This window comes from Hippichthys cyanospilos, chromosome 1, assembly GCF_059441005.1.
Source record: "Hippichthys cyanospilos isolate Australia breed blue-spotted pipefish chromosome 1, RoL_Hcya_1.0, whole genome shotgun sequence".
Lineage (NCBI taxonomy): Eukaryota > Metazoa > Chordata > Actinopteri > Syngnathiformes > Syngnathidae > Hippichthys > Hippichthys cyanospilos.
Genome location: NC_142369.1, coordinates 18,203,526 through 18,344,110, shown reverse-complemented (window position 1 = coordinate 18,344,110; position 140,585 = coordinate 18,203,526). Strand labels below are relative to the sequence as shown.

At 39.0% G+C, this 140,585-nt stretch overlaps 11 protein-coding genes and 10 non-coding genes across 32 annotated transcripts in view; 8 read left to right on the top strand and 13 right to left on the bottom strand.

Annotated features, from left to right (window-relative positions):
• ikbkb (inhibitor of nuclear factor kappa B kinase subunit beta) overlaps positions 1 to 19,785 on the top strand; it is a 33,472-nt gene extending 13,687 nt beyond the window's left edge. Inside the window, exons 2-20 of one of the 3 annotated variants that reach the window (XM_088416353.1) lie at positions 206 to 230; positions 1,330 to 1,399; positions 2,270 to 2,358; positions 3,896 to 3,985; positions 4,062 to 4,186; positions 4,797 to 4,904; positions 5,996 to 6,125; positions 6,288 to 6,482; positions 6,572 to 6,686; positions 7,493 to 7,616; positions 7,676 to 7,827; positions 9,565 to 9,626; positions 9,716 to 9,816; positions 9,890 to 9,939; positions 10,026 to 10,125; positions 15,277 to 15,424; positions 15,511 to 15,608; positions 18,626 to 18,719; positions 18,800 to 19,785. In XM_088416353.1, the coding sequence (XP_088272479.1) occupies positions 1,360 to 1,399; positions 2,270 to 2,358; positions 3,896 to 3,985; positions 4,062 to 4,186; positions 4,797 to 4,904; positions 5,996 to 6,125; positions 6,288 to 6,482; positions 6,572 to 6,686; positions 7,493 to 7,616; positions 7,676 to 7,827; positions 9,565 to 9,626; positions 9,716 to 9,816; positions 9,890 to 9,939; positions 10,026 to 10,125; positions 15,277 to 15,424; positions 15,511 to 15,608; positions 18,626 to 18,719; positions 18,800 to 18,859 (1,881 nt within the window). In that variant the 5' untranslated portion in view covers positions 206 to 230; positions 1,330 to 1,359 and the 3' untranslated portion in view covers positions 18,860 to 19,785. The remainder of the gene's footprint in view (positions 1 to 205; positions 231 to 1,329; positions 1,400 to 2,269; positions 2,359 to 3,895; positions 3,986 to 4,061; positions 4,187 to 4,796; positions 4,905 to 5,995; positions 6,126 to 6,287; positions 6,483 to 6,571; positions 6,687 to 7,492; positions 7,617 to 7,675; positions 7,828 to 9,564; positions 9,627 to 9,715; positions 9,817 to 9,889; positions 9,940 to 10,025; positions 10,126 to 15,276; positions 15,425 to 15,510; positions 15,609 to 18,625; positions 18,720 to 18,799) is intronic. The other 2 variants (XM_088415574.1, XM_088414797.1) reach the window with 2 other exon arrangements.
• On the top strand, positions 9,032 to 9,113 carry trnas-aga (transfer RNA serine (anticodon AGA)). The gene has a single exon. It is a non-coding gene; the product is annotated as a tRNA-Ser (tRNA).
• trnas-uga (transfer RNA serine (anticodon UGA)) lies at positions 10,634 to 10,715 on the bottom strand. Its single transcript has one exon. It is a non-coding gene; the product is annotated as a tRNA-Ser (tRNA).
• trnas-aga (transfer RNA serine (anticodon AGA)) lies at positions 10,882 to 10,963 on the bottom strand. The gene has a single exon. It is a non-coding gene; the product is annotated as a tRNA-Ser (tRNA).
• On the bottom strand, positions 11,855 to 11,936 carry trnas-aga (transfer RNA serine (anticodon AGA)). Its single transcript has one exon. It is a non-coding gene; the product is annotated as a tRNA-Ser (tRNA).
• trnas-uga (transfer RNA serine (anticodon UGA)) lies at positions 12,250 to 12,331 on the bottom strand. The gene has a single exon. It is a non-coding gene; the product is annotated as a tRNA-Ser (tRNA).
• Positions 12,498 to 12,579, bottom strand: trnas-aga (transfer RNA serine (anticodon AGA)). The gene has a single exon. It is a non-coding gene; the product is annotated as a tRNA-Ser (tRNA).
• On the bottom strand, positions 12,746 to 12,827 carry trnas-uga (transfer RNA serine (anticodon UGA)). Its single transcript has one exon. It is a non-coding gene; the product is annotated as a tRNA-Ser (tRNA).
• On the bottom strand, positions 13,737 to 13,818 carry trnas-aga (transfer RNA serine (anticodon AGA)). Its single transcript has one exon. It is a non-coding gene; the product is annotated as a tRNA-Ser (tRNA).
• On the bottom strand, positions 13,981 to 14,062 carry trnas-uga (transfer RNA serine (anticodon UGA)). The gene has a single exon. It is a non-coding gene; the product is annotated as a tRNA-Ser (tRNA).
• On the bottom strand, positions 14,229 to 14,310 carry trnas-uga (transfer RNA serine (anticodon UGA)). Its single transcript has one exon. It is a non-coding gene; the product is annotated as a tRNA-Ser (tRNA).
• A 6-nt stretch (positions 19,786 to 19,791) lies between the features above and the next one.
• Positions 19,792 to 29,214, bottom strand: vdac3 (voltage-dependent anion channel 3). Of its 3 annotated transcripts, none has more exons than XM_088425701.1 (10): positions 29,129 to 29,194; positions 25,769 to 25,925; positions 24,271 to 24,342; positions 24,153 to 24,202; positions 22,704 to 22,856; positions 22,585 to 22,637; positions 22,107 to 22,334; positions 21,352 to 21,502; positions 21,188 to 21,245; positions 19,792 to 20,659 (listed from the first exon to the last, which is right to left on the bottom strand). In XM_088425701.1, the coding sequence occupies exons 2-10, from the start codon at positions 25,860 to 25,862 to the stop codon at positions 20,568 to 20,570; spliced, it is 951 nt and encodes a 316-aa protein (XP_088281827.1). In that variant the 5' UTR covers positions 25,863 to 25,925; positions 29,129 to 29,194; the 3' UTR covers positions 19,792 to 20,567. The 3 variants fall into 3 exon arrangements, with proteins under 3 accessions (XP_088281827.1, XP_088282635.1, XP_088283329.1); XM_088426509.1 differs by having other exon boundaries at positions 25,769 to 25,883; positions 29,129 to 29,145; XM_088427203.1 differs by lacking the exon at positions 25,769 to 25,925 and having other exon boundaries at positions 29,129 to 29,214.
• A 78-nt stretch (positions 29,215 to 29,292) lies between these two features.
• On the top strand, positions 29,293 to 32,783 carry enkd1 (enkurin domain containing 1). 2 transcript variants are annotated; one of them, XM_088424721.1, is made up of 8 exons: positions 29,293 to 29,341; positions 30,379 to 30,476; positions 31,022 to 31,246; positions 31,316 to 31,482; positions 31,673 to 31,816; positions 32,028 to 32,161; positions 32,249 to 32,385; positions 32,459 to 32,783. In XM_088424721.1, the coding sequence occupies exons 2-8, from the start codon at positions 30,392 to 30,394 to the stop codon at positions 32,617 to 32,619; spliced, it is 1,053 nt and encodes a 350-aa protein (XP_088280847.1). In that variant the 5' UTR covers positions 29,293 to 29,341; positions 30,379 to 30,391; the 3' UTR covers positions 32,620 to 32,783. The 2 variants fall into 2 exon arrangements, with proteins under 2 accessions (XP_088280847.1, XP_088280460.1); XM_088424334.1 differs by lacking the exon at positions 29,293 to 29,341 and adding an exon at positions 29,970 to 30,041.
• A 1,678-nt stretch (positions 32,784 to 34,461) lies between these two features.
• polb (polymerase (DNA directed), beta) lies at positions 34,462 to 38,429 on the top strand. The gene is made up of 14 exons (XM_088418840.1): positions 34,462 to 34,651; positions 34,936 to 34,993; positions 35,188 to 35,254; positions 35,533 to 35,607; positions 35,685 to 35,743; positions 35,965 to 36,014; positions 36,092 to 36,143; positions 36,223 to 36,277; positions 36,626 to 36,698; positions 36,773 to 36,843; positions 36,925 to 37,011; positions 37,139 to 37,206; positions 37,303 to 37,442; positions 38,060 to 38,429. Exons 1-14 carry the CDS (start codon positions 34,591 to 34,593, stop codon positions 38,152 to 38,154), a joined length of 1,011 nt encoding a protein of 336 aa, XP_088274966.1. The 5' UTR covers positions 34,462 to 34,590; the 3' UTR covers positions 38,155 to 38,429.
• A 655-nt stretch (positions 38,430 to 39,084) lies between these two features.
• LOC148429489 (dynein light chain 2, cytoplasmic-like) lies at positions 39,085 to 40,988 on the top strand. Its single transcript, XM_088419389.1, has 3 exons — positions 39,085 to 39,248; positions 39,810 to 39,948; positions 40,628 to 40,988. The coding sequence occupies exons 2-3, from the start codon at positions 39,817 to 39,819 to the stop codon at positions 40,763 to 40,765; spliced, it is 270 nt and encodes an 89-aa protein (XP_088275515.1). The 5' UTR covers positions 39,085 to 39,248; positions 39,810 to 39,816; the 3' UTR covers positions 40,766 to 40,988.
• A 57-nt stretch (positions 40,989 to 41,045) lies between these two features.
• rpl6 (ribosomal protein L6) lies at positions 41,046 to 43,443 on the bottom strand. Its single transcript, XM_088419378.1, has 6 exons — positions 43,266 to 43,443; positions 43,097 to 43,195; positions 42,727 to 42,870; positions 41,564 to 41,612; positions 41,316 to 41,500; positions 41,046 to 41,230 (listed from the first exon to the last, which is right to left on the bottom strand). The coding sequence occupies exons 1-6, from the start codon at positions 43,410 to 43,412 to the stop codon at positions 41,078 to 41,080; spliced, it is 777 nt and encodes a 258-aa protein (XP_088275504.1). The 5' UTR covers positions 43,413 to 43,443; the 3' UTR covers positions 41,046 to 41,077.
• A 1,944-nt stretch (positions 43,444 to 45,387) lies between these two features.
• Positions 45,388 to 51,972, bottom strand: acaa2 (acetyl-CoA acyltransferase 2). 2 transcript variants are annotated; one of them, XM_088433664.1, is made up of 10 exons: positions 51,713 to 51,972; positions 50,800 to 50,966; positions 50,595 to 50,723; positions 48,916 to 49,032; positions 48,684 to 48,831; positions 48,193 to 48,368; positions 47,501 to 47,630; positions 47,357 to 47,427; positions 46,024 to 46,178; positions 45,388 to 45,941 (listed from the first exon to the last, which is right to left on the bottom strand). In XM_088433664.1, exons 2-10 carry the CDS (start codon positions 50,815 to 50,817, stop codon positions 45,860 to 45,862), a joined length of 1,026 nt encoding a protein of 341 aa, XP_088289790.1. In that variant the 5' UTR covers positions 50,818 to 50,966; positions 51,713 to 51,972; the 3' UTR covers positions 45,388 to 45,859. The 2 variants fall into 2 exon arrangements, with proteins under 2 accessions (XP_088289790.1, XP_088289783.1); XM_088433657.1 differs by lacking the exon at positions 51,713 to 51,972 and adding an exon at positions 51,523 to 51,669.
• Positions 51,973 to 52,368: 396 nt separating this feature from the next.
• On the bottom strand, positions 52,369 to 55,257 carry LOC148429486 (uncharacterized). Its single transcript, XM_088424745.1, has 2 exons — positions 55,042 to 55,257; positions 52,369 to 54,504 (listed from the first exon to the last, which is right to left on the bottom strand). Exons 1-2 carry the CDS (start codon positions 55,133 to 55,135, stop codon positions 53,195 to 53,197), a joined length of 1,404 nt encoding a protein of 467 aa, XP_088280871.1. The 5' UTR covers positions 55,136 to 55,257; the 3' UTR covers positions 52,369 to 53,194.
• A 794-nt stretch (positions 55,258 to 56,051) lies between these two features.
• ckap2l (cytoskeleton associated protein 2-like) lies at positions 56,052 to 69,215 on the top strand. The gene is made up of 9 exons (XM_088418329.1): positions 56,052 to 56,221; positions 57,243 to 57,300; positions 57,418 to 57,478; positions 58,912 to 59,912; positions 61,855 to 62,047; positions 62,568 to 62,726; positions 62,817 to 62,874; positions 64,844 to 65,009; positions 67,047 to 69,215. Exons 1-9 carry the CDS (start codon positions 56,182 to 56,184, stop codon positions 67,306 to 67,308), a joined length of 1,998 nt encoding a protein of 665 aa, XP_088274455.1. The 5' UTR covers positions 56,052 to 56,181; the 3' UTR covers positions 67,309 to 69,215.
• A 950-nt stretch (positions 69,216 to 70,165) lies between these two features.
• Positions 70,166 to 74,674, top strand: LOC148429484 (uncharacterized). 2 transcript variants are annotated; one of them, XM_088422603.1, is made up of 5 exons: positions 70,192 to 70,256; positions 70,397 to 70,529; positions 70,748 to 70,889; positions 72,730 to 72,833; positions 73,437 to 74,674. In XM_088422603.1, the coding sequence occupies exons 3-5, from the start codon at positions 70,769 to 70,771 to the stop codon at positions 73,650 to 73,652; spliced, it is 441 nt and encodes a 146-aa protein (XP_088278729.1). In that variant the 5' UTR covers positions 70,192 to 70,256; positions 70,397 to 70,529; positions 70,748 to 70,768; the 3' UTR covers positions 73,653 to 74,674. The 2 variants fall into 2 exon arrangements, with proteins under 2 accessions (XP_088278721.1, XP_088278729.1); XM_088422595.1 differs by lacking the exon at positions 70,397 to 70,529 and having other exon boundaries at positions 70,166 to 70,256.
• Positions 74,675 to 78,671: 3,997 nt separating this feature from the next.
• On the top strand, positions 78,672 to 121,319 carry pdlim5a (PDZ and LIM domain 5a). Of its 5 annotated transcripts, none has more exons than XM_088430033.1 (15): positions 78,672 to 78,746; positions 79,782 to 79,919; positions 84,639 to 84,790; positions 97,888 to 97,927; positions 101,819 to 101,844; positions 103,579 to 103,599; positions 103,704 to 103,721; positions 103,885 to 104,057; positions 104,439 to 104,475; positions 116,257 to 116,330; positions 117,455 to 117,650; positions 118,743 to 118,923; positions 120,022 to 120,142; positions 120,452 to 120,567; positions 120,652 to 121,319. In XM_088430033.1, the coding sequence occupies exons 2-15, from the start codon at positions 79,821 to 79,823 to the stop codon at positions 120,739 to 120,741; spliced, it is 1,344 nt and encodes a 447-aa protein (XP_088286159.1). In that variant the 5' UTR covers positions 78,672 to 78,746; positions 79,782 to 79,820; the 3' UTR covers positions 120,742 to 121,319. The 5 variants fall into 5 exon arrangements, with proteins under 5 accessions (XP_088286159.1, XP_088286142.1, XP_088286168.1 ...); XM_088430016.1 differs by lacking the exon at positions 101,819 to 101,844 and adding an exon at positions 100,211 to 100,521; XM_088430042.1 differs by lacking the exon at positions 103,704 to 103,721.
• The last annotated feature ends 19,266 nt before the right edge of the window (positions 121,320 to 140,585 follow it).

Below are 140,585 nucleotides of genomic sequence, written 5' to 3'. Positions count from 1 at the left end.
TCTATGTTCTTGGTGACATATTGTCGAGGTCACACTAAGCTCTCAAACTTTCGCTTCCAAATTTTGTTTCTGAATCTGAGTCGTCTCTTTCTACATAATACGTTCCCGACTTAAGTTTATTCAAGATGTGGTTACATTGGAGTTTTGTTTGTAAAGACTTTCTACTTTTCCCCTTCCGTATCCTCCGTCTCCTCCTTGGTCCAAGCTCTCCTCATCATGTGGCAATTAATGTAAGTGATTTTGGCCTGTCCTTATCACTAACTACTCTAATTAAAGGATTTGTAATAAATGGTTAAATGACCTGGAATCCAAACCTTCCAGTGTCCAGTACAACCTAGCTAAAAACAATTTGGACAACATACAATCTATTTACCGGTACTATTGAATATTCTGATTGTGTCCTTGTAATTGTTTTTTCTACTGTCATGATGGAGAAACAATTTAGAAAACCTCTGGTGTTGTCTGTGATATTTTGTCCAGAAATGTCTTTTTTCAATAGAGGCAGAAACATTTGAGGGTTGCTTTGTTTGGTTAGTCAGCTTTCTAACAATCATGTTGTTAGCAAAGGTTTTCCAAATGCTGAATAAATGTAAAAAATAGTCAAAAATGTCCAATCTTATTTCTGAAATTGCCTAACCCAGCCAGTAAGCTAATTTGTCTGTTTGCAATTACTTTATGAAAAAAAAAATGTGTGTGACCTGAACCAGCTTTTTCATAAAAGCATAAAATCTACTTAATACATTGTTTATGAAATGGAATAGAAAAGCTCAAAGGCATTTAACAGGGATATTGACTCTAATCGTATTCAGCATTGTATCTTTAGTGTGCGCACTTTTTCCACTAAAACGTATTTGAGTTTTGGAGTCAGCAAATTCTGAGGGTTTTTTATTTTTATTTTTTTAATCTGAAACCAATGAGTATGTACCCCGAGGACATGTAGAATATTAAGACCAGACAAAACAAAATACCAATCATGAACCACGAAGCCAATAAAAGCAAAAACACATTGTAGACAAATGGCGGTTCTGTCTATCCTTTTGCTCAGGTTTCCAGCAGTAGTGTGATTGTGGTGTTTATCGTTAAAAAGATAAAATAAATCCTTTGCTGATTTACCACTTTTTTCTTTCTCTACACAAAACCAAAATCAACAACTTTTAAGTCCATCATTGGCTTTGTGTTCTTAGAATTTGAGCCTGTGAGTGAACGCAATGTTCTTAATGGATGGAAAAATCTCCAATGGCGATGAAATGAGGACATGCTCTAAATCATGAGGAAGACAGATTCATATGACATGGGCATTACTCTTGCTTGTGTGTCTTCCTTCCGCAGTATCTGAACCTCTTGGAGAACTGCTGTGGAATGCGCGAGGGCTCCGTTTTGATTCTGTTGTGCGACATTTGTGAGTATCACCAGCAGCCTCTTTGTGACTTTGGTGAAAGTGGAACCATTGTTGGGTTAATTATGCGTCCCAGTGAGCTGGCAGGACGATTAGCTTCCCTTCCTTTGAAAACGGGCTCATTTAGCCTGTATGATGATGTCATCACTGACCCTAAACCTCAAACGCTTAGTCACCATGGCGACAGCTCATACACAGCCATCGTCCAAGCATACAGTACGTCAGCCGTAGGACGACGGCGCTTGCTTTCGTAACATACGAACTGAACACTGAACATGGGCTCTCTTTGTCTATACACTTTTGACACAAGGCACATATGGTGTTGCTCACTTATATCATAACACACACACTCACACACCAATGCAGGTAGAATGAATCGACTTTCTTGTTAGAATTTATGGACCCGTTTTCTAGTGCCAAATATATATATATATATAAATATATAAATATATAAATATATATATATATATATATATATATATATATATATATATATATATATATATATATATATATATATATATATATATATATAGAGAGAGAGAGAGAGAGAGAGAGAGAGAGAGAGAGAGAGAGAGATAGATAGATAGATAGATAGATAGATAGATAGATAGATAGATAGATAGATAGATAGATAGATAGATAGATAGAGTGGAAAATAAAAACATCGGTTTTCCTGACATGTACTTAGCAAGCAGATTTTGGGGAACTCATAGCCCTGCAACCAATTTTCTGTAACCCAAAAAAGGCAGATAAAAATCTAAGTCCAATTGTTAGTTATTTAGTTTTGTGGACGTTCCTCAGATGAAAGTTGTATTTGGCGGCGTACCTTGTTATATTGGTCCCATTTTGTTTTCTTTTTCATTCCCTTAGCCTCCGCTCTGACCTACCTCCACAAAAAGCGGATCATCCACCGTGATTTGAAACCTGAAAACATTGTGCTACAGCAGGGAGAGAAGCGGGTGAGTTCTAACACCCTCCTCGCCCATGACAAATGCACTCAAACCACAAAGATAAGGTCACACTTGGCCCTATGACTTTTTTCTGGCTTTTTGTTTTTACAGGCTTTCCACAATAAGCCTTAGTATGACTTTATGACGGAAAAACAAATCCTGCAATTTATCCTTGGACTTGTAGGCCCTGGACCTCTTTTTTAAGGTTACATAATGATCCATCCTTCCATCTAGTAGAGTGTTATCTAATGCAGTTCAAATATGAGTGGCCATTTGTAAACTTGGTTTACAACTTTACGGCTCAAAATTGAACTTGATTATTTCTTGTTAATACAGTTCTGAGGTTGCCCATATGCCTCTTGGCACCATCCCAGTCTTGGGAGTTTTTTGTGTGTACTGTGTATCACTTAAAGTATACCTTTTATTTTATTTTTTTTCAAATTGCTATAGTGACACATATAATGTCCATATTTTAAGTTTAAGTTCAATTGACCAAATGTGGTACTCTGAGGGACTGTGGATCCTTTTACAAAAGAAACATAAACTTTAGTGCCCCTCATAATTAGTTCGATACATATTGCTTACAAGACAATTAACTACCCCGAAACATTAGTATTAGTTGTGCTCTTAATACTACTCCTCTCTGATGAAGAACAGGTACTCGAACTTGAAAGTACATTGTGCAAGTCCTTGTCGTAGAATACTTGCCTGCATTAATTACTGATGCTTAATTCATTACCTTTGTGGATTTGTGATTGAATTTATAAATTCGGAAACACATGAAAAATGGTTTCTAAACTTGGCATGGGTTTCCCTTCTTTTATAACATTTATTTATACTAACAGCTTATATTATTGACCTATTAAATACAGGTTTTCCAAACATTTCATAAACATAAGTGTTTTTATCTGTTTGCCTTAAAATATCTTTGCACGACTGCCAAGGGTCTAAAGTGGTATTGGAGTGGTATTAGTATTGGAGTCTATTTTTTTTTCTCTCAAATGCAGGATTGAGTAATGGTGAATATTTAAATATTAGTTGCAAAGAAATGTTGATGTTTCATTATCAACATCTGGCACAAATGAAATATATTTACATTATTTCCTAATATGAAAATGAATTTAATATGCTGAACCAAAAAAAAACAATATCTCAAGGTCTAATTGTTGTTCCAGGACCATCTGTGATGCGAATAGATTTAGTCCCAAAAATCCAAATCTCAATTTCGAAAAGGTAGCCCAAATAGGGCAAACAATTCCACGAATGACCAAGCAAGTTCTGAATTCCCGTGAGAATAACTAAACATGAGCAGTCAACGTACACGTGACGAGACAGACCAGGATATTGAAAGGGAAATGGAGACAATTGGACACAGGTGAAGCACATGGGAGCAAGACAGGAAGGAGAATAGACATGACAGGAAGAGACAACTAAAACAAAAGTATTCTAAAAAAAAAAAAAAAAGTACAGCAAGCAAACCTGACACTGTATTCATATAAATGTGGTTGCACTTACACTTAAACCAGTTTTTTTCCTCCTGATTCAGTTGATTCACAAGATCATAGACCTTGGCTATGCTAAGGAGCTGGACCAAAGCAGCCTTTGCACTTCTTTTGTCGGAACGCTACAGTACCTGGTATGTCAGACATATTTTAATTGTGACATCATGTTTTTTCTTCCTGCTGAACGTCTACGTCATTCTCATCCTTCAGGCTCCTGAGCTGATTGAGAGGAAAAAGTACACAGTTGCTGTGGACTACTGGAGCTTTGGGACGTTAGTGTTTGAGTGCATCACAGGATTTCGGCCTTTTTTGCCAACCTGGCAACCTGTTCTCTGGTAGAGTCTGAACTTCCTTGTTGAGTTCCTTTTTTTCCTTCACCTTACAGTCAGTCGAGGCTCATGTCATTAGACAATTTTCCAGAGATTTCTCAACCTTTGCCTCAGTTATGTGAGGTAAATAAACCAAAGACCCCAGCATAAAGAATTGGAGGATGTGGGCCATGCCAAATTCAATGCCTCCTGTCCTTCACTGATATGCTGAAAGATGTATAACCTATGTTTGGGTTGTAAAAAGGAAAAATACCGCCTATTGTTTCACACTGACAGTCCCAGTCCTGCATACTTACTCTGTGCTTTATTTGACCTTAGATTATTAATATACCCCTACATAACGCAATATTCGTTGTTATTTTTAATAATACTGTCAGAAATGATTAAAATCTTTGTTTTTGTAGTTCTTCTTTGCAATACAAAAAAGTTCTCATAATAAAACAGCAAAATATTTTACCCTAAGTCAGTCCATCTTGATTTCCTAATTATCTTTGTTAACATTGCCAGAAGTATTAAAATCTCTGTGTTGTTGTGTTTCTCATTTGCACTGCAAAAAACATTTTTTTTGCTTATGAAAATATGTTGATATCCAGCGGCTTTCTTCCATTATTCCTAGGCACAATAAACTTCGATTGAAACAAGACAGTGACATTGTTGTATACGAAGATCTCTCCGGGGTGGTCCGCTACTCCAAACAGCTTCCTCAACCCAATAACCTCAACAGGTGAGCTGCGCCCGTGTAGACGTGCCAATTAAAGACAAGACTAGAGCAGTGGCAACCAATTCTTGAGCCAAAAGACATCACTGTGCAGTCTTACACCCCTGCCTTAAAAAAAAAAAAAAATAGAAATAGAACACACTGAAATAGTGAACAATTTAACACTATACAGTCTCTATGTAGTAGGGTTTTTTTCTGAAGTATGTATCAAACTGGTAATCCAATCACATTAATCATTCCCCATGAGTTTCAAAAAGGTTGGTGACTAGTGCTGGGTATTGTGTCTTAAAAGTGTATTGCTATATATTGCGATACAGCAAAGGTGTGGTACGGTACGTATTGCGATTTATTGGGCAATGATTGTAAAAATAATCAATGGCATATTAACAATGTAATATTTCCCCAACAGTTGAGAATACTCTTTCAGATGGCACTGGTGTGGCAGGAATAAAGTGGTAGCACTGTGCCACACGTGCCTCTTATTGCGCACCACTTCATACTCTTCTTTTTCTGCCATTTTTGCTCCTCAACCAGAAATGAAACTGATCTGTGACGTCTCTTGCGTTGGTGAAAAAATACCACAAAACACCAAGGAGAAATCCATTGTTATAGTCAAATACAGTAAAACCTCGAGATACATTCGGTTCTGTACAGTTTTTTCTTCATATTATATATGAATATATATAATAATATATATGCTATATTACTATATTACTATATTACTTAGCATATAAACAGCACGAAATAAAACATTTGCTTTTCTCTTCTGCCACCACTTTTGCTCTGGAACATGACCTCACCTGAAAGGTAATGTGTTGTATCATTTAATGTGGTGTTTTTGAAGCGCTTCAAATGATTTACATATAAAACATGATTCATATGACAAAAAAACATGATAGGAAAGCCACTGCAGAGCAGATTGATTTAAAAAAAATTAAATATTACAAAAATTTCAAAACCGATACGTGATATATTGGAAACGGAATGTCGTATTGCAACCCGTGTATTGCGTCACTTCATTATCGCCCTGCACTATTTGATGACCCATATACCAGTGATGTGTGTCTCACACCTCATGTTTTCCATGTATTTGACAGTCTTCTAGCAGAGAAACTGGAGAAGTGGCTGCGGCTGATGCTCAAATGGTCACCGCAAGAAAGGGGCAAAGAGCCGGATGCCACCCCCAGCAACTGCTTCTCCCAGCTGGAGCTTATTCTGCAGCTCAAAGTGAGAGTCAACCAAATGTTGTGTATATGTGTGTGTGTTCATGATGTATTGCTTGGCGAATTAATTAAGTACTGTAGTATGGATAAACTGGTGTAGAAACTTGTGAACTTTTAGAGGTTCACTCACTTGTTTCAGTTCCATTCATGGATTTATTCCTTGCAGATGGTGCAGGTTTTGAACATGACCACGGCCAAGATCTTGAGGTACGCAGTGGCAGATGACGAGACGGTGGCCGAGCTGCAGAAGAGAATAGAAGAGGACACTAGCATCCCTGCAGCCAAGCAGGAGTTGCTACTGGAGGCTGGTCTGGCCTTGGAGCCTCACGGGCTGGCCAAGCAATGTGCCATCGATTACTCCGTAACCAGAACAGCTCATATCACAACATGCTGTCATGACAGAATTGTCAATGGACCTGTGTGATGATGCATCATGTCTCATATGTGCAGGAGATTGATGGTCGACGGACAGACTTCCCTCTCGTTTTTCTTTTTGATCGCTCATCTTGTAGTTATGAGCCTCCGTTGACACCCCGCTCTCTTCCGGAAAACATCTGTTTTATCCGTGAGTCCTCAAGGTCTTTCTCATCCTTATATTGGAATTAAATGTTAGTTTGTTCTTAGTGTGGAACGTTTTCAAGCATGTGCCACCTTAAAAAAAATCTTAGTACCATCATAATGACCATCATTTATATATTGGATATGTGTTCACTCAAAGGAAGCAGATGTTTTATTACTAAAACGTACATTATATATTATTCTAAGACTGTACTTGAAAATGCAAACATTGAAACATTATGCAGTTTAAATATTCATCTAGTTTTCAGTTTTCACATACCCCTACCTACTTACTTAAATGGGGAAATGTACAAAAATGTATCATCCACGATACTCATTATAGAGTACCTATACATTTCCATGTTTGAAACCTCTATATCATTAGCAAAATGCATATGTTGTAGCTACTGTAAATTTAGCAAGGTCAATATAAAACCATTTTTTTTGTTTCAATCTTTTTCAGAATTTTATTAAGTTATGCCTGTATATGGCACCCAACATTTTATTTATTATTGTTTGACATTTTTTCATACGATTTTTAAATACTGTATTGCTTATGTGTTTACATATTTATTATGGTTTTACTTACCTCCCCGCACGGTTCCAATCATGCGAACAATTGAAAATATTATTAATTATCTTATTATATTTTTATGTAGAATGCATCCAAAATAGACCAACTGTGTTTTACATTAGACAATGGCTTATTATCATACTTTATCTTTGTTTAAAATATATCACAAATAGACTTAAAACATATTTTATATTAGTTATAAATAGTAAAATAATTATAATGTTTTGTTTTTTTTCCAGAAAAGGACCCAAAGCACTCTCTGCCTTACAGTCCTCTGAGGAGGACTTGTGGCCAGGCGTGGCACACCATTCGTTCCTTGAAGGAGGATTGGCAGAGGCTGCAGCAGGGACAGAAAGCAGCCATGTAAGAAACACACAAACACATTTGTGAATTTTGTTTAACAGTCAATAATTTTCTTCCAGCATGAGCTTGCTGAGACACAACTCATCCCTGTCCAAGCAGAAGAATGAGATGGTGTCCATGCACCAGAGACTCATAGCCAAGCTGGACTTCTTCACCACCAGCCTTCACATAGACATGGACAAATACCAGGAGCAGACCGCCACTGGGATTGGTACAGTTTTAACTCGTGTTTCACTGAAATGACTTTAAATGTTGTGCTGTTTAAAACATTGATCACACCACGATCAGAATGTTGTTTCTAAACTTAATACGTTGGTGCATAAATGGTTTCTCCTGAAATGGTTTTTCCTTCAGATCTGCATATTTAGTGTTTATCAAATGGTGGAAAGTACAGTAAAACTGTAAATATAAACGTTCCCATAAGGTAGCACAACCACAGTACAGTAATCCAAACCCTATTGCTGAGAGCAAAAGAGGTCATTTCTCACAGGCCTGCTCTGCTCTGTATATCAATCAAGAGACAAATTTCACAACGGATGATAGACGGGAGGTTTTTTGTTTTGTTTTGTTTTGTTTTTTGAGGCAGTTATATTAATAGCCTAAAACTGGGCACCCAGTGATTTAGTTAATGTCATGTGATGGCCAGGAAGTCCTGAAAATATATCAACTGTGTGGTGGAAGATGTGTTGCTTTTCCCCCCGAGGTACATTTTACTGAAAGCCCCAATCTCACTGGATATTTTCAACTGTTGGTGAGGGTAACAATATGCACATTCACATGGATTTTTCAAGGTTATTCAAGACATTTACTGATTTTTCAAATTGCAAAGAGATTTTAAAATGTTCAAAATTACTTAGCAACATGAAAAGTACAGGCAGACATTTGCTAAAAGTCTGGCAATTGTTTGGCGAACATTTACAAACTCGAACAAACCCAAACAAGAACGCCACCTTCACTGATCAAAAACACTCGCAAGTATTCACTGAAGTCCCAACAGTTCCTAACAAAGTCGTAATAGTTCCTGTCCGGTTTCTAACAGTTCCTAACAAAGTCCTAACAGTTCCTAACAATGCCTAACCGGTCCTAACAAAGTTCTTACAGTTCCTAACCAAGTCCTAACAGTTCCTAAACATTTTATGAAAGGGTCCTAGCAGTTTCTGACTAAGTCCTAACAGTTTCTGACCAATTCCTAATGTTTTCAAACAAAGTTCTAACAGTTTCATTATGGGGATATGGGATTTCTCATCCTCATACTTCCCTTCCATGGAAAGGACTTTAAAAAGATTCCTTAACCAATTCCTAGCACTTACTTAGCAATTCTCAACAGGATCCCGAGTAGTAAAAAAAATGGACAGGAAATCCAGTTGTCATTCTGAGCGGAGGTCCTGAGAAACGCCAGTTGTGCAGATTTTTGTGTTGTTGTGGCCGAGTGGTTAAGGTGATGGACTAGAAATCCATTGGGGTTTCCCCGCGCAGGTTCGAATCCTGCCAACAACGATTTGTTTTCCGTATTCTATCATCTTCCTTACAAAGAGTTTTTAACTGTACTAATTTAACAGGGAGTTGACTTCCCAGATCAAACAAGAAACACTTTTTCTTCCCTAACTCAAACACATTTCTTTTGGAGGATCAGAAATGGTTTCTCTGTCACTTTGCCTGACACCGCTTATCTAATTTAGCTTTTCTGGATGAATTTGTTTAAAAAAAATAGTATTTTCTTTGTGTTTTAAATGAGAAGAAATAAAAACTGAACAAAAAGACAGGCTTTTCATGGATCAATAACATTATAGCATAAACATTTGGAGACCTTCCTGTTGAAAACTGTGGAGGCTGTTTGCATTTTTTCATGACGATAGTCTATATTATGCCGTTTGCACTTTGCACTTTGTGACTACATAGTCCATACTGTTTTATTCCTGGATTCAACAGAATCAATTTCTGTCTCTAGCTTCAGAAAAACTGCTGGGAGTGTGGAGGGAAATGGAGCAGACTGCCAGCTGCTGTGGTCAGGTACATAAGTGTGTGCGCGTTTGTCTTTGTGTGCCTGCACATGTGTGTACTTGCTCTCAAGTGACCCATGCTTTGCTGTGTGTGTACAGCCCAAAGTGAGTGAACTGGAGGAGGAAATGATGCACCTGCAACAAGACATTCTGGACGTTCAGCGTCAGCCGTGGAGGAGTGGAGAGGCCCTGGACACACTGTAAGTCACAACACAGCTGTTTTACAACAATTACGAACAACTGCATTGTAAATTTGAGCCGTTCCCCTTTCAGTGAAGGGAAGGCCATGGAAATGCTACGCAAGCTGAGAGAGAAACCCAAAGGTTTACATTATTTATGCACATTTTCTCTTTTTAGTATTTCTCTACTTATTTTCTCTACTTTTTCCTGGCTACTACCGGGTGCCCAGAGCAACGTTGTTCTGGGGATGGTCAGGAGATCCTGCGTCTTGTGGTTCAGGCGGTGCAGTTCTATGAGAGGAAGCTTCGAGACTTCTACACACACCTCAGGTACTAATATACCTATTGATCCAATACAAAAGCACGTTGCTGAAACATCTATTAGAAAAAAGGTGAGCATATCTAACGGAGCATTGTCCGTCGCCTTGACCATTCGGCCACATCAAGATATCTTTAAATGTTCAGGTGATATTTTATAAGGGCAGGATACTAGGTTGAGTTGAAATACAAACCACTCAGGAATGGTCAAAAACATGGACGATATTTCAAAAACTTGATTCTTAATGAAGTTTAAAATGACATGACCTCTTTATTCTACTCCAAAAAACAATCGTTGTTGGCAGGACTTAACCTGAGCGGAGAATTCCCAAAGGATTTCTAGTCCATCGCCTTAACCACTCGGCCAAAACGACATACATTTAGGTGACATTTTCTAAGTATACTAGATGGAGTTTAAATTTAACGCAGTCAAGATATGGTCAAAAACCTGGGGAGTATTTCAAGAATTTAGTTCTCTTATGAAGTTTACAATGACATAAACTCTACTCCGAAACACAACCGATGTCGGCAGGATTTGAAACAGCGAGGGGAAACCCCAATGGATTTCAAGTCCATCGCCTTAACCACTTGGCCACAACAACACGTAGCTAAAAGTGCAGGTGACATTTTCTATGGACGGTATACTGGATCGAGTTGAAATTTAGGGGAGTCAGGATATGGTCAAAAACATGGACGATTTTTAAAAAACTTGGTTCTCTTGCGAGGTTTACAATGACATGCCCTCATTGTTCTACTCCGTAATACAACCGTTGTTGGCAGGATTCCGACCTACGAGGGGAAACCCCAATGGATTTCTAGTCCATCGCCTTAACCACTCGGCCACAACAACATGTCATTAAGCTTTCAGGTGACATTTTCTAAGGACAGTATACCGGATCGAGTTGAAACAAAACAGGAATTGGTCAAAAACATGGACAATTTTTCAGAAACCTGGTTCTCTTATGAACCGTAGAATGACCTGAACTTTTTGGTCTTCTCCAAAACACAACGGTTGACGGCAGGCTTTGAAGCTGCGAGGGGAAACCCCAATGAATTTCTTGTCCATCGCCTTAACCACTCGGCCACAACAACATATAATTAACGGTACAGGTGACATTTCCTAAGGAAAGTATACTGGATCGAGTTGAAATTTCCGGCAGTCAGGATATGGTCAAAAACATGGATGATATTTCAAAAACTTGGTTCTCTTGTGAAGTTTACAATGACATGACCTCTTTATTCTACTCCAAAATACAACCGTTTTGGCAGGAATCGAACTTGGAAGGGGAAACCCCAATGGATTTCAAGTCCATCGCCTTAACCACTCAGCAACAACAACATGTAGCTAAAAGTGCAGGTGACATTTTCTAAGGACAGTATACCGGATCGAGTTGAAAGAACACTCAGGAATTGGTCAAAAACATGGACATCTTTTTAGAAACCTGGTTCTCTTAAGAATGACCTGAACTTTTTGGTCTTCTCCAAAATACAACCATTGATGGCAGGATTCGAACCTGCAAGGGGAAACCTCATCGAATTTCTTGTTTAGCGCCTTAACCACTCGGCCACAACAACATATAGTTAATGGTACAGGTGACATTTTCTAAGGACGGTATGCTGGATCGAGTTGAAATTTCGGGCAGTCAGGATATGGTCAAAAACATGGATGATATTTCAAATACTTGGTTCTCTGACGAGGTTTACAAAGACATGACCTCTTTATTCTCCTCCGAAACACAACCGTTGTTGGCAGGATTTGAACCTGCGAGGGGAAACCCCAATGGATTTCTAGTCCTTCGCCTTAACCACTCAGCCACAACAACACATAGCTAAGAGTGCAGGGGACATTTTCTAAGGACAGTATACCGGATCGAGTTGGAAAAAAAACTCAGGAATTGGTCAAAAACATGGACATTGTTTCAGAACCCTGGTTCTCTTATGAATCATAGAGTGACATGAACCACAACAACATAAAGGTAGAAGTTCAGGTGACATTTTCTAACAACAGTATACTAAATCGAGTTTAAATTTAATGCAGTCAGGAATTGTTCGAAAACACGGACCTTACTTCAGAAGCCTGGTTCTCCGACAAACTGTAGAATGACATGATCTTTTTGGTCTACTCCAAGATACGACCGTTGTTGGCAGGATTCAAACCTGCGAGGGGAAACCCCAATGGATTTCAAGTCCATCGCCTTAACCACTCGGCCACAACAACACAGAGCTAAACGTGCAGGTGACATTTTCTAAGGACAGTATACTGGATCAAGTTTAAATTTAATGTAGTCAGGAATTGTTCGAAAACACAGACCTTACTTCAGAAGCCTGGTTCTCCGACAAACTTTAGAATGACATGATCTCTTTGGTCTACTACAAACTACAACCGTTGTTGGCAGGATATGAACCTGCGAGGGGAAATCCCAATGGATTTCTGGTCCATCTCCTTAACCACTCGGCCACAACAACACATAGCTAAAAGTGCAGGTGACATTTTCTAAGGACGGTATACTGGATCAAGTTTAAATTGAATGCAGTCAGGAATTGTTCGAAAACACGGACCTTACTTCAGAAGCCTGGTTTTCCGATAAACTGTAGAATATCATGAACTCTTTGGTTTACTCCAAAACACAACCGTTGTTGGCAGGATTTGAACCTGCGAGGGGAAATCCCAATGGATTTCAAGTCCATCGCCTTAACCACTCGGCCACAACAACACATAGCTAAAAGTGCAGGTGACATTTTCTAAGGACGGTATACTGGATCAAGTTTAAATTGAATGCAGTCAGGAATTGTTCGAAAACACGGACCTTACTTCAGAAGCCTGGTTCTCCCACAAACTGTAGAATGACATGATCTCTTTGGTCTACTCAAAACTACAACTGTTGTTGCCAGGATTTGAACGTGCGAGGAGAAACCCCAATGGATTTCTAGTCCATCGCCTTAACCACTCGGCCGCAACAACATGTCATTAAGCATTTAGGTGACATTTTCTAAAGACAGTATAATAAATCGAGTTTACATTTCAGGTAGTCAGGATATGGTCGAAAACATGGATGATATTTCAAAAACTTGCTTCTCTTACGAAGTTAAAATGACATGACCTCTTTATTCTACTCCAAAATACAACCATTGTTGGTAGGACTGGAACCTGTGAGAGGAAATCCCAATGGATTTCAAGTCCATCGCCTTAAACACTCGGCCACAACATCACGCAATTAAAAGTGCAGGTGACATTTTCTAAGGACAGTATACTGGATCAAGTTTAAATTGAATGCAGTCAGGAATTGTTCGAAAATACAGAACTTACTTCAGAATCCTGGTTCTCCGACAACCTGTAGAATGACATGATCTCTTTGGTCTACTACAAACTACAACCATTGATGGCAGGATCTGAACCTGCGCGGGGAAACCCCAATGGCTTTCTAGTCTATCGCCTTAACCACTCGGCCACAACAACATAAAGCTAGAAGTTCAGGTGACATTTTCTAAGGACAGTATACTAAATCGAGTTTAAATTTCAGGCAGTCAGGATATGGTCGAAAACATGGATGATATTTCAAAAACTTGGTTCTCTTATGAAGTTTCCAATGACATGACCTCTTTATTCTATTCCAAAATACAACCGTTGTTGGCAGGATTCGAACCTGCGAGGGGAAACCCCAATGGATTTCTAGTCCATCGCCTTAACCACTCGGCCACAACAACATGCGGGCAGGCAGTGGGGTGTCATTTTCTAAGGACAGTATACTGGATCGATTTGAAAGAAAACTCAGGAATTGTTCGAAAACATGGACCTTACTTCAGAAGCCTGGTTCCCCGATAAACTGTAGAATATCATGAACTCTTTGGTTTACTCCAAAACACAACCGTTGTTGGCAGGATTTGAACCTGCGAGGGGAAACCCCAATGGATTTCAAGTCCATCGCCTTAACCACTCGGCCACAACAACACATAGCAAAAAGGGCAGGTGACATTTTCTAAGATTAGTATACTGGATCAAGTTTAAATTTAATGTGGTCAGGAATTGTTCGAAAACACGGTTCTTACTTCAGAAGCCTGGTTCTCCGACAAACTGTAGAAAGACATGATCTCTTTGGTCTACTCCAAGATACAACCGTTGTTGGCAGGATTCAAACCTGCGAGGGGAAACCCCAATGGGTTTCAAGTCCATCGCCTTAACCACTCGGCCACAACAACATTGCCAAATCCTGACAAAACAGTCATTTCAAATTCAGCGACATCCAGATCTGTATAACGAGTTTAAACTTTCTTGGCATCCAAAATGTGTGTTGGCCAGTGTTCGCAAATAAGAAATTACATTGCTGTTCTTCATTGGCCGAATCCTCCTAACTGCGTACAATGTACGCTGTTAGGAGGATTCGAACATGAGTGGGGGAGCCAATGGATTTCAGGTCCATCGTTTTAAACACTCACCCATGACCACACAATATCATCTGCACAGCTGATTTTTTTCAGGGCAGTTTGTTTTGTTTGGGTGAGCTTTTTTCTTGTGAAAACGCTGGTCAAAAAATTTTGTGTGGAAAGCCCCCAGTGAATTTATAATTCTTCACCTTATTGTAACAACTCGTCTGTGACAACCGAACTATGATGCAGCTTACATTGGGGGCAGGATAGAGCCAAACTCTTTTCACGCTACTTCAAGGACTATAAAATGATTCCTTACCAAACTCTAACAGAATCCAATGACAATTCCTATCATGGTTCTCATGGCATGAAATCACATCATCACTTGACATTTCACATCAACAATTCCTAGGCCACATGCTATTGTCCTCTTACACATCTACCATGCGTTTTTTTCACCACAGTTAAAAATGTAAATAGGCAGTCTTACGGCAACTCCAAATGAGCACCAGTGGAACATGGTTGTGTTTAGTGTATGGCACTAAGTCGGTAAAAAATGACTTCTCTGTGCATTTTAAATTCCAATTTACTCGTTAATGTATGAACGGACATTTATTTTGAAGTAGTTTTGGTGTAGAGGAACTAGGATAACTACTTTTCAAAGGGCAGAAAAGCAATTGGGACTGATGCCAAATGTCATCATTGAGCTTTTCATTGCTGTGTTCCGTCAAAGGAATATGCTCATCAAATCTTCTGAAGATTCACTTATAGTACACTGTGCTGATTTTGTGCTTGTAGTAAGACGGGCATTTGTCGTCAACGTGTCATGGAGCTGCTGCCAAAGGTGGAAGGTGTGGTGCAGGAGATGGCTGAGAGTGAGCAAGTACTGATGGGTCTGCAGGAGAAACGCCAAAGGGAGCTGTGGAATCTCCTCAGAGTTGCATGTGTGAGGAAACGCTTGCATGTGAAATCATTTATTACACAAAAGTGACTCTTAAATGAACTGGCCCAATTCCAATGACTTTCTTATAGAGTAAGGTTCGAAGTCCAGTAAGCGGCAGTCCTGATGGGTCTCGTACACCTTCTTCAGTGCCTCCTCTGATGACCACCCGGCATGGTTTACAACAGTTGTGAGTACACACAAAGGCTGGCCAATTAAGCCCAGAGGTGGGAGTCAATAGCAACATTCTTAACTCTTGACCATTTACTTTCAAAGAATATCCAAGTTACTAAGTTTAAGGCCTGTCAATCCCTGCTAAATTTCCAAGAAGTCGAGTTAATCAAGTCAATCCATTAAACTCGTGACCTAACAAGGGCCTGCCAATTGCCCGGCCAATTTGGCCCAGAGGTGGGAATCTAAAACAACATTCTTAAATCTAAACCCTCCAGTGTAAGCCAATTCCCTGCGAAATTTAAAAAGGTAATTAACCAAGTCATGAAGCATGACACCACAAGGCGCTGGCAGTTTCTAACAGTAGGACAAAAGGCTGGAAAAAGTGCACCCTTCTGGAACTGTTCTCTCTGTCTGGGTTGGATTCCTGCCAACAATGACTGCCTTTTAGGGTTCAATAATGTAGTGATTACCTTAGCTGAGATCACCTTAGCTGGATTAAAATCAAAAGTGTAGTTTGATGTGAACCTTCTGATGTCCCTACTAAATGTTATTAGCAGGATTCAAAGCTAGGCGGAGGAGACTCCAATGGATTTTAAGTTCATCGCTACAACCAGTCAGCCAACACTTCACTACTCATGTAGGGGACTAGGTTTCTTGACAATACTGTACTGAATGAACTCCATGTATCTCGCCACGTTAAGTTAGAATCCTGCCAACAACATTAGTGATTTGGAAAACATCCATTGGAAGGTTCTTACTGTATACTTTGTCTTGGCAGGTTGCCTTGAATGTCAGATTTCTTAGATATCAAGGGTCTGTTAAAATACACATTTTCATTTGTTTTGCAATGCACACATGTCAAATTCCAAGTGACAAGTCTACCAAAGCAAAAGCCATCTCAGGTATGGTCACTCTATTCACCACTAAGGCTACCAGAAGTAAAGTGAAGCTAGAAAGCAGGCTACATAATTGAGATACTGCATAGTTTCCTACAAGTGCCAAGTGTTTAAGGTGATGGACTAGAAAGTCACTTGAGTCTCTCCACATAGGTTTGAATCCTGCTAAGAACAAGAATAATTTGGGGTCAAACTCTTTCTTGGCCAATGCTGTAAATATTCTCTAGCAAAGATTGAGATGGAGACAATTTAAATTCATATTTACATTATTGGTGTTTTGTAATGTGCACATTTTACTTCTAAGAAGTTATCAACCATAGTTTGATAAAAAACAAACAAACCAGGTTTTAACCAAACCATTCCGTCGTTAACTACCGCTAGGGCTACCGGATGTGACATTCTACAGTAATTCTTCATTTTTCGCAGTTAATGGGGACCGAAACCAACCGTGAAAAGTGTAAAACCGCAAAGTAGCATCGCCCTTCCCGGAATTTTCATGCATGTGTATTTGGGTACCTAAATTTTATTAAAAGTGAAAAGTATTTATACTTTACATATTTTAGACAAATATTACTGCAGTACACAAATGTACTGTACTTAAATCTTAAATTATTAACCTTAATACAGTAACTGTACTGTTGTCCCTTCCTCTTTCCATGACTTGGTTGTAGTCGGGATCACGGCAGTTGCCCTCGAACTAAAGTGAAGCCTTTAGTCGACCAAACATGATAACAAGCAGAGTTTACACTTTAAATTCCAATTTCTTAGAAAAGAAATCAAGGTACGAGATTTTCAATCATCTGTTGCTGTGCCGCTCCCTTCACTTTACTTCAAATAATTAAGGTAGTTGTAGTGTGATTAAGAAATAGGTTTTAATCACACGCTCCCATTGTTACCCATCACTATGGCTACCGGAAGTGACGTTACATAAACGTAAAATAAACGTATTAGGATGCTCAAAAGCAAGCGTTCACTTTGTTCTTGTTTATCTATTCGTTGTGGCGTTGTTTGCGTGTGCATGTTGGGTTGGATGTCGTTCATTTGTATGTACAGTATACCGGGGCCGGTCCGTTTTGGTTGTGGCGGGCATGTTGCTGGGCAGCTAAGGGGGTCCTACGAGCGGGGCGTGTATTACAGGGTATTGGCGGGCTACTGACGCGAGCATTGAGCTTCAAAGCAGTCGTTGTTAGGAAAAGCAACATTAACAGAAATAAAACGTTCGGTGGGATGGTTCTTGAGTTGCCACGTTAACCAGTGAAGTGTGCAAAAGGGATAAAATTAGCATTGTTGATTCATCTGTGTCCGTCCGCTCTTTGGTCTGAGCTGCTGTTTGGATGTGGTGCTCCAACGAAGCCTCCTTGGCTGCCCTATTGTCCTGTCTCTTCGCAACGACTGTATTATTTGAAGAACGCTCTCTTGAAAGTTCTTAAACTCTCTTTTGGCCTTATATGTCAAAGTCAAGATCAAAGGGTCTGTTAAAATTCATATTGCTGTTTTTGTAATGCATACATTAATAAGTTAGCAAATTAGATGGCAACCAGTTCAGCTTGGATTGGCACCAGCAAGCCAGCCAACCTAGTGAGGAAAAGCGGCTCTAGAAAATGGATGGATAGATACATGTCAGTAAGTGGTTAGCAAGCATAGTTTAATTAAAACCAAGCTCTTTTGATCACGTGTTTCGAGTGTTTCTGAAATTCCAGACGGTTGAGGAATTGCAAGTATAGTGATAGTGATGACTCTGCGAGTGCTACTGGAATTGATGTTGGGGAACTGGAAGTGATGTTGCAATAGCTAGAGATGGTTACACCATATAGATAACCCATTTCTGACAGACTGCAAAGGACAGATTCAGAATGTGAACCGCTATACACCTTTGATTTCATTGCTTTGAAGCATCTGCAAGTGTCGCTTTGTTGTAATGGCTGAGTGGTTAAGGTGGTAGACTAGAAATCCATTGGGAGGATCCCTGCATAGGTTCAAGTCATACAGGCAAGGGCAGCATTTCCTTAAGGAAAAAAATAATTTTGACAAAGAATTTTTTAAATTCTTTGAAGAATACGCAGAAGAATTTTGACAACAGGTTGACCTTATTCTGTATTTTTTTAATGGTTAATATTTTGTTTTTATATCCTGCCAGGGATGAAACTCTGTTGGAGGAGAGCAGGACCTTTGAGTGTCGACTGCAGACTTTGCTGCAAGACACCATCCAGGAATCCGAAAGCAGCATGGAGGTAGAGGACTCATCTTCATGGTGCCTTTCCACCGTTTCGGAAGAAACATGATTGTTGTCACTCAATGTTTTGCTTACCAGATGCTGAGGGAGTGGACGTGGCTACAAGGGAGCAACAGTTTCACCAGAGATCTCTCCTAGATATACGTCCGTCCTTTTGCTGCCACCATGTGGCTGAGCAAAACACACATTTGTGCACATTTAAAGTGGAAGGAGCAGCAAAGAATAAATACTTCACAAAAGACTTTTTTTTTTTTTCGATAAATTTAAGCCAACCAGTAAATCTGTACAGAACACTTGCCAATTGACCCAGGTACATGCAATCAACTCCCAGAGATGGAAAAACTACAACTCCTGGTGGTTTTATTGGGATATAATGTTTGAAAGCACATACAAAATATCCTTATTTTCATCAAGGAAAGAAGAGGATTTTTTTTTTTTTTTTTAGCTGCTGTAGCTTTATTAATACGGATAGAAACAAGAAGTGGTTATTTCAGACACCATAGGTTCCATTCATTGATTGTGCACTTGCATTTTGGCGACAGAAACGTTCCAATTGTTTAAATTGTCAGTCATGTGATGAATTTTACATTTATCGAAGTATTATTGTATATCACAATGCATATGCTGTATATCTCTTATAGTGGCCAGTCAGATGCCACTTTTACCCACAATCTCAATTTTTGTTGTCAAATACGGTTATAGTGTTGTAAAACGGTTAATACAGTTTGGATAACCTCCTCCTTTACCTGGCCCAGTGGTCTGTTAAAAATTCAGATACTTTGCAGAACTCTGCTGCATAGTGTTCAAATGGGCATTTTCTCAATTAAGACATTGATATTTTTTAACTCATAGCTCAGGGAAATGTCTTATTCATTCCACAATATTGTCAAAAGCTGCAGTGTTTAGCTTCTTTATCATGTGTATCTCATATATTGGTACTAAATAGGAGGTGTCAATACTGTCAATAGACTTGAATGTACCATTGAGCCGTTACAGCTGCAAAACTGCCCTGTGGTGTGGTTTTTTTTCATATCAAGTTGTATAAATGGAAAAAACAGCACACATTCAACTTTGTGTTGACATTTTTTAATCCACTGAATAAATAAAAATCATTTAGAACTTTTGACTGTTTCTTATATAAAGCACGTTCAGTGTGAAGTTTGAAATGTGGACTGGTTTAAAGGCTTAACGGGTATGAGACATTCTGGTGAAATGGTAGCCTTAACGAACGTTTGCTCTTTTGGACAATTCTTTTATTGCACTATTTAAAATCAGAATTCAGTAGCAAAACGTTCACACGTGATAGGTGAGGCAAAAAAAGACATGATTTGAAATGAGGACCATTAAATCTATTCCGGTACACATACAGCAAATATACTGTTAATTCACTGGCACATTTTGAGTTGAGAATCATGCTGGAAATGTCTAGGTTGCTGAAATAAAAAGAAAAATATATATACTATTTGAAAATGAGTCATAGCATGTTACTTTTGAAAACGCAAAGCAGGTTTCTTAAAATCAGGCTGATAATCATGTGCTTCTAGAGTCATTTCCAACTCAATCCATAACTTTGGCCGGGATATGAACCATTTTATCCACCAACATAAAAGTAGCCAAATTCTCCTTTATGTTTTATTCTAACAGCACAAACTGAAAAAAAAGTGTTGGTGTACTATCAGTTTAATTGGTATTGCATTGAAACAAGCCCTTTGACAATGTGTGTACAGTACTTGTGCGTGTGGGTGAGAAGAGATTTCATGTTGCTGGTTGGACCTCAGAAGTGTCGTCAAGAGCCTCTTTGATTTTATTTTTGCTTGTTCAGAGATGCCATTTCTTCTCTGCATCTTTACGCATCCAGCTCGAAGCCAACGCCCAACTTGTGCCCGCCGCCGTTGACGTTCTTTCCGTCAATGAGCGCCGAGAGCGTCAACTTGATTCCTGGAGGGAAAAAAAAGTCACATCAAGTGAGTCATTTCTTTTTGCCAGCCGTTTTGAGGCAAGACCGGAAAAATCCTCTCTACTGGCAATATGAACCGCAATTCTTTGTCTTGTCATCACTATCCTATACTGACCCCCCAGTGAGCAAGTTATGTTCAACACGAGTCGCCGCAATAAATCCATCATGAAATGCAAACTTGTATTTGTGGTTTCTACTTCATTGTACAATATGATCCCTTCTACTATGTTGGAAACGCTCATTGGGGAGGCGGGCCCCTTGTATTTCTGTGTTCTACTGGTTGATTCCCTTCATTTCACCTGCACTCGCTCCACTGCTTTAGTGCTTATACGTGGATGTTTGATTCATTCTTTTCTTTTTTTTCAGCCTCTATGTGCTGTCACCTCAACCTTATCTGCTCAGGGCCTTCAGAATCAATAGTGCCAGCTCATAGCCTCTGATGTAACTTCTTTTTGTACTGTTTTGTCAAAATAGAGGTGGCCCAGAAAGAAAAAAAACAAAAAACAAACCTGGCCTGAGGTTTTGTGAGTATCCTAAGCCGACAAGGCAAGTGTTGTTGACTTTGGCCTGTGTGGAGAAAACAACACATCCTGAGTGTCCAAAGACAGGTAGTAACACATAATGGTGTCATTGTATGTCCCGCGGTTGTGAGACTGACGTGACCCTTGCTTACAGAAAAAGAGGTGTCCTTATCCAACTGGTATTTGGCTCCCAGTCCAAAAAGTGTGTTGTTGCTTCCGGCCGTCCAGGCCAGGTGGACGGCAGTCTCCAGGTTGCTGTTCACCTTTTGGTAAAAGGAGGCGGCAAACTCTGTGTTGTCGTTGCTGCAATAAAAGTATAAATGGTGGGGAAAAAAAAAATGCGTATTCTTTGTTAATACAGCAAACCCCCGCTTGCCATGAGGGATACTTTCCAGAACAAACCGCAACAGGTGAAAATTCTATAGGGTGGCTAAATATTTACGGTGCAGTGTAAACACCCATCCATCCATCTTAACCGATGATCCCAACCCCATTGATAAAGCAAAAACCCCGATAAGGGACACATGTATTGAAAACCTTTTCACCGGAATAGTTTTTTGAAACCGTAGAAAATACACTACAAAAAAAATCACAAGCATAAAAGTCTTAGAAAACACGACATGTATTGTAGTATTTGTGTCTGTGCTACAACTAATTGATTACTTTAATAAAAAATTCATAATTGAATCAGATTTGAAAAACATTCGGTGTATTAATGTGCCCTGCGATTGCCTTGCAATCAGTTATGTCCAGCATGTCCACAACCCTCGATCATTTTTTTTAACTATAATTGCTGTGTGATAGAAATGGAAAGTCCCCATTGCCTGACCTGAAATAAATGAAGAGACAGAACTACATTTCTTCCTTTTTTTTTTTTTCACGGCAAATAATGCGACGTGACACTCACACGTTGGTGTGAAGCTGGAAGTCGCGGGCCTTGTATCCCAGAGCAAAGTCGTTTTTGGTGAGCTTGGACTTTGCGGTGTCAAATGCCAACTGGAAGCCGAGCAGCCAGCCCTCGTAGCCCAGCACGGCGGCGCTGTGGACGGTGGGGCCCGCCATGTCGAAGACCAAGTCGCAGCCCGCGTTGACATAGTCGCGCTTATAGGCCGTCTTCAATTTGGCGCTCTTTTTGCTGTAGGAAGAAGTAAAAGTATATTATTTTATTTTTTCTTATAATTTGGTACACTACTGAAACTACACTAAAGGAAGTACAGTACTGTGCTTTGTTTTGTTTTGACATGATAAATACATGTTCAGATAACACATTATTTGTTTAGCTATCATTAAAAGAGGGGAAATTGTTAAGAATGTTTGTTTTTTTTTTGTCATTTTGCTGGATTCTATGAAAAGCGTGTGCTTATAATGAAGAGGACAGCACTTACCCCGTGTTTGGTACAAACGAGGTGTCCAGCCCAAGCTTCAAACCCTTTGTCAGCTGCCGACGAGAACAAAATAATCTATGGTTGCTCATCTTTAAAGGCTATTTGCAATTTGACTGCACCTGGTCCTCTAAGGTGATCTCTGTGGACAGGGTGTTGTCTGTATTCCATTTCTGGTTGAAGCAAAGGCCCAGCTGGCCGACTTTGTACTTGGTCTCCAGGTGGCCGCCCGACTTGCCCGTGTCGATGTTGCTGGAGCCCGAGGTGGCAAACTCCTGCGGGGCAAAGCGCGGGGCGGAGCTGAGAGGCAAGAAGGCGGAGAGGAAGTACTCAAGCAGAGAACGGGGCCCGCACGAGGCATCGTTTCTCCGTTGAGCTTGGGTGCATAGGTTAGCGGTATATGTGTGAGGATACACTTTGGTGGAGCGACAAGCTGCAGACCTTTGCATGCGCAGTGGTGCCTCGCACTACATGTTAACAGCTCATTTTTACAACGGGCAACGAACGATTCTTCAAAAAAAAAAGGTATCTTGTTCGAGTTTATCAGCACAAAACAAACAAGAACTAGACATTGTGATGGCTTAATGGAGTTATATTATTCATTGGCACTCAGTTGGCTTGCTGTAATATCAACACATTCACATGGCACAGTAGCTGAGTTCTCTCTTTCCAATTCAAAGAGAAGACAGCGGCGCTTTTGGTGCATGGCTAAAATGCTTGCTTCAGCATCCCCAAAAATGCACTGGAAAAGTGGACAGGTAAACAGGAATAGTGAAGCGACACATTTTAGACAGACACTATGATAATACTCAAAGGTTTTCCTCTTTGTATCTTTTCAAGTTATCCATTTTCATCCTTTAATGATTAAAGTTGACTTAAGAGCATAGTCCAGAAGCAATTCTTTCAAGGCACCACTGTACAACTCTTGAACTGCACATCACCAGTGTTTAATCTCCAATGTGCACACACTTTCTTACCGTCTGACAATGATATCCAAGGAGGAAAGAAGAGAAAGAGAAAAGCCAATGGACAACATTAGAGGAAAAGGGAAAATACTAGATGCATATGGACAAATGTTTTCAGAGGCCTAAGATCTTTTGTTTCAAATCAGAGTAGAAACCAAGGAATCAACTCCTGCAATTTCACTTCCTATAAATGTAAGGACCCCATTTTCCAATCATTTTTTTCCATCTAGTGTCAAGAAAATCATGAGAACATTCTCAATGATTTTTGTTTTTTCTTCACTGTACGTTATTTTACTTTTAAATTATGGTGCTACATGTTTGTAAACATGTCATGTTTACAGTGAGATTTTGCCAATTTATTTCCAGAGCCATGTGGTTAGAATTGATTAAAACGATTGTTTCTTGTTTTGGTCAGGTGGTGCTGTTTGCAGCATCGTTTCCTCTGAAAATGTCTTCCAGACAGTGTGAAAGTAAATTTGATACAGCAAGAAATCCTTAATTGAATTGAAAACCAGAGTAATCAAATCAATCTGAAATAATACCCAACCCTAGCACAAAAATCAATCCTCAACAAATTCAAATATGAAATGTTGGAAAAGTACTTACGACACCATTCTGGGACTTTGTCTTCACATCTAATTTGAGAATTCCATAACCTGGCAAAAAAAAGGTAGGGGTGGTGAGCATTTTCATAAAGAAAGAAACATTGGACTCTTGTTTTTACCATAGCCCTTGTTGAAGATGTCTTTGGCAGACTTCCCCAAGTCTGCATATGCCGGAGGCACAGCCATTGTGTCTGGAAAAAAAACATGCAAGTTACACATAAAGTAATAATACACACAAAACACTTTTGATTTTGTTTTACTAATGCTTTTGTTTTTGAAAGAAGATTAGAGCTATGGTTTCATTTGAAGGTTCAAAATGATGTTAAAAATGACAGAAAAAGCTTCTCATTAATTTAACATTTTACTGTGTTCTTGTGGCCTTCAACTTGTAAGAACCTTATTTATGTCAACTTGAACCTATTTTTCCATAAGAAAATACAATTTTCCTGTTTCTTTGCCTGGATGGCATTTACGCTCTTTTTTTTTTAAGAAACACTTTTATTGCTATTCAGAGAACCTGTAAAAGGAACAGAACTATGCATTTGAAATGGAGAGAAATGTGTTGTTAGTAACCCAGTCAAAGTGGACTAAAACAAGCCAAAAAGTCAGTTATGTCTTTCATGTAGGCTTTATAAAATAAGCAGGAGTGGCCTTCGCTTTTGAACAAAGACGAGCACCTAATAAATTGGACTCCATCTGCTTCCAGGTATTGTTATGCTCACTTGCGTTTTAGAGCCTCAAAATCAGCCTCTTAGCTACTAGCAAGAACAAACGTAACATTAATGAACCATAGGTGTAGACTAGTGACTCAACTGTTATCACTCGAACAAGACCTGTATTACAATTGTCAATTTGGAGATGGAATACTTTTGAAAAAGATCTTTTCATATTTTACATAAAAACTGCCACATTTGGGCTCGCGACTAAAAATCTGAGCGGATGTGATGAATGCCATGAAAATACAGGGCCGATATCATCAATATAAATATTATCAATGCCTGGATCGAGCAAATAGTCACTGAAGCAATTATTGTGTAAAGTCATTGGCACCACTGAAATACAAAAGCGCTTTGGGCCCGGCCTCATCATTGCCGCAAATTGCAAAGACTGTTTTCTTAGCTCTCTTTCCGTCACGGTCCAATCAACCACTATCGCTCATCTATCGAACCTCATTCTATTTTGTATCACGATCAAAAGTTTTACTTGGAGGGTTAAAGACCGACTGCAAGCAACATGATGCAAAGTGGAAATGTGTGATGCACTCAAGGCATCACACTAATCGTGCTCGACCAAATATTTGCCAAAGGGCAAGTGTGAGTGTGCACAAAGAGAAGGGAAGAGCCCAGCAGGCCATCTGGTGTTGAGGCCTGCGTGGATCATGAAGGTGATGTATGACCGCTCTCCTCCTACGCCGGCAACCTGTTCACCAATGCAATCATATACTGTATGGCTACTGCGTGCCTGTTTGAATCGTGGCTCTTATGTTTTGTTGCTGGTCTTCCTGGGAACACTAAGCAAGACCAGTACAAATCACAACAAAACCATGGAGGTCTATGCTGTTATTTATTTATTTATTTTTTTTACAAGTAGGCCCCCCACTTCGGTCCCTACACTCACCATGTCCCTTGGGTGCATTGACACACTGGTCTTTGTTCCCTGCCTTGCTCTGCTGTGTTGCGCGGCCCTTTCTTTCCTTTCTTTTCGGCGGCATTGGCTCTTCGGAGGAGCACGGCTCAAGGAGGAACAACAGATTACTAGCAGCCTTGTTCTATTCCTACAGCAACACAATACCATATACAGTATACATATATATATATATATATACAAATACTGTATATATATATATATTTTTTTTTTTTTCCCTTAGCTTCTGTTCACATGTTTGTTGTTGCAACTGTGGTGCCAATTGCATTATATTTAGCGGCAGATGTAGCAAAGGTCTCTCTGTACTTTGTGCACAACATGATAAGACCATAAGATAAGAATGAAACCGATGTCTCAAGTCCAAATGTTTTTGAGGTTCTGCATTATTCCACTGACATTTCTGAGGAAAAATGGCCTAAAATCAGATTTTAGAGCAATACAGTTTTATTACTGATATATAATTTCATGTTTACTCTACATTTTGGTATCTCTTCGGTTTATTGTTACCCGTGTCATAATTGTTTTCCAACTTAAACTACAGACTAACGGTATATTAACCCTCTAATTTTTTATCGGTTAAATGGAGCAACACAAGCCATTTCAATCTAAAATAAATTTGTAGCAGGACAACCAAAGTGATAGGTCAGGAGGGATAATTTGCAGACATCTTTGGTCGTCCATGTTGACCTGAAAGAATCGCTTCACAACTAGCATGGCTCCTGTTGCACTTTGCCAGGGTGGTATACAATATGAAGCTGGTAAAGTGGTATCTGTGTCATGGGATTGAACATTTTTACAAGAACTAATAACGACGGACAGTATTGGCATCTCTATTTGTTCGTCTAGATGTGCCATTCAATGGTTTGCCGACAAGTACAGACTAGACTGGTCAGTGGTAACCAATCGTAGGGCATATATAGACAATTAATCATTCGCACTGTAATGAACACCTGTGTAAAAATGTGTCTACACTGAACCTAAAAAGCCTGTTTTTCACATTCAACACACGTGAAGATTACGAGACTTCTAGCGCCCCCCACCCCTCCGCCCCCTCCTCATTTAAGGCCGCTCTAAATTTAGTGCCTGCAAGAACCTGACACTGACACACATGTGACTAGGATTTGAAAAAAAGGGCCCTCCAGGTTCAGTGTAACTTAAACGTCAGATAAAACATGACTTAAACGTCCTTCTGGGGCGTACGTGTTGTGTGTTTATATCGTAGCGTCACACTCCATTTGACCCTCATGTGCCATCTGTCCAAACGACTGCCTTGACTGGGCTCAAAGGTCAACGAGATGCTGATAAATAACGGGAACGAGGGGCTGAGCCAAACACAGCTCAAAGGCGACCATTAGGACACAAAACTATATTTCTTTTTTAAATCATCATGTTATCATGTGTGCAGAGACAGTTAAGTGGCTTTAAGCATATTTGCTGTGCCTAGCAAATTTTTAATACTACATTAAGTTAAATATATTTTAAATTCATTCAGTATAATAAGATATACATAATACGTGTATATACATATAATTTATATTATAAGCATACATAAAACATATAAAACACATGATGTTTATAAGCATTTGTGTTGCATTTTTAAATTACGACAGTGATAGTAAAACAATGTATGAAATATACAATACAAAATTAAAAATGCATAGTATAGTACAAGAAGACATAAGAACACAAATGAGATAATTAGGGTTATTATTATTTAAGTAAGACGATTACATGTACTTTCTACATCAAAAATTAAATGTATATATTATAAATAACCTTGCAAGAATTTGAGGGCTTGATTTAATTATACATATGAGAGTAAACCAAAGTAGATATGAGAATTTTAATAACTTAATTTCTATTAGACAATGGCGCTAAATATAAAATATTATAAAATAATAAATGCATACATTAATATATGTAAAAAATAAGACTGTGCTGTGATATTTAAATAAAATTAAGATATTACAATAACATAAATGTATTATTATATGTTCATACACCTAATATTATTAAAAACGATTACATACATATTGGAAGTATAACATATTTAGACTTTACACAAGATCTGATCAGCTGGATCAGATCATGAGATATGTTGTATTTATGCAAAATTGAGGATCGGTTGCACTGTCATACTTGTCATCTGTAATCATGAAAAATCCCGTATTTGCTGTGCTTGTTTAAATCGCGGTATCATTAAAATAGTACTATATACATAAATGAACAAAATCTACAATACCTACGCCTATGCCTAACAAATTATAATAATATACCGAGTTCTATTAATATATAATGATAAAAAGTTACAATGATACAAATATATTAGCTTATTAGCTAACCCTAACCCTATGTATAAATAATTACACTTTACAAGACACCTGATTGGCTGGATCGGATCATCAGAAATTTTGAATTCATGCAAAATCTGGAAATGGTTCTGACGTCATTATTTGCCAATTCTCTGCCCCCCCAAATAGCAAGGGGTGACGACACACAGTAAATAAACAAGTTGTTTGAATAGACTGGATAGATTTTCTGTACTGCTCACTCATTCGTTGGTCACGATCAACTTCAAAATAACGATTCTGTAAAGCCTAAAGAAAATATATAAAATCTGAATGATTAATAATTATGACATGGAATTAATCAAATGCATTATGCACACATACATAAAACTATATGGTTAAATAATGTAAAAATAGAAACATATAATTATATATTTCAACTAAATAAAAATATTACACAATTAATATTAGTCGTTGCGTGACAAATGTGTGTACCATACATAGGCTACTACGTATGAGTGCGTGTGTGTCACTTTCAGATAAGGTCAAGAGATACACTAAAAACTTGTACTCTGTTGTCAAGGGTGTAAACCACTTTAAGTTCCTACGCTGCCTATCTCTTTGCAAGCAAACCTAAAAATGCATACATTTGTCTCTTATAGCAAGTGAAGAGGGAGACAATAAAGGAGGTGGTGGGAGTGCCAAGAAATAACAGACCCCCACTGTGGAGTGTGCGCGTAACCGTTGACCTTTCTTTCTTCGGACAGGTGGAAAAAGGCTTTTGTGAACAAATAGAAGCTTCAAAAATATTTGCATTAGAGCATGTAAATAGACAGACAACAAGGTGGATACATTATCAGTATGCCTTAACGAAGAGAGATATTACACAGCAGCTGGATGCACCCTAGTCCTTTATGTCCTGAACAAAACTGTATTAACAGTTAAAAAAACAAAAACACAGAGTCGTGCGGACAACAAAACGAAAGATTAACGCACAAAGGTGTAAAACATGAGGGAATTATTGGGTGTGAATTGCTGTTCTTACCTTGAAGTGCTGACGATGTGTGCGGAACACTGTTTGACAAGGCGGCTGCAATGGGACAAGGAGAAAGCTCGGGGCGCTGCGCATGCGCACACGATTCAGCTACAGAGGGTGGTGCCATTGAGGAATTGGCATATATAGAGATAACACAAGGGAGCTGAACTGTTTTTATATCTTTTTTAATGCAGGTTGACTTTTACAATGTGCAACTTTCAAGTAGGCGTTCATAAATACTATTTTGAATCATTCATATTTTTCGTTTGAATTAATTCATTAGAAACAATTCAACTTAAAATGTTGTCAAACAATCTTTGTGATGTCATATTTACGAAATCATGACTTCTTAAGATATCCTTGGCGTAATTTTTTAAAAATATTTCAATGTTCGCGTTATCTAAAGTGTATTCCTGCTGACATTTGGTTTTCTTACAGTCAACAAAATGATCACGGATAGTTGTTTTTTGTTTAACAGCAAATACTTTTTTCACCTGTAATTTTTCTGTAATACCTGTAATTTTCATTTTCTACAAGGGTACGATTGGAGATGCACAATTCATTGAATTTTGTGCGGAAAAAAAATACTCGGTTCCAAATACTAATGAATTAAAATATGAATTTGGTGGAAGTTAAATATTTTGTGACTGGTGTTGGGGGTGCTGAATTAATAATTAATAATTTGTAGACAAACATCAGCGACAAACATTTTAGACATGCCAATCATAAAGCATCTGCAAAATAAAGCACAAACGAGAGACAAATATCACATATTTTAAGCCTCGGTTAATGTAATAAACTCGGCATCTTCTCTATAGCTCTGTGCGCCGCGCGGCTACGCCGTTGCCATGGTGTTAAGCGCAAACACACGTCATCAAGCTGCGTGGCTCACGTTAATCCTGAGCTCGACAATAACATTGAGGTAAAAGCGCTTCTCATCTCAACAAAACAGCATGCGTTTATGACTTTTACCATAGCGTTGACTGTGTTGTTTACCCGGAGTCACGTGTATATGTCAAAATTCGGTCTGCCGACCTCACAATTGCTAATGATCAACACTCATACGATTTGTGGCTAGTTGAGCGGACAATACTGCCGATTCCTTTTTACTTCTCAATTCATGTGATTATTTCCTTTTTAATAGCTGTAAAAATGCTCCTCTGCGGGCTGGCAATGCCATTGGGCAATATTGGGAATACCTGGCCAGGGAGTTTTTTTTTAATGGTATGAATTTATATGCTGACTTTTTCGATGTGCAGTACAAGCTTTTAAATGTGCGAGGGGCCTTCATCAATATGCGGACCAATTCCACCAGACCCATCGCTATTTCCCCAGTACTACAAAAGGCCTGCTTCAGGTTAGTAACACCCACGTGCGTGCGTGCGTGCGTGCGTGGACGGACGGACACTCACATGCATGAATGGGTGGGTGGATGGATGGTGTTAGACATGATTCACGGATGTTTAAATGATGAATAGAACCATGAATAGATAAATGGATTAATAGGTATGAAATGATGGGTATGGATTGGACATGAAATGATTAATGGTGTTGAAATGAACCATGGACCATGGAATGATGGATGGATGCTAGAATGGTGAATGGATGAAAACGGATAGATAGTTGGTGAATGGATTCAATACTGGTGTGGGTGGCTAACTTTCTAAATAGGGCAACAAGATGTGCTAGTTAGCACTCCCGTCTCACAGTTCTGAGGTTCTGGTATGTGAATGTGATTGGTTGTTTGTATGTGCTTTGTGATTGGCTAAAACTAATCCAATCATTACTATAGGCTTCAGCTTCTCCATGACTCTTAGCATATAATGAATACATAACTGAACAGGGAGCTTGATAGAACATTTTCAATGGAAGATGCCGATGGAATTTTCTTTTTTTGTCCAGCACTGGGTCGTTTAGAGGAAAACAAACTGGGTACATCTACCCTGCTGTCAGGACCTCTCGCTCCAGATCCTGTTCGGCACCCTGACTGTTATAGTGCCCGTGCCTCTGCACGACGTCCGCGCATCAGTGCCAATGCTTCCCACATTCTGGAGCGAGGGCAGCGTGGTGTCATGAGGGAGCTCCTGAAATTAGATTGTTTACCTGCCACAGAGATAGCCAAACCCAGTAAGGCACTTTCTTTTTGTGTTTGGACTTTTTGCTCTTATTGATCCCACTTAATGTTTTGTCTGTCAGGAGGGCAAGAGTTCAACTTTTGCAAAGACAATATCCGGCGACTACGGGAAATTCAAAGACGTTGCAAAGAGGTGGAAGCTGAGAGGGCTCGTTCCACACCAGTCAAAGCCCTGTGGACGTCAGCTAAATACAATAGTGTCCAATCCAAATTCATGGAATCCTTACAGGTATGATAGCTTCCACTTACACGTCAGACACTTGACTAGAATGTCACACAAAAGACACGGCTCACCAATAAATAACTTCAACAACATGCTCAACACCATCCAGCCCCCCCCCCCCCCTCCCCATTAGAGAAATACTGCGTGTACTGTATATAATTGATGCAGCTCGATTTTCAACTTTGTTATTGTGCAGGCTCCCAGTCCAGCTGTGAAACCACAGTGTCAAAACTTTTTGAAGGGTCACTCAAAAAATAAAGTACCACTAAGACCACGCTCAACCGCTGTTGCTGTGGCCTTGCGACACTCTTGCACACCTGGAAAGGACAAGAATTTGCAAGTAAGAAAAGCCCAACATTCAGATCAGATTTTTTAAAAGTGTTATTTGTACATGAAAAATAGTGTGTCAAAATAACAAAACAAACACAAACCTATTTTTACTGCTGAAAATGGCTAAATGAGCACAGAATGTTTTTAAAAATAACTTAGTTTTTTTTTTTTTTTTTTTTCATACCTACAGCCCTGTGTGATTTGTGTGCATTCATTTACAGGTAAAAGGCCAGAGCATAGATTTCATCAAGTATAATGCACGAGCAGCAGGACAGACCATGCAGAGGTCCCAGTCGCTGACAAACCTGCGAGACAAACCAGTGCCCAGCGCTGTCAAGGGCCAGGTGCCTCACTAGTGAGTCATATTCTACAAGAATAATCAACCTCAATTACCGGTAAGCTTTTGTCACAAAATCTGACAGTTTTGTTCTGCACTACACAGCATAGAGGAGAGGAAAAAGCAATGGCTTAAAGAGGAGGAAGAGGAGAGGAAGAAGAAACTAAATCCACCTGCTCCTGCTGGTCACACTTTGATGACTGACAGTGACAGACAGGAGACTTTGAAGACGCTCAAAGAGAGTAAGTTTGTATTGCAGGTGCATTCACGGTCTGCTTGGTATTTGACTTTTGCACATTATGTTTCTCTTCACAGGCCATCGCTCCCTGGTCACAGAGCTGCTGTTGCTTCCTCTTAAAGCAGACACGCTAAGTGTTCGAGTGCGCCGCGCTCATCTTGATAGGCAACTTTCTGAGATCGAGGAAGCCATCAAAATCTTTTCCAGGGATAAAGTTTATGTCAAAACAAATTCATAACCTGTAAACAATTTAATATGGGACAGCCACCTGCTGAAATTTTCAGGAGTTGAGATCATGCAATATAGCACTATAGCATTTTGCAGCCACAGAAACAAAAAAAAAAATCCATATTGCGACTGGATTCTGCATGTGTGTGTGTGTGTGTGTGTGTGGAGGGGGGGGGGGGGGGCATGTGTGTGTGTGTGTGGTGTACATTTAAAAATGAATTAATTGTATTTGTATATATTGATACTGCATTCGGGCAAATCAGTCCTAAAATGTTGAAATACTAGACATCATAGCACAATATATCTACTGTATTCATCTATTTTCTATAGTTGCTTATCCCACTAGTGTCACTGGCTTGCTGGTTCTTATCCCAGCTGTCTTTGGGCAGTAGACAGACACACCTTGGAATGGTTGCCAGCCAATTGCAGGGCACACAGGAAGGAACAAGCATTCACGCACAGGGACAGTTTAGAACGTCCAATACGGCTATCATCCATGTTTTTGCAATGTGGGAGGAAGCCGGAGTGCCCCGAGAGAACCCATGCGAGTGTGGAGAGAACATGCAAACTCCACACAGGGAGGCCAGAGTGAGCTGGAATCGAACTCTGGGACTCTGAACTGTGAGGCGGACGTGCTAACCATTCGTCCACCGTGCTGCCCAGCACAATATCTTTGAATATTGCGTCGCCATTCAGCTGAAACTAAAAGCATTATATGAACTTTTGTTTTTGTAGGTAATGTTAACGCAACAGTGTACGAACATTTCTTTGAATTACTAGTTTGTATACTCTGATGGTAGCGGAGACCTGTCAACGTCATGAAACAAAAAAGTGCATTTCCTACTTATTTTGTACAATGAATTTGCATCAGTGATCAAATTGATGTTTAGTTGCAGTTGGTATCAAAAGCACCAAAGTAATAAAACTATGATTTCAATGTTCCAACAGGTGTTATTTTTTGTTTTATTTTTTTGTTTCTTTGTTTTATTTTTCTTTATTTTTTCACTTTATTTAACATAACTATGTACACAAACAACTACATAACATGGATGTATAGTCTATTTAAAAAATAATACAAAATGAGAACTTGCAAAAATGAGATGATGAAGGAACACAGAATAATTTTAAAAAAGTACAACAGTGTAAATAAATAAATTATACAAATGAAATTAGCTAAAGGTCATTTCCTTAGTACAATTCACAGTCTTTACATAAGCCTCTGGTCCGAATAGCTTTGGGGTATAAAGAACAACTTCTAGCATTCAGATACATCAACAATAATACTTTAAATACAGCACAATGTTGATCTTGATTTACAAATTTTACACGGTGAACATGAGATTTCACCAAAATTAAGAGAAGGTTGACAACTTATACTTTATCCGAGGCCAGTTTATCAGAATTCAATAGTCCAAAAAGAAAATGTCTGAGATGTGATTTTATAGTGGGTTCAATTTTAGAATTGATATACCGTAATTATTCAGATCTATCCAAAAGGTACGAGTATAAGCACAGTCCCGAAACAAATGGGATATTGTTTCATTTTCAACAGAACAAAATGAACACAATAAGCCAATACAATATTAATATTTCACTTCTGCAGCTTAATTTTTTACAAGACAACACTTATGAATATTTTGAATTAAACCTCTCTCACTTTGTTCCTAATTAAATATGTCCTAGTCAAAAGCCAAGTATTCTGTATTTTCAGCAGTGTATGTCTTCATATAAATTATTCCAGTAAAAAAAATCACTGCAGGTTTGGAACTTTAAAACCTCAAGCCTGTTTGACTTGATAGTGTGACGTCACAACGCAATGTCCTCCCTCCCTACGTGTAAGCCCCGCCTCCTAACTATTTCATTGTCTGCCTAGCTCGTTCGAGTGAGAAGCTAGCACTTTAAAAAGGCATTTAATTTGCTATACGTGCGTCTAAACTCGTTGGAATTTCAACCGGACGTTTGGAAGTTTGGCGAATCAACCATGAGCAAGAGAAAAGCCCCACAGGAATCTTTAAATGAAGGAATAACAGACTTTCTTGTGGGTATGTGGAGTGAGGCGCAAGCTAACCGCTGAGCTATGCTAATGCTAGCACCAGTGACATCTGTGTGTTTCTCCACGGATATAAAATAATTTGCATACATTGAATTAACTTGCAAAAAGGCTCTTTTGGGAGCCGTAGTATCTGTCAAAGAAATGACTGCAAGCGGCTCCGATTACCCTTCAGATATGTTGGCAACCTGCGTTTGTCCCTTTAATATCCGGGATTTAAAGGGACAGAATGCTGAAGCCACTAAATGACATTTATTCTTCATCTTGTGTTTTTAGAGCTGGCCAACTACGAGAAGAACGTCAACAGGGCAATTCACAAGTACAATGCTTACAGGTGATATAAAACAAGATTTAAGACGTAAATGACTGTTTAGTGATCTACATTGTTTATCCGCATGTCCTTGTCCTTTGGTGTCACTGTCCTCTGTCATGTAATTTTGAGCACTGTATTAATGAACTGATGATAATATTTCTATCGGCTGTATTTGTGCTTTAACAATCCTTTTGATATTTTTTTTTCCATTGTAGGAAAGCAGCATCAACAATTGCCAAATACCCACAAAAGATTAAAAATGGCGAAGAAGCCAAGAAACTGGTACGTGTGTGCCCCGAGGAATGCTTTTGATATCTTGAGCTGCGTGAACACGAGCATTTTCACTTTTTCAAGACACACGCGATATTATGGTAAATGCTTGCTACAGGGTTTGATCTGAATTGATCAGATTGAATAATTTAATCACACACGGCAAAGGTTTTGATGTCAAATGCCTTCACTCCTCTAACTAACAGTATACAAATATTTGTACGTGTATGCGCAGTATATGTTCTTTCCTGTTTAGTGGATGCATTGCGAGTGTCCTTTTCACTTTGCAGGATGGTGTTGGAGCTAAGATAGCTGAAAAGATTGATGAATACTTACAGACAGGAACCCTAAGAAAACTAGAAAAGGTGAGGTTTTGGAAAGCGCACTCTATTGAGCCATGGTTAAAAATATGAATTATAAATAACTTATTGTTCCTCTTCAGATTCGAAACGATGACACCAGCTCTTCTATTAATTTTCTCACAAGAGTAACTGGAATTGGGTATGCATCTAAAATGACTACTAAAAAGCAATGCAAATGAACAATCAGTTAACCAAAGAAAATGAGTTCAACATTTCAACATTGCTCTGAGAAGAATTAGGCAATGGAGGAAGGAAAATACCATGACCAGAGATAAATGAAATATTTCTGAAATGTTATATATGTGATCTCAATTGTAATGAGTTTGAATGGGTTGTTTTTTTCTTTGCTGTCCACCTTAGCCCAGCTGCTGCCAGGAAGTTTTTCGAAGAAGGCGTGAAGAGTCTTGAAGGTTGCTCAAATGCTCAACTTGCTCAATGTTCTAAATTCATATTAGGTGTGTCATTTTCTGTGTTTGTTTTTGTTTAGATTTGAAAAAGATAGAACACAAGCTCAACCATCATCAGCAGATTGGGCTCAAGTGAGTTTGTTGACATTCTTCAAATAGGTTTCAATCCAATATGTTACGCTAATAAATTGACTGTTTTATCCGACTGAAGGTACTTTGAGGAGTTTGAGAAAAGAATTCCACGAGCTGAAATGGAAAAGATGGAGGTAATTTTATATATATATATATATATATATATATATATATATATATATATATTTAACGGCACATTCAAACGGAAATATTACTTTCAGTTTCACAAATTAAAAAAATTGTCAATATGTGCGCCACCTGTGACACAATGCACGTTTTTATTTCCTTTCTCTTTGAATTTTTGTGCCATGTCCAAATCTGATTCCATTTGTTTTCCTCAAATGCATGATACACACTTTTGACTATTTCAGCATATTCTACATTCCAACACAAAATGTATTTTCAAAGCTTGCTAATGGATCATATTCATCAATATCCTCAGGGGAAGAAAACAAGTGATCTAAATCTTTGCTCTCCTGCAGACACTTATCCTTGGAGAGCTGGGAAAGATTGACACTGAATACATTGGAACAATCTGCGGAAGTTACAGGAGAGGTACACCCGTCCCCATGCTTTTGTCTCAGAGCATTGTCTTTGCGGAAAACGAGACCCTCGTTTGAATTTTACAGGTGCTGCATCGAGTGGTGATATTGATATATTGCTGACTCATCCGGACTTCACCTCTCAGACTGAGAAGCAAGTAAGTTTGTTAGACAAATGTAATGACGCGTTGCCATGTAATTAAATGTGACCTTTATTTGAAAAAAAAATTGCTCTTCAGCCAAAGCTGCTCCACGCCGTGGTGGACCATTTAGAGTCGATTGGCTTTGTAACCGACACTCTGTCCAAAGGGGACTCCAAGTTCATGGTGAGCCCCCCGTTTGCTCTTGTGTGTTCTATGTTGACTACTAATGTGGTCTACCACAGTCAATGCACATGTGAGCATGAACACATGAATCACGTGATGAAAATCTACTGGCCCGTGTCTTTCCCAGGGAGTCTGTCAGCTGCAAAAAGGAGATGAAGATGAGGAAGAATATCTTCATAGGCGCATTGATATCAGGTTCTACTTTTATAATAACTTATATTGTTTTTTGTTTTGTTTATTTTTAACACCCTCTGTTGATATTAACACACTCGTCTACTTCTCTACCTCAAGGTTAATCCCTAAGGACCAGTACTACTGCGGTGTTCTGTATTTTACTGGGAGCGATATCTTCAATAAAAACATGAGAACTCATGCCTTGGAGAAAGGCTTCACACTCAATGAGTACACCATACGACCACTTGGGGTCACTGGTGAGTCTAATATGCACCACCGGCTACTTTTATACCTTTTGTTCGGTAAAGTGCTTCTCAAACTTATTATACCAAGTTGCATAAAATAAATAATGCCATGCTAAATTCGAACGATTAAAAAAAAAAACATTTGCCAAAAATTCCAATTTGTTGTTTTTAGTAAATACAATTTAAAAATATTAAAACATATTCTACCATATTATGCTTTGTATTGTGTTTTTGAAAACTCATATTTAAATCGAATATAAATATTTTGGTCCGTGTGCCTTGGCCACTTGGAAGCAGTATATATAATGCAGAGAACAATGCCAAAGATGTTTTTCAAAATTTCATAACAGGACTTGTATCTTTCACACAGTTTGTTGATCTGCTCACTTTTACTTTATATTAAACACTGAGCGTGTTCTTTAATTGTCATTGTAATGGACACATTTCCCGTTTTTAAATTCAGCTTTGTCGTCTCGCCTCTGAACATCATCACCAGTAGGTCAATCAAATGGGGTTTTAGTTTTTTAAAACATGAACCTACAGTAAACCCATGTCAGATCCATGTGATCTCAGTCTTGTGCTATTTACCATTTAACTAACAATCATTCCTCTTTGTGTCTTTGTTGTAGGTGTGGCAGGGGAGCCTCTGTTGGTGGATAGTGAAAAAGATATCTTTGATTACATCCAGTACAAATACAAGGAGCCTAAGGACCGCAGCGAATAAAGACAAAGAAGGCTTTTAAGTCTTGAAGTTTGTTGAGCAGTGTCGGGCCCAGATCAACTTCTCCAATCCAAATAGCCATTTCTGTGTACCGGCAATGAACATTATGGTTTTTGCTCTTTTTTTTTTTTTATCATCAAGATTAAGCAAAAGGTCTGCATTAATGCATGACTTGTGCGTCAGAATCAATAGGACATGCCAAGCCAGTATAGTACTTCAACCCACCAGTCACCTAGTCTTGTTTTTTTTTTTTTTTTTTGGGGGGGGGGGGGGTCTTTTTTTTTTACATGCTAAATGTATTGTTCTTGATGATGATTATGGGTTACAAAAAGTGTATTTATCCTGATTCACAGGGTACCTCGTGTGTTTGTGTGTGTGTGTGTGTGTGTGGGGGGGGGGGGGGGGGGGGTAAAACAATTGAGGTCAAACAGATGTCGATAAAGCTGGTGAAAAAATGGCAGTGTCATTTTATTGTCAGGGTTGTGATAAATAATAATGGTAATTACCGAAGTGGGAAACGCTGCATTATCATTTCGTTGTGTGGAACATAATTAGTGAAAGCCTTGACTAGCTACTAAATAAAGATTAAAAAAAATAGCAATGGCCTTGCCTCTGATTACATCACCATAACCGTATAGCAGCAACAACCTAATCGAGCTAACCTTTAGTTATATCTTTTTATGCCTCAAAACCTGATGGTCCATCAGGTGCAGCACTTATTTACAATATTCGGGAGAAGTATCCATGTAAAGATCTGAAATCAAAAGCTGACTCAATTACTATTGTATTCAACCGGTTGTCGTAAACTCGTACGCGAGCCGAGTCAAAGAAAGACATGCTCGCGGTTCCCACGGCAACGGCAGGCTTGCAAGGCATGCCGGTCTGAAATAAAATGCAAAGAGAAAGACCGGAGAGACGGGCTCGCTGTCGTCCAATCGCGGCCCCCGCCACGCTGACATCAGCCAATAAGAACGACGTAGACTGAGCGCCCTTGTGTTACACACCCACATTACTCTCGTGTGCACCACTTCGCATGAGTTGGACTCAACCGGAGGGCTTCTCGGTGTAAACCTGATCGAACACCAAACAGGAGACTAGTAAGTGATATTAGAGGAAATTACCGTGGTTGTTTTGAAGAATTGGACGTTTTGAGGGAATGTGTATTGTTCTTAATTGTGTTGTACGGGAGTGAATGGATTGTGCCGTGACATCGAGCAATCAACAGCTCGCCAATTTTAGCATGTACCTGTGTGATGCTAGTTACTTTTCCATGACATTTTGGTTTCTTAAATTAAAAATAGACATTCCAAACCATATGCTTGCGTTGCCACTATATGCTACTGTTTGTTTTGCGTTGGTGCATTTGATGCATGACAAATCTGCTCGGCGTCAACAAGGTCAGCTACGTCAGACGTTTGTTTTGTTTTGACCCCCCCCCGAAAAATGTTAAATATCGCTCTCCCGTCTCCATAGAAACAAGGGAGCGCGCGCATCCACTCGCACCGCCAATGGTGCAAGTTATGCAATGCAAGTGGAAATAGCGCGTCCAAATATCCCCGTGCCTCGTTCTGTAGTTCTTATGTAACGACAAATTGCTCCGTGACACCGAAATGGAAGTAACAAGTAAATGTGGTGTTTTTGTTGTTATTGTCTCCCAGGGCGACCATGGGTGACAGGAAAGCGGTAATCAAGAATGCTGACATGTCCGAGGACATGCAGCAGGACGCCGTGGAGTGTGCCACCCAGGCCCTGGAGAAGTACAACATCGAGAAGGACATCGCTGCCTACATCAAAAAGGTACAAAGCTACGACCAAGTCGGAATTTGACTGAATCGCTGATGGCCGTTGACACGCCTCCAGAAGGCCCTTTTGGGCCCCGCAAGTTGCCGTACACAACCTACGTGAGACAAATGGAGGACTCCAGTAAGAATGGGGATATTTACACACGCGGGTCCAAGGCAAATGAATAAAATAGGGCTCATTTGACTAGATTACACTTGATATGTCAAATGTGACCAATCATTTGTGTCCTAGCAGCAGTTTTGCGTTTAGTGTTGAATGAGAACTTAGCATGTGACAAAGAATTGAGTGAAACCTTTTTGAGTTTGAGTTATTAGACTATGATTGGATGATGTAATTTACAGGGGGAACATACATGATGTAAGCATATTTTTCCTACATGCAATAACATTAATGCGGATAGCCTGATGCAACAACCCCCCACCCTGCAATTGCAATAAGGGATATACCCCCCCCCCCCCCCCCCAGTTGAAGCGACATCTATTGACTTTAAAGGATCAGTAAAGACCCCAAATAGTCTTTGTTTCTATGCACCATAAGTAACAGGCTCTTTGTAATAATGCAAAGGAGCCACGTTCTTTGTTTTCCACACCATCAGCTGTCAAGTGAAAAGATATGGAAAGATAAAGGTACAGAGGGTGGGTTTTAACTGCGTTTTTTTTTCCCTCCATGACAGGAGTTTGACAAGAAATATAACCCGACATGGCACTGCATCGTGGGAAGGAATTTTGGCAGCTATGTGACTCACGAGACCAAACATTTCATTTACTTCTACCTGGGCCAGGTGGCCATCCTGCTCTTCAAATCTGGCTAAGAGCGCTCAATTTTGAAACTATTACCACTATGACGCATTAACTGACTTGACAAAGGCACTCATTCCAAGGCGGGGAGGCGCTGCCTGTTTTGCGCTTTCTACTATGTTTTTGTTCTGAGGATTAAAATAATGTGGCCATCTCTAAACAGTTTAAACATGTATTTATTTTTCTGTTGAATTTACATGTCTTTTTTTTTTAATTAAAACAAGAGTTCTGCCTTCAGTGTCCCTTTCATGAGTGCGTCAGATCAGTGATTTAGAACAAAAACTCAAAAGTAGGTGGCTGTGTAAGATGCACTTTTATTAACACGCTTAGAAAACCAGCTTGTGGGGATACACGCCGTTGGACAAGCAGAATGAACTGCGCAAGTATCCTCTGAGCTGAGGAACTTTCTTGATACATGGCATGAGCTGAGAATCCACAGCCTTCTGATCCGCCTTCCTCTGATCTGTCAGCTGGTATTTCTGCCCACACACACACAGGAGGAGAATGTGCAATTAGCAATAATACAATTACTGAGGATTAACTAGGCTCCAGCAATTTATTTACCTCCTTCTCAGTGTCAAAAATCTCGCCCTCCTGGTGCCGGGGTCTCCTCAGCTTCTTCTTCTTGAAGTACACGTCGTTCAACGTTGTGGGGATTTTCATCTCTGTGATATCCACTTTGGTGGCGGTGGCGATGACGAACCTCTGATGAGCCCTTCGCAGGGGAACTCTGTTCAAGACATGGGGGCCTACCAAAAAATGGGGATTAGTATTTGAACTTTCATTTCAAAATTGATGATACAAACACATACCGGTGACAAGCAGGAGACCGCTTGGCAGCTGCTTCAGGAACACCACACGCTACGAGGTGCAAGAGAAGCAACCTTTGTTATGAAGTCATTTAAACACAAAGGTGACATCATTTCCTCAAGTCCCCATTAAATGACTGAGGAGCGATCGTTCCATTACTATTGAACAGAACACGGCAGGTGTCCCCAACCCTTTTGTCGCCACGGACTGGTCAGATACCGTCTAGGATGCAGTGGTACTACTACTTACGGAATTAATTCGTTCAGAAAATAATTTCGTAATGTGAATCTATCATAATGCTTCTAAACCCTTTAAATGAATATTTAATTCTAAAAATGCATCAGAAACACAAGAAGAATAAACACCCCTAAACCCTTTAACCATATTAATTGTCGCAGTAGACAATATGAATGCAGTTCACTTGCTTGCCTTGAGATGGTGCTGGTATGTCAGTGATGAGTGCAGAGACCTTTTAGGACATTTAATGTGTACGTTTTATTTTAGATTTCCAGTGATCCAGGAATCATTTACAAGTCCACAGAAGCAATGTTTATTTTTTTGATTATTTTGAGCATGTAACTTCAGTGTGATTTGGGGTCATGCGAAGTGCTTCCTGTATGATGTCTTGGCTTAAGTGCTTACGACATGCTAATGTGGACGTGGCAGCCTTAAGTGGTATATTTATGTGAATATGTACAATGTTAGCCATAGCCAATAAGAATTTTATGTTTGTTCTATAGTGTAAATTGTTGGTGGGAAGTATGGTTGAAATGAGAAGATGAAAAGTGGAAAACCACAGGAAAGAAATGCAAAAAAAATATTGCCTTGTTTGTGGGCAGAGGGGCATATTAATAAAGGATAAAAATGCATTATAAACTAACACGTACAGTGGACATCATGAGTTGGGAACATATTACATTACGGTCATGTTGGCGCAAGCGCCGGTGCCTCGTGTCTCACATGCCAACAATGTCGCCTATTGTATCTTGAATGTTCTCTCGGAGACAATATTTCTCCGCTGAGGCATATCATTAGGTGATTTTTTTCTTTTTAAGGCGTTTGTAAGTAGAAGTACCACTGCACACTCAAAGGATTTTTAGCGGTAAGGTATAAAGGTATCGTGACAAAAGGTAAAAAAAAAAAAAAGTGTTTTCTGAAGCCTTACCTTCCCACGGTGGCGCCCAGTGAGCAAGATGAGGACAGTTCCTGGCGTGATGGAGGAGCGCAGTCGCCTCCTGTGCTGGCTAAAAGGCTTTTTGCCATGGCTCCTCAACTTGCGGGGCACGTCCTCCGTTGGGTAGTACCGGGGCTGCAACATTTTTTTTTTTTTAGAAATATCTTAACATTTACACTAACACATGTAAAAGAGACACCTGTTAAAAACCAGTGACTGCATTTCAAGGCGCAAACTCCTTTTGTGAGTTTTGTTTGTTTTTCAGCCCCTTGCAAGGGAACTTGTGCTTGAGTTTTCAAACTAAATTATTCATCAAGAAACCAAACGAACACAGTACCAAGGATCAATACGTTGCACGTACCATCTTGCGCAGCTTGACAACACGGGTGCCTCCGTTCTTGTCTCCACCGACGGTCTTCGTGACGGTGGTACGAGGCCGCACTTTGAGCTTCTTCTCCACCTGGTAGGTCGACAAGTCAGTGTCATTCATTCGGCGGTACGCATTTATGGCGTCCGCACTGCCACAACACCTTAGTCTCGGTCATCTTGGTCTTCCTCTTGTACATGGCACGGCGAGCGTACATCGCCGAGCGGGAGTAACGCTCGATGCCCCGCGCCAACATCGGGTTGCGGCTCTTGCGCGCCTTCTTAGCTGGCTTTGCGTCTCCCTCTGCCATCTGAGAGAGTAACAAATACTTGCGTTAAGTCAAAATCAAGTATGGTCAACATCAAACATAGAACACTGCCCTCCGTAATTATTTTGACCCCTGAATAAGATGTTTATTATGCTAGTAAAAACGTTCTGTGTGTTAGGGCCTATAAATGAGGTATGACTGAAGTCTATGAATTAATGTGATATTTAAATCCCTTAACACCAAATCTTGAGTACAGAATTTTTTTGCACACCTTAATGTTAGTTCTTTGAACGAGCCATCAACTTAAGTGCTCCCAATTTTCTCCTACAATCTTTATGTCAAGATCCAGACATCAACATTGATAAATTAATTTGTCTGTAGGACAGGGTAACGATTTGCACTCACGTCCGGTGCATTTTATTCCTTAAGAAATTCAGTATTGAAATGCTACTAAAAAAATGACAACTTGCCCAAGCCACGCAAACGAGCGAGCTTGAAACGTAGCTAAGGAGAAGCTACTTTAGATGCAACGAGGGCTCGATTTAAAGTATTCAAAATGACAACACGCATATTTGAATGAAAAATCAACACTGAACAACACTAGACACTGCCAACACGTTTCTGTTAGCCACTTAGCCGACGCGTAGCAGTAGCCGGCGGCCTCTGGCTACCGATCCACCAAGCTGTAAATTTTCATTTCTATGGCGTCTGAACAAGTAATACCAACAATAGGCACACCCGCTAAGCTTATACATTTATTGTATTGTCTTTTGAGAGGATAAAATAGCTTCCATAACTTCGATTGGGATGGATTTTGTTCATAGAGCAACACGATTGCAAGGAAGGCTTACCTTGGCTAAAAAGAAAAGGACGACATCCGGGGAAGTGACGCATTTAATGACGCTGCGTTATGACGTTGCAACTTACTGCATGCTGGCCTATGTAGTTTTACAAGTAAACGCTTGAATTTCCGAAATTGCCTTGATTTGCTCTAATTTTCTGAAAAATTCTTTCAAAATTTAAGAATCGTTTTTATTGTATAATACGTTTCTCATGTAACGTTTCATATATTACTTAATCGTACGTAATTTGCTCAAATAAAAGGATGTTGAGTTTTGCCAAGAAACCTGTAGCAGTGTGTGACAGATTTTTTTTTCATCTGGCTTTTAATTAAGTAATTTATTTTATTCTTTAGTTTAGGCCTATTTAATTTAAGTTACTTTATTGTTATTCAGGTTTGCTTGTGGCTTTTTTCTTTTGTTGTTCTTTAGCTTTTCTATTTAGTTGTTTTTAGCTCCAGTATTTCCACATGGGGAGGATATAATTGTGGCTATAAACTTTGATTACTGTATGTGTATAAAGTAAAATTGGTCTTTTGTTTTTCGTTTTTCATACAAATATATGCAGGCTCTTATGTGATTCAACAGCCAATGTTATTTACAGAAAGTGTTGTCAAGAAAAATAACGGAATGTGCAAAAAAAAATGGTGATTACAAAATAAATAAATTATCTTTGAAAAATGAAACACAACACACTAAATTGTCCTTAGGTGTGATTGGCTGCATGAATGGTCCTTTGTTTCTGTGTGCCCTGCTATTGGCTGGCAACCAGTTCAGGGTGTCCCCCACCAAATGCCCAAAGTCAGCTGAGCAGGCACCAGCAACCCTTGTAAGCGGCTATAGAAAAATTGATGGATGGATAAAACACATTGAAACCTTATTAATTTAAAACCAAAATTCATTGGCAAGTATGAAACCAGCAGTCTCTTATGCACAGATTCATACAAACTAAGACCCGATTAAAGTGAAGCTGTTAATTTTAATACAGTATTTTCTTTTTTAAATTTATTATTAAAGTTCACACAAACATTTCTCCTGCTTGTCTTCATTAGGATAGTGGGTGAGAGAGAATACATTCTCACAACACTACTGAGGCCCAGTCTATCATTGCTGGATAGACATAAAATAAATAACCAAAATAAATTAAGTAAAGCAAGTAAACAGGCTTTTGAGACGGGTTAACCGCCAAAGCATTTTCCAAAAATGTAATTTATTCAGATCAACTAACACAGAAATACGAAACATTTGAGATGTAAAGTAGAACTGTCCTGCGATGGAGTGATCAAAATATAAGGCAAATGTACAGATACAAACCATGTATGCATTTTATGGTATCCTGGGAAGTAACAGTGACACAAATCTTCAGGTTGGTTCTAATAACCAGAAAATTATGTCATTGACTTATTTAAGTAAGGCAACACTGCGTGCGACATACTTTCCAAACTGTTAATAGGAAAGCACAATCTTGACTGGTCATGATCTTTCAGAAAATAGGCCTATGTCCCAGAGTAAACCAGATATCAGCCCTACATGCTTATGAATCAAAGTGAATCAATGGGATACGTATTTGAAGAACATCTGTATGAAGGGGACCACGTGTCGCGATTGAACCTTCAAGGCATTCTTCTACTTAGCAGTTCTGTGGCACATTTAGCACTTTTCAAGGATGATGGCAATTCCTTGACCGCCTCCGATGCAAGCCGATCCGACGGCATACTTGCCGCCTCGTCGCCTGCCACCAAAAGACAAATAAATCATTCAAAGCCGGATGAAATAACTCCTGATGACAGTGCATAATGCCATGACCACGCTACCTGAGCTCATGAACCAGGTGAGCGGTGATGCGAGTCCCCGAAGCTCCGAGAGGATGTCCAATTGCAATAGCGCCACCGTTGACGTTGCTTTTTTCTGGATCTAGTCCGAGAGCCTTGGCCACGGCCAAGTACTGGGGCGCAAAGGCCTCATTCACCTGTGTGAAGCATCAACCAAAATTGTTTACTCAATTTGTGTCCAGTATGAGACCCTGCCATGTCAAGCAGTAACAAGCCTACAGTGACTGTTAGCTTGCATTTTACATTAGCCACTTGACAATGTATGCTAACCTTAGTGTTTTTAAAACAGACTCATTTTAGCAAGTTAAACTACGTAATTCTTCATACCTGGGGCCCTAATTTGGTAGATTGGCATCCATGCGCTCGTTGTAAAAAAACATGCACAACGTCCATTTGGTGCCAGCACAGGTCGCGTCTACTGTACCGACGGACATATGGTTGCCTGTCCCAGACACACTGATAATTTCGTCACAGAAAGTAGATTGTGCTTGTCGGAAAACCAGGAGCATCTTAAATTTCGTACCAATGCAAGTCTTGTTCAGTGTGCGTGTGAATTAGGTAGACCGGCTACGTTCTGTCAAAGTGGCGGGACTCCCCCCTCCGCGCAACTGCTAATTCGGTTCCCAAATGTAGATTGGATTTTAGACTACCTAAAAGGTGGTCTATTTTGCGACGCATGTCATGTAGACCTGATGCAGGTAGTGCAGATGCAATTTTGGTGGTTTCATTCAGATATGTGACAACAGTATGGGAAAATCCATCTCAATTGTATACAAACAATGTCACTGAACAAATTGTTATCATGATCACAAAAAAATAATAGCACCCCAGCACGGCTGAGTAGCAGCAGGAGACGTAGGCGTGTGTGTGTGTTGGGGGGTGTAGGAGTCACTGTGAATTGCGAATGCGATTAAGCAAGGTTGAAGGCTGACTACATTTGACAACATGACAATCCTAAAATATTTTATGATACATTCATGTATACATTTATATAATGCTATGAAGCAAATTTTGCGTAAATATTGAATTAAACTCTGAAATATTTTAATGGCATGCTGTGTTGGGCACAGCAACTATTGGGTAGGAGGTGGGGGGTTTTCACACCGCTGTGGTTGTTACTTCTATTGTGCAATGTCGAACTTGGCGCGAGCTTTGCAAGCCCTGATTTGTGATGCAAGTGAGGGATAACACCAGGATTGGCTGGGACATGCCAGGCCTGCACTTGAAAACCAAAATCGGGCCCCTAGAATTGTTCGCCAAACGCATGGGAACAGTATAAGACACATAAATAATGAATGAATGGACTTCAACTGACCTCCACCAGGTCCATGTCACTCAGTGAAAGTCCCGCCTTTTTGAGAGCTTCGGTGATGGCTGGAACTGGACCTGCATAATTCAAATGACTTATTTTCATTTCAAACAAACACTTCACTGTATTCTTCCTTCGGGCGCCACTCACCAATTCCCATGATACTGGGGTCGCAGCCCGACACATGATAGGCCACAATTCTGGCCAATGGAGTGAACTTGTGCTGACTGAGTGCATCCTCGCTGGCAATCACCACTGCAGCGGCGCCGTCCGACACACCCTGACGAGAAGCAGATTCGTTCAAGTATTTTATTTCAATTTACCGGTTCCCACCGTTCAAAAACAACAGGCACAACGGCACATCTAGTAGAGCGGAAAAGTGTGCGTCTGTAATTCAGTTATTGTAGTTGATTTTGAAGTTGGCTTTCCTATCGCATTTGCGGCATATTACCATCATACTGAGCATTGTTTTCCTGACCACACACACCAAATAAGCAGATCGATGACTCGAATTACTCGAAGACATATTTAGCCACTTATCTGTGCGTGAGGAAGATTAATTTAAATGGCCATTATGAATACAGTGGAACCTTGACTTTTAAGCGTTCCAATTTATGTATTTCTAGACACGACATCTTTTGGCAGACTTATTTTGCTTTTACTTGCAAGTCAAAACTTGACTAAACATAATTGAATTAAACATACGTAAGACTAAAAGAATTACACAACACCGTCTTAGCAATGGTGTCCTGCTGTGGATTTTTGTAACCACTAATAGCAACACACGTAGCAGAAAATATCGATTTGTAACATTTTTTCAAGGAATGAGGTGGTGAACTCACTGAAGCATTAGCAGCAGTAACAGTGCCTCCCTTCTTGAAGACAGTAGGTAGTTTCGCCATTTGTTCCATTGTGGTCTGAGGACGAGGGTGTTCATCCTGAGCCATGGACACTTTGCCTTTCTTGGCTTTCACATCAATAGGAGCGATTTCTGCACTGTAGTGGCCGGCCTCGTGAGCTGAGGAAAAGAATAAAATGTTTCAAAATAAATTGTGTGCTTCATACAAAATCATTTGGGGTGTCATGGAAAATGGAGGGTAAAAAAAAAAAAAAAAAGGAAAAACGTTTTTGGATTTCTTCCACAGAAAATATACTTCAAAAAATAACTCCTCAGTCACGACAAATAAATTTGAACACGGAAAAAAGCACAATGTAAATAGAAGGTGTGTCTAAAATTATGCAAATTAAAAATAATCAGCGTTACCTGAATTTAAATTCTATTTAAATACAAAGCAAACATTGTGAGTGAAGTGTCAGCCAAGACTTCTCTGACCTGCTTTCCATCTTTGCTGCGTCTTGTACGCGTAGTTATCGCAGTCCTCTCGGGTGATTTTGTACTTCTCTGCCAGGTTTTCTGCTGTGATGCCCATTGGGATTTTTACGTGTAAATCAGTCAACCCCGCCCACAAGGTGTCCTCTAGCTTTCAATCAAAACATAGGGCGGCTTTATTTAAAAAAAGAAAAAAAAACAGTATGGGATGGGTTGATCGAAGCATAACTCCAACCTTGAGATCGAATCCAAACTTTGTCCCGAATCGGATATCGCGTACGGCGTACGGAGCCTGGCTCATGCTCTCCGAACCACCACACAATACCACATTAGAGTCCTTCACACATATCTCCTGAGAAACACATAACACCCCAATGTCTTTTTTTGTCCTAACTGAACAAATCCATGCACCTGAAATTCATATTATGAACAACATACATAATATGTACATAGGCTGAGTTCATTAAAAAAAAAGATGGATCGATTTGAAAAGATTGTTTTTCAAATCATTAAACCATAAATCAATCTCTTACCCATGTAAAAATGTTACAAGACCTGTGTGCGCTTTTCCAAGGTAACACCTTATCCGTCCACAAAGTGACACAGATCTCTAATATATGCCCATCTGGTGAGCTTTTTTGTTTTTCTTACTATTTCGTGGTAATTTACATCTGATAAGACCAGTCCTTCTCAAATAGTGGGAATGACCTCAGGGAAAAGGCTTTGTTTTTGCAGTGTGAAGCGCAATAGCAATAAAATAAGGTTTGGCTACCTTTATTTTTATTTCAAGCACGTTGATGCACTTGTTTTTCTGTTTTAGACTGACCTGTATAAATGGTGAAAAAAGTAGTTAACTGTTGGTGAAAGTTGATTTATATTGCTTTTTTCTTTTGCTAAATATTAAAAAGAATACAGTTTAGGTATTATACAATTTTATTGATAATAATCTTATTTGGAGGAAGCTCGGTGGGGCAGTGGATAGCACGTCTGCCTCACAGTTCAAATCCACCTCGTTCCGGCCTTCCTGTTTGGAGTTTGCATGTTCTCCCCGAGCCCACGCGGGTTCTCTCCAGGCACTTCGGCTTTCTCCCACACTCCAAAAACATGCATAGTAAGTGTATTGGACGTACTAAATTGTCCTTAGCTGTGATTTGGCCCGTGAACGATCATATTGTAGTTCAATAAATTATTAGAAGAAGTTTGCTAATTGACAGCTAGTATGAGGTTAATACAAATTACCAGTAGCTGACATTTACAGTACATGTATTACTTAATACATTTGCATTGTTGGGTGCTAAGTCTGAAACTAGCTAAGCTAAAGAGAGTGAGGTTTTGTTAGTTTAAAATCTTATAAAAATTTGCATAGCTCACGGAAAGTGATTCATTTCAATTATTAAATGCATAAAAATACATTGTGGTGATGCAACACGGCAAATATTTTGTGTTGGCCGACCAAATCATTATGTATTGATTATACTGTGCTCGAGGAAAGACGCTGAGTAATTTGAGGGTATACAGAATGACCAATCAAACAGGTTGACGGTGATTACATGTTTTCTAGAGTGTGTATCCTTGTTGTTTTTTTCCTTTGATGAGAACAAAACCTCAAGTGGTTCATTGGCCAAAACCCAGGACAAAGAAAGGGTAGAAGGACTGGTGCAGATAGCCATGGCATCTGACATGATGAAGTTGAACTTCAAATTTATTTGTCTCATTGGAAAAGTACGAATACAAAAACCTACTTGGGTGATTGTTCTAAGAATGTCTCCACGTCAAAGTAAAACAACGCGTATTCATTTTTGTAAAGACACCTTTTGCATTCGTGTAGATGTGCCAAATGACGGATAGAAGGATATAAAAACACTGTTGTCGCTCACTTCAGTCAAACGTGTGCGCACTTCGGGTCGGTCTCACCTGAGCCCCACTGATGATGGACTGGAAACCCGATCCACACAACCTATTGACGGTGAGAGCGGGCACTGGGATGGGAACTCCGCACCTCAGACCAACATGGCGTGCGATGTAGGGGGCATCTGCTGAGCTCTAGAAAGTATTGAAACAAACACATCTGCAATGTTTGCATAAGTCAATGTAGTTATAATGTGGAGAGGTGAAAAACCTGCATGACATTCCCCATGATGACGCTGTCAATGAGCTCGGGTGCCACGCCCCCTGCCGCCAGGGCCGCCTTGGCTGCATGCTCAGCCAGGTCTGTTGCACTGTGATCCTTCAGGACTCCACCATAGGTGCCGAATGGAGTGCGCTTGGCGGCTACAATGAATACACCTGGGCAAAAATCAGTAGCGATGGTAAAATTTCAACAGCCACTGCTTTTCAGTCCAAAGCACAGTTGACCATGAGTTCAAATGAATCAAAGTTTTGAGTTGGTTGCTTACTATTTAATTAACAACTTCAGAAACTTCTACCAAAAGCAATGTGACATAAGTAAACACAATATATATATATATATATATATATATATATATATATATATATATATATATATATATATATATATATATATGTACACACACACACCACGATGTGGTAATGTGCTAATGGTGGCAACGAGGAACAGTCACTCAGGACGTTTTTAAGGTGACGTTTAATAATAACTGACGTTGAATTTTTGTTGTTTGGTGTATTATAGCGTGTAGAATATTAGGTTTAATTCATTTATTGAGGTGAAAGTAGCTATCTTTCAACACTGCGAAATTGTCCACAAACATACCCAATTTTTGCAGTAAAAGATGACCACACAACTCGTCGCACAAAACCAATGACTAGTTGCATGTCCTTTCAGAAACACCAAGCATTGATACCATTTTTTAAGCATACTTACCTCTGAGCAGTGACATGATGACGAATCAACAAATCAAACTAGAAGGATACAAATTTTGTCTAAGGTATTCTCGTGGAAGTTTTAAATCATTTACACTTAGTCCTCAGAAGCACCAATACGTGCGACCTTTCCCCTACAAAACCAGACAACGTTCCAGACACAGATATAAACGTAATAGAGTAAAACGTACCAGGCAGCGCGCTGCAGTCGTCCGGCTACACGAAAACGTTGATTTAAAAGGCATTGCATATACCGTACTGTACATTTACTCGCGACGGATTTCCACGTGGTTTACTTTATTGTAAAAGTCAAAATATGGACTAACTTAATACTGAGTGTGCTAATTAAAAAATAAGGTTGAAAGTTTCGACAAAGGCATGATATCATGCATTTTCTACACATTAAGTTCAGATTCCAACATACAAACGCAGATAGTCATATGTATCAATAAAATATCTACACACTAGTACTTTTAGTAGCTTGCGATTTTTACTGTATTGTACTCCACATCTATGGAATGTATGGATAACCTGCACCCTGTAGCTTATCCTCGCTACGGCTGTATTGACGCAGCTCAAAGAGGTGAATCGTATCTATCTGTTCAGATCTGTGTTTTTTCTTCTTCGCCGTCGTTGTAGTCAAACGCGTTACAAAATGTATTAGTGGATTACTGCCATCTATTGGTCTTCAATGGTTTCCACTTATTGGCAGCCGCGAGGACACGTGCTACAATAACTGTAACACAGTACGTATACAAAAAATACTGAGGAAGTTCATGACATTCTTCTTCTAAATATATATATATAAAGCCACATGAAAGAAGGAAATGTTTATTGGTGTTTTCACAATCATCATCATCATTTTTCCGCAAAATGCTTAACTATCTGTTTCAATCCTAGTCTGTTCAATCTATGTTCATCTGGTTCGGCCCCACGGCCAAAGGTACGCTTTGAAACCCCTGCAGTAGTCTGTTCAATAAGCACAGGAGCAACACTTGAACCTTTGCCCTTCACTTTTTTTCTCCCATGCTAATTTTAGGAAGGAAGTTCCGCTCAAGCCTGCCTACCGGAGCGCTCCTGCACCTGTAATTTTCAGAGTATCTTACAGACAAAATATTCTGCAGAATGTCTTGCTACGCATATTTTATCATACATGTATTCGTTTTTCACCCACATGCTCACACATAGGACAAGTACACTAGATTCCAGCCATAGTTTTTCCCCTGATGCATTTTTGCCTCTTTTAGGGCTGGAACCTTCATGTAGTTAGGGACCTCTGTATCAAATAAATGAGAGGGGGTTCGGAGAGGCTGTCAGAACGCAGTAGAATTGACCTTGGCCATTTCCTCTTTGCTCCCCTCATGCATAAGCTGAAAAGATTGCCTTTTCTCCTTTTTTGTGAACAGTTTCTTACAAATGTCTGACAAATGAACCCGACAATCAGTGATGACAAAATCAGAGGTCATCTGCATGCAACTAGTATGAGATGCCTTCACATTTAAAGCATGAATAGCAAATAAAATGGGCCCCTAATACTGATCTTGAGAAACAGAGCAGAACGGGGGACACACTGATTTACAGGAGCCAACAATCACTGAATCAAAAAGATGTTTGCTGATTAGGCAGTTAAGATGTATTTTCACAGGTGTTGATGTCGGCACATACTGTATGGCTCAACTAAATGGTTGCTCTTCTGTGTGTGATCTCTTGTGTATAACCATGTTAACTTTTTGTGTGAATCTTTTACCACACTCAGAGCAACCAAAGGGTTTCTCACCTGTGTGCGTCCTCATGTGTTTTACCATGGTTGCTTTAACAGAGAATGTTTTACCACAAGTTAAACAACGAAAGGGTTTTTCCCCCGTGTGTGTTCTCATGTGTATATCCAGATTGACCTTTCGAGAGAATGCTGTGTCACAAACTGAGCAACTGAAGGGTTTTTCTCCTGTGTGTGTTTTCATGTGTGATGCCATATGATGCCTTTGAGAGAAGTTTTTACCACAAGTTGAACAACTGAACGGTTTCTCTCCAGTGTGCGTTCTCAAGTGTGAGACCAAACGATGCCTTTCCGAAAACGTTTTACCACAGGTTGAACAAAGAAAAGATTTTTCCCCTGTGTGTGTCCTCATGTGTTTGACTATGTTAAGCTTAAGAGCGAATTTTTTACCACACAATGAACAATGAAAAGGCTTCTCTCCAGTGTGCGTCCTTATGTGTGATTGCAACGTTTTCTTCTGTGAGAATGTTTTCCCACAAAATGTGCAACGAAAGGGGGTTTCACCTGTGTGTTTTTTCATGTGTGATTTCATATATTCCTTCAGTGAGAATGCCTTACCACAAGTTGGGCAATTATAGGGTTTTTCCTCTGTATGTGTTCTCATGTGTCTTACCATGAGCCTATTTTGAGCAAATCTTTTACCGCAAATTGAGCATCTGAAATGTTCTTCAGGTGTGTGACATCTCCTGTGTGTTCGAGTAGGTTTTTTGTTAAGAGTTTTCCCCTTATCTGCCCATTTAGACTGCTTCTTTTTCCTTTCACATTCTGTGTTGCCCCCCAAAGGTCTTCCTATGTCATATCTGTCTGAGAGTGAAGATAAGAGGTTCTCTAACAGTGGTCTTCCAGAGTGGTCTTCATTTGGGCTGTGACGATGAAGCTGTGACCACTCGGCTGGCTTGTCCTCATTGTCATCACTCTTCACAGAGAGAACATTTAGTGGCACCTTACTAACATCCGTCTCCTCCTCTTCCTCAACGTGCGGGTGGTCTAAAGCTTCCTTTTTAATATGGAGCCGATGTGGATCCTCTTCTTCTCCCACTTCATCTTCATTCTTCATAGAAACACCATTTAGTGGCAGCTGGCTGACATCAGCCTGCTCTTCTTCCTTAATGTGGTGGGGCTGTAAATCGTCCTGCTCCAAACGGAAGCTCCCCAACTGTGACTGAGGCAAAAGTTCAACCTGACGACCACTTGGCTGCTGGATGTCTGCGGGACCCGAGTAAAACAAACAAGTGTTTAGCTCACGTGTGTCAAATATATGATATGCTTAATATGTGATATAACTTAAAGTTGTGTTTCTCAAATGGACTGGAAGATTATCTTTGAAGACATAGTCACAGTAGCAAGTTTTCTTCCATAAAACACAATATATCCTCTATTGTACTTACATCATTGTTCATTGCCTATCCTGGAGGGCTCAGAATCTCACCTATAAATGTCTTTATTGCAAAATCAGTCGTGTCAAAAACGGATAGATGTATTTGGCGTCACCAAGCCATTTATTGATGTAAGTTTAACCAATTATATTTTTTTTTTTTAATTCCCAAACACTATACTATGCGCTATGAAATATCAGTGGTCGATCGTGTTAATTTTCTCATTTAAAAAGAGTTGTATTCTTAAAAAATAAATTGGTACGATGCGCGAGTTGACTAATAACCAGTGAATTTCTCATCACGTGCATTGAGGGTAAATTCATTCAAGAGTGGAGGGGATCTGCATAAATTAAAGATGTGATCAGACCTTGGACGTGTGGCACTGTTCGAGCAGCATCCAGACGTCGTTGTCGCTCGTTGTCCTTTCTTGCCTTACGAAGTTGCTTTGCGTAAGACGCCATGCCTAAAAAATAGTTGATATACTCGGCAATCGTAGTCTATCTCACAACCCTTTCGTTTAAGTAAAATTTATTTATTGTTTTCCTCATTTCAGTTTACAAAGCGGTTCTCTTGATTTCCTTTTCTTGGCCAATGGCATCTAGCGTTGAAGTTTCACTACTGCCATCTACTGCCCTGGAGGTCGCTCAGGATAGCTGGCACGGATTAGTGAGGATTCACATGATCATTGGTCCGTGTCCACACAAACCCGAAACAGCCTTTTCAATTAAATTCAACATTGAGTGCATTTATTTCTCTTGGACATATGTATTAAATTGTCATTAAATGTGATTGAGTGCGTGAATGGTTGTTCAAAAGCCTACGACCCTTGTGAGGATAAGCGGCTTCGGAAAACGGATGGGCGAATGGATGGATTTATTTCAGTGTTTCTAAGGGTGCGTGTGCGTGTAAAATTGTTAAGAAGAAAGAAAAACGCTAAAAAGAGTCCACAATAAATTACTTTGTAAACCTGGGCATTTTCCTATCGCAATACACTTCCGTATGGTCTTGTTGCTGAAAAAAGGACTCTTAGTTATTATTATTATTATTATTATTATTATTATTATTATTATTATTATTATCATCATCATCATCACTGTTAGCTAGTTCATCTGTTACCTACTCATTTTTATTGCCAGAAATTAGCTAGAATTATTCCATCCATTCATTTTCTAAAGCCGCTTATTCTGACTATGGCTACTGACAAAATGTATGAATCTACGTATATCTATACCTACAATGTATTCGTTTGTTTATTTATATAACAAATAAAAAGACTTTCGAAGCTTGGTTACAACGCTTTCGCCAATAAGCTCAAAGCCCCTGCACAGCGGTTGAGCAAATTCAAAACTGTCCAATCAGAGAAGACCAGAGCGGGGCATGTCAGTGACCGGGTTGTTTAAAAACGTATACGCATTTTGTTGAGTTAAGTTGAGTTTAACTTTCGAATTTTCTAGAAGAGGAGGTTTACCCTTAATTCCAAAGGGTTTCTGGAAATAATTTAAAGAATATGGACGAAGAGGATCCCGCCTCCGTTTGGAGCAGAAAAGGTCTGGAACTTGTGTTTGGTTCAACTGACGTCGTTGTTTGCATCCTGGTGGCTGCTATGCTAACTATGCTATCGCGGAAAAGAATACAGTACTGCTAAAACAAATGCAACCCTATATCTATATATATATATATATTTATATATATATGCTACCACTCTTTAATTAAATTCCACCATTGGATTTGGCACTTAAATTAACTACCCTTTTGACCTCTCTTTGGGGGAGAACACGCCACAAACCAGCGGTTTTTGCTTAATTGTATTTGTATCATTTACCAACTTAAGTAAAGAAGTCATTTACCATCCAGGTTGGAGGATGGCTTATTAGGCAAATAGATGGGTACTTTATTTACATCGTATGGATGGAAGGCGATTCACTTTGAAAGTGATGTTAAGTACGGCGAGTATAACATGGGAGGCACAATTACAAGTATGACACCGTGGTAACCGATAATATATATAATAACGGATGAATAACCAACCACACGCAACCCGCCTCTCTAACAAGGCGGAAGGAACAAGAACGTTAATATAAAATAGCGAAAACTCAAAAGGAGCATTGTTATGTAACAAACATGCATGCAACGCTGTAACACCACACATTGTAACTACTTGACGGATTGACTGTGTGTATGAAATCTGACAGACAACCACAGACACTAAACTGTTTAAAAATATATGTAAGTAACACCCACTGCGTTTCACATTTTTTTAAAGTTAATCTTCAAAATGTTATGCCACAACCAAAAGTGTCTCTGAATTTAAAAAAAGGAACCCCCACTGCCAAGAAGGGTATGAGAGTTAATTGAGGGCCGTTTATTAATATGTCGTGGCAAATAATAAACTAAACAACTATTGATTTAACAATTAACACCACCAGCTATTTCCAATTTGTGTGACAGAAAACTGATTGCATCATACTTGTGTCAGTTAATTGACATTTTTGAGCTTCCTGTTAAAATTCGCAGAGATAAAAATGATTGTAAATTTGGATGTCACTGACATTTGTTTTATTTTGTCAGAACTGCGCAAGAAGAAGTTTATGGAATACCTGACAAATAAAGGGAAGCACAACTACAGGTAAGCTGTTATGCTTTTATGTTGAAAGTAGTTTCAATAGGAACAGTTTTCATTTGTGGACAAAAATAGATACATCGCCCCCTGCTCTTGTTGACATGAATAAAATGTTCTTCACAGCATTAACATCAATGAGCGTCCAGGGGTAAAGCCTGAGACTGAGCGACCTCCTGCACCAAAGGTCTGTGTCTATGGTGTTTCCTATTAGGTGTTAGCAAAGTTATGTTGTTGTTTTAGATGCAGCACACGATTGGCGTTTTTCTATTAGCCACACTTTACACTGAAACGGTCTTGCTTGGCTGTGGATGTTTTTGTTTCTATTTTACTTTTACGAGTAAAAAAAAGTTAGCCTAGAATGGCTCTTCAGAACCATCTTGGAGGTAGTTGTGAAATGCTGACCGTCTAGGGTCAAGAGGGGTCGTGTTGTCACTGTCATCAGATTGGCTGACAGCGACCAGCGCAGAACTTCGTGGCACATTCCCATTTCCTGGTTTTAGGCAAGCGAGATACAGCCGACCCCTGGCAGTTGCAGTTCAAGAAGGTGCTTGAAGTGGTAAAGCTTTGCAGTCAGTTGGTTTCCACATGGTTCAAAGCTTCATTTGCTCTTTGGCACCGTCAATCGGCCCAGAAACCCAAAAAGTCAACGGTGTCGAGAATCCTAGTTGTTTAAGAAAAAGACATAAACGTGGTTGTGGTACTATATGAACGAAATACAGCAAATGCTATAAGGATTATTTGTTTTTCGTTTTTATTTAAAAATAATAGCTTTTTCACTGTGTTGGCTTTAAACTGTTTCTTTTTGAAAAGTATTTCACCACCTTTAAAATACATTATCACACAGCTGGGGAGAAGAGAAATGCAACTGCCAGTTAATATTAATTTGGAGTTGTGTTTTTCTGTGTAGATCAGTACACTAATGGATTGTTCATTCAGTCAATATTTGGTTCAGATAGTTACTTTTGGACATCCACAATTGCATCAGCTGTTGTCACATTTATTTTAAGGTTTTTTCTTTTTTTAATATTACCTTATTAGAAGCAATCAAATAAAAATGTTCCCAAACGGATTAAATTCACCTTTTTATTCCATTGCGACAAATGGCAATTCTTGAACAATTATTACATTTGCACACATAAGTGTAACAGAAGCCAACATTTGCAAAATGTGAGATGACAGGCGATCCTGTCCTGAATCCAATCGCTGTAGCGTTTTGCGGAACTACCGGATCACTTACTGAAGCAGTCATGTGGTGCAGCAGGGCAAGTGTGGCTTTACATATCAACATTCCCAGATCTAGATAGTAGAGAGATCTTGATAGAACACGAGTGCACACGCCCGTTTAATCCCTTGACACAAGCCTTGAAGCCTTGGCACATTTCTTCCCATCTCTACAAAATTAGTGTTGGACAACAAACAGCAGTGAACCCTTATCATGATTTTTTTTGCCATTTGCCATGTTTTGTTTCATGATTGTTCTATTCTGTGTTCCATATTTATAGTGCTGTAGATAAAGTTTAATTTGAATACCATAGAGAGCAAAAACAGGCTGCCAACGCTGTAATTTAAGGCAGAAATGATTCATCCAATGAATGCTTTTTTTTTTTTGTATTGCAGCTCATCAAGGGCAAAGAAAATAAAGCTCCTGTCACAGGTTGCCATCATGCAGCCAAAAAAGTTCAACCCTTAGCTCCAGCTGCCAAAAAAATTCAACCCTTAGCTCCAGCTGCCAAAAAAGTTCAACCCTTGGCTCCAGCCAAAAACCGAAAGCCTCCCAGAAAGACCTTTCTCATTGTGAACCAAGAGAATGTACAGCCTGAAAGCAGTCAGCCAATACCCTCAGTACTCTGTAAAAAGCCAACACTTACGGGAACTAACACAATTTCCACTCTGAAGACAACCAGTCTTCCCCAAAAAACAGCAAACGTCAGGATACAGCCCACAGGAAAAGTGTCTTTGAACTTTTCAATGGCGAAAAAGTCAAATTGTACTTTTAGACCGCCATCAAATCCAACCGCTTCTTCTTCAGTAAAGACATATACAGCCCGACTGAGTCTGGGGCCCATGGTCAAGACCAGGACGGGGCTAATCCCTGCCGTAATCCAACCGAGGGTCGCTCGGCTTGTCCCAGTGGCGAACGCTGGAATTGTTCCTTCGAGACCCGCCATCCCATCCTCCAAGGCTCCAGTGAGGAAAATCCCACTTCATCAGAGACCAACTGTCCCTCGAGAGCCGAAATCCATCGCTGTTAAAGAGCCGCCTTGTAAAAGCAAACCTAAACCAAGGGTAATTCCTTTGTCGCACACACTACCGTCTGCTAGGCTACCTGACAAAGTGGCCAGTCAGCCGGCGAAGCACATGTCTCAACCTAAAAGCTGCCCGATGGCACAGAAATCTGGGGTAGGCGGACGCACAACTCAGACCGCGGCGAGCAAGAAACCCGCGGCTGCCAAAGCTAAGATGGCTGATGCCGCTCCAAAAGCAGTGAGCGCATTGGTGGCGAAAAAGAAGGCATCGCAAACCGCAGTCACTCGTGTTAGTCAGCCCAGGTTGGAGACCCAAGCGACAAAGTCTCAGACTGTGGGGAAGAAGATGGCTGCTGAGCAAGCGGAGAGAATGTAAGTATGGTCAAACTTTCCCGCCAAATAGGGATGGGTCAATATTAGTCCGTCGGTATGTTTACTGATAAAAATATTGCACTTTTAAAACTAAAGCTCCCAAAATGCTTTTCTGAACTGCTGATATTTGGATGACAAAGATTTTTCTTTTGGCATATTAAAAATATGTAAAATATTTTGTACTTTAATAAACGTGGCAAAATAACCATTATTACTGGTTGGAGTGGGAGTCCTTGACTGTTTTATGATTCAATTCATATTTTGGGGTCTACAATTCAAGTAGAATAAATCTTTGGTAATGATTTTTACTTCAATCGAAAGATGTGCAAATTATGAACATGTTCCAATCTAGTCTACTTTGCAAGACAGAATGACAAATTGAGACGGAGCGGGGATTTTTTTCACCATTTACCTATTTTGAATTGTAAGGAAAGTGTATTCATTTTATTTATTATTGTTTTTGATAATTGATTGTAATTGTTTCGAAAGAATGCTTTTATTGCGATTGTATCGCCGGGATACTATGAAACGTTGAGTGCTGTTCCTATTGGTGATTTTAAAGACCCTGTTTAATTTAAAGTCATCAATTGTTTTTGAAATTCAGGGTCTCAACAGTAACTATTCAGAGATTTCTGCAGCTTACCTAGAAACCAGAATGCAACATTTAGAAACATCTGCTTTACTTTGGAAAACATTGATAAACATTTCGGTATATACGGACTGATTGTGTAACCAAAAAAATACATTTGATTGTTTTTTATGAACTGTCAATTTAACATGATGCTTTGTTTTGAATGACGAGATTAAAATTTAAACGCGTTGAAAAATTGTAACATGGAATAATTGCAAAAATAATTGACAGATTAATCAATTTCTTAAAATGATAATTAGTTTCACCCCATTGTGGGGTGAATGGAGGAAATGAAGGGAGGCAATTAATTTCAACTGCGGCCCAAAAAATTGAATTAATTAAAATAATTTAATTCTTTAGATTCTTTTTAAATGTCGTTTCTCTATGTTTTCACGAGTACACGTTTATAGACTTCGAATTTTACTACTGAAAAACATGTTACAATGTTTTGTTGTAGTTTTATTTGTCAGGCTATAAATGACCATTTCCATTCATTGACATTGCAGAACAAAGTTTTTAAATCATGAACATTGTCAAGCGAACAAATGAAATTCATGTATTTTGTTTCATCTATATGGTTTAAGCATTGTACATGATTTATATTACAATAAAATCTGTAAAAAAAAAACTAGTAAAATGAAAACTATAAACTTCATATTAGCCCAAAAGACATAAAAGACACAGTATGTTGCAAACAAAAAAAAAAAATCTGTGATAGTGTTACCCCTGTGATAGTGTCACATGGGATTCAACTGTTGCAGCCTCTTGGGTTGAGACCTGGTCGTTAACGCTACCCTCCTTTATTGGCTCAAAATTATTGAATTGCTTTTATTGGTCCTGTGAATTTCAGAGCCAAGTTTCAACAAATGTTGTTCTTTGCTGCTCCCTTGGGACATCTTTATGACAATGCACTTGATTTAAGCGAGATGAGGAGCTTTAGCTTAGTGCGCTGTTGCTATCTTGTGACATCTATTGGCAACTTTAAACCTTTTCAGTAAAAGCGCTATGTCAGTGCACTCATTTTCCAATTTGGGGGCAAAGGGGGTTTCAGTTAGAGGCACAATTTCGCTGTTTGGGACAGGGCTTTTACTGTGCCTGCAATACAGCATGGACATACTACAACTCAGTGTTGCACAACACGCATATTCCCGCAACCATCCAAGAAGGGAATACTGAAGTAAAATGAGAGTGATTATGGACAGCTGGACCAAACACGTAATCTGATTCAAATCGGAAAGAATTGGCAGTCTTTTGCAGAAAACAGGATGTTGACTGCAATTTTTTTACTGGAAACTTGTGACGTGTGTTCAGGAAAAAACTGCAGGAATGGCGAGAAGCAAAAGGAATTTCCTACAAGCGTCCGCCTATGCAAGTGAAGCTTGCGGTTAGAGGAAGCGGCGCGCCGCGACCCGTTGGGACCACGATGAAGGCGCAAGAAGATGCTCGTTTGTTCATCCGTGATGTAAACAAGTCTCTGGCTGACTGCATAAAGCTGCTCACCGAGGTACATGCAGTTCGTGGATTATTGGCTCTTATGAGGGCCTCTTCGTTGTGCTTATTCTTTGGCCAAATCAATAAACAAGTTTTCAACCATGAGACAAAAAAATATTCTCAAGAGAACTTGCTTTAAAGGACACTGGAATTCTGACACTTTGGATTAAATGGGGGATTTCTTGGTACATCAAAGATAAATTATGCCTGTAGATACATTTTGAAAACTCAGACCTAAAATATGATTTCACTCATCAATATAAAATGGGATTGATATTTCTACCATAAACTTTATTTTCTTATTTTTTTTGTTTTCTGGCAGATATCTATTTTAGTGGTCAAGGAGGTCTTTAACCGATCAACTCCAATTAAACTTTCATGACATGTTTGATCAAGTTTAGGACTGAAAAGTATTCAGTTGTTTTGGGTTTTTTTTAAATCAGATACGACAGACCTCACTGTATTGAAATATTAACATACAATATTAACAAATATCAACTTGATAAAGGATGCTCAGTTTTCGACTCCAACAGGGTTGCCCAGCGTCGAAGGTGAAGGCAGTCCTCTCACGGCTGCCGCCAGTGTCCCGGAAATTTGCCAAATTCTGGATCTGTAAGGCCTATCTGATGGAGCAAGAGGGCAACCTGGATGTCCTGCCCATGTTTGAGGAGGCCGTACGTGTCGTGTTGGAGGTGGGAGCTACCTCTTAGCTAATTTGTGTGTGTAGGTGGGTCTGGGTCTTAAAAAAAATATTCAAAGCTCTCTCCGTTTATCCCCTGTAGCCCGTGGATGAACTGCGCATGGTGGTGTTTGACATTCTGAAGAAGAAGGACAATAAAGGTAGTTGTTTAACAATGTAGCTGCAGGATTTTATTCCTATTAATGTTATTTCATTTTATTTCTCAATGTATTGCCCTCACATGGAGTAAAGGTCAGCCAAAGTTTTTCACAATTTCCAACTTTTAATTGAGAGTTGAAAGAACAGTAAAAAGACACACACTCAATCAGGTCATTGACAAAATGATCACCATTGCCTTGATCAATATTGTAATTACAATTATTAATCACGTTAGCAAAAATATTATTATTACACTGCTTTTCAAACACATGTAAAAAATGTTCCACTGCCTCAACGAACGTCTCCCATACCAGTCTTTGCTTCGGCGACCTCCAAAGCCGCACTCCATTCGGCCAGTCAGTACCTGTCAGTTGCTTCCAGAGTCCCAATAGGATCCCGATAGGATTCCTTCTTCGGTGTGACAGCATCTGACCTCCATCTTCCCCCACCATCTGAGCTGTGCTAATACACCACCAGGCGGCGATCAGTCTACAGCTCCACCCCTCTCTTCACCCAAAACTTGCAGTGAAAAATCCGATGATATGACAACATAGTTGATTATCAATCTGTGAGGTGCCGAAATGAGTTTCCACCGCAGGATGTCCGGTAAAAGCGGTAAAAAATGGATGGATGGGTCTAAACGTTTTCAAGGGAAAAAAAAAAAATTTATCAGCCATCCATCCATTATCTGTAGCTGCTAACCCTCACTAGGGTCGCTGGCTTGCTGGTGCATATCCCAGCAGTCTTCGGGCGGTAGGCGGGGGACACCCTGGACTGGTTGCCAGCCAATTGCAGGGTATACAGAGACAAACAACCATTCACGCACCCAATCACACTTAAGGACAGCTATATTTGAACTTCGGACACTCAACTGTGAGGTGGCCTTTTTTAGAAGCCACACATCATTGACATCTCTGAGCACACATTAAACATTCTTTTATTTAAATTCTTTTATTTATTTATTTAACATTTTATTTATTTATTTTTTAAAAAGCATGTAACATTATTTTAATTGAAACGTAAAAAACGTAAAAAAATAAATACAAAACAAAACTCGAAACCTCAAAATCCCCATTTGAAATAAACGCAACATGAGATAGTACTTCTTGTTATTATGGATGCTCCGATATTATTGCACTTCTCAGGAACACATACAAGAGCTTACTGTGGACAACTTGAACAGGAGAGCTTTCTTTGTCTGTTGTTTGTCCTCCTCAACTACTTCTTCTGCCACACATGTGGCTCCTCCACACTCTCTCTCTCACGCGACCAATCTCTCTCTCCATTTACCCCGTACACCCAACACTATTGTAACATTTAATGTCGTGTTTTTGAAGCGATTGCAATGTTTTATATGTAAAACACAATTCATATAACAAAAATCATGATGCAAAAGCCACTCCAGAGCGGATTGATATTAAAAAAAAAAAGATATTGGAAATCTGGATATATTGGAAAATGAATGTTGTATTGCAATATGCGTATTGTGTCACTTTGTACTGCAATATATCGATATTATCACCCAGCTCCACCAGTGTTTCATGTGCAGCTTCGATATCCAGGATCTGCACCCCTGATAAACAAACATGTTCCTAAATGAACCAGAAGCCAGTTATTCTGGGCGCCAATTCAACTGTAATGACTAAAAGTTTCAATGGTTCATGGGGCTTCATCTCACCATCACTACCAGAATAGCGTATGTAAAACATACTGTATATTACCGTAAAATAAATACTTTTTGTCCACCAAAGAATCATTTTTTTTCAGCTGAGCAGAATGGAGTAGTATAGTAATAATTGTAGTTAAGTAAAATAAAATGATGAATAACATTGGCGCTGACACTAGCTTTCCACAATTTCGTGCCGTTGTGCTGGACGCTGTAGTATTATTCTCTGCAGTCTTCACTTTTTTGCCTTTTGCCCTCATTGTTTACCTCCGAGAATTAATCTTAGCTGTTTTGTTTTTTGGCAGCTTGCGAGGCAGAAGAGACGGAAGCGGACCGCACTCCGAAAAAATGCAAACAAACCGAGAAATGCAAGGAGGGGGATCCAATGATGACACCCCCTGCTCGGATTCTCATCTCTGGTGATTCGGGACCTTCATCCACTGTAAAGTACAAGATAACAGCTACTCCAGGGTGGGTACCGCTATTGTAGTCAAACTGCAGAAATGGATGGATGGATGGATGGAATGATACAGTGGAGGAAATGGCCAGAGCTATCTTACCCTGTGTAAATAACTTCAAGTGTCTCTACCGAATAATTGTTCACAATTATGTGAAGAACTGTATTAACTGCCTTAATAGAGCAAAACATTTTGCTCGAACGTCGAAGCAAAAAATTTAAAAAACAAAATCATAATTTCATCATATCATTTTCAGATCAAAGTCATGATTTTGGGTATTTGTCAAAGCTGCTCCCCACAAAGTGTTTGCACAAAATAAAAATAAAAATCCCTCAAGTGCAATTCAAAAACCTCCAAGAAAGAACATGCACAAACTCGAAATTGGAAATGAATTGGTCACAGTTTACATCAGCCATGATGAGGCGCTTATAATTTTTACACCAATGAAAAAGCAGATGAATATTAACGTAAAAATGTGAATTGAGTGAAAGGAGAGAGAAGAGCACCTCATCAGAAATACTTAGTTATAATGTTTTTCTCTTAAGTTTCTGTTGAAATATAGGGTTCCCAAAAAGTTGGTATATTATTATTCGGACGAGTGCAGGCACGCTGCACACTAAAAACATTTTGCGGAAATCACAAAATGAGGTCACCTCATTACACTTGCCTCCCTATCCCTAAAATCTAAAGTACGAACAATTTTGTATTATGTCAGTCATTCTCAAATAGTCGGGCAGGATGCGATAACAGGGGGTGGCGCGTATGACCCAGGGGGGCAGGCTTTGCATTTGGTTTTGCTGTGTGAATCCAGATCGACAGCTCCATGTGGTGCAGTGGCGTTCTCAGTGTGTGGGAGTTAACTTTTGAAGCTGCAGTCTACAACTCCCCCCCAAATCAGTGCAGTTTTATATAGGTTTCTTGAGATTAAAACATTTAAGATATTGGTGCTCTGTGTTAATTATCCAGACTAATTTACATTTTTTTAATTATTTTATTTATTTATTTTGTTTGTTTTTTCAATATCAAATGGTTCAGCTGGTCAAAAATAAACAAACCCTGTAAAAAGTTGTTAAAAATGTTAACATTTGTTGAAGGTTGATTTCTATTTTTTTTTTCATTTATTTATGTTAAAAAGGATGCAATTATAGGTATACCTATGCAAAGTTTTTAAGATAATAATCTTATTGATAGTCACCAACGTGAGTGGGGCACGAAATGTTTTCTCATTCCTATCTATCACTTTATTATATGTACAATAATTTATTCATTTGTTAGACATTTGTAAGAAACTGTACACAAAAAAGAGCTTTTGGCCGAGGTCAATTCTACTGCGCTCTGCCAGTCTCTCCGAACACTTTCTCTTCATTTGATACAGAGGTTCCTAACTACATGAAGGTTCCGGCCCTCAAAGTGGCAAAAGTGCATCATGGGAAAAGACTATGGCCGGAACCTAGTGTACTTGTCCTTCTATGTTTGAGCATGTGGGTGAAAAACTAACACATCTACGATCAAATATTATGCGTTGCAAGACATTCTGCAAAATATTTTGTCTGTAAGATATTTTGAAAATCACAGCTGCAGGAGCCCCAGCTGCAGGCTTGAGCGGCATTCCTCCCACCTGAGACACAACGATAACAAAAATGTTTTTCTCTACAAGCAGTACACTCATTCTTACAGCATAGCAATTCTTTGCAAGCAGTTCTTTTTTGTAGCAAATTTATAGTCACTATAATCATTCTCGCAGCAAAGCATTTGTTCATTGCAAGCATTTATATCTTGAAGCAAATGTATAATCACTACATTTACAATCATACATGTTTATATTAACTATTATTCCAACAGTACAATAAACATATATGTCCAAAATATACCATTTTTTGTTTTAAAAGATAGTTACATGTAGTATTAGATATAGTGGCATCTTTACGCACAGTATGTATGACAGCAAGTCGTAGCTACAGTAAAAGGTTCCTGGACCATGCGAGAAAAACTGTCACGCGACAGTCCTTCAGCAGTTCCTAAAACTTCAACCTCGACTACTTTTCCGCAGCGTCCCGCCCAGCCAGCAGGGAGAGCCGATACACCGAGAAGGCCACGAGGTGCGCTTCTTCACTCCCGTTCGCCGCTCAGTGCGCATAGATAATGTGGCAGGGCACTACCCCAAATCCCTTCGGGAGCACGGTCAGTGCGTGGCGTCCCACGCCGACTTATTGACCGCAGAGGAGGAAGAGGAGGCCGAGGAGAAAGGTGACATCGTTTACATCTACAGGGAGAACAAGGCGCTCAAGGACAAATGGCTCTCCGGGTGGTGAATGAGCAGTGCGCAGGAACCCCTACCCGCTGCTTTTTTTTTCTTGTTTCTTTCACAATGCACAGTTCTTTGTTTGCCCACTTTTTATCTTTTCATATCTCTCATTCATTCACATTTCCAAATAATCACTGAATACAGAACATACTTGGTGATCATTTTTCGCAATGGAAAATGTCCATTGTTTTTTTACAAAATTCCACATTTTCCATCCAACAAAAAAAGACCATATAAAGGGAACCGTTCAAATAAAAATTTTGTTTGTTTTTGTAATCTGTTTACTCCAGTTCATTCTGGATATCGTGGGACACTTTTATTTATTTTTTTAACAGAAATGTACCAAAAAAAAAAGTAATCTTTGAATTGCGTGTCGCTAGACATGAGCAAGTGACAACACCGTGAGACAGTGACCTTGAACAAGTCAATATCATTTTAACGGAAAACAGTGTGCATTAGCCATGAAAATGTTTTATGAAAAACGGTGACAGTTTGATAGCTGCGCAGAGGCAGTTCCGACGTGTTTGCAACTTTGGACGTAATGGCGCTGTTCCATCAAAACACGCAGTAAAAATAAAATTAAAAATGCAATAAAATATTGGATAAATAAAATTGAAGAGCCTGAATTTGCCCTCAAGAAAAAAAACAACAGGACGACCAAGAAGTGCTCGTACTCTCGAGTCTGTCTTACGGAGCCCACGGCTTTAATTCGTAAGTTCTTTAAATAATTAAATAATAATGAAATATTGAATATTGAAAAAAAGAAAAAAGGTTACGTTTAATTTTCTGTCGCAGATTTCAAGAATTCGCGAAAGAGGACGTCATCTACAGAACATAGTTTTTAAAAAAATGAAAGGTTAGTCATTTATTCTTAAGTGGCACGTTTTAAGATTTCATTTACTATTAATAAGATTATTTTTCCATCACTCTTGGTTTTTTATTCTTAAAATTTCTCATTTTTGGGTCAGCCCGTACTGCAGTTCATTTCAAACATCTAAGGAACTACATGTTACTTTTTTCTTCTGTTCTATGATTTTTGTTAGAAGAATTTTGTTATATGTTGCATTGTACGTTGATTAATATATATTGGTGTCAGTCCGAGCGTGAGACAGATTTTCTTTCAAAAATTAGAAAAAAAAACAAAAACAACAGAAAAGCTAAATGTTAAATATAATCACGCCCCCCAAATACGTAACACTTAACTAGTTACAGGGTTCTAGACTAACATTTGGGACCAGGGCCCCAGTTTTGTTTTTCATTTTGATGCACCAGCACAAAACATACTCATCCCCCAAACTGTTTGAATGATAAACTATTTCCTAACAGTCTAGTCATCATACGGTTTGTTACTGAAGTGCAATTTTAAAAAGGCCGGTAACTTACTGATGTATTGGCCCTTGAAATGCCCTGTATCAGTTATGACATTTGAACATACCTGTCCTTAAATTAACTCACATAAAGTTGTTGGTCGTTTTTATCATATGTGATTATTTAGCACTTCTATATCTGATGTATGTACTAAATGTCACTTTCCTAACCCATTTGATGGCACATTTTACCCATTTTTCCTTTGGAGTGGCACAATGTGGGTATGGGCTTTCCTGGTACAGTGGGCCCCCGTGTTACGAGATTAATCCGTTCCGCGGTTGGGCTAGGTTCAGGCAAGATGTTGTGATGATGCTAGAAAAAAAGGCCACATGCCGCATCATGTTTCTGATTTGGTATAGTGATGATTTATTTATGTATTTTTTGCTGTTGTGGTTCTTTTTTTTTTAATTTGCTTCTCATGCTTTATTTGAGTTTTTTTTGTACTTTCTGTCAAGTTTTTTTCTTTTGTGTTTATTTTGTATTGGCCGTTGTGTTATTTTTTCATACTTTGCTCTCTAGGGCCACATTAAATTACCTTGTTCGTCATGCGTAGCATAAAACTTTAAATAACAAGATACTTGCATGTTGCACTCCCACACAGAGCCAAATCAGGGAAGCTTTTTTTTTTTTTTTCTCTCCACAGGCTAGACTGAAGCAGGGGTTCTCAAACTTTTTGGACTCAGGGAACCCTTTTTGGAAAGCAAATTTCCCAAGAACCCCCAAACAACTATCCATCCATCCATTTTCTATAGCTGCTTATCCTCACAAGGGTCGCAGGGTTGCTGGCGTCTATTCCAGTTGGCTTCGGCCAGTAGGCGGGGGACACCCTGAACTGGGTGCCAGCCAATTGCAGGGCACACAGAAAAAGAACCGTTCATGCACCCAATCCCACCTAAGGACAAAACACCTACCATGCATGTTTTTGGAGTGTGGGAGGAAGCCGGAGAAAACCGATGCGGGCTTGGTAAGAAGTCCACACAGGAAGGCCAGAACTAGCTGAAATTGAACTCAGGTCCCTTAATTGTTCGGCGGACGTGCTATTCACTGCAACACTGAGCCACCTGCTTGCGGAAACAAAAAACATCATTTAACGTATTAAATTTGACAAGTATATCTGTTACTTTTCAGCCATACTGAAGTTTACAAAATAAAATTTGCAAATTACACACTTCCTCTTAACAAAGAGGCAATTTTCCCCAAGTAGGTTGCTGCCAAACATGTAGTGACAAAATAATCAAACTGACAAAATTTGTCTTTTTGACAAATTTAAAAATTATTACATTTTTTTTTAAATATATTAAACTGGTTGAATTGATTGGTTAACTAAGAGTTATGAATACATTCGATTTTTTTTTTTTTTTTTTTTTTTTAAATAACCAACTTAATTCAGGGACCCCCTACAGTCAGGCCACTGACCCCTGGTCCGCGGACCCCACTTTAAGAACCACTGGACTGGAGGATGTTGCATCATATGATAAAATCTCCCTTATTGACTCCTCCCAGATAAATGTGGAGGGTTTCTGCAACCTAGTTCACTCACCACTCTGCACTTAAAGATCACGTACTCTTCCGGAGGAGCAAACTAAGGTGAGTGCTTGCTTTCTTGTACATGGACAGGATTATCATAGATTTGGAGGCTTCATTGTAGTTAGAGTTCATTTTGTATTTCAAATGTAGTCAGTTTCAACTAAGTTTTCATTTTTATTCGTTCCATTTTTTTCATACAGGGAATTTGTTAAGCACAAGATGAAAAGGATTCACAATATGTATGAAACTCAAGAAAATGTAGTAACGTAGTGTACATAAAAATGGTTTTGAATTACAGCAATTAATGGCTGCTCCATTGATGGAGAAGAATTGGTGGGTTTTTTACTTTTCACAAATATAATATACATTAGAATGCCGTGTGTGTGTGTGTGTGGGGGGGGGGGGGGTGGCTTGAATGTATTATTGTAGACAGTTTTTTTACTCGAGTAACAGAATACTGTAATAGGCAAAGACTAGTCTAAAACGAAGAGCATTATTTCTATACTGACAGTGTATTTTCTTACTTTTCTAAACACAAAATGTCAATACAGCTGTGTCAATCTTTGAGCGCCATGGTCTACAAGAGCAAGTGGTGTTTTCTGAGAACACGGGATGGAAAATTAATGACTATGGAGAAGCACCCTGACCAATTCAAGCTGTGCGTCACGGACAAGCAGAACAGAATCGGCAAACGTATGTATCCAATCCACAAAATGAGTATCCAGTATTTTTGTCATTTATTGTTTCTACTCTCTTGGAATGTCATATATACTGTACAATATATTGAGGACATGTTTTGGGACCATGCGAAGAGAAATAAAAAATGGATATAATCAACCCCAGCCGATTAAAAAAAAAAATCCCTGTTACTATACATACTAAACATTTTCAAAAGGAAATAATTTGAAAGCATCCTTTCAGTAAAGTAACTTGATGTACAAATGAGAAGTAATATGAGTGTAGTGAAATACAGCAAAGAAGGCAAAGTAGCTATTTTTGCTGCACCTTATGTATATACCAAATGCCATGTATTAAAAACACTATATGGCAGGGGTCATGAACTAAGTAATGCCCAGATGAGCACTACCACTGCAATTCAGAAGCGGACGTGACCAGTTGCCACGCTTATATGCTAAATAGCTTGCTGATTATTCAGTGACACAAAGTGGAACATTCACGTTAGCATTATCATTAGTTAAAATCTTTTTATCGCCCCGAAAATATTCATTCAAATGTACTTTATTTACAGCTCCGCAGTTAGCACATCGCTTCTGTATTCCGTGTGACTATGTTCATGATGTGGTGTCACCCAGTGTCCAAAAGGAGACACTACCGCACCATTTTATTCTGTTTTATTTTCTTCTTAATGTTGTGCTACCACATCTTTTTATTGGCGCATTTCCCTTCCACTGGAAATGTCTACTTTATTTATTTATTTACTTGTTTAATGTATGTATTTAGTTCATTTTATTAGGTTCTATATCAAAAGCCGTATTTCCTTAAATCTCAGATGGATCTGTGTATAGAACGCACCCTTAATTTAAGGGTCAAATTCTGGTATTTTCCATGTTAACACTCTGTTAGGATGCATCAACAGTTTGTGTAAAAAAAAAAAAAAAAACTTGAGCAAGATAGTGTAAATCTCATCTGGACTTTTGCTGCTTCATATGGCACAATGTGTTATTGTTGGCACTCACGCAACGTTTTGACTGCGATATAGTGATCGCGAAAGTCCGAATCTGCCACTGCCCTTCCATCTTTACTTAAGTACAGTATTACTAATGTAGCGTGTCCCGCGTGGGGTGTTCCAAACACTTTCCATTAGACGGGAAGCAAACGCAGAGCTTGTACTTCTTTGGGAGCGGAACAGCTGACACCCGTTTATTCCACACTCACGCTAAACGCTCCCTCTCGTCGCCCCGCTCTCAGGTCATCACCCCGGGACACCTCCCTTCAATACAGCGTTTACAGTGTCCTGACAGGGCGATTCCATCACAGATCACACCCGCCACGCTCCGCTCCGTTACGTTGCGGCGCAGCGTGCCGTAGCACAACGCACCCATGTAACTGAATGAGAGTGATTCCAACTGCATCCGCCGCGGTCCGTCATCTTTCCGCAAGACTTGAAAAATGTGGTCCGCCGCGTCAATTCCATAGTCCGGCAAGCACCAAACAGGAAAAAGAACGTGCTCTACATCCGGTTACAAAAGCAAAATTGTGTTCTCCTTTGCTAAATGTTAAATGGACTTTCCTTTATATAGCGCTTTTCTACCTTGGGTACTCACAGCTTTTTACACTAACTAGTCATTAAACTACTGATGACGCAGCGATTATGAAATTGAGCGAACTGCATAGTGCATTTTTTCATACCCTGGCACCAGAGGGGCTCCGTACAGTTAAGAGGTATCTGCTGTTTAGAAAATGACCCTAGAATTGGAATTGATGGAAAATATGAGGGTAACTAGAGACCTAGTAAACTGTAAACCCAAGAAATGTGTAAAACTTTATATTATCATGATGCTTTCCCTTACAGGCGTTCAGCTTTTTGAAGACAACATCAGAAAGGATGTGGTTTTACTTTTTTGGCGCAGGGGTGCATGTTACTGGCTAACAGTGGAGAACAAGTGCTCACTCAAAGTAAGTAAAACGCTTATAATTGTTTTCTTCTTCATTGCAAATCAAGATTTATGCCTTAATGTGCCCATCTTTGTTTATGGGTGGAGCATAAAAACAACCACAAGCGACAAATGTTTTTCTTCCTAAAACTCGAAAAAGGTTTTACATGTTTGTTTTTGTTTTTTCAGGGATTTTTTTTCCCAGCAGTAATATTCTATTTTTGCATATTGCACTATAACTACAACTTTACTCTGCTAAAGTCAGATAATTTTATTTTATTTTTACAACTGTCATTTTTTTCATAATGTTCCACATCGAATCTTCAAAAATTGTTTCTCATAATATTTCACAATGTTTCCCGAGTAAATTTGTGATTTTTTTTTTTCTTAAGAATGGAATGCTCTTAGAAAATACGTTTTATATTGTTGTCAATCATGTTTGTCGTAGTATTACAAATTTATTCTGACAGATTTTGTGTTTTCCAGGTAATATATTTGTTTTTTTGGGGAATCACAGTTTTCCTTTTCTTATATTGCTTTTTCTCTCTCTCATCACTATATGTATATGTGTATATACATATATTTATACGTGTGTGCGTGTGTGTGTGTTTGTATGTTTACACAGTTGAGCAAAAGGCAGGACCCAAAAGGCAACAAAGATTTTCCTGAAAATCCGCCCGCCTCCTGTCGTTTTGTCAAGAAATACGTGGGTCTTGGAGAGATGTTTGCCCTGGAGTCTGTGGAGGCACCTCACCTAAGTCTGTCCATCAAAAGGGGTCAGGAGAAGCTGCTTATCCTGCGCCGAAACAACCACTGCGTATTCTTCAAGGACGAGTCCTGAACCCAATCTACTGGCGTTACAAGGAATGCACAGATCAGTCAAAGCAGAGTTGATACTGTCACAATATATTCTGTTTCACCTCTGCTAATCTTCATTACTCTCTTATTTAGCACATGCCTCCACCTTTACAAGTATTGTTCCACCTGCTCCCTGCTTTCATTCCAAATCACAGTGCCATCTGCAAATATTATGGTGCATGGGGATTCCAGTCTTCATCTGTCAGCCTATCCGTCACAATTACAAAAAAAAAATACACCACCCCCAACCCCAAGCACATGTATTTAAACAATCAATCTTCAAATAAAGAACTACAGAATATGGGGTTGAGATGAGACACTGTATAAAGAGCTGCAATTGCATGTGAATATTGGAAAAATTAAAAATTATGTCCCGGCAGTATGCCCAATGCCAACCACTTAAAGTATTGTGTTTGTGCATTTGTGCACTGTGAGGACGGGAAGCATGATGACTTAGCGTCCATCTATAAATTCATGAGCGATACAAATTTGCAAGACGTGGTGCGGACAGAATCAGTTTCACCAAGCAGCGTACTCATTTTTTTTTTAATAAATTGTACTTGTCAGAGAAGTATTAAGGCAGAATACCTTTGTATTTTGTCAAGGATAAACAGTACATTTATTTCACTGCATTCTGATCTCTATTTTTTTAACTCGTTTCTTGAGTGGTCTGTTATGTTTTAGTGTCAGAGGGACTTCTGCCTTCACACTTTTCCATTTTATAGTTTTGTCATGTTGATGTTCTTGAACAATATACCTACCTATTTGAAGGGCTTTTTTTTTTTTTTTTTTACTTCATACTTATTATTTCTTACTTAAATCTCGAGTACTGTGTCAATTTGTCGTTGATCATGAGTCGCCCCCCTAAAAAGTCATGATGTCAGATTCCGTGCATATAAATTCCCAGGAATTCTTCCACTTTGGTTTAAAGCAGTCAATTTAGGTTCTTGTGATCAATAGAAAGGAGAAATACGGTATAAATTAATTAAAACTGGCATGCAAGGAGACCGTTTCAAAGTGTCTGACTGAACGGATTGTTATCTTCTGCTTCACATACTGTGAGTGGCGCTGTCTCTCTCATGCAACTGAAAGTGCTTAATAGAACATTTTAATGGTTAACTGAGCAATTTTTCAGCAATTATCTTTAATTACAAGTAGTAGAAGATTTAGAAACTCAGGAGGGTGCACAAGCGGTGTTGTGTTGTGTATGTGAGTGCATGTGTGTGTGTGTGTGTGTGTGTGTGTGGGGGGGGGGGGGGGGGGGGTAGAAGACACCAGGTGGCTGAATAGAGGGCGGGTATTTCCCCTTTTATTCACACGAGTGACACATTAAATGGCATGTAGATGGACAGATGATCAAACCACAAAGGAGCGGGGCTTGTCTGTAATGTGATGAAGTGTGTGCATTTGTGTGATTGCCTGGGTTTGCGTGAGTGGGAGGGGCTGTTAAGCTTTGGTCATTAAGCCTGCAGATCTGGAGAGGTGAGCATATGGGGCTGGAATGGATTGTTGGACAGAACAAAGGGACGGCCAGAGGGTCTGAGGTTTCGTGCTATGGCACACTGTCTGTTGTTGGGGGTTTGATGTTGTTTACCCGTAGTCCATAAATCTGTTTAACACCTATCATCCGACTGAACATTTTTGATAATATCTCTATTAAATATAGAAAAAACAACAAAGGAACGTGTTCATAGCCTAGAAAGCATATCTCCACAGGGCATTGAATGCATCGGCTTATGTTCCATCTGTCACTGTAAATACAGTGAGCACTGGTTGTGGTTCATCGCGAGCGTTCCTTCGTATTGGAGATTTTTAAGTCATGGTCTTTTATGAGTTTTCACCTTCTAAGGACACGTGTTCATTTTTAGTTTTGTACCTTCGGTTTAGGCCAAGAGTTGTCAACTTTTAAGCCATTTTGCTTGTCTTCCCTAGTAAACAAACACTGGCTGGCAACCAGTTCAGGATGTACACCACCTAGGATGCTCACAAACCTTGTGAGGATAAGTGGTGTATGCAGTATTCTTATAGCCCTTTACAACTGCAAACTATTGATATTAACTGTATATTTACATTTAAATGTATACAATAAACTTAAATGGTTTTACTTCATGAAAGATTTCTGCCTGCACCTCTGCTAATGAGGGTTTGGAATGTATCCTGTGTGATAAACATTTCACTGTACCTGAACTAAATGAAAATCATCAGGAAATGTGATGATTTTACTTTGTATATTTTTGTCACTAAGAAATATTGTTAACTAACCTGGGATAGGATCGTATATGTACAGTGATACACACAGCTGGTGCAGCTATCACTGCTTAATATATTGTACAACAATATCAATGGTTGGCCTGTAATATGCAACAACTCTCTGCTAATGTGTCAGGTCTTTTGGCCAAGGTGGGCATTTCACTTTTTTGCAGGTCCATCTTTTATAGTCTGTCAGTACTGGAACCCCTTTCCATTGTCGTCGGTCCATCTTTTTACTGTCACTGCTCTGTCTTCAGATCCGTCGCAACCCTTCAAAAAATTAAACCTACGGCATCACTTCCATCGCTCCACAAAAACGCTGCTGTGGACAAATGAACTTTTTGCCGAGGAAAGTTTCCCTCTGGGGACAATAAAGAGCATCTTATCTTATTAGTAAGGCAAACTTGTAAGACAAAAAAAATCTAAAACCACCACCTCAATGCGCCACCTTTGTGGTGCAATGTGTACACTAGACATAGGACTGCCATAAGCAATCGTGTTTACTAGGTAGCGCACATATCAATTTGATTCAAGCAGCCCTCACTCAGAAGTCATTTTTTCACAATACGTTTTCATAATCCTCTTAATAGCTTGTTTTCACAAAGGTGGCGGGCTTGCAGGTGCCTATCCCACCTATCTACACATACTCTGAACCGGTTGTCTGCCAATCACAGGGCACACGGAAACGAACCACCATCCACACTGGCTGTGATGGGCGGCCAATATAGCTGAGCACCAATTTATTCATGAATAGGAACGAATAGGAACGGGACGAGATCTGCTTTTTCCTTTTAGCCTTTTGTGCCCAAAGTGCAATGTCATTCGTTGCCTGTCAATCTCTTCAATCATAGCGAAACACCCAAAAGTTGTGAGAAGGCCAGTTGCTTCAAAACATACGTACAGGCTGCATTACATACATGCTTCAAAATAAACTGTACCATAACAAATGATGTATAACACAGAAGGCCCTTGTACGCTTTATGACGTACGGTCGTGACAACGGTCAACTTGACAATATTTGCCTCCCAGAGATCGAGAAGCTCCCAATTGTAAACGTCACTGTGTTTGTTTCGATTACTTAGTTCTTCTTGGTCTAGGGTGAGGCATAAGGCGGAAATAGGGTTGTTGCTTCTATCTCTGTTTCAGCAACCATTTAGGGTTTACGGCTATTAATTGGTTGGCTCCATTCTCCCGAGGAATGGCCCCCACAGACCGAAGCACCGAGAGACGCGAGGTGGGCTCCACCTGGAAGCTTACAGCTCCTGGTATTTCCAGGGGTCTTCCATCCAAGTAGGTGGGTAGGTAGGTTGGCATCCTTTATTGTCATTACATGCAATACAAGTCAACGGAATTTTGACTTAACGAGATCGAACCATCCAAGATACATTTAACATCCTTTACAGACAGGGGAAGACAAGACGGCATTCGCCACGGGGCAGCTCCCCGTGATAGCATGAAACTTGTTAGATGAGAAAAAGAAGGTGGGGGAGGATAAAAGAAAGCAGGTCTTTGGCCATGCCCCAAAATGAAGACCATGACTAAAGTCAGAGAAAAAAAAAATCCCGCACATGTGGCAACAGAAAAGGACACAACAACATATCTCACACAACAAGAGGATGGAGGTGGGTGGGATAGTTGAGGGCTGTGACGGGAAGTAGCCAATGGGCCCAGTGCATTCGCTGTGTAGTCACATCACATGCGTGCAGATTAGGACCGGCATTGATGTTGAAAAGTGGAAGAGGGTGTGTGTATAAGAGTGCCCTTGAGTTGCCAGTCCAGCCCAACCAACAGTCTTAAGGCCACCTGATGGGTACATACCAGCCCCAACCCTGCCCCAACCCCTTTTTTTTTTTTTTTGATTGACCGTCTTTTTTTGGCTAAATTGTTGCTACGCAAATTCACATAGCGCGCTTTTATTAATTCACAAGCATGCCCAGTCACTAGACAGCAGTAGTTCGACCCAATTCTGTCCAATCAAAAAGAACATCCGTCTCTAATGTCACCAGCGTCAGCTTCTCTGTTGGGAAATAGAGAAAAGTGATGATGTAAATCTCCGGTTTATGATTGCTACACGCAAACATGAATCCGGAGAATTTGGCAAATTCACTTTGGCTGGAGCTTTTTTTATGGAGACTTTTGGTTTTAGACAACCAAAAAAAACAGGCACATATAGAAAATAGGACAAACCGGAGACGTTTGATGTCATCGGCCTTTGAGTATTGTTGTATTATCCGTCTACATGTGGTGCATCACAATTGCTATTCAAATATCTGTTGCTTGAATGGGTTTAACACTGCAACACCAATGCTGAACCTTAGCTCATCTATGGAGTTTTGTATTGTTTGTTGTGATTTTGCCCACAGCCATCTCGGGCCAAATACTGTAATAAGTCAAGTCAGTTAGTGGTGGGGATATAAAGAGACCGTCTGGAGTGGACTGACTCTGGTCTCCATTCAACAAGTGTTGGCCCAGGCCACGTCAAAAATATCCAGTCCAAAGAAAAACTGTGGCCTATCTTACCCCCTCTCTTTGGCTCATTATTTGTTCTGAGTGTGGGACTCCCAAACACTTTTCCGTAGCGTTTTTTCCGCCCCCCACTCGATTCCCTGATTTGTCATCCTCCCCTCCCCATCCTAATCTCTCATCACCCCTCTTCCCTCGCTCCTTTTTCATCCTCTCTCCCCTCCTCCACCTTTCTCCTCCCCTCCTCCTATATAAGAACATTTGCTCCCCCGTGCCCCCTCACACACACTCAGTGTGTTTGCTGGTAAGGGGCCGCCAGGGAATTATTATACTATCTTATTTTTCCTCTTTGGATTCTAAAAAGGTAGAGTAGTTTTACTTCTATGACAAACTGTTTTTATATTGTTTTATTTTATTTTTTTTGTTCTACAATTTTTAAACTGGACTTACATTATAAATGTTATTTGTGTCCTCTAGAGTGATGGAGATTTTACGCCTTTCTGAAATGTAATCCCGATACCATTCAGCTATTAAATTTGAGCTTTAATTTGTGGCATCCATAGTGGAGGTGCAATTTTCCTTTATTTATTTATTTATTTATTTATTTATTTATTTATTTTTTGCAGAGGTGTGTCTATGTGAAGGGGGTGGGGTGTAATATATATTATATGGTTGTTACAGTATTTATTTCCTTTTGACAAAGTATATTTACTTTTCACCAATAAGATGTATTAATGAAGAATACATTTTTTGATTTTGATTTGAGTAAATCTTTTTTAATTTAAAAATGTAGATATTATATGATCGGTACAACCCCTTAATTTTCAGTTTTCAATTTGTTGGAAATGATTAATTGTAAATATTGATGAATTTGTTAATATTCTTATATTTTATTTTAGTGTTTTCTTGTTTTCAGATTTTTTTGATCAAGTAATTTTTGTTTGTAGTATATTTTCATTATTAAGACATCAGCATTTTTCAATATTATTATTTTATGGTTAGTACTGTATTCTGTTTATTTTCCAGTTTCAATGTACATTGTATCAAATATTTGTAAGTGAAGTGTTTTTTGATAATATTCCAAGTTTAAAAGTGTTTAAAATAATAATATACATGATATTTATTTATATTTATAAAATAATTATTTCAATAGAATATTGTTAACCATTAAATAGTTATATTTTTTACTTACGTATAAAAATTCTAATTTTATATTTGTTTTCAAATTTAAATAATATAAAGTTATATTTTAAATATCTTTTTTTAAAATTCCAATTTCAGCTTGACGAAGAAGAAGCTATGTGTAACGGGCCACAATACGCTCCTGCTACACTTAATAATCCCAAACTCCGTTTGTTTTTTTAATGTAATTTATTTATTTATTTATTTTTATTTTTAGGACCTCTGTCCGAAGTCACAGCAGCCAGCACAAGTAACCATGAGCAGCAACTATACTGTCACTCTCTCTGGCCCAGCCCCCTGGGGCTTCAGGTTACAAGGTGGAAAAGACTTCAACCTACCCCTCACCATTTCCAGGGTAAGACAAAAGCCCCCCAAAACACCACAACCGTTTTATTTGGTTACATGGTTTTAATAAATAAAACCTGAACCATATGGCTCCTAGCACAATGAAACATTCAAGACTTTATAAAGAAACTGTCTGGTTTTTTAAAGTTTATCTACTGTATTGAATGTAGTATTTGTGTACAGGATGTGCTGTTTGAGGGGCGTGGCCTAGTGAATGACATCAGGAGCTGATTAGTCTATAAGCATACGGACTCTACTGAAACCATAATCGTAAGATTGCAAACGGGTGGCTAAAGCCACGGTCCACTTTGCACAAATAATAGCTTTTCTTTTTTTTTTTTTGCGCTACCATTAAATATTTTTTTGAACCACTGACAGTTTTTTTCTAATGGGTTTTACATTGTATGTATTCACTGAAAAGCCTTTGCATGTAGCAAAGCCAAACCAAAGTTGTCAATCTATTTTTCAGCCATTTTTTGAATGCTGGGACAAGAATAAAACACACCACACACTCATGCAGAAGATGCTATCCAAACAGGCATAGGCTCACAGGCCCCGCCTCTACATGTCTTCTACACTAATTTTGCATGACCAAACATTATTTCAATATTTTTAATATATATATATATATATATATATATATATATATATATATATATATATATATATATATATATATATATATATATATATATATATATATATATATATATATATATATATAAATGTGTATAAAGAAGAGGGATAAAATAAATTAAAAAAAACATATGCAAACTGTAGGTCTAAAGAGTTTTTAAATCTTTGCTTATCAGGAATCATGGGTCTAAAATAGGGCTCTCACAGTAAATGGAGGTTCTCTGAATTTGAGCAAAGTATTTATTTTTTCTAAGGTGGATGCTATTTAATGCAGCTCTCAGTGTGATAAAGTACACTTGTAGTTTTGATCCAAATCTACAAACAGTCCAACAAATGACTAAAATTGGCAGCATGCAGGCTAATGGCAACATGAGCTCGATGATGAACGACCGGCCCGTTCTAAATTCAGTGCCCCGTGGGGCCCCTTTGGGTCACCATGTTGTGTTATTATTACTTGGGATGTGATACTTTTCCCACTAACCAAAGCCATGTGATTTTTTTCTTTTCTTGATCTTTCAACCACAGTTTTTTGTTTGTATTTGTATTTTTGTTTTTGTATGTGTGTGGTAATGGTGCTGTGGGTTTCTCATTTCTAAAATAGTTGGGGCAAAAGTGGGAATGTGGGTTTAAAATGGCATTTTTGAAAAAATAGGTTTAGCATTCAGGACCTTTGTCAAGGCAAACATTGGCATCAGCATTTTCCGTCCTCTGATTGGAACCGCTCTAGACAAGGTGACTGTGCAGAAAAGTTGGACACTGTTAGAAGTTCATTTGTGAGTTGACCTTTTCAAGACACCTAAACAGTAGGACACGTTGGACATTACTATAGCTGTCTGGTTTATTTCAGTGTGTAAAATGGATTATTTGTCACTCACAGAGCAGCAACCATTAAATAGCTCAGACTACCAAACATCTGTATCATAAGCGGGTAATATGGCGTCTCCGGTGAGTATGATAGACTTTATTGAAAGTTTTTAGGTTGTTGTTATTTGTCATTAGGAATTACGGTAGTGTGGAGGTTTAGAGTTGATATCATGAAAGATAAAGGGTTAAGAGTAGTCATTAACTTTGGATTTGTAGGACAAGGCCTCTTATATTGTAATCGAAATGTTTAGCTTTCCATCCTGTCTAAATTTGCCCTGTGAATCATTATTTGAACCTTCCTAAGTGCACCATATTTAAAGGATTCACTGCCCACATGCCTCACACTAAAAAAGATACAGTAAAAGCCTCAGGGGAATGTCTGCATTCAGTTTCTAAGAATAGTCCCATCATTTCACAGGTCAGCTTTTACAGCCGCGCCCACCCATTAGTGTCAAGGCATTCTTCTGTTTGTCGTCATTTCTGTAAGGTTCCATACATTCTGTGACCTCATAATGAAATTTGAATTATCCGTCTTTCTATCTGCCTTTCCGTCCGTCCGTCCATTTTCTATATAGTTTAAATAATCAGTTCATGAAATAATAATGATCTGTTCCCGTCACAAATAACTTATTGTGTATTTGTAATAAAAAATAACACTGTATTGTATATATACATTACAATACAATGTAAACAATTGGTTTCAAACACATTTTTGATGGTATTTCACTCTGAGGCTGGAGTCAGCTTCAGAGCAGTTCATTCCTTGCAAAGTGTTTTCATTTCATATTTCTGTTTGATTGTTTGTCTCGATCAATAATTGGCGGAAAGTATCAGACTGTGGGACCCCTTCCCTACCTTACGACCCCATAATTGCTTTTTTTTTTTTTTTTTTTTTTTTTTTACTTCATTTGAGCAGCATATTTGAAGCGCTCGTGTAACTAAAATTTGGGCTTTTGCAATATTGGTTGGTTAAAGACCAATAAATTGGTGCATTTGGTCTCAAACATTGAATCGTCTGAACCTCAAAACACTGGAAAAGGTCAACGTGAAGTGAAAATCTTTGAAGAAGCGTAGACATTCGGATTCTCAGACATAACATTCAAGCCTGCAGTGCATCAATGTATGGAAACATCATATGTTATGAAAAAATTGATATGCTCATTGCAGACATGTTTGTCCTCACTGGTAATGGATGGACTTGTCCACTGGAAAAGCCCTATCAGTGTCACACACATGATGTGCCCTAGCCAGAATGACTTTAAATAGTTTCCACCTGTCAATAGGCCTAGCCGTTTTCAGACAGGTTCCTTTCTTGAAGTCTCTATCAATTTCAAGCTGTATTTTGTGTTGTATGCTCTCTGTGTAAAAGAGCCAACTGAGGCAAAAAACTGGAGCGTACTCAAGTCCTAATTCCAGATTCCTCTGAACAGAGACCTCTGAATGGAAAAGTGTGACTCAACAAAGAGTTGTTCTATTAAAACACTTCCCCACAGCACCGGCATCAACAAATCACCTTTTTTAAGTCGTAAAGACTAAATGGCATGCTACAAAAACTAGAAAAAAAACAAGCCAGCATTCAACGTGGAGCTCAATGTTTGGATTGTTGAGGTAAAATACAGCCATATGAACACACAAGCGTAATTCTTAGCATGCACTGTATGGATACATTGTGTGTCATCTGTGTCACACAGCCCCAAAATTGAAGCTAGGGTTCAGGCAGAATAGTCCTTCGCTTTACAATATTTTCTTGTAGGCAAGTTGAAGCAAACACAAGGAAGATGTAACAGGTCTCAGGCCTCTTGAAAAAGACTTCATTGGTTGTTTTTTAGTAGTTTTATAGGTTTGGATTGCCCGCCATACGGTGAATTCTTCTTACGAGCTCAACTGCGGAACGGATAAATCTCGTAACACGGAGGCCCACTGTACTTACTCTAAATCAATAGCCACAAATTTCTTGTGGCTGGGTGTAGTTTCTTGGTGTGTTAATATTGATTTCTGGTTGACCAAGGTTGGAAAATAACACAACCTAACCTTAACCGTTACATATACTACTAATTCTGATTTTATTTTAACTGTGGGAGTGGCAGTGCGATTTACATGATGATGATTAATTTTCAAATCAGAGCTACTTGCTACTCTCAGAGAATGCATGAGTGATTTCATGTGTTGGGTAAGTATGACTATAAATGGGTTGAAGGCCACAGAGTATTAACACCTAATCCTGGTCTCTTATAGTAGCCATGCTCGACTGTCTTGTCTCTTTAGTGTTTACTAAATACTCTATTTGTATGTGAGAATACTGCAGAAAGATGAAGAAAAGCTCCAATTTAAACTCCGCTTCATTGCGGAAGCCACTGGATCAAAGAGTTTTTTTTGCGAGGGGAGATTTTAGCATCACCAAGGCGTGTGGTCCTTTTTTCAAACAAATACATGACCTCATTGGCACTTTGGAACCTCTCAGACACTTTGTGTAGCAAATAAATTCCAGTGCCACCCTTGCACAGTACGTAAATGCTGATAAAAGACATCAAACGCCGTCCTATATACAGAACGAGGACTTTTTTGGGGCACTTCTCGTGTGTTGCGGGCAAGCAATACAGGGTGGAACATCCTACTGTCCACCCTCAGTGTGCTGATAAGAAAGTCGTCTGGTTTCTATTACAAGGTGCTTACATAACCTGTTAGCTTGTATCTTGGTGCCGGACAGTGGGAGAAATGTTAGCGTGTGCTTATGTATAACACATGCAAAGCAAGACTTACATGGTGTTTGTTCACAGACTGTAAAGCAGTTTGTTTCTGCATAACGCCTCATAAATCCAGTGTCACTGTTTTAACAGACCTTTTTTAAAGGGTGTTATGGCATTCGTGCTTTTAACTGGTTTGAGACTCAATGGCTGTTTAAGATGGTGTCCGAAAACATGATACAAATGCCCCTCAGTGCACTCCTGTGGTTTTTGAAAGTGCCAAGTTCCTCTTATGCGTTCTATGTGCCTTGGGATTCGGCTTCGGAAAGCCACTGGCACATCCTGCATTTTGTTTGTGTTTGTTCACTCAGGCAATTGAAAGCGCACCAGCGGCTGTGTCCAACCACATGTGGCGCATTTACGTTTTTTTTTTTTTTTTCTAGCTTGCGGTGATAGGCAATATGAATTTGCCATTTTTCTCTTACCATAAAGGAACACTGCCAAACCTAAAACCCAATCAACTTGTGCTTACTTCATTTGCGCAGCTGAACGACGGCAGCAAAGCGGCCAAAAGTGGCATCGCTATCGGAGACATGGTTCTGTCAATTGACGGCATTGCAACAGAGGGAATGAACCACCTGGAGGCCCAGAACAAGATCAAGAACTGCACAGGCGACCTCTGCCTCACCCTACAGAAGTAAGTCTTGAAGCTCCGCAATTGGGGCAATTCAAAGTGTGTTTGACGATGATTTATTGTCAGTAAGGACATCTAGCATGGATAAGAGAAACTAATGCTTGTCAGATAGTAGTAAAACAAAAGTTTCTTGCTTGTACTGTTCTCCACGTAAGAAAGGAAGCAAACAATTCCTAGTTCTGTAAAACTGGCGTGAATAACAAAAGAGAATTTGACATTGACTGCAAAATATCCAACGAAACTATGTAACTGTCAAAATCTTTTAGCTGACCACTTGCAAAGTGAAATGCTTTAAACCAGCATGCCGAGCAGGAATACATACATATGGATCATCCAACTATATATACCCGGAAAGTGTGGCTGCTTTTACGTTGCGTCTCTTCGAGCACACTTCACTTCTCCCTGGCAAGTTGCGGCATACTTTGGGACCACACTGCAGGTGTTCAAGTCAAAATTAGGCCTTGCCTGTGCTCTTTAAAAACTGTGTAGTTTTAAATCATTAAAAATAACAGCTTAAAAATCATAACATAATGGTTGCAAACGATGGATAAATACACTTCAGGTTCTCTTGTGTGAAAGGGTGTTCTTACTGTGTTTGGGAGAGGATTTAAAGAATTTTCCGTCATTGAACAAACAGACTAATGTTTTATTAGAACCACCAGGTGGTCCCAGTATCATTTTTATTAACACTGTGTGATCAAACAGCCAGATTGGGGACAGATGGCTTTGACTTATGAACCTCCAGATTTTTTTTGTCAGCGTTGCTAGCCACTCACTGGCACCGTCGAACGAGACGTTTCTGTGTATTCAAAGACAGTCATGCCTTGGTCAACATCTGGACTTCAAAAGGATTGAGATGCGTCATGGAAAAGGGTCCGTTTGGTCTGCAACATTCTGTTAGTTTGATATGTTTTTATAATTTTTCAGCTCTGTTTGTATATTTTGATTGTATTCGAGTTTCACAGGATCAAGGTTGAAAATGTCGCAAGACGACAGATGATGCAAAATGGTGTGTTCATTTTCACTGAGAATAGTTTGCTATTGTCACGTGCTGTGACGTCGGCTGATGCAAAGTGGCGTGGTGGAGCCAATAGCAGGTTTCTTGACAATGAGGTACTTTGATGCAGGGGCAAAGAACAAGACAAGACAGCCACACCAGCTAGGACAAAGGTTCAATCAAAATCGCCCATACGAGGGACTACTTGTACTAGAAACTAACTACAGTACACGCCGAAGCGTAGCGCGGAATAAACAATGGACAAAACATGTATATGTCTTTCACTGGGTGCTTAAGGCATTGACCTGGTAAAATCCAGACGGCAGGTCGAGGCTAATATAGACTCTGCTTGATTGGGACAATCGGCCCCACCTGGCTGGTGAGCTCGACCGCGCCCATGGCTTCCCGCAGCGGGATCCTGCCAAACGATGATGCAAGCTACAGGTCATCGGAGGAAGCTACCCTGCCCGCTCGCCAACCACCGATAACAAAACGATTCCCCCCACTACGCAGATGTGACAGTTATTCCTGTTTCAAAGCTAGAAGAATGTAATGTAAGCGTGGAAAACAGTAAGAACAATGAAAAAAAGATGGGCAGAGCCTTAAAGTTGACTCAAGTCTGTCCTCTTGTTAATATGATGAAATGATGGAAGTCCAAACAAAATTAACCACTGTAGCCTATATTAAACTACTTACAGTGACACCTTGACTTGCAAATCGAAATGGCTTGGTGACTAAGTAGTACTGTTTGCTCACGTCATTAGCTGTCAATGGCATTGAATGAGTTAAATGTTGTGCTGCAAACATACTGCTGAAAAAAATACACTCTTATTTTGATTTGCCAAATGAAAGAGGTCTCAATTTGCTTGACATAATGCTCGACAACTTCCTTATTTGGGTCGCGCTTCAAATTGCATGACTTTCACCACTAATGTAAGTATCACTGAGCACAAATCATGATGGCTAGCTGCTAACGTTACTTGCTAAAGTTAGCTAATGTTAGCTGTAAGTTTCCCTAATCCGATGCCTTGCTTTAGCTACCTATCAAAGGCATGGCTCTGTTTTCCATCACATATAATCTTTATGATCAAAAATTGTGATCAGAGAATACCCAAATGAAACCACACACCGATAGAAAACACATTTATGCTCTCACTAATGGTAGGCAAGATCAGTATACTAAGTTTAGTGTGCTAAAGAAGAAATTATTTTCCATTCCTACTCTTATTGACATTCTAAATTCAACTTGATGAGATACTTACAGTGAAAGCAGCTGCTCCTATCTTATTACATTAGTAGACATGTGGCACGCATATGTCTCCAGAGTTAATGGTGTACAATGCTCAATTTATAACCGCTATTCAGCAAACATCAGCGTCTTAATGGTGAACCCCCAGGTTTGGTTGGCATTTAAAATTAAGAGAAAAAAAAAAGCCTTGTTTTATAAGGCCAACTGTATGTATCCACTTTTCAATCAAAAAACGTTTCATTCGCATTCGACATTAGTTGGCAATCGTGTATTTACATGTCAATTAATGGAGGACATTACGAACAGCAATTAAACACATAATTAATGTCCATTACTCATTACAAGGATGTGTGGGCAAGTGCTCTGAGATTCCTGTTGGTACTGGGAAGTCACAACATCTTGACAGATTAATTGGACTGCTTAGCAAGGCAGTTGTTGCAGTCAAAAGTCCAGCCAAACGCCCAGGAGGGTACAATTTGAAGCTCAATATCAAAACATATCCTGAAAGTCAAACAAAGACTGTGTTCGGAGGATCAGTAGCTGAATTTGATTTAAAACTTATTTATTGTGTTATATATCAGTGTCTTTACCATTGTTAGCAAGGATTCCAAATATGTTTTTTGGAGGCACATTTTCTCATTACATGGACATTTATTTATAATTGTGATACATATTTTTTACCAACTTCTGTCAGACAGACTGAATGCCTTGTATATGTAACAACATTGAATCCATCACACCAATTATGGAGCTTTTTTTTGGCTCAGCAGCCAAAACTCTCTTATGAGGATTATTGCACCTCTGTGTGACACATACTCTTGTTTGAGATCAGAAACTTCTTTGACTTCTACCGGTAATGTGTTGCCTCATAATTGAGATTACAACATGAAATTTACTATCTATGTGAATGTGTTGTTCTGTTAGGTTTTGGTTTGTCCACAAGTGACTATAGAATATAGTGCTGGGGATTGCGCCTTGAAAGCATAATGTGATACGTTTCGATACAGCAAGGGTGTTTCAAAATATAAATTGCAATATAATGGGCAATTCTTGTAAAAAAAAAATTGAATACTTTGTTATAACATAATATTACTAAAATAGGAGATCTCAAAATTGATACGCAATACATATTGAAAACTGAACGTCCTATTGCTGTATGAATATTGTGTCACTTATTGCATATTGCAATATATTGACATATCAAGATTGCCCAGTCCAGGAATCTTAATTAGGCGATACTTACTTTTTTAGACATGTTTTCAGGAAGTTAAACAAAGTAAATGATGTTGACTTTATAAGGCTTAGAAAATAGGATGGAAGGTTTGTCGTAATTCCTGAGCATTAGAATAACTTGATGATTACCAAAAGGAAACCACTTTAAATTGTGAATTGGGGAAAATACTATTTTTCAAAAATTTTTCTTTTCTTTTTTTTTTGTGGCAGTTCACTATGAACTGATTAAACCAAAAAATGCCTTTCCCTCCACTGTCCTTTTACTTTTCAACATTCTTTCTTTTAACAAAGTTCTCACCACAGGAAGTTTTTTAATAGTCTGGGATACATGTGCAGATTTAATGTTTTTTGGTGCTACAGTTGTTGAAAAAAAAACCCAAACAAACATAATGAACCTAAGGCACCTCAGGGTATAAGGAGACCTGTCGCAGCGTGCGCAAAAAAAAAAAAAAAAAAAAAAAAATCCCACTTTCAGTAAACAAGATATCACACAAAGAACAAAGTTTGGAAGTACCTGCTGTGCTGAAGGTTTATTTTGCTGTTTTTTGCTCTTTTTTTTTCTTCATATAAAAGGAGCTCCAACCACATAATTACTCAGTTGGTTCTTTGTGGGCCAACACATCAATGGTGGACTTGTCACATGCATCTCATGAAGGGGGTTAGGGGTGTAGTCAAGTGGAAAGCTACTATGACAGGCCATAATATGTCATGGATAAGCACAATCAGATTTTTTAGAAGTGTGGTAATGGCGGATTTACACGTGGGGACTTAGTGTTGCCTTCCTGCGTGGCATCGCTTTACAGACCTTGCATACGAGTCAGCAGTGATGCTAAGCTCAAGCTTCAGCACTCATCTCTAAAATAACCAATGGTTGGTATCTAGAAATGCCCAAGGGGTGGTTTAAAGTAGCACTTCTTTAGTGGGAGGAAGTAACAAATTACAAAATCTTCATTTTCATTTTCTTCATTGCCTTCAAGAGGGCTTTTTAAGTTTTATTGTCAACTTAAACTGATGAGGCACAATATGAAATGAGGTAAATAGAGAGTCATTCAAGGTTGTGATTTTGACAGACTTGGGAATTTAATGAATACAAAAATCAGCGACAGATATGCAGACACATATGCAGCCAAGCATGGCCTTGAGATTTGTAGTTGTTATTTGCTTCTAGAATAAATCATGGCGAATGAGTTTTTCTGTGCTAGCTTTTAAACCGAAATGTTTCATTCTACTCTGCAAAATAAATAAATGAATAAAGTTAGGAATATTATTTCACTGGCATCATTAGCTAATTTTGCATTTTTAGATTGATGATTCTGCTGTCACACCCTGTACTTGAGTAGAAGTAAGACTAATTAAAGCGTTGAATTGTTTGTGACAAAATGCTAAATTAGCTATTGCTAACAACAACAAAAATCCATCTGCAATTTCATATTCGACATTTCGTTTCTTGCCAGAAGCTTCCCAACGCAATGCATTTGCCATGACAGCTTTTATTATTGCTTCCTGGTTCATTTTATGCTGTATCCAAAATCCCCAAGATTTCAGTTACTCAACTCACTTACCCTTCCCTCTTTAGTAAAAATAAAAGTAAAGATATTTAATTTAAAATGAAAAGAGTAAACATAAAACATTGGCAGAACAAAGTACAAGGGAAGTGCAGATACCAGAAAATGTTACTAAGCTCTTTGAGTGCCAAGCGTTATCTGAAAAGGAGCGCCAGCCGATTTCAAGCATTTTGACACATTTTTCAAGGCTGCCAGAATATTGCACTTCACTTCTGTTGTACTGTCAATAATGTGACGCACTGTGAAAAAAACGTTTTGTCAGTCCTCATGTAAGCACACACATTTCGCTGAGTCTACATCGGTGCAGTACAGCAGTATCGTTGCAAAAGCGACTGCATGTAAAAGCTGACTTTTAATTACGTCATCCAGGAAAAATGCCCCCCCTAGCAAACACACAAACAAATTCAAGCGGGTGTGCAGCTCTGAAACTGACAGCTGCTGGAGTTATTTTAGAGGACAGAAAGTTGGCGTGGAGTCATCCCCAGCAAGAGGTTCTGTTTGGGAAGTTGATGTTGGGCTAGGAGGTGTATGCTTTCATTTTGTTGACATTGCGTTCTCGAAATAGAGACGGCAAGATCCAGGGGTTGCATTTGAAGTCCGTACGTGAAACCAATTGCTTTGCCATGTGTGGTGGTCATGGGTGCCATGCACATGGGCTGGAGATGCCGCTTGGTCGTAGCCTGCTTGGGGTGACTCGTATTAGTCAAGCTCCGAATAGCTAAAGCAGAGTTTGACCCGAGATTGGTCAATAGCCCATGACAGGGCACGGAACAACTGTAAAAACGTGGTACATACATTTTTGTGCAGTTTATTTAAAAAAAAAAAATTGGGGAAGAGGAGCGGGGTTGCTGGATAGATTAATTACTCTAATTTCTATGACTTGCGATATGAATGTTTCTGAACTGAACTTGTATCTCAAGGCACCACTGTATTTAACTTATCGCTTCACACAGGCGGTGAGACTTTTTCCCGTGGCTGCTAGCATTTCCCATCTATTTGCAAGTCCGCCCCTCAGCTGCCGTCGTCACTTACCCGTCACAGTTGCTTGCCAGTGATGTTCCACAGCCAAAGCAGCTCACCTGTCCGTGTCCTTCACCAGGCTGCAGTATTCGCCAAAGATCATCTAAAAACTCCATTACTGTCGCTGTAGGCCAGGCTCGTCCTATTTGCCAGTACTATCTTAATACCGGGAGAATGTTGCCACATTTAGACGCACCTGCCACTGCCCATCTTTTGCAAATCGCTTGTTTTTGCACCTTTATCACAGGGGCTATGTTGCAAATCCACCCACATATACACGAGGTGAAAATCTACAATATTGAGTCCCAGATCTTTCACGTACTTTTCAACTTAGTGAAACGCGTAAAATGTTAAATGATGTTTTTTGAGTAAACCCTAGCTTAATTGCCTATTTTCCCTCCCTGTTTCCCTTTGTCAAGAAATGGCACATTGTATAATCCAACTTTAAAGCAAACAAAAGTTCGTCTGTTGTTCAGCTCTCCAAATAAGAACAAAGTATGCTCACTCCAAGCGCTTTAATTGTCACTCCTTGCTGAAATACAATGTAAAAGTGGTACATGAAACAAATGCAAAATACATTTTATACGATATTTAAAGACCATAATGATCAATCAAACCATATGCGTATTATCATTTAATGCTAAACTATATTGTGAAATGCCCAAGGTCGACTGATAGAAATTAGCATAAATGTTGCATTAATTATAACCCTTCAAACGACTTATACTTTAACATATATGGACAAGAAAACATACAAATAGTATACAACCAAACTCACAGACAGATATTTTAAGATTAAAAAATGATTGATAGGCTAAAAATCATTAGGATCAATTATCTCTGTTTGCTGTTTCTCATGTATCTTTCTGCAAACTAAAACCAGTTCTCTTTAGGCCAGTCAGTCATGATAAATGATACCCAAACATGCAGCTGGGACTCTGGATCACATGGTGCTGTTTTGGAGAGAATAATGAAGCACGGCCTTCTGACAACTGCTTAGTAATGATGACTGCAAATGAGTTTGGGGCTTTTAACACCGGACTGACCTAAACAGCTCGCTGAGGTTTTGTTCCTAAACAAATAATTCTGTAATTATAGCTTGAAAATAAATCGTAATCAGTACATTCTTTAGTTGAAACAATTCTCAAGAGAGGTATACACAAAATTACCCTTTTTATTAGTTTAGCATGGATTACATGATTAAACATCATGATCGATAGGAAGCATAATGTTGAGCAGCAATAAAAAAAAAGACATTGTTATTGTTTTACGCAGTAGAATCATCCCAGTTCACATGATGCAGGTTGTTGTCAGAGAACTGCGCGTTGCATTGCTGCATTGAAGTAGTCAGCAGAAAAGGTGAGGTTAATTCACAGAAAAATTGGCATAGGTAAAATATAAATGTTTTATTACAGTTGTAAAGCATTAAAAGCTAGACAGCACATGCTACCGATTAAACATTTGGCAGGCTTAAGCACATTTGTCAGTGTTAGCTAATATAATCGTTAAAGGCATGGACAACAAACGGTTGCCTTTTTAACATTGTTAATAATCTCACAAGTGCATATTATTGTTTTGTCTATCCACCTAACCAAAGCATGGATTGCATATTCGCTCTGACAGAGGATTTTGTCACCATGATGCCGAATTGACGAATTTGTGTTGTGACACTTCACAAACAAAAATACCGCTCAACACTACATTGGCAGCTTCACATAACTATGGAATGGCTTTTTCAAAGCTAACGTTAATCAGTGCCTCTAAAACTGGTTATCTTTTGGCGTTGACATTACTTTATAGTGTCCCTGTGTGGTCTGCTCAAGGCATAAAAATGGCAGACCTTTGTCCAGCCAACTTTTATGAACGTACATTTGCTGAAATGTGACGCCGCATTTTTATTTGGCTTCAAATGTCTCGCTACTGCCGCATTTTCATGTCTCATGATAGATTTACTTGGTTGTGTACTTTCTTACTGAATGGTTGTACACATACTTCATAGACCCTACTACTTGTATGTAAGACATGAAAAGTACATATTACATAATGTTTCCCGTCTAAACGAAGGGAGTCTGTTGTTTTTGCTGTCTTTCCTTGCTGAGTAAAAAGACTGTTTACATAGTTAAGCAACGCTATCTGGAACAGCGGCTTTAAAGATCTTGTGTGGAGTCAAGAGTCTAAATAAACCCACTTGGGGTTGCCCCTCCACCAAATTAATACTTCCCCTTACTGCATAGCAACATGTAGTTAGTTAGCCTTCCAGGCAGGGATTCCTATTCTTAACTTTACCACTCTTAAAAGCAGATCTATGTGATTAAAAAAAATAAATAGATAAAAGTACCTGCTACGATAGGTAGATTTTTGTTTCTTGTTGACCTGTCCGTTCTTGGACTTTCCCAAAAGCCAATCTTTCATTATTGAAAGGGCCAGCTTTGAACGTTTAGGTCCTGAATGCACTACGATTTGGCACTGTAACTCCTTGGTGTTAAGCAGCTGTGCTTGGTCCACCCTCCAAGCTTTGTTGAATGATTCTTCAACCTTGAAGATCAAGCCGCCTTATTATCAGTACACAAAATAATTTACGCCAAAGCAGCCAAGTGGCGAAGCACACGTGGCAATGATTGGTCCTCCTGGCATCGTCTCCTCATCACGTTGGTCTGTCTGCTTCAAATTAAGGTAGAAGTAGAATATTCTTTAAGTGTTTTTAGAATTGGAAGAAAATACCTTTACTCCACTCAATGGTCCATGTGCATATGTGTGGGTGTGTGTCGACCGTGTGTGTTGATCATATTTTGCTTTCTTTTAACAAAAATCCATAAATTTTTAAACTTCAGGCCACAACTCAGGCCCAGGCCCTCACACATAGGCATTTTTTTTTTTTAAAACAATGCAACACTTTTTAAAATGAATGACATTTCAATTTGTTGCAGTGGTGAAAACTGATTTGATGTACCAAAGTTACTAGCTTGATCCGGGAATGAGTTAAACTCATAGGCCAAACATGCGACACGCATACAACATGCTACAACGATTGATGTAATGTTCCGTACAACTGAAAATGAGAAGGCTTCAACAGAAACCAAGTACAGTAACATTGAGAAGTCATACATGTCACGCTTGAAAGTTTCAAGACTGACACAATATTAGTAATTCCTTACATTACTGCCGTCACATGACTCCCCTTGCTGGACTCTTAAATATCTGCCAAGTAGTTTTTTTTCACCCGCAAACAAACATCTGCAACAGCTCACTAAAGCCTTTATGGGTAATGCGATGAGGACCAATGATGAAGTGCTACTGTCGTCACCACCGCGGGTTTCAAAGCGACACTAAAATAGCCTCAAAATGTAGACACGCACACATATTTCCCTCATATAGAACAGAAGATCAAATTTACAGTTACTTGACAGTTAATGTGCAAATGTGAAGAGAGGAAAAGTTTGTAACGATTCATTAAAGCCCTCCTCGGTGTGGCACATACCAGAAGACCTTGATACATATTTCCATCGGGTGTTCAAGAGGTATGAATGTCACGCCTGTCAGTGGCACGTTATCACTGTCTATCGCGTCCACTTACTCCCTCGGCCCTCACGCATTTGAGCTATGGACTAACATTCCAGGGTGTAAAGTATCTGATACGGAGTGGGTGTGAGGTGGCATTGTTTTTCTACAGCAGGGGCGTTCAAACGTTTTGCAAACAGGGCCGGATTTGGTGAGGTGAAAATTTGTTGCGGCTGACCATTCAACTTCCAGTTGCGGTGTCAGTCACTTTGTGGTAGTTTGCAAGTTTGGACTGGTAGTCGGGATGTAGCAGTAAATACTATCGCGTTATTAAAAATTTCACAATGTTGCGATATTAAAAGTAACACATCTGCGTCAAATAAGCTTTACTCTCGCACAGCATCAGGAACAACATAGCTTTACACTGCTGAGCCAATATGAACGCATGACAATAAAATGACAGATCAAGGATAGTTTTTTTTTGTCACTGCTGATGTGATACACAAAAACACAACGTTGTGCTTTTTTTTCTTTAATATTTTGAGTTTTATTTATGTATATCATGCTCATTATTCTATCGTGAGGTTCATATGGTGATAATAACGTATTGTGACATTCACCTTTGGTTACATCTCTATATCGTACTGCTTCTTGATATTGAATTCCTTGAAAACAGTCACGTTTTTTTGTAAACAGTTTTTTGTATCGTAGGGAAAAATATTACACCAGTTCACCTGTCCTGCAAGCAATGGCCCTCTCTATGAACTTTCTTTTTCTTCGGTCTACAGTCTCTATTTTAGAACTAGGCTGGCAAGGCCACGCAATCATCATGCAGCAAGGGTTCACACTGACACCTAAGACGGTGTTGTGAATGATGTGTGTTCGGAAAGGCAGAGCATGCTCGGAGAGTATCAAAAGCAGCGACTGGCCTACTGCCATCTTCTGATGACATTTAAAATAGTTTTGTGTATTTTCTGAGCTGGTTGAGAGTTCTGAGGGACCACATATTAACAATTTGATGCCTGGGGCTGTGCACCGGTGGAAATTAAAAAATGGGCTCCTCGGGCCCGACTTTGGACTCGCCTGCTCTTCAGTGAAGGTACTAGGTATTCAGACATAGTTGTCCACCTCGCTTCTGCTGACCATGGATACGAAAGAATGACATTTTAATTTGAGAGGTGTTATAGCCTCCTCTGCTGGCCTGCTGGCTTTAGGAAGACTGCACAACGAGCAACATAAAACAAAACAAAAAAATACGTACACTAAGAACAACAGTCAGTCTCTTCAAAAAAATGTATTGCAACTAATTGCATCAAATTATCAAGTAGTTAGAACAAGCACATTCTTGATTAAGACAATGCAAAAATGAAATGCTTGCTTTAACTCGATCTTTTGATACAAATGGTTGTATTTTGTACTTTTCTAAATGAATCGGTGTCCATGTAAAGGCCAAAGACTTACAGTTAAAACAGTATGTTTCTTGTGATGCAGTAGGTTTCTTGCAATGCCACCTAAATGATGCTCAACTTAATAAATCCTTAGAGACAAGCTGTTTTTTCTTACCCACCTGGGTGGCACACCACTTCAGTGAAGGTTGGCCAAGCGTGGTCGTGCATGCATGCATCATTCTTCAGTCTGTACTGTAATAAGTAAATAAATAAAGGTATTTTATTATTTAAAATGAAATATGAAGTCAATACAAAAAAAAAATAGTGGCAGAGTATCAAGGGTCTTAGAATACTACTTGTAAAAACATACAAAGATACACTTTTAAAAAGCTGACATGGAAAAATCTGACCAACCTGGGGTGGCTGAAACAGACTGACATTTCCATATGTACAATTGTTTTGATCGGCAAGTACTAAATTCAGTTTCAGAGCAGATAAGACCAGTAGGTTAAGAGAGCGGTCTTCAAATTGGGCTTGATGTACTCTTGGGTTATGTAAAGGCACGGCAGGGGGTATGCATGTAAGAATCTGACAGGGTTTCTGTCACTAGCAGCAAATCTGGTGCCTTTGCGATAAACTTTTCTTTTCAAATTAAGAACAAACAAATTGGAACATGACTCTTTTGCTAAACGTTTTATGTCTTTATTTTGTTACGTTTTATATGGCTGTGCTATTAGGGACACAATTCTTTGGCAGATGAGACAAAAATTAAACAGACAATGTTATCTTCTGTTATCTTCTTCTCAACATATCTTACGCGTCAGGACAAATGTTGTTTCAATGTCTAGTAAATTAAACAGATGACACAGCGCAGGCTGGCTCTTGCCAAATTGGCGCTCCAGGTGAGATTTTTTTGGCACGCTCCTCCATTGGCGATTTATGTACGCTGACAAGAGAAGTTGAAGTTTTAACAGTGGCTTTAAAAGGATTCACACAATTCAAAATATAAAATAGAGCAATGACTTCATTTCACGACTGTTCTTCTCTTTGCACATAGCTTAGGTATTTTTGACATGCTGACATCCTCTAAATCTCTTGTGTCATATCAAAAGGTTTGCCCCTCCCGCCCACACAGAGTGGGCAACATACTGATAAGTCAGAGGAAGAGAATTTGGTATTATTCTTTGAAACATTATTGCTTGGGCATGTCTTCATTGTTAATCTGTTAGTTGTTTCATGTTGACATTTAGTTGTCAAATTATTGTAAATTTGGGCAGCTTTTGACTTGAGAGGGCTTCATTTGCCCACAGAAGATTTTACCTGGATTTAATCTAACGCTCAAGAAATATTTTTGTTTCATTTTTCGTTTTGTTTTAATGTTACCACAGTTTGACAGTTCATCAAGAAGTTTCATTCCTTACGTTACTCACTGGCAAAGAGTTGAGTTATCGTAACATTGGCATATTGAGCACTCTACAAAAAAAAAAAAAAAAAAACACTAGAATGTTTCAGTAAATACGTTTAGGTAGAGAAAGTTACAGAAACATAGGCACATTTTCAACTCCTGATCAACCTTAGTTTTAATCAAGTTTCATTTTTCTCCACACCAAATGATTGTCATGCTTGTTTTTTTTTGACCCAACAATAAATAATGTATTTACATCCTTATTGCCCAATAATGTGCCATTTGTATTTACAATAGAACATCGTTATCTCAACTTATGTTACTCAACGATATAATAATTTCATTTTCATATACCATTTTAAGTGCAACTTGAGGCGGGGTACTTGGCTAAAAAACAATTTCACAGGGGTTACACAATTGTAAACAGGTCGAGAACCACTGAGTTAAGATATTACTGTATTATGAGACGTGACTTTTCCCTGGCATATGAGGACATGTTGCAGGAGGTGTCCAGAGTGTTTCCTCGGGTGACCTTTGGAGAAGCATGTGACCTTAAGTGGCGTTGACGATATCAGAGAGTAGGCAGTATCACATTGACGGACATGTTTAGCGACTAAAAATAGCTGCCATGAAAGCATGCATTTTGAACATTGGGGGATGTTTTGCAGCTCCTCGTGTTTTTATGGTCTGGCACATACTGTAAGTAAGAACACCTTGGAATGATGGCCTTTTTCTATGTTTTCAGAGTTGCCAGTGTCTCTAAGCCTCCTCCAGTGGCACCCAAGGTATGATCCTATTATTTATTTGCATTTTCAGAACGTAATAAAAAAAAGTTTACAAAGGCTATGACACCCCAGGTGATATTCAGTCTGAAAAAATGTCATTATGAGAGTTTCTATTGTATTTCCTCAAACAGTTGCAAGTTGGCCGTGTTCACGCTCATGGGCGCAAACGGGATTTAATTACTGTTTGTGTCTGTGAAAATACTGAAAGAAAGAAAAGTTCACTCATGTCTTCTATAGTTAGACTGAACTTTGCGCTGCCTAAAGTTGCAACAGGCACAAAAATAAGGCTCATTGTCTTTAACTACGATGAACACCGGTATATGCTGACGTGGTCACTCCACTCTAGAGAACTGCGTAACTCAGCAGTTTTGTTCCATCCGTCTCACATCAATTGTAATAATAAATGTAACATTCCTCAACATAAAAGGCCTTTGCCCAAATTCGGCATCGACAACTATTTGCGGCAATACACCATTCGGCCTATTAAAACCATCTTTTGGCAACAATTATCTTCATTCAACTTTGCCCCAACATGACTGCAGCAGAAATTTTTCATCTGGAGTGTCAGGCTAAAGATGTGTGTAAAGTCTTAGGAGTGTTAAATGTTGATGTGTTTTCAGTTTTTGTGTGTTGCATGAATGTCACTCACACCTTGTGGAAAGGTTTCACTCATGCCTCTGTGCCCATTTACTGTAAACATCTGTTTTTTCATGGTGAACTATGTTCCCGATCCACCTGTTTTAGGTGAAAACCAACAATATAGAGAGCATACCCTCACCTTCATTAAAATTAATGTTAATGGTGTTTGCTTACATTATCAAACACTGTATCGTACAGGTTGGTGTTATACCTGATATTATACCTTTGTTTTGCTATCATATACTAGTTAAGCACTGTCCCATAATCATATTCAATCAGTAATATATTATGCTAAGAAAATTGCAACCTCGTTATACTGTCCCTTATTATAAAAATGGTGGAATACATCACAAGGTGCCAGCTGCCAACATCACAGTCCATACTACATAATACTTTACAAAAGCAAATGACTATATTATGTCCTTCTTCCAAACTTTTATTCAAAAAGCAGTAAGTATACTATTGATAAAGTGATGAACTAACAAAGTTGCGTAATTGGTTTAAATAAAACTGTAAAATTATCTTCGTGCCTGACTGTTCCATTTTGCAATATTTTGGTATCTATTGTCACCTATATAAAAAAGCAACAACATTCAAACTAAAAATGCTAATGCGACATAATGCTGCACCGCTTTAGCAGATTGAAGGACAAGCTTTACAACCCCTATCAGACAGTTGAGCATTCAAGAGCGTTGAATTAATTTGTTTTCAAGATATTTTCAGAACTTTTAATTGGCTAACATATGTCCAGGTAGGTACAGCTAGGTATGGTAGGCATGTCCAGATCACAATCACATGTTTGTAAATGGCGTCAATTTCAACTGATCGGAATTGGTGGTGCAAAGATCAGGGTTTTAAGAAAATTTCATTTCATTTATTCTTATTTTCAGTTTTAAGAAATTGAAAAGTACTCAGCTGTTACCAATAGAATAAAAAATTGTGTACTATTCGCAACATGGCAGCAAACAGTGGAAGTAAACACAAGAGTGTTCAAATGTTTCCGGCAACTTGGTTAAACCATTACTTCAGTAATTGATGTACATTTTTTGTTCAATAAACAAAAACTATTTGAAAAAATGCTATTTGAAATCACTTTTTTTGTCCCCTTACTATATTGTTGACGTATCAAATTAGAACCTGGTATCAGTAGATCCTTAAAAACAGAGTCAAACTTGGACTCAGGTACAAAATAATGTGATTTGGACATCCCTACTATTGATAGATGATCAGACCAATATAGTACTAATATCGTATCAATTTGTAAAAAAAAAAAAAAAAATTGATAGCATCATCTTATGCCATCTTGGTGCCCTTAAACTCTGTTGAGGTATGTAGAGGAGTTTCATCTAGTCAGGTCATAGACATGTCTACAGTTAATAGAAAAGTAGTGCTCATCCACTATCTTGCAACATTCATGGACAATTCTAAACCTACAGTTACAGATTTTCACCATTCGCGGAGGGGCTTGCTTCCTCTCTCTGGTAAATCGCATATTAAATTGAACACACGTAAATACTTTTCAGAATGAAACATCGCACTTTAAATTAGAAACAATTAGCATTTCCAAATGCTAAATCTCACTAAATGAGCACCAAAGAGGCTTCAGAGACTGTCATGAGTGTGCTGTGCTTATTTGCATGCCAGGTGAACAGATGTGACATCACAAAACCCATGGCCATCACACCCCCCGCTTCCCCTCCCAACAAGAGCCCCATACCCTACGGGGACTGCGGGTCAGACCTTTCCTCGCAGCCCTACTTCATTCCCTCCCCCTCGTCCGCCTTCATCCCCGCCGCCTCACACACTCATCCTCCTTCCTCGTTGTCCGTGGACCCGCCGCACTCATCCGTGTACAACACACCCATCCACCTCTACTCCACTGAGAACGCCTGTGAGGTGGCCATGGGGCAAAAGCGAGGCTTGTTTGAGAATCAGAGTGGACAAGCCTTAAATGGGTGAGTGGTGATCCGGTTAGAGCGCAAGTCGGTACAATCAATCGTGAAGAAAGTATGGGGTTTTTAGGGAGGGGCGGGTGCATGGAAAATGCCTGCAGGTGTTCTTTCTTCAGAGCCGGCCCAAGGGATAAACAAATTACAGTCAAGGAAATCTTGAGAATTAAAGAATAACAAAGCACAGTAACATAAAAAAAAAGTTAGTTTACTATTTTAATCGACAGCTTTTGCTAGCTACTTTTTTAGAAAGCGTGATGGTGATTTTGTTTAGCTAAGACATACAGTGTTTTGTTGGAATGTCCATTGGGCATCAGATAGCAGTTGCAGCAGTTTTTTTTTATTCCGACCGGTCAGCCTAAGACCTTTCTTGACAACATTGCGAACCCTCAGTATCATGACATGCAGGACAACCTTGTGCAGCTGTACATATGTGTGAAGAATCAAATGAGGGCAACGTTGCAAGCTGTTGTCAAAGCAGATGGCCAACTTGTCAGCAAACGGACAGTGATGACATCTCTGGGTAAAAAGGCGATGTGACGAGGGAACAGTAAACATTTGAAATGAGAATTGTTAAAATTCAAACGTAACAAAGCACCGATATTCCTGCTGTGATTCACCTGTTTGTTTCGTTAAGAGATTTGTTGGAATGGGAAAAATAAGAAAGCCAGCAGCAATATTGCTTTCCAGTCCATCTGTACAGCAATTTTTAGGATAATATTCTGAAAATTTAAGGCATAAGAAAGAAACCAATAATGTGGCAGGTGTGTACTGTCGCATTGCTATATACTAGGTTGGATTTCAGTAAGGAAAGATTGTTTTGAGATATGAATGTTTTGAGTAGTGAGAGTGGTTAGGGGCTCATGTAACAAGTATTTCAGTATCTGTGTTTGCGTGACATTCTCTTAATTTTATATAATTTTAAATTTTGTGTATAGACAGAAATTTTTGTTTGGTATAACAAAATAGCTTTAGATTGTTGTTGTTTTTTTTATAAACTAATATAATAAACCAGTTGAAACCTTCACAGTAAACACATATTAGATTACATTTAGTCTTATGCTTATTCTTCATCAGTCAATTCAACAGTTGTGTAAATTAACTCCAGCACATTTTTGTAGCTGAAAGTGCTACCTGTTGAGGTTAAAAAAATCATTCACAAATAAAACATTTCAGGCTGCAATAGGATCATTTAAACATCACTTGGGCCGGCTCAACATGTTGCATGCACGCGTCTTGTTGAGAACTGTTTTGAATTTACTGTCTTTTCGCCTCTTCATTTTGTCCCCCCCTTTCTTTTCAGATGACAGCAGCTCCTCTGGTTGCAAAGTTAGTTTCTGATGCATGACCATATATAAATATAAATATAAATATAAATATAAATATAAATATAAATATAAATATAAATATAAATATAAATATATATATATGTATATATATATATTTATATATATATATATTATTTTATATATATATATATATATCTATATATATCTATATATATCTATATATATATATATATATATATATATATATATATATATATATATATATATATATATATATATATATATATATATATATATATATATATATATATGACTGTCTTGAGAAATATTTTTGTTTGAAATTTGCAATACCGTATTTTCCTGAAATGGTGGCCTCTCCATTAAGCTACACTCCAATCTGAGTTTTATATTCAGCCATGTTGTATTTATAGCTGCTTTTGGAGATGGGGGCGTGTGAGGGGGGTGCACACAAAAACTGTCAAAATGTCATCAAATTCCACCTTGGTTTTGAGTTCAAGTGAGTTTATGTTATATTAGATGAGACTGCAAGTTTTTTGTTTAAAAAAAAACTATAAGTAAACAACTCTAATTGCTGTATGGGAAGCTGAACTGTTTTTCATATTTATTCATGATTACTTTGCCTTTATTTAAGTTTAATTTTAATCTATAAGAGCAACATTTTTACGTGTAATACGTCCAACGTTATTCATTGTTATAGATTTGACATACAATATTTAGTAGTCATCGCAGCAGGTATGCTTTTTCCTATCCACAGTGGAGTTAATAAATACACATTGGCCACCATTTATAGAAATACGATATATATTTAGAAATATTTACTACAACACGCATAGTGTGAATTTCATTAAAACATATTAACTAAATGAATGTGTCACTTACACAAAGCATGTACAGTACACACCTAATTCAATGCGTTCCTGTGTGAAAGAAAGAGTAGTGTGCATCTCATGCACTTTTACTGTTTTAGTGACCTTATTGATGCCTTTTATTATTTGGACTCTGTCTGGGTAGTAACAGTAGTGAATAGTGGAATTTCACAAATATTTTTTAGTTAAGTTTAAGTTATTAAAAATGTCCAAACACCTCCCATTAAAATATTTAAGGACCATTCTACACGTAGGCCTATCTTTCAAAAAAAAAAAAAAGATACACAAAACATATATTGGCTTAGCTCAGGCAACATTTTTTTTAATGTCATTGTTTGAACACATGTGAAGAACAGGACTAAAAGTATCCAGAGTTTCTTACACTTTGAAAAACTACATGAATCATAGCCACATGCGCACTGTTGCTAATAGCATGTTGCGTACGGGACATTGATTCAGGAAAAAAAAAATCCCTAACAACTGCAGTTTCAAAGAAAATGATTCATCTGGAACATCTGCTTGTACGTGTTGCAATGCATCGTGAAACACGTTGTTGTTTTTGGTACGGCTTCACATGAATACCACTCACACCTTGTAGTAAGCAATCCATCGTTTTAAACGGCTTTATTTCATCATCTTTCATCAAGTAAAATCAAAATAAGCTTAACCTGTAGCTAAAAGTATATTTGGGATTTGATCATAATGAATAACCCATATATGTCGACGGGTGTACTGTATTTATTTTTAGAATGGAAAGTGCAGCAGCACCGAATGTAAATTCCTGCGTGACTGATATTTTGGCTCCCTCCGCCGGCCATTGCGTGATATCTTTTTCACATCTTTGGCTTGAACTTCACTCTCTTCTTTTCTTCTTTCTCCCCTTCCAGTGGACCTCACAGTACTTTAAAGTAAGTTTTTACATGCATCCTCACTGTCTCTAGATGTAAAGCTCCGGATGCTCATCTGGAAATTTAGTTTGATTTTTTTCTCTTCTTTGCGTTTCCTATGTAAGAAAACCCCAGCCACCCAGGTAATAAAAGTGGCCATAATCGTGACGTGTTGTAGCCCATTGTCGTCATGCCATTCTTCATCCAACGTGGAAGCATTTCGTTGCCATTCAGCCATTTCTAACACGGAGTGTGCTTTGCCGATTGTGTTGTCCGGCTTGACCGTGACCCGTGCTCTCATCGCAGGCCTCCCAGGAGACACATCGTCGACACGGACATCCACTTCTACCACGTGCCTACTCACGCTGACGCCAGCCGGAAGCGCATCATGGAGGACACCGAGGACTGGCGTCCACGCACCGGGACCACCCAGTCCAGATCCTTCAGGATTCTGGCTCAGATCACGGGCACTGAGAACTGTATGTAATGGTTGCTACCTTGACGTGGGAGTATCTGTTTTAATAAAGTGTAATTACTCCACATACTGAATGAATGAATGAATGAATGAATGAATGGATGGATGGATGTTCTTATGGGTATTGGCGAAGTGAAAATAAATACATTAAGATGTTGCTACTACCACTAGCTATACAAATAATACACTCATAGAATTTAATGTGGTCTCAAACAATATATACGCACATAAAGGAATTTAGTTTAATTTCATGAAACATTTAATTAACAATGTTGATGATTTTACATTTTACGAATACTGCTAGTACTTGTATTTTTTACCACTACATCATCATCATCATCATCATCATCATCTTAATAATAGAATTGTTTTCTTCCATTTGCAGCACAAGAAGAAGAAGCAGACCCAGCCAAGAAAACAAAGTAAGTGCTTTCCATTGAGCATGACTTACAAGTGATTACTAAAGCTTGTTGAATGTAATTTACAGTATAATCACACATACTAAACATTGTACTTCCATATCCAAATCTTACAGCCTTGTTAAAAATATTTTAGTTGGTACATAATAATTGAAGACAAATATAGTGGGAAGTGCACAACTAAGCTAGCACAATTTTCACGTTGTCACTACTGGCTCTTTACTCATGTCAATTTAGAGTAGTGTAGTCCAGAAGAACGTGGAACCGTGTTGAATTACAAGTAGAGGCTTGACGAGTGTTACCTGTCAATCAGATTGTTGCATTTGCTGGTATTGCAAGCCTTGATGGTGAACTGCATGACCTTTTAACCTGGAATTGTGCTGGCAGACTGCAGTGTTGTCTTGCACGTCTTTGATTTGCCATTTGTTTAATGCAGGGGCACATTGTTGAATATTAAAGAAGAGATATTATGCATCTTCCCTGCACAATTTCAATATGTTAATAGGAATATAATCCAGAAATGAGCCCTTTTTTGGAGCACCGACTGTGTCTGGTGCAAGTGTGCCACAGTTGACTCCTCCCCATATGCAACTAGACCATGATGATGCAACTGGGGAAACGCCTGTACACTAGACAAAAGTATTTACGACTCAGAGGCAGCGCTCCATACACTAAAAAATTCCCACCACCACATTGACAATGCCAGCGAGCAAACACACATGCCGCTTAGCACTGCCGTATAGCCGACAAAACTCTTGGTGGCTCTGCTTCATTTTATCCATTTTATCCTTCACTCGAAGGCCGGCATATCCCAAGTTAGCTCATACTCAAATTTAGGCTCTTAACTAAATGCAAAAATTAGGTGGGGACATTTGTGAATCAAGGCATCACCGCATTTGTGTCCAAGTCATTTAAAAAGACATTTTGACAATATGTTCCTTTCGACTAGTTTTGCTTCCCTTAACAACACTATCTTCACTGCATCCGAGCCGTTCTTGTGCCGTGCTGTGTTTTCGTTGTCATGCCCCCAGACCTTGTCACCCTAAACCATTGCTTTCTTCTGTCCTGGATGGCAGAGTGAACAAGTCCACCACGCGGTTGGTCATTGGCCCAAAGTACAACGAGCTGAGGGACTGGCACCATGGCGTGTCCGCTCGCACCCTCAATGTCCAGTAGACCTGTGTATAAACGTATATATATATGGATATACTTTATGTGTGAGTATGCGTACGCGAGTGTGATGGATTGCTGTTGTGGCTTGATGGCACGATAGAAAGTAGTAGTGCAGACAAGTGGAATGAGAACTACAGCACAGGACATACGAGGGGTTGAACTGATTAGTTGACCTAGCTACTCCGCAGACCTTTAATGCTTGAAGTCGACTATCCGCTACTCCCATGTTTTTGGTCCCTCATCTTTTATTTGGTCAATTTACAAAAGACGCTCGACTTGCTTTTTTGTTGACGTCGTAGGACTGTAACATTCTGTGGACCACTGACTGAGCTGTCCAGCCAACAAGGCGACACAGTCTTCATGCTTTCGCGCCGGTGATAAAAATAGCAGTTAGCCTCAAAAGGGTTGGCTATGTTGAACATCGCTAGTCTTAAAAAGATTCATACCGGTGGTATCCCTGTGCTGGCGGCGAGCAACAAAAGGAATTGACATCAGTGTTGTCTGGCAATGCACAAAAACAACCATGTGTTGACAAGAACTTTATTCATCGTAGAATTTGTGAGATAAAACACAAAACAACATCATGGTTTTTGTGCTTTACAATAGTGACTTCAGTAAGATTTCTGAACTTCTGAATGCTAAAAGCACTTGGAAATATTTTACCCAAAAAGAAACACACCATTGCAATTGGCTGGCAACCAGCTGAGGGTGTCCGAAGACAGATGGGATAGGCACCAGCATGCCAGCGACCCTTGTGAGGATAAGTGGCTATAGAAAATGGCGAGACACGACACAAAATGAGATCAGACTCTGACAGCAAATACACTTAGTAGAAAACAGTTAAAAAAAGTGCTTTTATGCCTGTTTGTCAAGATGGGTCTTTATGTCAAACTGGTCAGTGTCATAATTAATTATTTTTTAATTTACTTTGACTCAACTTTCATCACATTATAGTCAACTGCAAAAGAGAGTTATTCAGTCAACCCCTAGTACATAACATATATTCATATTTATATATGTTATGTATACACACACACACACACACACACACAGTCTTTTTCCTCTGCTGAAGGTGTTGGTGTAACCGATGGACAGAAGTATTGAAACACCAAGCTGTTGTAACCGATGGACAATATTACCGGAAAAAAAAGGTCACTTCAGTGGAACCTCCAAAGTGGACCACAATTATCCTAGTTGACTTGCAATTTCCTTTCAAAATAAATTGTCCAAAAATACTCTCTGGTTTGTCACGTTTGACCACATAGTAATTCACATACATCTCAATGCAGGATTATCCGTTGTTTGAACGAATCAGCTTTGAGGAGTAGTCTGTAAGGAGGTGTATATACAGTAAGTGCATGTACTTGGATGTGGGAGTCCAAAATGGGGCTTTAGAACACTTTGAGTGGTCAGTGAAAGTAAAAATGTTTGGTTTGTTTTCGGCTTGACGATAAAGTATAGTGACTGTGTGAAATTTATGAATGCTCTCCCTATTCAAACCCCTTTGAAAAGGCCCTCGCTATGTAAAATATTTCTCCTGTTCATGTTTACTTGACCTTGCTGGTGTTGTCTTCTCAAATTTGAAGTGGTGTCAAAAAAGGTATTATGATAACTTATAGCTAATAAATTTGCTGCTTATACTCTTTGTTCATGTTCTGTCTTCTCTTTTCATTTCTCATGATGGCATTACTTCTTTATTCTTCATTCACCTATTATGCTGCTCATAGTCGTGTCACACTTTAGGTACAGAACAGTTTTTGTGTGGGGTGGAAAGGGAGGAAGTGGGAACTTTGCTGCTTTAAGGCTGGAGGGTGGGAATTGGAGGGGAGCACTATACAACCCCATTAAAAAAAAAAAAAAAAAAAGAAAAGAAAATAGCCCTGCAGCCACATGCTCTGGCTGGGGCACCAAAACATTTTGTGTTGTTGTCATAGAGAAAATTTCTGTGGCCAGCCTAATTATGAACATGATGAATACAAATGGACGGAGATAAGCATTTGGCAGCATCCTTCCCGGGAGAAAGTCCTGATAACAGTTTTGTGAAGAGGCTTACAATCAGGTTGAGACTCCGCTCAAATGGGACACGTTGCCACGTTTTTTTTTCCCACGTTGCATAGTTTTTCAGGGGTCACATTCAGTTCACTTTTTCTGTTGGTCGCTCATCCCACATCATCCAAAAAGACTGGCAACTTGTTTACTTTTAATAGGGCTCTTCCAGTTTTCTGAGGAAACTGCCAGCTCCGAACAAGTGGACAGCTGTGGACACAATTTACACAATGTGACTATGAACACCAATATGAATACAAAAATGACAATTATACAGTTTATAACATTTTATATACAATGTTCCCTCGCCACTTTGGGCTTCATATTTCACAGCTTCAGTGTTTCGTATTAAAAAAAAACAAACAAACAATAAAAGCACACAATAAGCACCATATCCTATTATACTCTTTCCTCAGTTTTCTGTTTGCTGCCATCTGATTGCCTTGGTCCATCAACTGATTGGCCCAGGTGCCTGACCTGCAGCCTACAAGGCTGTTTTGTTTTTGTTTTTTGTTTTTTTGTGAAGGTCCCCACATCGCTTGACTTGCTCTACTGAACGGTTGCGCCTTGCGAACTCTACTTTTCGATTTGTTTGCATGTGACGCCCTGGAAATGGCTCCTAAACATCCCACATTTTTAATTCATCTAATGAACAGTAAAAGAAGAGGCTGAAGGTGACCGTGAATGAAAAAGTTAAATTACTCGACATGTTAAAAGAAGGACGCTATGCCTTGGTGGCATGCCATTACGGAGTGAATGAATCCACTGTGTGTAACATTAAGAAGGATGAAGTAAAATTCAGTTTTTCTGATTGTTTTTTTTCAAAGCATGTTGCGACATCTCGCAAAAAGCCAGTCCTCTTAATGTAATGTACTAGTGGACGTACAACGGACCTGCAATACAACGGGGTAAGATTCGAGTTTCCACACAGCCGTTCGTCACACAACTGCACACAATTACACCTAAGGACATTTTTTTTGTCCAATACACCAGCCATGCATGTTTTTGGAGTGTGGGAGGAAACCGAAGTGCTTGGAAAGAACCCACGCAGCCTCGGGGTTAACATGTAAACTCCACACAGGAAGGTCGGAGCCAGCTGGAATTGTATGCAGGTCCCTGAACTGTGAGGCCGAAGTGTGAACCACTGCTCCACTGAGCCACCTCTCTCTCTCTCTCTCTCTCTCTCTCTCTCTCTCTCTCGCTCTCTCTCTCTCTCACACACGCACACACATTAGTATGTATACTGTGCAATATATATGCAAGTACGTATACATAGTCCCCCACAATATGTTTATGCGTATACGTACTGTATTTTACTGCACAACGGACACAGAGAATATGAATAAAAATATAAACTCAAAATGACTCTAAAATAATGTAAGATTTAAAAACATAGTCTTACTTGAATTAAATTGAAATTCCTTTATGATCCCGTCAATGGAAAAAGAACATGTACTCGAACATCGATAAACACTAAAAATTAAAAAGTATCGCCAACAAATAGGAAGGGACATAGTATAATTAACATTTTAAAACATTTTGTCATATAAAATGTTAGTTAAAAATAATACTAACGTTCTCAAACACAGATACAAACTGCTCTATTCTAGCAGTTGCACTTTATTGCCACTTGAGGGAGGCACCAACTCAAAGCAAATACTAATTCCCTGCTGCTGTGGAAGCATTTTATGGTGGCGATCGCAACCCCCTGCGATGCGGTGTTGGTGCCGCTACATAAATGCCATACAGTGAAATGCATTATAGCACGCAACACGTTATATCTTTAAGTCAGCTATCTGTCCATTTTTTGCTGCCTTTCCTACACTTTCTTTGTCTCAACTTGGCGTTCAAAAACCGCAATCGAACAGTTCAAAACGAGCACAACCATTTAATGTCTTAAACCACCCAAAGTTGATCCACACGATGCCTGCCTCACTATTGTTCAGAGGTCTTGGGTTCAAATTTCTACTCGTGGAATTTGCGTATTCTCAGGTTTTCTCTGAGAATGGATGTTTTTTCCACATCCGCATCCATTTCCAACCTGTAGCTCTCAAAAGCGAGAAAAGCCCAAACATTTTTTTTTCAAACTTTTTGTATCATTTCATTTGATGACATTGAAGAAATTACGGTGGGCTTCAATGTAAGGTAATCAGTGTGCAGTTTGTTTATCACTTGTAAACTTGCCTTGCCCTTAAAATAAGTCAACACACAGCCGTTTTTCATTTGAAATGATGTTTGAGCATGTCAGTATTGTGTGGGTCTAGGATTATTTTTCCACCCTTCAGAACCTCCTAAATTGCTCCAGAAATCTTCTTCCAACCATCCTTGATGACATTTGGTAAAAATATCACATGCTGTCTTTCCTCCCCTGCAGCCTTCCTTTTGAGGATTCCCTACACTTGCTCAATATGGGTTAGGTCAGGAGACATGCGTGTGATGGAGTGTTGAATTTTGTCCTGCATAGAGTGACACTAAAGTGTCCACCAGGTGTTCTTGGTCCACGACTACTCCCATCTACCCCAAGTCCAACAGTACGTAGATGGCTTTTGTTTGAACAGACAACAAACGGTCCATTAACATTTCCGACACTCACCTGAGCACACAGCAGATGGCCTATCATTTAATACTCTCATAGTCTTTGGATAACATTCAATCTTCCTTCACATTTACGGTACAGTATGTAGACAAGGCAGAGATCACATACACCCACACTTCATTCTTTAGCAGCACACACTTAGCATCCAGTGTCATATCTGTGAGGCGCTGCCAATGGCTCCTTTCACATCAACCGCAGAGAGTTAAAAGTTGTCTCTGGGGACATATGGACTGTGTCTTCTCGTGCCAAGTTAACGGGAATGCATTTGCTGGTCTGAAACCATGCTGACACCTAAAGCCTTGAAATGAATGTGACAGCGATTAATGTCCTTCTGGCAGTATAGGGTAGTAGCAAAATGTTTGCGTTAGAATGTTAAGTATTTACTACACAGCAATACATTGACACTTGTGACTCAAATTTCTTGTAAAATGCAATCATATGTTGCAGTGTCAAAAGCCAGCATAAATACATATTTTTTGTATGTTTTTACTAAAATAAAGCATATATCATGAAATTAACAACAAATAAAGAAAAATACAATTGTAATGTAAAAAATAAAAGCTGAAGAGAACTTAAAAAAACACCCCTCAAACGTAATTAGTGGAAAGCAGCATATCAAATCAAATGGAATTGTTTTACATTAATATGCATTGTTCTAGAACTTTATTGCATCACCCCTATCGAGTTACATATCAAATATTCATATTGGAGGGATTGACATCGCTCCTCTATAGTTAGAATTCCGTTGCCACAGGAAATAAATAGAAAAGTTAATTGAATTTTCTCTCAGATCGGCTCTGTGGCGCAGTGAATAGCACGTCTGCCTCACAGTTCAAAGGTCTCGGTTCAAATCCACCTGGCTCCGGCCTTCCCTTGTGGAGTTTGCATGTTCTCCCCGAGCCCGTGTGGGTTCTCTCCGGGCACTATGGCTTCCTTCCACACTCCAAAAACATGCATGGCAGGTGAATTGGACATACTAAATTGTCCTTAGGTGTGATTGGGTGCGTGAGTGGTTGTTCGTCCCTGTGTGCCCGGGGACTGGCTGGCAACCAGTTCGGGGGTGTCCCCCGCCTACTGCCCGAAGCCAGCTGAGATTGGCGCCTGCGACCCTTGTGGGGATAAGCGGCTCTAGAAAATGGATGGATGGAATTCTCTCGCTCTCTCTATATAGACTATATAATATACATATGTGATAGGAGGTGGAGAGAGATTGTGGGCGATTATTTAGGATTAAAAAAAAATTAAACAATAAAGATGCATTTCCATAGGAGTAGTATGACTAATTGAAGTCAATACGTAACATTGATAGCGTTATATTGACAAAACACTGCTGATTGAAATTACATTCTCCCTCTTTCCTCTCGTCTCTCATTGTACTGTAGCGAACAAGCTTATGCTAAGTCCAGATGGGCCCGCTAATGCATGTAAACAGCGGGGCTCTCTTACTTAATTAACCAATCAGTCGAGCGGAATAGGATAAACATCCCTCGTAATTAGCAGAGACGGTGGAGAATATTAACGACCTGGGGCATAATTGTCACTGATGAACGTGGAGCCGGGTGAGCGTCACGTGTTTTCGCTCATGTAATCAGCGCGGCTGATGTATGAATGCAGTTAACCGGACAAATGTTGTTAGCATGACATCATGATGAGTGATGCTGACTTTCATTAAACATTACCACAGGAATAAAGAATGATTAAAAAGGAAAAAGAAAAGCGAACTTTCAATATTTTGCCACTTGCATTTAGCCAACATGCAAAAGCCATAAAAAAAAACACATTTTGAAAAGCCGTCATAACCCTCAGTCCTCTTTTTAAATAAATGTAAAGTTTTCAAACACTAACGCTTATTCGAAACACACTTTTTAAACATATTGTAGATGAACCAACACCTGCAAGTGGGCAATGTCAAGAATTTTTTTTTTTTTAAATTTCACGACACAATACACATTTTTGGATACATGACACACATTCTGATGGTTGCTTTACAGAATGATACTTTTTAAATTTGTACTAAATTCCAAAATGTATGACCTCAGGGTGTAAGGTCAGGATAGTTCTGTTATGAAACTGAAACTGTCTTCCTACTTGCGTTACAGAGCTAGTTTTCCGAGTCTAGTTTCCAAATCATGTGAAGCTGTCTTATTGGTTTCTTTCAGAGTCATTTCTGAGTCTCGTTGTATCTCCAGTCTAGTTTTCCTATTTCCAACATGCACTGTTGGTACGTTGGTTTTTTGTGTATAAGACTGTACTTTTCGTCTGTTATGTCTGCTTCTAAATTCAAATTCTGCTCTTCCCGTGACAGGTTTGAATTCTGAAGCTTGATTATTGATTCTATTTTTCACCTATACATTTTGGTCATATTCCAAATTCTGCAATCTCGGATTAGTGCTTTGTGAAATTTTGGATGGCAAAAACATTTTGGCCTTTTGTTTGGCTTGTGGATACAAACAAAAATCAGGTTTGTAGTTAGCGCACGTTCTGTACAATGATGTCGCGTGGGTCGAACTGCAAGATGCTGATGTGATTTGGGTTGTGATTTGTCCTTATGTTACACGTGTGGCATAACATGATAAGAGTGAAAATATAGAGCAGCCTGAAGACCTCTTTAAATTGAATTAAGTCTGGCCTGTCTCAAGGTTCATTAGCTGCAATCAATGCAAACAAAGTCCTTCGGTTAATGTACATCACTGTGTTTACAGTGGGCTTCTATCAAAATCAATGAATTTAGCTCCGTATTTTAACATTGAAAGAACCTAAATATTTTGAATGCTTCACTAGCTGCAATCCGGAATCACCTTACATCAGTGACGTCTCATGTTGTTTTTTAGCACTACCGTTACTCACAAAATAGCTCACACATTACAACGTAATGGAATCATTGACTTCTTAATGGTTTTGGAGGCAAACAGTTAGGTCTCTGAAGTGCCTGCTTACCCATCAAATGTGCGACCAAGAGGTGCCTTGTACTGTGTATTGCGTAAAACAATAATAATAAAAAAGTATGTTGGATGCATGTCTTCAAAAATGTGTGGCCTGGTGAATGATGTCATGTCCTGGATTTTTTTTGGCTGGTAGATTAGCTGGTTGCATGTGAACGTCCGGGCGTGAGTTGTGGCCAACAGCAGCAGTATTTCAGACAGTTCGGCAAGGTGTCCATCACTTGAAAGTAGCTCTGAATTTTCACCCATCCTTGCTGAACATGATGTGAGAGGAGAATATAAAGGGGGGGTGATTACTTTCCAAAGGTAGGTGGATGCCCAGAATGGCTCGCTCACAAACTTGTTGTCAAAAGTATGGACAGAATAGATTTACTCGGTTTTGTTATTTCCCATGGGCAGGCATGCTCGATACCAAACAATTTGTATACAAACATTAAAAAGTAAACTTTCCAAATGATTTCCTGTTTAAAACTCCATCAGCACATACAGTGCCGCCATGGCGGCAGTTGCCATAACATGTGTCTGATGTGAGGACAGCCAGGCTCGACGAGAGTGGGGGCAGTAACCCAACTTGGCAGCAGCCTCAACCTTACCATTTTATACACATGTTGGTGTGTCTTAGGCGGCTGTCTTCGGCCCACCCAGGCTCCTCAGCTGCCCCTCGTGAACACGTACAGTACATGGAAACACATAAAACGCGAGACAGAGAAGAACAAAGAACTGATTTTCCCAAAGTTCATTTTAGGCTCAGATCAAAAGTTTGAAAGTTAAAAATGTGCCAACAGACTAAGTTTGATTTTATATTTGAATTGTATGTGACCTGAAGGCTTAGTAACTTCAAAATTCGGAAATTCGGAAATGACCAACCTCAGGAATGAGTTTGAAAGGTGTAAACTCAGTGTTATTTGCATTTAAACGCCAACGTTTTGTGCACATTTCCCCCCAACATTTTAGCACATTTGGATTTGTGCAATTGAGGGATGTTAATTTTAAATACTGCGATAGATTTGTCTCAACTTCAAAAACTCTGAGCTCAATATATTCAGTTTTGAAAAATAATGGAAGTTTGGTGTGACATTATTTCTAACAAATTTTGGTCAAATATGAATTGTAATACCTTTAGTTAAATGGTGCTTACTAGATGTGTTTATTACCGGTCCGCATTTAATGGCATAAGGTGATCACAAGTTACACATCAGAGCAATGTGCACCTTTCCACAAAAGATGTGAGCCCATAAAGTGCCCAGGCAGTCTGGTTGAAAACCAGGGATCCGAATTGCTAGACTATGCACTGTCCCTCGGCTGTCCAGCTGTAGCATCATTAAGGCAAGCGAGTTTAAATGTGGATTGACTATAAAAGCCCAGTTAAAACACGACAACAACAATAACCAGTGATGGGGTAACTTTATATGCCCTGTAGAAAATCGTATTTGTATTGTAACTGTTTATCCGCAGAATCCGCCTGGTGGCTTCGCCTGCTGTCGAGACATCTTTGCACTGGACATTTCCTGCCTAATACGGGAAAATGTGTTTATCTGTATTTTGTTGGTATTTTGTACACTCAGCATCCGCTTCAACCTGTTGAGCTTGGAAGGGGGCTCCTCCCACCTGTGGTCCCTTCTGAAGGTTTCTGATTTTCCCCAAATTGGGGTTTTTGAGTTTTTTCTTCTCCTTTTGGGAGATGATCAGGGGATGCTGTTGTGTATTTATGATGAAGAAGTCTCTGTATGACTTCTTTTCACCTGTAAAGCGCTTTGAGACTTTGGTGATTGAGAGCTATATAAATAAACTTGATTTTATTTTATTTGACTGTGACTTGCCAGCTTTCCAAACATTTCTTTCTGAATCAACGACGCACTATATTGAAGATTCCAATTCTCACATGTAAACAGTTTGACATGACAAATCACAGTATTTCACGTCGTCAAGATGAGACTCATGAATACCTAATCGAAGTCAAGTCATTCGTTTATATGTTTTAGCAGAGCATGTTGCAAGTCCTGAAATTTGGACCCGAGTCCTGTAATAATAATCTCATTTGAAAGGATTCAAGCAGATGGGGTGGAAATTTCATGAGCACTTTGCCTTTAGCGCTGGCACTGTGAGTCTGGCATTTCTCTGCACAACATCTAACATCATGTTATATTATTACGGGCTGATATCACAAGGCTGTCGTCTGTGCAGTGAAACTGGCGACGGTTCCAAGTAGGAAGCTGACTGTGTGGAGTGGAGCGCTGTGTTTTTTTGGGCAGGACCATATTTGTCTCTGCTCTGTCAGCGAGTAGGTGGTCTGGACTATGTCTTGCTTATATTCCACTAAGGGCACCCAAGAGACAGTATGTGTGCCAACATGTAAAAGTGGCAAAGATTCTGACGATTCAGAATGAATGTTAATAGAATACTGCTGTATCACCAGAGGAGAGAACCTAGAGTGTTCCTTGTTACTCACCATGGAATAACCCAGAGGGATGACGTGTAGACTGAGTTTTTTTCTTGTAGCTCTCGTGTGACTGTTTTTATCGAAGTGTATACCTAAAATTTGTGCTCCCATCTTTTCATAGAACTATTAACAAGAATATGACCTCAAGCTGACATAGCAAAAATCATTTTTCCCATCAGTGTGTAGTTTGAGTCTTGTGTGCTTCCTAATATAATGGTTTGTGTTGGTTGTTTGATACAAAAATTCCATTATTACAAAGGTTTGAAGAATTGAGCATATATATTCTATTTTGCAAGAGAAGTTCAATGTGTTGCATATTTGGTCAAGGGTTCTGTCATAGGTCTGAAGGCTTTGGCAACAATAGAAGCGCAGTCATAATTGCCTGGTAGGCCAATATGTAAAAGAGGTCAAGTGGGTGACCTGCACAAGTTTTACTTGGAACAAAGCGCTTCAAAAACAGCACTACAATTTTAATTCATCGGCATGGATTTCGCAATGCCATTTTTGCTTTGTATCAAATATAAAATATGTTTGAATGTTAATTTTAATGATCGTTGAACATCAATGAGTTACTTTGCTTTACACAGTCAAGAACCTGAGCCCAGCAGCCATGAGTCTGCTACTGTCAAGACCATGATCAAATCACCCGCGACAACTCAAGGTAAAACACAAGTCGTGTGAGTGAGTGCATGTTTGTACGCGTGTCAGTGTGAGTATGTGTACATTAGAATATAACTTTGATTCCCTACTATGACTGTATCCATTCATCATATTGTGGCTCCACAAGATAAGAGTCCATGTATAGATATCCAAGTGTGTCTTTTGCGTATGTTTGAACTGCTTTGTTAGTGATGTGTGTGTGGGCGTGTGTCCTTGTTTATATTGCACATGATGGGGACTAAATGTTGTCTTTGTGGGGAACTTTTTCACTCGGGGGAACCATTTTGACAGACCCCACAAGTTTACACCTGTTTTGAGGGTCAAGACTTGCTTTTAGAGTATAGATTTGAATTGGATATGGTTGAGGTTCTGGTAAATGTTAGGGCAATCTGTTGTGATGGTCAAAGTTAGGGTTATGGGCTAGTAAATGTCAATGGAATGTCCCCACTACAAGACAAATACCCCCTTGTGTGTGTGTGTGTGTGTGTGTGTGTGTGTGTGTGCGTGTGTTCGTGCGTGTAAAGTCTTCTGAATGATGTGAGATGTGTGTGTTTGTGCGTGTAAGTCTTCTGAATGATGTGAGGAATCCTTTGTTGAGGCACGTGCTGCCTTGCTGACACCTGCTGGGTCTGCAGACGAAAGGGTAAAAGTCAAACAACTTATGCACATGGAAGACAAACAGTCACATACACGTGCACATGCATATAGATAGGTTTTCCCTTGAGAAAAAATGGCAATAAAAGTGCAGAAAACCCCTTCCACTTGAAATTTGTGGTTCTGCTATTTGGCACATATTTTTGTTCACCTGTGACTCAATATTCTACTTTATTTGGGATGTAATTCCATATCTAACCACTTGGTGCTGCCAGACGGTTGTGTTGAATACTGTAAATTTAAAAGAAGAAGAGTAAACAGGAAGCATTTCAAAAGCAGTATAATTTTTGGTAAATTGATTTTATATTGAATATTCTATCATGCTGCATTTCACTCCTACAGAAAGCAACAGCAACCTTTTTAATGTAACGATTTGGATATGAATTTTGAATGTATATGTTTAGATAATAAGCTTGTTAGTTTAAAAAAAGTGATATATTTGCTGACAGGGGTAATCTTCACTTTTCGCAGGTGTCAGTCCTCAGTGTGGCCTAATCACACCATCCTTTGGCATGAAGTCTGATGACAGCGCGGCCAGGTGTCCCGCTCCCGCCCGTCCCGTGCCTCGTGCCCACCCTAAAGATGAGGACTCGCTGGTGCAAATGGCGGAACACTATCCTGCTGGGACCCGCACGCCTATGTGTGGCCACTGCAATAAGGTCATTAGGTAAGGAAAAAATCATTATTTTCCCATTGCACTGGACCACAGTGGTTTATCATGGAGGGGATAGGTTCATGTTACCATGCCGTATAAAATACCAAATGTTTTACTCAAGACAAATCAATGTATCAAAACTTAACATTAAACATGACTTTTAACCCTTGTTCTGTATTGTGTCCAAATCTTGAACACATTTTCCTACCGTATTTGAGCCAAGAGATGGGCCACTCATGGAAGTGTGATTGCTAGGTGAATGTGCCGTTGTGAACTTTGACATGAAATTTCAGCTCCCCAGAGTTGTTTTCAGTGCTTCTCCTTTGCTTACCACGTCTTTGATTTTGAAAGTCAAAGATTTGGACACAATACTGCACAAGTTAAAGTATTCTTACTATCTCTGAAGAAATGAGATACTGTCATCACTTTGGAAAAACAAAAAGAAGTAGAATCAGATGAAGCTGTGTGCTCCTGTAAAAATGACACAAAACAAAAGAGAATTGAACATCGTTTATTTAAACACCAATATCTTCAACCAAATTATGTATGTTTGTCTAACAAATGTTCATAAATGTCTTTATGATGTAAAGCAATAAAACACACAAAAAGACCATGATACTAAAACTTGACATTACACATTCATATTGGGGGTGCGAGGCGATGCCATGGGGAGGAGTGCAGATGACTCCAAGAAATAGATTTAGAAGTTATCATTTAGGCTTGAAAGTCAATATTTGTAGGAGTTTATTTATATCGTATTTTTTTCCTGTTAATGTCAAATAGAATACAATTTTAGCTATACCTTAACAAATTTTCTACTTATTGTCACTTCCTGTCTTACAGTCACCGCGGCTATTGGCAAAGCTGGAAATGTTTTAACATACACAAAGTGGCCTCTACTTCTTGCTGATATTACGCTGTATCTGTTTGAGTAAATCTTTGAACTGTTCAGCATGTTGGGGCACAAATAAGTATTCCACTGAAGGGATGCAACTGTGTAGCCGGACTCACACGTATACATTAAAAGCCCATAAAACGATCTCTTAAAAATGTTCAACTTAACAGTATGTGATTACAATGTTGTTGTGTTTGTTGTTATTTCAGGGGACCATTTTTGGTAGCAATGGGCAAATCGTGGCATAAAGAAGAATTTAATTGCATCCACTGCTGCACATCTTTGGCAGACATCGGCTTTGTGGAAGAGCAAGGACTCGTTTACTGTGAACACTGCTACGAAGACTTTTTTGCGCCGACATGCAGCCGTTGCCAGGCCAAGATACTGGGGGTGAGTGGCTTGCACTTTGCAGGATGCCTGGTTACAAGTGGGGCCCCTTCCTTCATTCATTGGTCCTTTAGACATTTCCGCAAGTCTTGTTATGTTTGGAAATGTCCACCTAATTTTCCTGCCCATCTACTGAACTTCTGTTTCGGGGCTAATTTTATCTTACGTTATACTACTGCGTGAGTTGAGTGGGAAAAAAAAAAAAATCACCAATCTGGTGCAGCGTTAAAAGAGTTATGGATTTTTTACTATAATTAGTTTTTTCATTGTTTCAACTGTTGTTTATCGGGTTTATTCCGTTTTAATTTTTGAGAGAATTTAGTTTTAGTTATTTTTCGTAATACAGTATCAGTTTTGTGTTTCATTATTATTTATGTAAAAACAAAACAAATGCACACACAAAAAACCTTCATTTATTGTAAGGCATCCTTCCATGTTGAAAGAATGAGGCTTGAGGTTGCAGGTGTAACTTTTGACCCAACATGTCAGGAAGCTAACATATGGCTGCTCTGCCGTTCACTGACATTCATCCGTCACGTGTTCCGAACCTCTTGAGGGCCTCCAATCCCTTAGCGAACCCTCCGTTTCTCACACATCTTCAAGCAGCTTAGGGCGCCTTATTAACCTGTTTTCTCGCCCTCTTGCCCCTAAGCCCCTCCAATTTAGTGTGACCCACCAGCTTTTCCATTGATTCCCTGTCCCGGTGGTGTTCTCACACTCTTCTGGGTGGGGAATCTCTATTTTAAGCCAAGTCATGAGCTCCCAGGAGAAGAAGACGAAACCCATGATTGTTAAGTTCGTTGTACTAGTAATAGTACAAATTTGAGTTTATGTTTGAAAAGGTGAACTCTGTCAAAAATTCTGTAATAATAATAATCATCATCATCATCTTCATTGGATTCTAACTGCAAGAAGGGGTTGTTATGTAAGTGTGGCAGTCTGAGCTACAGGCTAAGTTTTTTTTTTTTTTTTTAATTAAAAATGACCACAGTGGACCCTTTCTGTGAACCAAAGAGAGAAATCTATTCTTTAAAAAATATAAAGACTCTATACTGGGAATTTTTCAAGATTTTTGAGCTAATCTCTTAGTTTTGTTTCTAGGAAGTGATCAACGCCCTTAAGCAGACATGGCACGTTCACTGCTTCCTGTGTGCTTCCTGTCAGCAACCCATCGGAAATAACACCTTCCACCTAGAGGATGGTGAACCTTACTGCGAGCAAGGTGAGACGAAGAAACGACGCAAGTACACCACGGACTGCGCCCTTTTAAATGTGTTGCCGATCATCGTTTCTGTTCTGATAATGAGTTCAATGAGTGTAAGGCAGACAGTCCAGTTTGGAAAATTTTGCACATCGAAAAATCCAAAAAAGAGCAACGGCTCAGCCATTGGTAGAATGGTTACATATTTTTTAGCTTTCACAATGTATTCTTTAATAATGTGGTAACATTATATTCTAAAATTTATTATTATTCAATTATGCTAACAGCAGCGATACTGCATTGTGTCCTTATTTTATGTGTGTGTCACAGACTTCTATAGTTTGTTTGGCACGGGCTGCCATGGCTGCGAGTTTCCCATCGAGGCGGGAGACAAGTTCCTGGAGGCGTTGGGCTACACGTGGCATGACAACTGCTTTGTGTGTGCAGTAAGTGCAATGGACTGCTCATCGTGCTCATTTCCCACATTTCCCTCAAGACTCTCCATATGGTGTCATTTTTGTCAACCACAGGTGTGCTCCACTACTCTGGAGGGCCAGACCTTCTTCTCCAAGAAAGACAAGCCGCTGTGCAAAAAACATGCGCAAACATTCAAAATATAACTTTCTTTGAGCGGAGGCAACAATGATTTTTTTTTTTTTTTAATTTTTAGAAATGTTATTTTTTTAAATTGATGGTTGTGTGTTGTACTGTATGTTATAATTCATGAATACTGTTTTTTTTTTTAAACAACCACAATCTCCGTTATGGCATACATACAATTATTTTATGTATTCTATTGTATTCTATACATCCTGAACTGGTTGTCAGCCAATTGCAGGGCACACGGGACAAATAACACACCCAATCACACTTAAGGACGATTTAGTATGTCCAATACACCTGCAATGCATGTTTTTGAGGGCAGAACCAGAGTGCCCGGAGAGAACCCACGCGGGCCTATGGAGAACATGCAAACTTCACACAGATAGGCCGGAGCAAAGTGGAAATGAACTTGGGTCCCCGAACTGTGAGGTGCAGATAATGTGAGATAACTTGAATCATTATTTATTTCACACTGAATGCAGTTTTCATGCAGTTTTAAATAATTATTGCTTTCAGTTCTTACTATCATGCCTATAATTCATGCATTTTATTATGAACGGATAAAAAAGGTAGAGTTTATTATGACTGTACTCCCCCAAAAATATCTTTCTAGAAATAAAAGCTCTATCTGCTAATGAATTTTGCCTGAAAGCGCAGCATTTACGCTTCATAACAGCATTTTACTTTTTGCAACAGCAATATAATTTCATGCATTCAATATTTTCTTTGCATTTATGAACAATTTTTATTCTGATTCTGATTAACCCATATTTCGAAGTTGGCAAAATAATTCCCTTTTATTTCGTTACATGTTTCAAAAAGTACATGTTGCCCGCACGCTTTACTTGATTATTCAACATTGTTATTTTAAATGATTTATTTTGTATTTTTGAGTCGGTATCCTGCCTTATTATTATAATTATTATTGTCATTATTATTGATCAACCATAGTGGTGATTCTGACAGTGTGCGCACAATGCGCATGCTCAGCAGGTTTGTACAGGTACACGCACGCATGACGTAACACTCACGCACGAACACAGCGTTCAGACTGCACGGCAGTCCACAAGTTAGTGAAATTGCATCTTCTCCACAAGCCAGACCGAGCAACTTTCTTCTTTTCTGTCCTGCAAGACACGGCCCCACGCCAGCTTTAGGTAGGTGAAGTTAAGTCTTGTTGAAAGTTTCAAAATGCAAGATGACGCACAGGTTTTTCTTGTGCCAGATGTGTTAGTGTGTTGATTGACATCATGTCGCTTTCAGTCTCTTCAGCAGTTATTTAACCCGGTTCATGTTTTTGTTGGACGCTTTCAGAGACGAAAAAAATGTTCAAAGGACTTGCATTTAGGTCCATTTTTAGGTCCATTTTTAAGGCTTGGGCTACCAGTCTATTAGACACGTTGAATAAAAGAAATTTGGTGTCGGCATTTTGCTATAAAAGAAGGTAGAGTTCTTGAATCACAAATTATGACAAATTGTAATGCGGACTGAATGATGCGAGTGACTTTCAGTAGAATGTTGATGGGGCAAGTCAAAAGTCACACCAATTACAATTACTGCAGTGTTAGAATAATGAATGCACAAACATCTGAGCCAACCACGACAATGTTTAGGGTAGTTGTTTTTTTCCCCTACTGGCCATTAAAAATTAGCTGGTATTAGTGAATGTTGAGAAGGTCTTGTTTTTAAATTCTGTTCATCCCCCCCCAAATATATTGTAATTCGTGAACTTTTCTTCCAAGGAAATTGTCAGATCTTTTTTAGAAATAGTTTTGTTTGAAATCTTTTTCTAAAATAAATACGAGTCAGGGTTTGCCAATTTTTTTTTTTTGGTGTTTGAACACACCATAAATAAAGTATTCTTTTTTTTTTTTAAGAGATTAATGGTCTTCCCCGGAGGTGTATTTTTTTTTCAAGGGGGTAAAAAGCCTAAAAAATATATAGACTAACAACACTAACTATACTTAACACGCTGAGGCCACTCCATCACAAAAACCAAAGAAAAAGCAAAAGGCACAATGTTAGTCGTATCCTATTGCTTGCTGTGATTTTTGTGCACCTTAGGTTTTTCTCCCTGCCTTGAAATCTACAACCACATTAGATCGTGTGTGTGAGCAGTTTTCCTCGTTTACGTAAATAAGAAGCAATCTTATTTGGTCCGGAACACATGATGCAAATCTGCCATGCGGCCACATCGGCTCAATTGGTTGTTGTAATTGAGTTTCACATTGCAGCTGTAAACAAAACGCTCACCTCACTTTAACTGCATATGCGCCTATGTGTCTGTGTCTTTGCGTGTGCTCTTGTGCGTGTCTGTGGCAAGCAGGTTTAATAGTATCCGATACCTTATGATTTAAGATTAGGTGTATGATTCTGAAAATTTCCGTGTCCTAGCAAAAACAAAAAAGGCAATCGACACGGAAGCCCAATAGAACAAGAAAAACTTTTTACTAAATGGACAACCAATTTATTAGCTATGTCTGTATCATATTTGATCATGGCAGGTCCCTCACGAACCACCTGTTGTATGAGTTAATTGTGTCTCAAATTTCATCTTTCCTTGTTGAAATGAATGCAAATGCCATTCATGCATTCTAGGCCCCCCCCCCCCCCCCCCCCCCAAATACAGTACAAAGTACAAATACAAAAGTATTTTGTAATTTGCTTTTCGAGAGAAAATTAGCACTCGGACTGTGTTGCACTTTATTTAAAAAAAAAACACAAAAACAAATGACACATTTGGGTGGTAATACAGAAAAGACCATAGCAACTAAGCCACAGTAATGCCAGTCAGAGGATAAAGAATATATGCCTGAGTACATTGTCGTAATCACTGTATACACGTCAGGTACCTTTCTGTGTGTCTTGCTTACAGGTTTAACTAATGAAATACTGAAACAAGTTTTGTGAGGCCGTTTTCCAGTATGCATTGGGAGAACTTAACTTTTTTTTTTCTCTCTCACACTAACAACAACTGCAGGTGTAAAAAAGCCATGTCCATTCAAGATAACACAAGAAATCAAAATAATCGTGAGACAATCACAAATAAAGTAAAACATTCTTTTTACATAAAGTGCTGCCTTTCCATGCCATTTAGCATACAAGAGTGCACGACTTTGTTCCTGTTGCAGATGTTGGTTGAAGCTGAAAGTAGGTGAGCGAAAAGAGCAAGGTTGAAGTTTGCTACAATGGGTGTGTTGGGTCTTCTTCAGTGTGGCCCCGACATTACGCTGTAATATTTGGTGATGTGGCTCGCATGATGAAATTGCTCGGATACACGTGAATCACATTATCCAGGGGTACCTATTATAGTGACCATTAGCTGTCCAGTTTGGGCCGTAGCACCCACCCAGAATCAACCTCGGAGCCCGTGTGCTAATGTTTCCAGAGCCGCCTTATCTTCATCCTTGGCTTCATTAGTTTGCTCTTATCGCTGCCCCCCTCAGGGTGGAGCACTCATTGTCTCATCATGAAGCTATACTGTATCGCACAGAACACACACACTTCAGGCACTTTGCCTATCCTTGCCTTTCCTACTTGAATGATGTGAGGAAGAGTTGCCTTTGTCAACTTGTTTTAAACATCCTATCTTGACAGGGAATTACAGACTCCGCTCATAGAGATAGTGGTAATCAATGAAGCTAATAGAGCAAGCACCTTCAAAATCTTTTGAAAGTAACAGAATCGTTACCTTATCAACCAGCTGCCAGAATATATTTGATCTTTTTTAAAAATAATATTTCAAAGACCAAATATGAAAAATGACCCCTCAAAAATAAGACGAAAACTATATAGATTTTTTTTAAAATTTTTTTATATACATTCACCAATATGGACTCTGGAATGAAAATACATTTGATCTTAATGGAGAATTTAATTTTGATCAAAATTCCATCACATTTGAAAGACATATTCAACACTTTTTTTACCGCTGATTTTAAAACAAATTGGAAAGAGTGAAGGGCAGCTCGGCGGCAGAGTGAATAGCACGCCCGTCTCACAGTTAAAGTTCAAATCCACCTGGCTCCGGCCTTCCTGTGTGGAGTTGGCATGTTCTCCCCGAGAACATGTGGGTTTTCTCCTGGCATTCTGGTTCCTCCCCCATTACAAAAACATGCATTGCAGGTGTATTGGACATACTAAATTGTCCATAGGTATGATTGGGTGCGTGAATGGTTGTTCGTATCTGTGTGACTCGCAATTGGCTGGCAGCCAGTTCAGGGTGTTCCTCACCTACTGCTTGAAGCCAGCTGGGATAGGCACCAGCAAGCCTGCGACCCTTCTGAGGATAAATGGCTTTAGAAAATGGATGGATGAATGGATGGATGGAAAGAATGGATTTTTTTACTTATGTTTTTCCAAAAAGGTCAAATTGATGTCACGATTGATGTCAAGAGGCTTATTATTATGACACAAATGCAAAAAATACCGAATGAGGCTGAGATGGGTTACCCAAGAATAGATTTGAGTCCCTGTCACTTTTTGTTGCTGTAACTGTATTTTTATTTTATTTTTTTTCCGGCAAACGCTTAGCAGAGTTTGGCTTTGAACTTGAAAAGCTGTTCCTGGTTTTCACCTCCTTCTGCCGACATTTGGGTTGGCTTAGCTCAAACCAAAAGTAATCATGGCCCACATCGACCACTCTGCAGGTCAAAATAGGGGAGTGATGGAGTGATGAGCGGTGAGCTGAGAGGGGAAGAGGGGGGATTAGAAAAGACTGGGGCCAATGTGAAAACACAACGATAAGCATCTGGATCCATTTAGGCCCAATTGTGTACCTAACTTTGAGGACTCCAAATTTTTTTGCTGGCTCTTCTTTGAGGCACTTTTTTGTCAGTGACGGGATAACTATTTCCCTTGGTGCAAATGTCGTAGAGCACCTTCATCTTATGTTTTTGATGTGATCTGGTTACTCTTGTTTTAAATGGAAACATCATTTCTTATCACTTGCTTCTTTTGTTGCAGATTGAACTTTCCAACACGTCAAAACATCTTTTGTGACATTTTACCAAATAAAGAGGGTTAAGAATTTAATCATCGTCCTGTCCTTTTTTGTTTTCATGTTTAACCCTGCTACTAACATTTGTAACCGACATAATTTCATCCAAATAGTTTCCCAAGAGAACACATATTTCATATTTTTCTTTCAATCATTTTTTTCCCTTTAATATTTTTTGCTTCCCTCTGTGTAAATCAGACCGTTCCATTTCAGGTGACTTTTTTGGACAGCGCTGGGTATTGTCATCTTGTGACATTGATACAGATCCAAAATAAAGAATTAGGGCCTTAATATATTAGATTGACGTCCATGTAGCTGGTGTAAAAAAACGTGTGCAACCACAATTTGCGGTGGTCTGTGTACCGTGTTAAGGGTGGTGTTTGGGCGCACATATGGTAGACTGCTTGTCGAAAAAATCTGCAAATCTTTAAATTTGTGCCAGTGCAAGTCTAGTTCAGCGTGTTGGTGAATTTGGTTAGCTGGCGACATCCCATTAGATGTTCCTGTGATTGCAGCGAGATTCACCTCTTGACGCAACTGCTAATTTGGTTTCCAAAATTAGTGGAGCTTTTAGACTACCTAAAATGTTATTTTACGGTGCAGGTGGTGTTGATGTGGCACAGGTGGTGTAAGACGCAAGATGTCGATGATGCGTTACATGTGAAAAACAGTTGTTCAACGGCCTCATCTTGGGCAGCAATTTCCCTTGAGTCACAAATTCTTATTGCGTTCATCCGAGTGTTTCATGAAGTAATTTATCTGCTGTGATTAAATCTGATTCATGTAGAAATTAATTTTGCCCCGACGAAATGGACGTTGAAGCTTATGAAATTAAATCCCAGGAGGGAGCTGTTTCTTCATTTGTGTGTCCAGCAAATTTACTAATTTCTTTCTCTCGCAATTAGCGTTAAACAGGCTTCTGGGAATCCTTGCGTGCCACTGTGTAATGCTAACTGGATGACTTTGACATGCGTTGTGTAACATCACATTTGCTTGCTAGTTTCTTGCTGTTCCTCCAAACAGATAGAGGGCCCATCCCCACGAGGCTTGTCGATCGCGTCGTGCCAGGTTGTCTGGCAGATCTAATTTGGTGAGATTCTGTTTGTGGAAGCAGCTTCAACCAGATGCCCGACGCTGAATTAGCTTTCCAGATCCCAAACGAGGAAGGTGGAGAAACACTGGTTGACAGATTTGGAAAATTCAGTTGCGTGTGCTTCATTCACTGTAATAATCCTCCGACATTGTCAGATAGTTAACACTCAGAGTTAGTGAGCAATTTTATTTTCTGTTCTTAAGTGCAACTACAGATACTTGTTAAAAACAAAGATGATCAATTCCTCTTCCTATATTTGTAAAATTGTACCTGGTTACTTTCCACCACTGATTACTGTACTTGATTTCTTCATCTGGAGGGTAGCCCTACACAAGTCGACATGTCTAACAAGACAGTTGGACAAATTAGAATTGTACCCTTTTGGACCTGACTGGTAAAATTTTAAATCTTAACAAAATACATCTGTTTCTATACACCAATTTTGAATAATTTCTTTCTTAGTTCGAATTCACCCTTAGTAGTAATGTGACACTTGCAAACTAACTGAGTTTTTTGAAAAGTTCTTCACTTTGATTGATGGGACTCCATAGTTCATCCTTTCCACCACCCCACCCCCAGCCACACCATTCACTTCTGTAGAGTGTGTCATCTTAGCATATTGGCGTCATACACTTTTAAGTGTTGTAAGCCAAAAGTCACTCTTCTAAAATATCTTGGGCTGGTCTTAGGATATAAACTTGCATAAATAATAAAAGTATATAATCTATTAATACGTGTTTATAATTTGTTGTGAGAATCAGAACATGCCATATGCAAAACGAACTTTCACTGATGCAACACAAAAGTTAAAATGACAATAAATATTTGTATAAAACCTTTGAATGCTACATCATTTGGAAGCTTGCTCAATTACTGCTTTAGTTACTGATTTTCAGTTGTTTCATGTTTTTGACCTAGCATTGTTTTTAAATAAACATTCACTTTAATTATGATTGCTGTAGTGTATGTTAGCAATAGACTACGGCACGGCGAATACATTCAGATTACTTTGCAGTTAAAAATGCAAAAACTGCTCAACTTAGTTGAACTGTTTTGTAGGTCAAAGATTTTGATAATTATCATTGTGAAACGTATTTCTTATTGCCCTGTACAACCTTTGAGCATCTTTGACATCAGGAAGACAGTGCCAACAGCAATTTCTAATTTGATACTTAAGTTCTTTGACAAAACAATCACCCATAAATGTTCCTTTCACTTCACATTCACAGCTCTGCTTTACTAAACAGGTGCCGTGTGCTCTGCTGTTTAATATACAACATGACACTTGCGGCTATGCTTTTATGAGGCTTAAACCCTGAACCGTGTCCAGTCAGCTTCCTGTCACCAAAACGAAAAAGATCCCCATAAAAATGTCGCTCCCACATTGCAAGCAAGATGGTTTTCTAAAATCTGTATAGTTAAAATTGGTCAGTTTTGGCATTTGTACATAATATAATCTATTATTAAGAAAGAATACGTTCATGTGAACAATTGAGTAAAGATTCCATAAAAAGAGACTGTCATATCAGTCAACTATTTTACTGCAAGTCAGCGTTTTTTCTAATCAATGCACAAACAACATAGATCGAAACAACAGCTCAGATCATGTTTGTTCCTGAAATGTTTGGATGTTTGGTTCTGTTGTTCCCAGGTCGTTAAATCAAGGTTCTACTATAATCTATATTTATGAAAAATCAGATGTTTAGTTATTGTAAAATTAGTTTGGACTGGATTATATTTAAATGTTATTATAATTTGTGGTATGGTTACAGTACTCTCTTGTATGGTATGTAATTTAGCAGCTCATCTGTTGCAGCTTTCACGCACATGCCATGGGATTATCTTTTGCAGACACAATTGTCTGCAGTGCACCGCAGCCTTACTAACCCAAATCTGAACAACCCTTCTATTTAAAAGTGTGACAAAGACATTTTCATAGCTAATGTTGCATCATAATATAGAAGTAAAAGATGGTCATGGTGCATAGGGGATTCGCCAGATTGTCTGAGACCACTCAGCTCTCTTGCTTTGCCCCCGGGTTCAGGTTCTAGCTAATCAACGAGGCACACAGCCGTGACTGTTCAGTTCCAGAGCACAGGAGATGGATGGATGGGAGAGAGGCAGGGGGAGATGGGGTCTAAGAAATTGGGGCACGAGGGCACAATGAAGGATGTTGGGAGGTTGGAGGGCTAGCGTGGCTGAGGTATGGATATTCTTGATTGATTCTCTTGTGGACGAACAAATTGTATTTGCAGTGCACAATCACTTAACAACGGCCCGTAAAATCATTTGTGTTTGTAGGACTGTGCTGTTAATGACCATCACATGTCTGCGTTTAGGGGAGGACCGCCTTGAAAGTGATAGTGTGAACTCTGGCGGTGAAAACGCAAGCGCATGTAACTCCCAAGTGCTTTGCTATGCTCTTGTTGCATCTATAGGCACATATAGCTAGCATAATTTTTGTGGGTCATAGGGATTGAACACTTCAACAAATTCCACAAAATGCCCTCCCCAAATAAATTAGTCAATAAATAAAGCTATTGCTGATAAATGCCACAAGGTGGTGGTAAAACACCGCATGAGAATCATCATCATCGCACGTCAACGTAGATCTTTAGCCCCAAATTATTTCAAAGTTATTTTTTTTAAGCACTGCTTAAAGCTCCTCAACTCTATACATTGAATATAAACTATCCATGATACTTTCAAGTTTTGTGATACATAAAGTATAACAAATGAATATTTTTAAAACTTTTCCCACCATTGTGACCTGTCACCCGCACAAATCAGTTTCATGATATCTTGTTAGGTATAGTGTTCATAACGGACCATAACAAAATATCATTTGGTAAAATGTGTTATAGGGATTAAAAAAAAAAAAACAAGAAACAAATTAATAGTACGGCTCATAATATGTATTTGCTAAACTGTCAAATTAGAGTTATTGACTTGTATTTGTGAGCGGAAAACACCATTTTTCGTATTCAAAATTCTAAAATGTCGAGGTCACTGAATTTGACAGTGTTCGAAATAGAAAGTATTCATGTATATTGTTTTTATAGATTCTAAATGTATTAAACACTGTATAGAGATCGAAAACAAACACAACATGCGCAGATACGGTTTTACGGTCCACATTTAGAAGTTCATTACCTTTCCGCCTTCTCTGTTCTCAGACAACAAAAGAGGCTCATTGGGTGTTTTTTAAACGCACCCTCAACCCACAAACCCACCCCCCACCCCCTCCGGGCTGTGACTGGCCTCATAAACGTCTCCAGACACAAGGGCTCTGTCCGCCATCTGACAATGATTAGGCTGCGGCCTCGCTCAATACATGTCAAGCTTGCACACTCAATTGCACCGCAGCGCACCTTTATAACGCGGTCAAACGAGCCACCCGGACATTTATTAAAAAAAAAAAAAAAGGATGAGGGGGATTTCAGGAAATGCCAATCAGAGGAGAACTTATAATTCTCACCCAAGATGTCCTGTCAGACTTTAGCTGTTGTTTTACATAAATGTTGAATCATGCCATCACCCTTTTGTGTGTGAAGCAACATACCACATACATATATATATATATATATATATATATATATATATATATATATATATATATATATATATATATATATATATATATATATATATATATATATATATATATATATATATATATATATATATATAGCTGCCCTGGGTTACAGCAGACTTATTAATGTAATTCATGTTATTAGTACAACCTGGCCGCATTGAGATGAACAAACATTTGCTACATCAGCAAAGAGTTTAGCTTCTTGTTTGACTGCTGCTGTTTGAAATGTCTCAAAGTGAAAGTCGATAGAGGTTGTAATGAGTCATATCCTTTGGGCTGTCGCTTAATATCTCGCTCACCTCTTAAAATGAACACTGCGGTGGTCCATCACACACACACACACACACACACACACACACACACACACACACACACACACACACACACACACACACACACACATATGCACACACAGTACCAACCTGTTCATGACTCCATGCTGCAATTCTCACCTCTTCAAGGTGACCGAAGGAAAGTCGCACAACATCAATGTGTCACAGTTTGCACACACCGTGTCGTCACACACAGTAGGAGTGCTGAATGTCAGTTTTATAAAAGTACCGCTATGGATGGCCGATTGGAGTACCTGGCGACGTTCAGATGGCGGTCATACCAGAGCCAGAATAATGATTTGTTATGTTTAACTCTTTGAGTGCCAAGTGTAACCCAAAAAGGCAACGGCCTAGAACGCCAGCCAGTTTCACGCATTTTCATTTGTTTTCAAAGACAGACAGAATATTGTGGGCTATGTCTGCGTCTGTCTAAAAATCTGATTTAAGGATAAATCTGATCAGAATCTGAGGCTTTGTTTTTGTCATGTAAAGTGTATTTGCAAGAAAGTAAGGATTTTCATTATTTTTTTTTAGTTTCAGGAACTTTGATGCGCTTGGTTATTTTTTTTTCTTGTTTTAGACTAAGCTGTAACCCGTACAAATGCTGGAAAAAATAATGAACAGTTGTTGAAAGTTGATTTATATTCACACAATGTTTAGCTCTAATAGTCTTATTTTTAGTCAGCGAGTCAAGTGTGTGAGTCAGGTTTTTTTCTTCCTAGGAGGGGCGAGGCGAAATATAATTGAGAAGTGTCCACACAAATTACTCTTCAAAACTTCTGAGAACACTGGTGTGCACATCTCTCTGATCTCTTCATCTTTGCCATGGTAGCCATGATTACCAACATTGGTGGTACCATTTTTTTATTTTTTTTTACTTTACATATATACATTTTTACCATATACTGTATACACTTGCATGTGTGAAAAGACAGCCACTTATCTATTAATCCTGTGTTACTCATAGAAGCAGCATTTTATCACCAAAATCAGAAAATCTGAATTGCAAGGGCCATTTGGTGTCGGAGTAGTTGACAAACCACAGCAGGGTAATTGTCAAACTATGACTTGCGGGCCATCTGTGACTCGACGTCTTCATTTTGGTGGCTTTATGTAGAAACGTTTATTTCCATTAGCACCTCTGTTACATCACATAACGAGCAGACTTTGAGTTGCATGCCTTTTTTTTTTTAATTCAGACTTTTAAAAATCCAAACTTCTCAGTTGAGTTCAGCTTTTCCATGTATTTTTTTCCCTTCTGTATGCCTGTGTAGCTTTTTGATTGAAGAGCATGGCGTTAGTGGGTGGCCAGCATGTGTGTGGCTGAGAGGAGTAGGCCACATGACTCATCGTCGAAATGAATCCACATTCTGTTTGCGTGCTTGCCTGTTGACAAACTCCATGAAGTTGATTTCAAAAGTGTTATTTATTGAATTTATTTTCATTGAGACCATCTATGGGGTGTCTGTCTTACGGAAGCTGATGTGTGGTAAATGTAGTTGGTTGGTATGTTTGAGCAGTGCATTAGAAGCCAAGCTAGAAATGAGAATTGAGTTGCAGGTTCAGTGAGCTGGGAAAGGCTCCAGCCGATGAGAACAAACACTATATAGAAAATGTTTGAATGGCGTTACATTCCAGTCCCACCTGCAGTCTGTGAAAACCTATGAGACCACCTGCGATTTTTTTTAAATAGTTTATCATTTCCACAGACATTTTAACTTGTTGTGACTTTTAACATTGCAAAAATGAGTTAATACACACTTTTTGACACACACTTATAAAAAAAAAGCATAGATTTGAAAGAAACTACTCTATAAATTGAAACATCTGTCTTCATGCATGTGCTTTTAAGAGGCAGAGGCTGGTTTCAGTAGATCCTTTTTTAGTAGGGTGGAAATCTTTGTCACAGTTCACTTTGACTCTGATTTATTGGTCTATGATTCAATTCAGAAACTATTTAAAAAACAAAATTATTTGATTGACAATACTTTCTGCTTCAATCTATTGATGCTATAAGAATCACAATGACCAACTCAAGTCTGCTTGCAAAACAGAATGTCAGATGAAGACATCAAAGCATAATTTTGAATCACAAGGAAAGTTACTTTTTTCCCCCCACAAAAAACAGTGTGTGGATAACAACTGCTACCCTAATAATTTTTATTCTTTGACAGACCAACCACAATTAATAAGGGCGGAAAGCCTTTTTATTTGATTAGGTACTCGTAAACCTAAGCGAATTGATCGACTGTTTTTTTTTGTATTTCAGTAAAATAAAAAAAAAAACTTCACCCTCATCATTCTTCTTGATATGTGTCAACATATACAGACTCATAAAAAGCCCATATCGTTTAGATATTTGCAGTTATTAACATTGAATGCATAGATGGACCTTTTTATTATTTTGAGTTTAAAATGTCCGACTACATTTGAATGCACTACATAATTAGTGGCTAGCATCCATGTATTAATTTGTGTCTTTATTTTGGAGTTGGCCTTTGCAACACGTCTTTGCCTTGTGACATTATGTTGTTTCTTTCTTGGCATTGCCCGTTCGACGTAGTTACATGAAAGTCGATAAATGGTGTATTTAATTATTTTTTTTTAAATTCATAAAATCGAATCAATTTGCGAATATGTGAATCAATTTTTTGGTATATTTCCAGGTTTTGTGGCAGTCAAAGTTTGAGTTTGGAAAAGTTATTTCCTGTCATGCTTATACTTTGGTCCACATACTAGTAAATATGTTTCGTTTTTGTTGCAGCCCCCATCTTACCTGTCAGTGTTTTCATTAGCAGTGAGGCGAAAAAAGCAATGACACTCTGTGGCAGCTGAGTGAAAGAAGGGATTTGGAAGGTAAGCCTCCTCGTTTATCCTTTTCGGAAGCGCTAGAGTGTGAGGTGCACCGGCATTGATAGGTCTGCTTTTGATACCTGACCACTAGGCGGGGAAACAGACACATCCTTCTTTTTTTTTTTTTTTTTTAACCCCCCTTCTGATATGCCTCGGATCATACACAAAGCACACTGAAGCTATTTTTGCTCACTAAAAATAACTAGACTTTGCCAGGAACAGTACCTCATTATTTATTAATTTTTATTTTTACTTTACCACTAGGCTGTTAGATCATGTACAAGTATTATAGATGACCAAAGAAAGACTTCAAGGGCTGGAAAGATAGGGTTAGAGAGACACCAGTCATGATTGATGTCAGATTGAATGCAACACCAGTGCTTAGCAGGTTAGAGGTGAAGTAATTTACCATAAATGTGACGTAGAGCCCTAATTATGTTTTAATATTTGTGCAAGAACGAGCAACAACTACACAGCAAAACCAGCTTACATGGTCACTGTTCCAAGATTAATGTTCTCAGCTTCGTTTTTTGTTATATGCCCTTCATGTGCTTAGCTGCCAAAGGTTCTCGGTTTGAATCTCGGTTCAACTTTTCCTGTGTTAAGGTTTCATGTTTTCATTGGGATTTTACAAAAACATATGCATGTTAAGCTCATTAAAGCCTCTACTGTAAATTTTCCATATCTGTGGGGTGGGGGGGTAAATGACCATAGCAACTGCGTAGAAAACGCTACAGCAGGGAACAAATCAGTTACTGCCAGTCGCAACCATAAAAATAGGGCCCTGTATGACAAAGTTAATAAATACATAAATATGACTAAGTTGGCAATAACATGATCTTAGCAGTTGACATCACAACACATACAAAACGGGTCCATCAGGGTGGTCAATTTTACTTTGTTTCATCATTTGATTACACAGTGTTTTTTATAATAATAATAATAATAAAAAAAAAATAATACATATATACATACATACATACATACATACATACAGCACATACATACATACATACAGCACATACATTACTACCCTTGTATGACACAACACTGATTGTATGGTTAATACATGTTAAATAAAAGCAACTTAACAGCATCTTAAGCATAAGCAACACATGAATTCACTTAATATTATTTCCTATACAGCATTTTTTCTTTTAAAATTGGAACAATTTGGAAGGTAACCTAACCGTATTATCCTGAACTGTGGAGGCCCCTTCCACTGCATATTTGTCATTCTTCATTTTCGTACATGAATGTCACCTTTTATTTAGCTAAATAGAATCATTTTAATTGTTGTTTTTTTTTTCTCCATTCCACTCTCCACTAGTTAGATTTACAGGCTACTTTGCCTTTTTAGCAGCCTAAATATGAATTGACCTCTTTGTCCAACAGTCGGTTGTAACAGATGCAGAAAAATGTCACTCAAAACATGCGCGCATGCACACACACACAAACACACGCACACACACGCTACGGTGTAAGAGTAGTTTATGAGGGGGCCATAAAAGCAAATGCTGTGCGAAATTAATCAAGTGTGACTTAACTCTGTTTTCACACTCGACTTGCCCACCGGGTTGTGTTTGTTTAAATGTTTTCTTGCTATTTTAGTAGAAGTGGGTGTGGACCAGTTGACCGTCTGCTGACGAGGTCCAATAAAATGTGCAGTTTTTGGCACACCAAACTGTCTATGCCTAAATAAAACATCAGATGAAGTCACCATTTTGACGTCAATACATCAAATATTGAACTACGAATGTTACCCAATGGGGAAAAGTTCTCATGATTGAATGCAATCCGCTTCCGCTACTCGTGGTGAATGGCTACTTTACTTATTATTTTAGTATGAATGCACCCCTTTAAAAAAAAAGAAAAGCTGTGGACATTTTTGCTGTATACTTTGAATGTGGAAACAATAACTTGTGAATTCAGACATGAAATGTTCCTCTTTTTCAAAGTGTATCATTGTGCCCAAGCAATCGATTTTATTTTACTCTATAATTGTAATTCCTCACTAAACTGTCTGCACAAATGAGAAATTAGTGCCACCGTTGTCGATCCAATAATCAGAAGCTGAATTCCAGGAGAAAACATCGCTCAAATGCTGTTGCCTGAGTTTTGTTCATGTGAGCCATGATTGGTCATTACCTGAACCTGAAATGCCCCATTAACTCATTCACTGCCGTTAACGGCTATAGATGACAAAAATTCGCCAATGGGTGAAAGAGTTAACTTACCAAGAAGCTTTCGTCATTAATTAAGGCCATCCACACGCCCAACTGTTGTCGGTGGCCGGAACTCATTGCGCACCGTAATCTCGGTTTGGCGAAATACCAATGGAACATCGGAGTTTGTCGCGCAGCATCGATAAAGGGTTTAGGGCCGATTCGGCATGTTGAATCGGAAGCTAGCAAATTACCGCGCAAGATGAGACGAGAATCGGATGTGACGAATGCGGAAAAAACAAGCTGGGTGAAAGACGAAATCTTTATGACGCGCACCTTCATTAAGAACGGCGTAATTTCTCTTTCGATCCATCGTGAGTAGAAATGAAAGCTGTCTGTTTACTTGCGCATAAATAAATCTACGGACATGATGTCAGATATCCCACAATGCACTGGGTGAAAATGTACACGTGGTAGAAACAGTGAAACAGCACCTATGCAACAGAGTAGTAACATATCAAATACGGAAGGTACGTACAGTGGTAGTTAGCATCGCTGCATTGTGTTCATGGTGATTTTTCAGCCACTTGATCCAGCTCCTCCTGGGGGGTTCCCCAGGTGTTCCTAGGCAAGCCGAGAAACATAGTCTCTCTGGCGTGTCCTGTTAGTATATCGTAGCATTATGCAATATACATTTATATGAGCTACTTCCAGACTGATTTTCATCGTTGAGCTCCCTCTACTGGTTTGCAAAAAAGAATGACTGAATTAAATATTCAGAAATGCATATCATTACAGTGACTTAAACTTCTATTTTTAGTTTTTGCAATTTAGCGTTGTACATTTAAGTACAGCTCAGTTGAATTCAACTTTAAATTGCAATACATTTGCATTCAATATTTTGAAACTGGAATCTGCAATATATTTATTTACTTTAGTATTTCAGTGTTTTTTCTCATATCTCCAAATTGGTACAGCAGCTTATGAAATAATACAATTGAATGAATAATGCACAATATGAATAAAGCCCTTTTTAATAAAAGCCTGCTGATTAAAGCCTGCATATACTACTTTAAATTAGTGACAAGCATGATGGTGGTACGTGCGGAGCTAATTAAATACTATAAGGAGTTTGAGAACCACTGTCAAGAAATTGAAAATATTTCATTCAATTTGTCCCCAAGTGGGTGCCAAGTAACCACCTGTTCATTTGTTGTTTGTTGTTTGTGCTGTCTTTCTATACAAATACACACTTCTACACCTCTGTCTGTTGACTTGAGGGCTCCCAGCAGCCGTCAACAGCAGCAGCAGAAAGTACTTAGTGCTCTAAAAGTGGGAATGATGGGGCTTTGTCTTAATCCCCGTTTGGGACATGACACACGCCTAAATAAACCACTGCAATTGGACGCCTCTGTTTACCAGCATCGTGTGTGCAAAATACAAAGTGTTCACTCGCCATCTCGCGGTTTTTCCTTTGATTCCCAATCAAGTCCTCCCTTCACTTACAGTCCGTATTTTAATGCATACAGTTTGCTGTTTACTTGGTTTGTTTCCTCAGTTTTGAAGTGTCAAAGTGAACTCATTGTCGTTCCCCCTTTTATTGTCTCAATATTAATATTTCATTTTATCTTTTTATGAGATAACAGTAAAGAAATAACACTTGAACAATGCCAGTTATTCAATGTGCAACATTGTATATGTATTGTTGCCTCAAAATACTTCAGCACAACAGTCGCTTAATGTTTTAAAGGCTGCCAACAAAAATGAGAACACCTCAAAGTGAAAATGTCAATATTTTGTGTGGACACCAATAATTTACAGCACTTCTTAGCACTCTTAGAAATCATCAGAACCAGGCACAAGTAGAATAATTAAGCACACTGGAAATTGACGTGCCCAAGTGTTTACATTTGCACAAATGTTTTTGGCTGGAGTAGAGAAAAGGTTTATCAGTAAAGAAGTATCCATCCTTTTTCTAGATCTGCTTATCCTTTTTTCTGGTGCAGTCTGGAACCCTTAGATTAAATTACTTGAGGGTATAGTCAAGTTTGAGAGTATGTCAACACTGTAATTTGGAAAGGCAAGTATAGATATCAAGCTGATACCAGTTTGATTAAAATCGTTCACTTCCTGCAAAAAAAACAAAAAAAAAAACATAAAAAAACAGTTAATATGATTTCCTTCCCAGTTGTTGGTACCACAATGTGGTGGTTTGGCATATGTGGTGAAACATCATTTGGGTCAGAAAAATAGAAAGGCCTGGGTTCACAATTGTTTTCATTAAAATTGTATGTAAGAAATAGTGGTATCTGTAAGTGGTATGACTATCATGACCACTCAAAAGTGAATACTCATACTGGTATCGGTTGGTCGTATCGAACATCCTTCGTTGTTGGTAATGCTTCCTGCATTATAGCATCTTTTGTCATCTTCCTTGTTTGTCACATGTTCCTGAAATCTGACTCTCCCCTCATGCTTCCACACACATAGATGGGGGGTGACCTTGAGGGTGTTAGGAGTGTTGATATTTGTTTGGACGTTGCTTCAATGACTCGGACCACCACTAGGGTCACAAGGCACTGACATCAAAGGGAAGAATGTCTTCCTGGGTGACAACGGAGCGCTCTCATGTTTATTCTGAACGTGCTGCTGTTTAGCTTACTCTCTGTTTAGCCTCTCTCGCTCTGTCTGTCTGTGCTTCTTCACAATGTCTTCTATTACTGTATGAATCTTTAATATCACATACACATGGTTCTTAAGATTTTTTACCCTTGCCCATCAATGACACCCCTATATGGTGAAGTCTATGAAAGTTTTGTTGAACATTTGAGTGATATTTTGGCCCACGTCTAAATTTTACCACGTTTGGGCTGTTTCATTTCGGAGATTGTTGTGTATGAATTTAGAAATGCTTGTATTCCCTGCTCAACAATTCCCATGCACGCTGAGCTTTGGGCTTCTTTTTTTTTTTCTTTTTTTTCCCACCACTCCCTCTGGGGAGGTGTTTTGTTTTGATGTCCTCCAACACCACAGGCAGATGAATGGCCACATGGAGGGCCCCGGGCTTGGGGGAGCTGAGCATGGTGAAGAGGCGCTTTGGACATGTTAAAGGACACCTGTGGGGCTTTAGGGGGGCCTCTTCATGATGGGCAGGGTTCCGCTTCAGGTGGCAGTAATTTCTCTTAAGCCTGTGGGGAGGGGCTGCCGGGGCCTCATTGTGTGTGCCTGCGTGGGTGTGCGCTTGCGCTCCGGTACCTACAACATGTGTGTCAAGATTGAAACAATGTTGGTATTCAACAGACTGTAATACAGTGAACCCCCATTTATTGGAGAGCATGCATTCCAGACCCATATGCAATAGGTGAAAATCGGTGTGTTAAAATGGAGTTCTACTCGTCCCATACTCTTTAAAAACTTGTATCCTTATTGAAATCCACTAACCCTTACCCTTTAACACATTGTAATCATATTTGAACCCTAAAAAGTAATTGTGAGCATAAAATGTCGATAAAATATTGACCATATTGCAGTTTTTGGTGACTGAAAAGTACTCTCCTTTTCCCACATATGAGGGCATTACAGTAAGTGCAATTACTGCGAAAACAAAACAAACATTATTTTAAAAAAAATGCAGGCTGCGAATTTTGACCATGATTTAGCAAAGGAATACGTACTCACACACATGCAAAGGCACACATGCACACGCACACACACAAACATGCACTCACACCTACACACCTAAAATAAACACATAATTAATGCAATTGGTTACAGATACGTGTATGCATTAAGCAAACACAAATATATGCAAACATTGGGCAAGAACACATAGGTAAATGTACAAATATTCCCTGGCTCACATGTCACCGCTCTTCAGGGAGTAATGACAAGATTGAGTTACCCTGAATAAGTGTGTGCGCGTCGTTGTTGGTACCTTAACCAATTTAACTAACATTGCTCTCACTGTCCCCCTGACCTTAATTACCCCTACTCCCTCATGCAGAAACCTACATAGTAGCTGGTAGCTCTGCAATGAAGCACATAAAATGAAATGACTATAAACAGTTTTAAGCGATAAGGCAAAATTATGGAAAATATGTAAAATTACCAGTCATGTTGCAGCTAATGATATGTGCGAGAATTTTACAAATGTGTGGTGTTAAGTGAGAATTCAGTCAGAGCTTTGATCTGACTCTGACAAATATGTGCTGACACTCAAATATAATCTAAACATTGTAAAAAAAAAAATAGTGATACATTCATTTGCATGGGAAGTCTAATTAAAAAAACGGCACTATTACTGTCCGCCTTTTATTCATTTATTTTACCAGATTAATGTTGCCATGTAAAAAAGTAAAAGTGACCATTTTATGGTAAGAATTTTTGTTTTACTACTTAGCACAATATTAACTCTCATCTTTTTCAGAACTTGGGTGTCATTCATAAAACTCTGCATGTGGGTGTTTGTTTGAGAGCTGTAATCAACAAAAAAGACTATGATCACACAGTTCAAATGTGCTCACATCAGGTGCTTTTTTTTACTCGCTCATAGTTTGTTTATTGTAAACCATATACCAGAAAAATATCCATCCATCCATTTTCTTAGTTACTTGTCTTCATGGGGTTCGTGAGCGTGCTTGACCGTATCCCAGCTGTATTCTAAAATTTTCAAACGCCTCTAGCGAACGTCCACTTGCTTTATGCTAACATAAAATGCAACATGCCATTGAGAGGCTAACTGAAGTTAGTGTATGGTGTTATGGTGATTCTAAACCTTCAAAACCTTGATATTTTAAGACATGGAGCAGCAACACATACAGATAG

Bases quoted from the DNA above. Each gene is read 5' to 3' on its own strand.
- pdlim5a (XM_088430016.1), top strand. From the start codon at position 79,821: ATGAGCAGCAACTATACTGTCACTCTCTCTGGCCCAGCCCCCTGGGGC. The intron at 84,791-97,887 runs GTAAGTCTTGAA...CTATGTTTTCAG, and splicing joins CTCTGCCTCACCCTACAGAA to AGTTGCCAGTGTCTCTAAGC. The intron at 100,522-103,578 runs GTGAGTGGTGAT...CTCCCCTTCCAG, and splicing joins AGTGGACAAGCCTTAAATGG to TGGACCTCACAGTACTTTAA.
- rpl6 (XM_088419378.1), bottom strand. From the start codon at position 43,412: ATGGCAGAGGGAGACGCAAAGCCAGCTAAGAAGGCGCGCAAGAGCCGC. The intron at 42,871-43,096 runs GTACGTGCAACG...AAAATGTTGCAG, and splicing joins TTGTCAAGCTGCGCAAGATG to CCCCGGTACTACCCAACGGA. The intron at 41,501-41,563 runs GTATGTGTTTGT...ATTTTTTGGTAG, and splicing joins CGGTCTCCTGCTTGTCACCG to GCCCCCATGTCTTGAACAGA.
- vdac3 (XM_088425701.1), bottom strand. From the start codon at position 25,862: ATGCCGCCGAAAAGAAAGGAAAGAAAGGGCCGCGCAACACAGCAGAGC. The intron at 24,343-25,768 runs GTGAGTGTAGGG...TTTTTTTTCCAG, and splicing joins CAATGCACCCAAGGGACATG to ACACAATGGCTGTGCCTCCG. The intron at 22,638-22,703 runs GTGCAGTCAAAT...TCTCGTCGGCAG, and splicing joins AGATCACCTTAGAGGACCAG to CTGACAAAGGGTTTGAAGCT.
- acaa2 (XM_088433657.1), bottom strand. The intron at 50,724-50,799 runs GTTTTTCACCTC...AATACTTTCTAG, and splicing joins TCATGGGGAATGTCATGCAG to AGCTCAGCAGATGCCCCCTA. The intron at 48,369-48,683 runs GTCAGAGAAGTC...TCTTTTCCTCAG, and splicing joins GCAGCAAAGATGGAAAGCAG to CTCACGAGGCCGGCCACTAC.
- LOC148429484 (XM_088422595.1), top strand. From the start codon at position 70,769: ATGGTCTACAAGAGCAAGTGGTGTTTTCTGAGAACACGGGATGGAAAA. The intron at 70,890-72,729 runs GTATGTATCCAA...TTTCCCTTACAG, and splicing joins GCAGAACAGAATCGGCAAAC to GCGTTCAGCTTTTTGAAGAC. The intron at 72,834-73,436 runs GTAAGTAAAACG...ATGTTTACACAG, and splicing joins AGAACAAGTGCTCACTCAAA to TTGAGCAAAAGGCAGGACCC.
- polb (XM_088418840.1), top strand. From the start codon at position 34,591: ATGAGCAAGAGAAAAGCCCCACAGGAATCTTTAAATGAAGGAATAACA. The intron at 34,994-35,187 runs GTGATATAAAAC...TTTCCATTGTAG, and splicing joins CACAAGTACAATGCTTACAG to GAAAGCAGCATCAACAATTG. The intron at 36,844-36,924 runs GTAAGTTTGTTA...ATTGCTCTTCAG, and splicing joins CCTCTCAGACTGAGAAGCAA to CCAAAGCTGCTCCACGCCGT.
- LOC148429489 (XM_088419389.1), top strand. From the start codon at position 39,817: ATGGGTGACAGGAAAGCGGTAATCAAGAATGCTGACATGTCCGAGGAC. The intron at 39,949-40,627 runs GTACAAAGCTAC...CCTCCATGACAG, and splicing joins TCGCTGCCTACATCAAAAAG to GAGTTTGACAAGAAATATAA.
- LOC148429486 (XM_088424745.1), bottom strand. From the start codon at position 55,135: ATGGCGTCTTACGCAAAGCAACTTCGTAAGGCAAGAAAGGACAACGAG. The intron at 54,505-55,041 runs GTCTGATCACAT...CGGGTCCCGCAG, and splicing joins AACAGTGCCACACGTCCAAG to ACATCCAGCAGCCAAGTGGT.
- enkd1 (XM_088424721.1), top strand. From the start codon at position 30,392: ATGTGCGAGGGGCCTTCATCAATATGCGGACCAATTCCACCAGACCCA. The intron at 31,247-31,315 runs GTAAGGCACTTT...TTTGTCTGTCAG, and splicing joins CACAGAGATAGCCAAACCCA to GAGGGCAAGAGTTCAACTTT. The intron at 31,817-32,027 runs GTAAGAAAAGCC...ATTCATTTACAG, and splicing joins GAAAGGACAAGAATTTGCAA to GTAAAAGGCCAGAGCATAGA.
- ckap2l (XM_088418329.1), top strand. From the start codon at position 56,182: ATGGACGAAGAGGATCCCGCCTCCGTTTGGAGCAGAAAAG. The intron at 56,222-57,242 runs GTCTGGAACTTG...TTATTTTGTCAG, and splicing joins CTCCGTTTGGAGCAGAAAAG to AACTGCGCAAGAAGAAGTTT. The intron at 59,913-61,854 runs GTAAGTATGGTC...ACGTGTGTTCAG, and splicing joins GCTGAGCAAGCGGAGAGAAT to GAAAAAACTGCAGGAATGGC.